Genomic DNA, 144,179 nt, shown 5'->3' on the forward strand with positions numbered 1-144,179 from the left:
TCGCTTAAGCCCAGGAGTTGGAGGTTGCTGTGAGCTGTGTGAGGCCACGGCACTCTACCGAGGGCAGTAAAGTGAGACTCTGTCTCTACAAAAAAAAAAAAAAAAGAAAGAAATGTGCCACCTATGCCTATACTCTTCAGTGTTCTAATTAGAAAAGGATGCTGGCGGCAGCGCCTGTGGTTCAGTGAGTAAGGCGCCAGCTCCATATGCCGAGGGTGGCGGGTTCAGGCCCAGCCCTGGCCAAACTGCAACAATAAAAAAATAGCCAGGCGTTGTGGCAGGCGCCTGTAGTCCCAGCTGCTCGGGAGGCTGAGGCAAGAGAATTGCGTAAGCCCAGGAGTTGGAGGTTGCTGTGAGCTGTGTGAGGCCACGGCACTCTACTGAGGGCCATAAAGTGAGATTCTGTCTCTACAAAAAAATAAAAAAGAAAAAAAAAAAAAAAAGAAAAGGATGCTGGATTTTATCAAATGCTTTTTCTGCATCTATTGAGAGGATCATGTGATCTTTATTTTTGCCTCTGTTAATATGGTGGATAACGTTTATGGACTTGTGTATGTTAAACGAGCATTGCATCCCTGGGATGAAACCTACTTGATCATGATGAATGGCTTTTTTGATGATAAGCTGTAATCTATTGGCTAGGATTTTGTTGAGAATTTTTGCATCTGTATTCATGAGTGAGATTGGTCTGAAATTCTCCTTTTTGTTCAGGTCTTTTCCTGGTTTTGGTATCAGGGTGATGTTTGCTTTATAGAATGCGTTGGGGAAGATTCTTTCTTCCTCAATTTTTTGGAATAATTTCTGCAGTACAGGAATAAGCTCTTCCTTGAAGGTTTGATAGAATTCTGGAGTGAAGCCATCTGGACCAGGGCATTTTTTGGTTGGAAGATTTTTTATTGTTTCTTTGATCTCAATGCTTGAAATTGGTCTGTTCAGGAGCTCTATTTCTTCCTGGCTGAGTCTAGGGAGAGGGTGATTCCAAATATTGATCCATTTCCTTCACATTGTCAAATTTCTGGGCATAGAGATTCTGGTAGTATTCAGAGATGATATCTTGAATCTCAGTGGGATCAGTTGTTATTTCCCCTTTATCATTTCTGATTGAGGTTACTAGAGATTTTACTTTTCTATTCCTCATTAGTCTGGCCAATGGTTTATCTATTTTATTTATTTTTTTCAAAAAACCAACTCCTTGTTTCATTAATTTTCTGAATGATTCTTTTGTTTTCAATTTCATTGATCTCTGATTTGATTTTGGATATTTCTTTTCTTCTACTGAGTTTAGGCTTAGATTGTTCTTCTTTTTCCAATTCCATAAGATCTCTTGTGAGATTGTTGATGTGCTCTCTTTCTGTTTTTCGAATGTAGGCATCTAAAGCGATGAATTTTCCTCTCAAAACTGCTTTTGCAGTATCCCACAGGTTTTGGTAGCTTGTGTCTTCATTGTTGTTATGCTCAAGGAAGTTAATGATTTCCTGTTTTATTTCTTCCTGCACCCATCTGTTATTCAACAGAAGATTGTTTAATTTCCATGCCTTTGGGTGGGGTCGAGCATTTTTGTTAGAGTTGAGTTCCACCTTTAGTGCCTTATGTTCTGTGAAGATACAAGGTAAAATTTCAATTCTTTTGATTCTGTTGATATTTGTTTTGTGTCCCAGGATATGATCAATTTTGGATAATGTTCCATGGGGTGATGAGAAGAATGTATATTCTTTATCTTTGGGATGGAGTGTTCTATATGCATCTATCAAGCAAAGTTGTTCTAGGGTCTCATTTAAATCTCTTATATCTTTGTTTAATTTCTGTTTAGAGGATCTGTCCAGCTCTGTAAGAGGAGTGTTAAAGTCCCCTGTTATGATGGTATTATCAGATATCATATTGCTCAGACTGAGTAAGGTCTGTTTCAAGAATCTGGGAGCATTTAAATTGGGTGCATAGATATTTAGAATTGAAATATCTTCAATTTCAATTTCCCTTGACCAATATAAAGTGACCATCTTTGTCTTTTTTGACTTTAGTTGCTTTAAATCCACATGCATCTGAAAATAATATTGCAACTCCTATTTTCTTCTGAATTCCATTTGCCTGAAAAATTGTCTTCCAACATTTGACTCAGAGTTTTAATTTGTCTTTTGAAGCCAGGTGTGTTTCTTGCAGACAGCAAATGGATGGCTTGTGTTTTTTAATCCAGTCAACCAATCTATGTCTCTTCAGTGGAATAAAGTATCTCAACAATGAAAAAAGAACATCTCATATATTCCATAACAATTGGAAACTAGCAGATGAACAAAGTACAGGTTTACACAATACGAAAACCACAATTTAATTCAAGAAGAGGCAAGGGGGAAGGTTAAGGGGCAGAGTAAACCCCCACCTAATAGATACAATGTAGAAGTATACCTCCTGGCTGAAGAAATCAAATACAATTTTGACTTTTCCTAAATGCAAAAAGGTAGTGCAATTATATATACTCTTCTATTGAACTGACATAAAAGAATATGCTCGGTGCCTGTAGCTCAAGCTGCTAAGACACCAGCCACATACACCAGAGCTCATGGGTTCGAATCTTGTTCGGGCTTACAAGCAACAATGACACCAACAACCAAACTATAGCTGGACATTGTAGTGGGTGCCTGTAGTCCCAGCTACTCAGGAGGCTGATGGAAGAGAATCGCTTAACCTCAGGAGTTGGAGGTTGTTGTGAGCTGTGATGCCATGGAACTCTATCCAGGGCTACAGCTTGTGGCTCTGTCTCAAAAAAAAAAAAAAAAATGAAAGGAAAAAGATAAGATGAAATATTTGGGAATAAATTATATTATCAATTAAATATAAATGAAGGAAAGTATATGAAAATTCTACTGATTCTTCTCTTCCCTGAAGTAAATGTAAATATTTACGTTAAATAAAATTAATATTTTATTAAATAAGAGGTTCCTCTTATCTAATTCACCTTATAAAATGTGAAAATTATAGTATATTATTCTTAACCTTTGAAAACAATTATAGAAAATTTTGAAAAGAAAAAAATCAGAAATTAAAACATAGTGAAAGGAAATTTGCCAAGTTAGTGTATTGGGAGGATTCACTCATATTTGCACACAACAAAAAAAAAAATGGCATCCATCCATGAAACAAATACATTTGTGTAAATTTTGGGTGTTAAATATAATATTTTTAAACCCTAGTGGAACTCCAGAACTAGGAGGGCCAGGTTGAAAAAGCAGGTTCTCTTAAAAGTGGCAAAGTTAAGGACCCATTGTCCTGATTATAGATTAAAAAAAGTCTCATCTAATTTGGTTCCACTGAGTCTACAACTCTTTTCAGCCAAAATCTGGGGGTGGTCTTGCTCATTCAGAGATGTGGAGGGAGACACACCTATCTGCACTCATGGAGGCAGATTGAACATTTACGATGGTAATTTTATATTACATGTTTTCATCACAAATAATATTTAAATCACTAGAAGAGGCACGCCACCCGTAGCAAAGTGGTTAAGGCGCCGGCCACATACACTGAAGGTGACGGGTTCAAATCTGGCCTGGCAAGCTAAACAACTGTAACAAAAAAAAAGCCAGGTGTTGTACTGGGTGCTTGTAGTCTCAGCTACTTGGGAGGCTAAGGCAAGAGAATCGCTAAAGCCCAAGAGCTGGAGGTTGCTGTGAGCTGTGATGCCACAGCACTCCACCGAAGGTGAAATAGTAAGACTCCATCTCAAAAAAAAAAAAAAAAAAATCACCAGAAGGCATACAGAGGTATAAATATTTCTAAAAATTACCTTCAAATGACAAGTGTTATTTTCACACCATGGTAACACTGATCCATTCCTAAACACAAGGTGAAATTAAGAACTGTTCTTGCTGTGTTCCTGAAACTACTCCTGTGATTCAGTTGCAGCTCTTTTAGCTACAGTCCACTTCCTGTGCATAGATCCACACGGTAACCTGAAGGGAAACTTCTCAGGCACTCAATGGGAACCAGGCCTATCCACATCTGGTATCAAACCCATCATGTGCAGACCCAACCTCAGAAGCCTACCCTAGTGCCTACCCTATAGATCAAAATTCTGAAGGCAGTCCACTTTTCCTAGAAACCAGACAAGATTTAAAACCACACAAGCCTTTCATGACAGGTCAAAGGCAGACTCCTCTGAAGAGTAAGGGGCATACTTTTGACCTTGCTACAACCATTATTCACTAAAAGACCAAAGCAGATTTCTTTATACTAAACACCTAACAAGAAAATATCTTTCCATGAAAAAGAAAAAAAAAATTTATAAAAACTGGAAGAAGTGTTTAAGCCTTTAAATGCACAGAGACCAATGAAGATTATAGTCTTTCTACTCTTCATCCTTCTATTCTAACACATACTATAAGTTCTAAGCTGTACAATTAGGCAAGAACATGATGAAAACATTCAAATTCAAAGGAAAAACGTAAAATTTTCACTGTTTTCTAGGCAGAGCAAGAGTGAGACTCTGTTTCTACTAAAAATATAAAAATAAGTTGGACATTGTGGCTGGCATGTGTAGTCCCAGCTATTCTGAAGGCTGAGGAAGGAGGATCACTTGTACCCAGATGTTTGAGGTTACTGTGTGCTAGGTCAAGACTATGGCACTCTAGCCTGGGCAACACAGTGAGATTATGTCTGAAAAATAAAAAAAAAAATAAATTTACCACCTGTAGATGACATAATCATATATACAAAAACCTTAAAGACAACACCAAAAAACTATTTGAAGTTACAACACCACTCAGTTGATTCTCAAATTAGGAAATTTACATACAAATATCAGCTATGTTTCCACACACTAAAAAACTAAACTGTCCTAAAAATAACGAAAAAGGGCAACGCAAATGGCTCAGTGGGTAGGACATGAGACCCATATACCAAGGCTGGCAGGTTCGAACTGCCCCGGTGAAACTGCAACAAAAAATAGCCAGGAGTTATGGTGGGTGCCTATGGTCCCAGCTACTCGAAAGTCTGAGGCAAGAGAATCACCTAAGCCCAGGAGTCGCAGGTTGCTATGAGCTGTGATTGCACGGTACTCTACTGAGTGTGAAAATAAATAAATAAATAATAAGGAAGAAAACGATCTCAATAGCATCAAAATAACAAATTTTGAAGCAATAAATTTAATCAAGGAGGTAAGAGACCTTTATACTGAAAACTAAAAGATATTAAGGAAAGAAATTGAAGAAGACATGAATAATTTAAAATATGTCTCATGTTTATGGATTGAAAGTATAAATATTGTTAAAGTTCCATATTGTCCCAAACAGTCTACAGAATCAATGCTCTCCCTATAAAGATGTCAGGGGCATTTTTCACAGTATTAAAAAAAAAATGTCCAGCAGAGATGCCATCTTTCAGTAATTCACCAAAATGACAAACACAAGGGAAATAGGAGAGGTACCCGATGCATGTTCTCTAGGCCTTTTAGAAAACATGGAGTTGTTCCTTTGGCCACATATATGCGAATCTACAAGAAAGGTAATATTGTAGACATCAAGGGAATGAGTACTGTTCAAAAAGTCATGCCACACAAATGTTACCATGGCAAAACTGGAAGAGTCTACAATGTTACCCAGCATGCTGTTGGCATTGTTGCAAACAAACAAGTTAAGGGCAAGATCCTTGCCAAGAGGATTAATGTTCATATTGAGCATATTAAGCACTCCAAGAGCTGAGATAGCTTCCTAAAACATGTGAAGGAAATGATCAGAAAAAGAAGGAAGCCAAAGAGAAAGGTACCTGGGTTCAAATGAAGCGCCAGCCTTTGCCACCCAGAGAAGCCCTCTTTGTGAGAACTAACAGAAAGGAACCTGAGCTCCTGGAACCCATTCCCTATGAATTCATGGCAAAAGAAGCATATAACATAGCACACAGGAGTACCAGTGGACCCATGTTTTTAAGTGCAAGAACGTATTTATTCCCCATGAACTAATGGCATAATAGGTGTACAGCATAGCACACAGGGTAACCAATAGACCCCATGTAACAGTGAAACAAGGTGCTGGAACCTATTTCCCATGAATTCAAAAGTCAATCAACACTTTGTCACATTCAATGGCAAGGTGCCTTCCTCAGCTACTGGAACCTCTTCCCTATGAATTCATGGCATGGTAGATAAAAATAATAGCGTAAAAATCTTTCTTGTTCATTCACTACAAGTGTGATTTTTTTTTCCCCCAAAGAGTTATTAAAGCCAATTTTAATGTGTCCTGAAAAAAAAAATATCTAATATGTGTATGGAAACTTTGAGGAGCCAAAGCAATCTTAAGGAAAAAGAAAGCATCTTTCTAATTTCAAACTATATTTCAAGGTACAGTAATAAGAACAACATGGTACGTACATAAACAACAGATTACATACATAAACAGCACAAGAAACAAGGGGACGGAATAGAGACCCCAGGAATAAACTGATGCACATAACGTCAGCTAATGTATAATGGGACCACCAAGAATACAAGATGAAGAAACTATGGTCTCTTCAATGCTGGTGCTGGGAAAACTGAATAGTCCCAAGGAAAAGAATGAGGTTAGACCATTTTTTTATGCCATTCCCCAAAATTACAGGTACACAAAGAGGTGTTCAACTTTAACAATCATCAGGCAAATGCAAATCAAAACCATGGTGAGATATGACCTCAGAACTACTAGGTTAACTATTATCAAAAAGGAAAGAGATAACAAGTGTCGACATGAAACCTTAAAATTTTTAAAAGTAAAATGTGTAGAAAAACTTTCTTCATATAAGTCTTACAATGATTTTTTTTTTGATATGACATAATAAGAAGTGGAACAAAAGAAAAATATCAGCAAGTCGAACAGCAAACAAAAAACTTCTGCACAAAATAAGAAAATCTACTGGAGAAGAGAAAATATTTCAAATTATGTATCTGATAAGATGTTAATATCTAAAAATATATAGGAAATTCATAAAATTCAAAGGCAAAAATATCGATCATCATCATACAACTGAAAAATAGGCAAGAAATAGAAAAGATTGTTTTAAAGGAAAACACAAGTAGACAACAGGTACATGAAGAAGTTCTTAACATTATCAATAATCAGACAAAATAAATCAAAATCATGAGGAAATATCCCTTCATATCTACTATGATGGCTAATATCAAAAAGAAAAGAGATAATACGTATTGGCAGAAGCATGAAGAAAAGCAAATATAAAATATAAAATATTGCTGTTAATAAATTGCTAGAGTCATCATGCAGATCTGTTTAAAAAGTTAAAAATATATAACTACCATATTAGCCCAGAAATCTCACTTATGGATAGTTAATGAAATTAAAATCTCAAAAAAAAATAAACCCCATGTTTATTCCAGCATTATGCACGATTACCAAGAAAATGAAAACTACTAAAATGGCTGTTCAGGATGAACAAATAAAAAACTATGAGTGCACACTCACCATACACTATTGTTCAGCCATAAAAATGATGAATTACCTTTGATATGAGGACAATTAATAACAATTAAGGACACAGTGAGTGTGGGGGAAGTGGAGAGCAGAGAGAGCAAGAAGGAGGGAAAGGAAGAGCAGAGAGAGGGAAGGAAGGAGGAGGGTGGGACTTTGGTGTGTGCCACACCTTTGGGGGGTAAGACACGATTGCAAGAGGGACTTTGCCTAACAAATGCAACCAGTGAAACCTGGTTTCTTGTACCCTCAATGAATCCCCAACAATAAAAAAAAAAAAAAGAAAGAAATGGAAAAAAAAATGATGAATATCTTGCAATGTCAACAACAGAGATGGATCTGGTGCACATTATGCTAAATAACATGTGGCTGGCACAGAAAGAGAAATACTGCTTTAGGTAGCATTAAAAAGTTGAACTCATAGAAGCAAAGACTACAACAGCAGTTGCCAGGGCTAGGAGGCAGAAAAAGTGTGGTGATGATGACCAAGGATAGCAACTTTTACTTGTAAGATGAATAAATCTTGGAAAACTGATGTATACCACCATGTTTACAGTTCATAATATAGTAAGACAAAAAAAAAATAATATATTTTGTAGGATTAAAATTTTCTAAGACAATAGATCTTAAGTGTTCTCACTATAAATAGTTTATAGTAAAATGATGGATGAATTTACTACCTTCAGTGTATTATTTCACAATGTACATACATATCAAATTATTACATTATAAGTACTAAATGAAGTCATATGTTATTTGTGAAAAAATTTTTGTTATACACATGCACACACATTTATATATACATACATACAAATGACACATTTCTGATACTTTACTGCACAGAGGAAAATTATGGAATAAAAGTTATCAAAATATTAGGTATCAATTGGGGATATAAAATATGGTCGACAGTTCTAAGCTTCTCAATGACATAGTATATTTAAGAATTATATGAGGACAAAGATAACATAAACTATATTACAGTTGAGAAATTTGGGCATAGAAATATTCTAAGATTATTTTAGATCAGATAATAATCTTAAGATAAAAACCTTAGACAATAATCTTTATTTAAGATTATTATTCTTAGAAAATTCTAAGATTATTTTACACTAAAGAATATTTAGCAGTAAAATAACGTTAGACGTTTTTGACACAGAGTTCCATTCTGTCACCCCAGGTAGAGTACCATGGCATTACCATAGCTTGCAGCAACCTCAAATTCTTGGCTCAAGTGATTCAGCTGCCTCAACCTCCCAAGTATTGAAACTATACGCATATTAAATTTTATTATTTTTTTTAAAAATTATGTGTTTTGATAAAATTAGTGAGTCTGAATTTCTGTAAAATCACCTCTGAATCCTTCTGAGAATTAAAAATCATAAAGAAGAAAACAAAAAACCTGGATTTATGAAACAACTCTCAATATTTCTTCCATTCCCTTCACACATGTCAGACATGAAGAAAAAAAAAAGACTTTAGAAATGGAGCTGGGCATGGTGGCTCAGTCTGTAATCCCAGAAATTTGTAGGTCAAGGCAGGAGGATCAGTTGAGATGAAGATTTTGAAATCAGCCTCAGAATGTAATGAGAACTCACCCCAAAAATGATAATAATAATAATGGCAATTACTATTATTATTAGCTGGGCACTGCCAGGCATGCATATAGTTATCATTATTAAGGAGGCTGAGGTGAGAGGATCACTTGAACACAGGAGTTTGAGATTGCAGTGAGCTATGATTAATCAGCCTTTAGACTCCAGCTAGGGAAACAAAGCAAGACCATGTCTCGAAAAATATATTTATATAAACATATATATTATATCTATATATGGTTTAACATACAGCTCTTCAAAAATATGTGCAGATATTCCCATATTCTCCAAATCAATGAAAATGCTGTCAGATCATTTAGTCCCTTATAACCCAGGAAAATACTTTTGGTTCTCAAATAAGTTCTAAGGAAGATCACTGCAGGGAATAGTAGAGTTCTTAGAGAATTTAAGACTATGGGACAGAAGATACTCCTCTGTGAGAGAAAAAGACATACCAAGCGCTCTTTAAATAATTTCTAATGAATCATGTAAACATAAAGGAGGTAAAGTCTCATTTTTTTTTTACTGCTGCATAATATTCCATGATATATATATACCACAATTTATTAATCCATTCATGGGTCAATGGGTACATGGATGAAGCTGGAAAATATTCTTCTTAGTAAAGTATCTCAAGAATGGGGAAAAAAGTATTCGATGTACTCAGTACTACTGTGAAACCAATTTATAATAACTCACACTTGCATATGAAAAATGAAACACAACTTTAGGCTATGATGAAGGAGGGAAGGGGAGGGCGAGGGACAAGGAGGGGGTTGGAGGGATAGTAAGGGATAGTAGGGGGACCACAAATACGGAGCACATTGTAAGTACAAGTTGTTTCTATCATGTGTAGAACACAAATGTCCTAATGCTATCACTGGGTAAATGAGATGAAAGCTATGCTGATTAGTATGATGTAAGCACTCCAATTTGTACAAATAATCAACACGCTGAAATGGGCATAAATGTACTTATGATCTATATACAAAAGACTTAATAAAAAAATTTCTAATGAATCAGAGCTTCCAAACCACTTTTTGAAGTCTGGCTTTCTTCTTGACCTTGCCCCTCTCAGCTGTGCTATCTGCCTCATTCCCTCTCACCTACCTGGGTGTTTAGCTGTTGCCTCTTCTCTCTTCACATTCCAGGGCTCTTGTCTTTGTTCCAGACATGTGATCAGGTCTGGCTTAAAGGCAGCAAGTCCTGTTTTATTAGAAAGAATTTGTATGAATTTTGCTGTGGATTATTCAATTACTAATCTAGTACTGTCCTGAGTAAAGAAGAGAGAAGATTATAGAAAGTTCTGCAAAATTATTTCCCAAAATATTATTCACTGATAGGCCCTTTAGAATAATAACAAAATAGTTTAAATTGATAGCTCCTGAGCACCTCTTTCCACTACCACTGAATCAATAATTAGTGATGGAAACTGGATTCTAAGGTGCAGACCATTTCTAGACGTTCTACAGTTACAACTAGAGTGAAAGATACAGAATCAGCTCCAGAAGGGGAAGGTTTATTTCGAGAGAAGAATCTAATTTTTTTCTGTTTTATGTGAACAAACCTCCAAATTTCCTCAAAAGCATGGATATAAAACATTTTCATGTGAAGCAGTAATTCTCAAGAAGCAATCTACAGAAAAAGAAAGTGATGCCCCTAGTGCGAAATAGGAATTGTGTATGGAAGTTATCCTCACCCAGGGAGACCAGGTTTCTGTAGTTCTCTATCACCACATCCCTGTACAAATTCTGCTGAGCAGTGTCCCCGCAGGCCCACTCCTCTGGAGAGAATTCTATAGACACATCCCTGAATGTCAATAGCTCCTGAGAAGGACATATATTTACCAACTGATCATAGAAAGAGTTCTTAATTTCAGAGGGAATATGAAAGTTATAAGAACTGTTTCTGACATGTTAGTTACTGGGATTATCCATAAGATTAAAAAAAAAAAAAAGTAATGTTTATTCAAGAAAATAGTCTTATCGCTTGAGCCCAAGAGTTTGAGGTTGCTGTGAGCTGTGACACCAGAGCACTCTACTGAAAATGAACAAAAAAAAAAAAGAAAAGAAAAGAAAAGAATTAATGTTTTACAAAGTAAAAAAAAGTCTTGAAAGTATTTTCTAATTCTGAGGAATAAGGATGGCATGAAATTCATTAAACTAGCATATACATAATATCTTTCTGGATGATAACAAAATGAACAGTATCCAGACATATAAATTTTGGATGCTGTATTTATACAATATAGAACAAGATGTGAGTATTTCTTATATTGATAAAAATGATGAATTAAAAGCATCTCCCCAAATTTAATGTGTACAATAATGAATTGGAGATCTTTTTAAATGCAGGTTCTGACTCAGCAGATCTGGGGTGAGGTCATTTTCTGCATTTCAAAAAACTTCACCCTTCTGGCCCAAAGAGAATATTATGTTAAGGATCCAGGAAGTGGCAGACTTTGGCTTTATCTCACCAGTAAATAAAAATGATAGAATTCATTTTTCAAAGCAATCTGCAAGCAAAGAAGCAATAAGAATTGAAGCTTCTAGATTAAATGAGATAGTTTGAGAACATCAGTCAGCAAATCTCCCCCAAGACATTTGTTAATGATAAAGAGAAAAAATAATTAACTTTATAGTGAAGTAATTAGAGAGCAACTTAACAAAGTGAATGAAATTAACATCTACTGTCATGGGCCAATTTGTATTAGGTACCACTAAACACAAAAGAATAAAACATCACTGCTGTGACAGTAGTAACCAAAAACAGTAATAATAAAAAATACTAGTTTTGGCTCAGCACCTGTAGCTCAGTGGCTAAGGCACCAGCAACATACACCAAGAGCTCACAGGGTTGAATCCATCCCAGGCCCGCCAAAAAACAATGAAAACCACAAGCAAAAAAAATAGCCAGGTGTTGTGGTGGGCACCTGTAGTCCCAGCTACTTGGGAGGCTGAGGCAAAAGAATCACTTAAGCCCAAGAGTTTGAGGTTGCTGTGAGCTGTGACACCACAGCACCCTACCCAGGGTGACAGCTTGAGACTCTGTCTCAGAAAAAAACAGAAAAGAAAGAAAGAAAGAAAAATACTAGTTTAATGCAAAGTTCATGCTACAGAAAGTTCCCATTTTTCTCTAATCCCTAATAGTTTATTTAAATGGCTGTCTTTAATATCCTAAAGAGAAAGTCCATTCTTACGTTTCTCCTTTTCAGAACTCTGAGTTACCTTGGGCAATTAATGCCATTCACTGTCTGCAGTTTCTTAATCCTATTCTGAGTAGATTCTAATGGAGCATCCAGATGGAACCTAAACAGAACATGTTCCCCTTATTCACTCATACACCAGGATCAGACCCAATCCCCAGCAGGAGTCCTGCACATCCACACTTCTCACTATCCCATGCTGTCATCTAAACAAAGATTCACATATATTTTGTCCTGTAAGCAAAGATATTCAAATATTGAACCTCTTCAATATTACAGGTTGTACATTTACTGGGAAACTTGCTCATGGCATGTGTGGGACTAGGACACAGAGAATGCTCTGGAACATGGAGGAGAAGGATTTTACAGGGTAAGTAGTGAAAAGAAACTCATTAGCAGAAACATCAGAAATAAGAAGAAAGGATTTGCAAATTCTAACCTTGTAAGTTCCACATGAAATTCCAGGAAGAATAGTAAACACAGTCCCTCACCTTTGATATGTGTATCTGAGAACCAGCCATATCTTCTTCTCCTTTTCCTAGTCTGGGATTTCTTTTCAGGTGAGATTGTCTAGACAAATTAGAATTATATTTAGAGAATAACCCTGAAAGGAGTCAGCATAGTCTTTTTACTTGCTTTTATAACATTCACAGGCATGAGGGCCTTCAAGAGCAGAAAAAACTACACTCCCTTCTAATTTTTAATAGAAAGCATCAGGTATGATGAACTCCTCATGGAGACCAAAATGTGAGTTTCTTCTTTCCTACCCTCAGGTGCTCTCCCTTCCCACACACACCAGCACTTTGTGCTACAGCAAGGGGCATATGGACCATACTGACAGGCTCCCATCACAACAAAGCAGAGCAGATCCTGGTATCTCCCTCTGGAACAAAGGCTGAATTCAACTCTCATTAATGTACCTCAGAGCACTTGTGCTTGACCTTGGCCCCACTTAGTAACACGTGGGGCAGTTAATTAATGTCACATGGATGCTTCCACCAGCCTAATAGACAGAAACTGTGGAGAGAGCACAGGTAATGGTGTTTGTACAAAGTGGCCATGTGATTAAAATTGGAAGCCTGGGCAGAGAGCCACTTAGCTAACACTCATCTCTAAAGTTTCAATGAGCATAGAAATCATGTGGTATTCTGAGCTCTACTCAGGAAATTTATCTGTAGGTGTGGGAGAGGTCCATGAATTGGCATCTTTAACAATTTCCCTGTCAATGCTTATGTTACCCCCAGACTCATTATCAACAGCCCTCAGCTGAAGACAGCAGCCACAGCACAGAGTCCTTTATGTCAACATTTATCACAACACACATATTTATGTTCCACAGGGAAGACCATCAGTCACCATTCTGTAACGTGACATTCTCTGCTGGCACTTTTAAGGTTTACTGTGGCTAGAGAAGGCAGCAGTATCTGAATACATCTGCATTTGGAAAATCACATGTACCTGTACATTAATGCAATGTTTACTGAGCAGGTGCTAAGTGCTCACAGCATGGTATGGTGCACTGTGCTGGGAACCTCACATTGTGTAAATTACTCCTTATAATGCCCTAAGGTTGGTACAAAGTGTCCAGTAATTCCCAGCAAAGTTGAAATGTGGTGCCCAGCCTTTCTATTTTTTATCTCCCACAGCTATAATAGGTCATGGGCAAGATCTCTAACATTCTGGGCTCCCACTCCAAAAGGTCCTTTATGTTTACAAAGTCTATGATGATCTCTAACACTACAGAATAGGTCTCATCTGGGGGTGACCTCACCTCAAAGTCCGGCCTTATCATCTGAATTCCAGGTGGAGGCCAGGTCATGTGCACAGATTCTAGATGAATCTCTGTATTCCTGGGTTCTATAGTGAGGGAAAAAAACAAGATTTTCCTACAGAGCCGGCTCTAATGCATTTTGAGGAGCCTCAGGCCTTGGATTCAGACTCACAGCGGCAGATTTAGGTCACTAGAAAGACATGAATTTGATAGCGCCCACTGTATATTCCTTTGCATTTAGGCAAGAGGAGGAGGCAGAAGAGGAGTTTCTCAGATCAACTCCGTGCACATTCTCTCATCGTTGGTGTCACGAACCCCAAATCTCAGAATCAACTTCAAGTCTGAAGATTCCAGGTGCATTGTGAGAAAGACTGGAACTGCCGATTGCCCCCTTATGAGAGTGTTTCTTTTCCCTTTGAGAGTGTTTCTTTTCCTTTTGGTATTTTTTTTTCCCCAGGGCTGGTTTGAACCCACTACCTCTGGTATATGGGGACAGCACCTTATTCCTTTGAGCCACAGGCACCTCCCTTTTTTTATTTATTATTATTATTTTTTTTTTGAGACAGTCTCACTATGTTGCCCTCAGTAGAGGGCCATGGAGACACAGCTCACAGCAACTTCAGAGACTCTCTGGCTTAAGCAATTCTCTTGCATCAGCCTTCCACGTAGCTGGAACTACAGGCACCCAGCACAATGCAGTCGTCATTGTTTAGCTGGCCCAGGCTGGGCTCGAACCCACCAGCCTTGGTGCATGTGGCTGGCACCATAACCACTGTCCTACAGGTGCTTAGCCCATGAGAGTGTTTCTACAGGAATATGATCTACAATTTTCTGCAGGGGACAGCAGACCTCAAACAGGTAGAGAGGCCTTCCTGTGTACTAATGTTGAGACAGGCAATTTCCGTAAGATGCCTGGTGGGCACCTTTTAATTTTTTTTAATTTTAAAAAGGTTTTAGGAAATATGATTAAAATAAATATTTTCCCAACACAGAAACTCTAACCAGGATGTAAAAAGCAGAAGAAAAGCCTTCTACCACTCAATCAAACCAGGATGTGATGTGACTCATAAATAATCTACTCAGAGATTTCAGATATACAAAAAGTCACTTGTTTATATAACTAGGAAAATCCAGTGTGTTAAAAAAGTTCTCAGGTGGTGCCTGTTGGGGGTTTGAACCCAGCCCCAGCAAAACTGCCAAAAAAAAAAAAAATAGCCAGGCATTATGAAGGGCGCCTATAGTCCCAGCTACAGCTGAGGCAAGAGAATGGCTTAAGCCCAGGAGTTGGGGGCTGTTGTGAGCTGTTACGCCATGGCACTCCACCCAGGGCTACAAACTGAGACTCTGTCTCAAAAAAAAAAAAAGAATTCTCAAAATGAATAATAATTGCCTTTCAAATAAGATTTGAGAGCAGTATTTATCATACAGATTACACCCTAAAAATCAGTGATTAACTCCAGAGATGGGATCTCATTTTTTGTTCAGGCTAGTCTCAAACTCATGAGCTCAAGCAATCCACTCACCTCTGCCTCCCAGACTGCTAAGATTACAGGCATGAGCCACAACACCCAGCCTGTTTTGTGACATTTTTTAAAAACTATTTTGTAAATACAGATACAACATAGAGGTATAATTTCACATTTTCCTTATGTTTTGTGACTGTAGAGGCACTTTTTGTAACACTGTGTACTACCATGGCTCAAGAATAGATATTAAAAAAAGGCAGATGGACCATTGTGGCTTTATTATTGGGGACACCATGCACTGTGCTGTATAATTGTGTGCTGTGACAGGTAGGCTGAGATGAAAAGCGCCCCCTTGAGTTACACTCCATGGGACTCTTCTGTGTTTATATCATATCTGGTAACTCTGGATGGTGTGTAAAACTACTTTATAATTACAAAGAGAATTCTTTCCAACTCCAAAATGACCTTCAAAATGGTAGACAGAAAAAGAACTGCCACATTACACAATTAAAACAAAGTGTGATGTTCATCTCAGAGATTGTAAAGATCAATGAAGTGACCATAATTAGTTCTCACTTAGAAGTCTTGACAGCACCATTGGTTATATATAGCTCACCCTAAATTTACCTTTTAATTGGAAAGGTCTTTGTGTTTGTACTGGACTATATTCAAAGGACAGAAAAATTTTCACTTGTCTACATGATGGAAGATAGTTTTAAACAAGGAGCCAGGGGCACACCAATGGAAGGTCCTGCACCATAAAAGGAAATCTGACAAAGGTTGCTATCCTCTGGACTATTTATATTTCAAAGTAATGACTCCTGAGCCCTGGAGAAAGACAGACCTGAATTTGAAAAGGAGGTAAGAAGGTTATTTATCTAGTAAAAGACTGTACTTATATTTCAAAGAGGCAGAAAAAAACATTTACATACAAAATTTTCTAAATTAAAATCTTTAAGATAAAGGAAGAGAGAAAAATCTTTACATTCCGTTTGGGGTATTTGTCTGGTATGTCTAATTTCCATTTGCTCTTACATCAGACAGGTCGAAGGCCACTTCCTTGAACTCATGAACATAATTCAGGAGACACTGACAGCCACCATAGAGACAGCATGAAAGAGGGTTTATGGAGTGAAAATAATCAGAAGAAAGGAGCTATCAAGGACCCATGAAAGGAGCAGTGTAGAGTTTGTTCAAGTATTGGTTGAGCCATTGGCCTGTAAAAGAAACTAAAAATCTCAGGACCAAATTTGTATGCAAAAGCAGAGGTCAAGACCAGAGGCTGAGTCATTTAAGACTTTTTTTATATGAATGGTTTGTACTAACAATATGTGTCATCCAGAACCTCAGGGAATAGAATTCCCTGCTGGGTACCCCAATGCAAAATCATGCAATTGTCCCTCTGGCTCTGCAGGCTAAGTCTAGCTCCTAAAACAAAAGTCTGCTTTTTTTCATACTAATAATGTTTCTTTTAAGTTTGTCTTCCCAAGTATACCACAGAGACAAGATCAATTCTTTTTTCACGTACCCAGGGACATCCATTTAACTGATTCTTCCTTCACTCTCTTTTTCTGTTCAGACATTCACTTTATCCTATGTAAAATATAACTTTTCTAAGCTTCCCAGGAACATAACCTTTTTGCCTCAGTACCCATAGCTTCAGTTATTTTTTTTCCTTTGTATGCCTTGTCATGTTTCAGTGCCACAGTTCTCAAATGACCCTTAACAACAATCAAAGATCCATCTGTAATTTGTGTTTTTTTTTTCTTATTTCCAGGAATGTCTACAAACTTTGTCTTAATAAAACGTCCTTTGATTTCTACCTTTGCCTCTGTCACTTCTTTGGTTTGCCAGTGCTACAGACAATTGCCCAGAATGGGACATGGTCAGGCTAATTTCTGTTCTATGCAGGTGGATGAATTAATCATTGCCTGGGTGGGCAGCATGGCAGAAGAAGGGCCATGTTGCTGATACAGATTCAAGGTCAGAGACATAGAATAACCCAGGAGTCTTCTGGGCACTGGGGTGGGTAACTGGTGAACACTATAGGAGTAGAGAAACTGTGGGCTGGATTCCAGAGGGTGGAGCCCTGCCTTAGAAGGGTAAGAGCACATCACTGTCTAGTGTGCAGGTGCATAAGGGTGGGAATCACCTGGAGGCAGAAGAATGGGGAGAAGAAATCTGACCTCAGAGCTTCTCTCCTCTAAACCCACAGTATCCACTAACAGGAGGGGAAGTAGAATCACTGCACAATTTCTAGTTTGAAAGCCTGTGTGCCCCTTCCTGTGACGGTTGCAATCCCCTCCAGCTATGGTTTCTGTCATGTCTTTCTTTAACACTTGTGACAGAAAATACATGCGGTTTGCTAAATAACAACTAATATTCCAATAAGAATTGCATCTTCAAAATTCGATTTTGACACCACACAGAATTAACAAATATCTCGCAAGTTCGAGTCTTAGCCCCATCAAACTGGTCTCACTGCAGATAACTGTGGCTAGACTGAAGGCCCTTCTATAATTTTGCGCAACTGCTTGTGAATCAGGGGCTCCCACAATCATGTCCAGAAGTTTAATAATTTGATACAAATACTCACAGAAGTCAAAAAGCCACATTACTTATATTCACCAATTTTATATAAAGTAGACCACTCATAAAAAGCTATATGAGGGCCGAGTACAGTGGCTTATGCCTATAATCCTACCACTCTGAGAGGCCATAGTGGATGATTTGCCATGAGCTCACAGGTTGGTGACCAGCCTGAGCAAGAGACCCCTTCTCTAAAAAAAATAGCAGGGCCTTGTGGTGTGCGCCTGTACTCTGAGCTACTTAGGAGTCTGAGGCAAAAGAATCACTTGAGACCAGGAGTTTGAGGTTGCTGTCAGGTATGATGCCATGGTACTCTACCAAGGGTGACAAAATACGACTTTGTCTGTAAGAAAAAAATGTAATTTCAAATGTCTACTATTAAATAATGTCTACAAATAGCCCCAAAACAAACCAGCTAAACCTTCAGGAAGGGCATGGCATCACCCCTAACTGCCGTCAACCACCTTTGGGTCCCCAGCTGTCCAGAGCTCTTCAGCTCCTCTCAGTACAAAGTGCTTCACCCATGGCTGGTGGAAAGAGGCTGTGACCCTGCAAGGGAGACATCCTAAGTCCTCAATGACCACCGTTTCCAGAACCAAGATTGACATTGGCTTAGTCCCTGGACTCAGACCTTTGGTCCCCAGAAAAGGTTGTTTATTAACTCTTGAGTGAGAAAATCTCAAGTGTTTAAAAAACCCACCAAAATCTGCAAAAGATAGATGAAAATATAATGTACTTATATTCCTTACGTCAGCACAAACAGCAAAATTATCTGTTTTTGCAGACAATAATGATGTCATTTAAATATTCAGTCCATGAAAAAAAAAAAAAACATTTAGGAACCAATCATCTGAGAACACTTCCAGAAGTTCGCAAGTCCCCTTCCATAGTATTTAACATTAAGCTTCACAATCCAGATGACAGAAAACAGAACAGAGTGTTAACTGTTACAGGTTCTACACTCTGTCTAAGAGAGGAACTGATGTTTTGTGAATATTTATTATTCACCAATTGATCTACCACATTTTCGTGTGGAAATGTATTCCTTTTTATGGAGCCATAACTCAATCCACACTTTGTCTCTTTCTTCTTTCTGGTATCATTGCAAAATTAGGCTCCGAGTTACAATTTGAAATCATCCTCAAACAATAAGAGATTGCAGAACCTTACAAATTAACTAAGATAGAAAGCAAAAGTGATTTCCTTTTTTACGAATCAATAGGTGACTAGCTATTTCACTCCCTTTTCTGACCTCCACTTCTGTCTTGCCACTTCAGGGAATTTTTTTTATTCTTTATTTTCTGTTCATGAAATTACATTTTACAATCAATGAAAAATTAAAGCTGAAGAAAAAAAAAAACAGAATGTTTCACCAAAAATTTAGTGAATGTCAGTGGTGACTGGAATACAGAGATCTCTCAAGTACGGTCACCCTGTAACTTGGGACAAGCTTACACCCTCATTCTGTTCACAGAATTCCCCAATGGCCACCCTCCCAGGAGAAACTGCACAATAGCTTTGAATGCACATGAAGTGTGTGTATTGGGTTCCAGGTATTCCTTTTTTTCTTGAGGCAGAGTCTCACTCTGTCATGCTGGGTACAGTGTCATGGCATCATAGCTCATGGTAACCACAAACACCTGCATTCCAGAGAACCTCCTGCTTAAATCTTCTGAGTAGCTAACATTACACAGGTATGTGCCACAATGCCTTTCTAGTTTTTTCATTTTTAGTATAAATGCGGTCTCGCTCCCACTCAGGGTGGTCACAAACTACAGATTCTCAGGTAATCCACTCACCTCATCCTTCCAGAGTGCTAGGATTATAGGCTTGAACCACCTGGCCCAGCACTGTGTAGCAGGTTTAAAGCTGCCTTGTGGGGGATGGGTTACCCTTATTCTTTGGCATAGTTTTCCTACCTTGAAATATCTGAGAATCCAGAAGGCAGAAATAAGTTTTGCATTTTCCTGTGAATACCAGCATCTGAAAAATGCTGAAAAGTAATGTCTCCCAGAAATAAAATGTGAAGCTGGTATAACGAAAATTAAGGTTATACTATGAGAGGACTCTCAAACTGAAAGGCATTCATGGGTGGCCCCTCTGGCTCAAGGAGTAGGGCACCCAACCCATAAACTAGAGGTGGGCCCCATAAACTGGAGGTGGCAGGTCCAAACGCAGACCACACCAAAAAATCTGCAAAAAAAAAGGATTCATTTACACCCCTGAGGGGCTCTAGTCCCATACTTTCAGTAGGGAAGAAATCCTCAGGAAACTTAGAAAAGTGTAGCTACTGGGGAGACAGGGAGTAGAAGAAAGCAGGCCAGAAACGAAACTGCATGATTACAGCAGCGCTGTTCCCATATTCCCGTAAATCCCCAGGATGCTGACAAGAGTATAACCATCCTGGGAGAACAGCTAGTGATACAAAGCAGGTCAGACACCAAATAGCCTGGTCACAGAAACCTCCTCCCCACCCTCCTGAAGAAAATGTCCCAGGACTGGCATTTTTTGAACAGCCCAGAAACATAGATGCTAGCATCATCTAGATTCATTCTCAGACAAGTGCCAAGCTCAGGACGGGGATAAAACAAGGAGTGAGGACACATCATCCTGTATAGTTTCCAGTGGGGAATCTCAATGCAAAGACCTTCTGGGAAGGAATGTGTCCCTAGGCAAGATAAAGGAGTAAAGCACAAAGATTGCTACCACCAAGTGTCACAGGCTATTGTCTGCTTTCTTCTAATGAAACATGTTCAGAAATTCATAAAAACTAAAACTTTGGAAAACAATCACCCACTGTTATATAAAGAAATCACAAACAACAAAAATACTGCATCTGTTTGACATGGCAATAAAGAAAAAATAACAATTGATGATTCAAATTAGATGAGAAATTGCTATTTAGAAAAATGAGAAAGGAACTAAAAATTTAGGATTCAATGTAAAACCTAGAAGAGTTAGGCTGAGGAAACAGAGAGGTAGATGTAGACTCAGCTTTCCGTACTTTTGGAAAATGTGAGGAGAAAAGTATTCCCTTGCAGAATGTTAAAATATACAGGAGGCAATTAGGCAGACAGGGATGGAGAGCACTGCATTCCTATGGAAGAAAACCACTCTTCACCTTCAACTTATTCTTAGTATTGCAGCAAAAGAAGGTATGCTAGAGAGAAAGAACTGCCCAAACCTCTGTGTTTAAAGGAGAAAGGGCTTCATTTCCGCTGGCAGAGCCACAGTGGACTAAAATCTCAAAATGGCCAAGCTCACTGACTGGCTCTGTTTTTTCCTTGTCCTTGGGTGCCTGTCTCATTTCTCAGTTTCCCTGGGCTTTTACAGAAACAAAAGCAAGCATTAGTTTCACGGTCCCACAAAGAAAGTTTGCACACTTTGTTAAGAGTTGAGTGACTAAGGGGAGGACTTTATAGATGTGACCTTGGGGCTTTTGTGAAAAGCCTTTTTTTTTTTTTTTTGAGACAGTGTCTCACTTGGTCACCATAGGTCAAGTGCCATAGTATCTTATCTTCCAGCAATCTCAAATTCTTGGATTCAAGTGATTTTCTTGCCTCAGACTACCAGGTATCTGGGACTACAGGCACCCCCCCCACCCAAAGCCTGGCTATTTTTTAGAGATGGGGTCTTGTTCTTGCTCAGGTTGGTCTCGAACTCATGAGCTCAGGTAATCCACCTGCGTAGGTCTTCCAAGTACTGGGATTACATGCAGCACTGGGCAAAGTCTTCTTTTTTTTTAGACTTTATTTTGTCTGGGTATCCTCTTCATTATAAATTACTAATTTTAAGAGGTTAGTTTTACAGCGAAATAATAACAAAATTACGGGGGAGGAGGAAAAGGGATTGATGTGGGGACTTAAGCACAAAAACACAAATAACGGAACATAATCACTTGTATCCTCATATTAAAGGAGGCTCATTCTGAGTCAAATTTGAGGACCAAGAACTGGAACCACACCCAAGAAATCTAAGGCAAATGAATGGGAGGTGGTGGGGTTACAGTCTGGTATTACACATTTTAGGGAGCCGAGGATTTCAGGTGAGGTCATGAATCAATACTTGAAAAACATATCATCTTGAGTTCACCACCAAATGGTGAAACATCCTGAAAGGGGAACTTGCAGGTTGTAGCGGAGTTTAAAGATACTTATGCTGATAATTGACTGAAACAGATAAGCTCTATCTAAAAGACTAGGTGTCAGGGATAAGAAATGCCTCAGATACCTGGTAAGTTAATTGAAGACAAAGTCCTGGCAGAGTCAATCGGTTTGTTGTGTACAGTGAGGACCTGGAGTCTGCAGAGCCATAGGCCTAGGAGTCAAAAAGGACTTCATGGAGGGAAGCATGAGGAGGCAAATCTTTTCTCCTGCCTCCTGGCTAGCAACTCAGTTTTAGAAATTCTCTAGGCCAAATGGGGGTCACTGACTGGAGACCCTTAAAACTTACTTCAGTTCACAATAAAAAAATAAAACAGCTGAATGAATATTTTTATTGTTTAAATTTTTTTCTTTTCTTTCTTTCTTTTTTTTTTTTGTTTGAGAAAGTATCGCTCTGCTGCCCCAGGATAAAGTGCTGGGTACCCTAGCTCACAGCAACCTCAAACTCTTGGGCACATGAGATTTTGTCACCTCAGTCTCCTAAGCAGCTGCAACTACAATGTCCACCACAAGGCCCAACTTGTATTTTTATTTTTAGAGGAGACAGGTTGTCACTCTTTCTCAGGATTGTCTGGAACTACTGAGCTCAAGCAATCAACTTGCTTAAGAGTGCTAGGATAGCAGGAGTGAACCACGACACAGGGAAAAATTCAATATGTGAAACCATCATTATCAATTCTCAAAATATATTCTAACTCAAAGATTCTCATTAAGATTTTCAAAAATTTCTCAGTCTAAGCCTGGCACTGTGGCTCACTCCTAGAATCCTAGAACTCTGGTAGGTCAAGGTGGGTGGTTCCCTTGAGCTCAGTAGTTCAAGACCAACCAGAGCAAGAACAAGACCTAGTCTCTACTAAAACCAGAACCAAGCTTGGCACCTGTGGCTGAAGCGACTAAGGCACCAGCCACAGACACCTGAGCTGGGGAGTTCAAATCCAGTCCAGGCCCACCAAACAACAATAATAGCTGAATCCAAAAATAGGTGGTAGTTGTGGTGCACGCCTGTAGTCCCAGCTACTTGGGAAGTGGAGGCAGGATAATCGCTTGAGCCCAGGATTTGGAGGTTGCTGTGAGTTGTGATGCCACAGCACTCTACCCAGGGCAACAGCTTGAGGCTCTGTTTCAAAAAAAAAATAAAAAATTTGATAAATTGGGCTCAGCACTTGTGCCTCAGCAGCTAGGGTGCCTGCCATATACACCAGAGCTGCGGGTTCGGATCTAGCCCTGGTCTGCCAAACAACAATGACAACTACAAACAAAAAATAGCCCAGGGATGTGGCAGGCCCAGCTACTTGGGAGGCTGAGGCAATAAAATTGATTAAGCCCAAGAGATTGAGGTTGCTGTGAGCAATGATGCCATCGCACTCTACCGAGGGCAAAAGCTTGAGACTCTGTCTCAAAAAAATAAAATGAAATAAAATAGAGAAATTAGAGCATATACAAATTAAACTATTTATTACAATTCATGTAAAGAAAATGTTGAAGTTAAATAACATAAGCTTTTTCTTATATTTGAGAGAGATTCTTAAATGTTCTGATAAAATTACTGACTATACTTTCTGAGGAATCTAATTTGAAAACTTCATTGAATCAAAAACTATAAAGCAGAAGACATATGCCATCTATTTGAAGTGTCCTGAGATGCCTGACCCATATACTAGTATTAACTGCTCACTCTCACACTTTGAACAGGATGCTAAGGCAGTAGTTCTCAAGCTGTGGGTCGAGACCCCTCTTTAACACTGAAAATACATCTTGGCATTAGGAAGGTTGAGAACCACTGTGCTGAAGAAAAAAAAAGTTGTTTTGAGGCAGTTTCATTCTGTTGCCCAGGTAAAAGTGCCATAGCATCAACCTAACTCACAACAACCTCAAACTCCTAGGTTGAAGCAATCCTTCTGTCTCAGCCCCCCAAGCAGCTGGGACTACAGGCAACCACCACACTGCCTAGCTATTGTTTTTTATTTTTAGTAGTAAAAGGATCTCAGTCTTGTTCAGGGTTGTCTTATACTCCTGAACTCAAATGATCATGCCACTTCACCCTCCGAGAGTGCTAGAACTGTAGAAGTGAGCCATATGCCTGCTTAAAGAAAAACAAAAATTTTTTTTTTTTGAGACAGAGGCTCAAGCTGTGGCCCTGGGTAGAGCACTGTGGCATCAAAGTTTGTAGCCACCTCCAACTCCTGAGCTTTAGTGATTCTCTTGCCTCAGCCTCCCAAGTAGCTGGGACTACAGGAGCCCACCATAATGCCTGGCTATTTTTTGATTGTAGTTGCCATTGTTGTTTGGCAAGTCCAGACTGGATTCGAACCCACCAGCTCTGGTGTATGTGTCTGGTTTTTTAGCCACTTGAGCTACAGGCACCGAGCATAAATAAAAAAACATTTTTTTTTTTCAAGAGACAGAGTTTCAATTTATTACTCTCAGTAGAGTACTGTGACTGGGCTTAAGTGATTCTCTTGCCTGAGCTTCCAAGTAACTGGGACTACAGGCACGCAGCACAATGCCTGGCTGTTTGAAAAAAATTTTAAATGTTTCAGAGATCCTCAAAAATACACAAATATTTTTATATTCTGAAAATGAATCAAACAGCAGTCAGAATTTGCAGTCTTGGATAAGCCATTGAGAGTACTTTCTAGTTCTTTCCTAGCACACTGTAAGGGCAAGGCAGGTGGATAGCTTGAGCTTAACAAGTAAAAGTCCAGTCACAGCAATAGCAAGACTATGTCTCTTAAAAAGAAAAACTAGGTTCAGCGCCTGTGGCTCAAGCGGGTAAGGTGCCAGCCACATAACCTGAGCTAGAGGGTTCGAGCCCAGCCCAGGCCTCCCAAACAACTATAACGGCTGCAACCAAAAAATAGCTGGGCATTGTGAAAGGTGCCTGCAGTCCCAGCTACTTGGGAGGTGGAGGCAGGAGAATCGCTTTAGCTCAGGAGTTGGAGATTGCTACTCAAGAAAAAGAAAAGAAAAACTAGCTGGTCATTGTGGCAGGCACCTGTAGTCCAAGTACTTGGGAGGCTGAAGCAAGAGAATTCTTTGAGTCCAAAAGTTTGAGGTTGCTGTGAGCTATGACACCACAGAACTCTACCCAGATGTTTTCTCTACAGATAAGAGTGATGAATATGGAATCAAGTTTTCTGGGAGACGTCTCCAGACCCTCTGTGAACTCGAATGGCCAACCTTCATTGTGGACTGACACCCCTAAGGCTTCTTTGTCTCCTCCGTTTGTTATCAGGTCTAGCAGCTAGTGACAGGAATAACGGGTCAACCTGATCAGTTCCCTTGTATTGATGTTTGGACGGAACAAGTTAATAATCCCCAACCTGACTCTGTACTTGCTCCCTCCACCTAGGGACCATGGTCCTTGTAACAAAGGCAAGTCTGAGGATCCGCTCTGTTTCAGCACCAGAGGGAACAGAGGACCCCTTACTGGGCCCTTCACCCTACCTACCGTCCACCCAAGTCCCTCAACACTGCCTACAAATTCTCCCCCGCCCTTCCCACACACACACACTCAAGCAGGCTCCTCTTACCAGCAGAGGGCACCCTCTCCTGACTCCACCACATCTATACCTGTAATTCTTCAGTTGCGTGAGGCTCCAGGAGGAAGGGGAGTTGTTTATGTCCCCTTTACCATAAGTGACCTATATAACTAGAGACAACAAAACTCTCCATTTTCAGAGAAACCTCAGGCCCTTATTTCCCTTCTAGAATCGGTCTTTTTCACCCATCATCCCACTTGGGATGATTGCCAGCAACTTTTGCAGACTCTCTTCACTTCAGAAGAGAGCAAGCACATCCTTACTGAGGCCCATAAGGCTATCCTAGGCCCCCGGAGGAATGCACTCCCCAACCAATAGTAAGCACCTGCACGTATTTTCCCTTCCAACCGCCCCGACTGGGATCCAAATACTGATCAAGGTAAGCAGTTCCTTGATGCCCATCTCCAGGCTCTTTTAACTGACCTGAAAAGAGCAGCCCAGGAATCTACAAACCTAACTAAGGCCCTCAGAGTCCCCTGCAGCCTTTTTAGAGCTGCTGCTCAAGGCACATCTGACCTACACTCTGATAGATCTCGACCCGCCCACAAATAGACAAGCAGTAAATCTGGCTTTTGTCATGCAGTTTACCCCAGATACTAGGAAAAAGCTGCAAAAATTAGAAGGTTTTGAGGGAAAGAATAGGGAGGAACTCATAAGCATAGCACAGAAAGTTTACAATAACTGGGAAACCAAAAAGGAAAAAAGTGGCCAGGAAATTAGGACCAGTGACTGTTGGAGCCTTAGGAGCCGATCTCCAGGCCCCGGAGCCCTGGGCCAAGAGAAAGACTGGCCAAAAACCACCTATAGAAAAAAAATCAGTTGTGCCTACTGTAAGGAGCAAGGGCATTGGAAAAATGAATGTCCCAAGAGGAGAGGGCAAAGGACAAAACCTGTACTGTCCCTAGATGAAGACTGAAGAAGCCTTGGCTCCTTACCTATGTGCCCCCAGGAGCCTACGGTAACTCTTAAAATTGGGGACACTCCTGTGAACTTTCTGGTCAATATGGGGACAGATCACTCAGTTCTGACGAAACCGCTTGGGCCTCTGTGAGCATCAGCCACTGAAGTGCAGGGGGCTACAGGTCAAACAGCCACATACCCATGGACCGCTGCTCACACAGTAGACCTAGGAAATGGAATGGTCACCCACTCCTTCCTGGTAATCCCTGACTACCCCCTCCTGGACATAACCTTTTTAAAAAATTGAAAGCTACCATCCCCTTTGTAAGTACACCTGGACAACTATCCTTCCAGGAAGGGCCAGTCCACCTCCTGGTAACATGCCCTGTTGTGTGAATGTCTCCCAATTGATGGATGGCACAGAGGAATGAGGAGGTCCACTTAAACTCTCATGGTAAGTGGCAATCTTTATTTCTTCCACCAAAGCTTATATAGGCACATAACTTAATCAGTAAACTCATGAGTTAAACCTTGACCCCAGGCCTTTTATTGCCTGGTACTTAGGGGCCTACAGATAAACCAGATTAACTGATAACCATTGTTTGTTTTCTTCTCGTGTACATCGATATAACTTGACATTTTTATTGTATCAGGGCTCTGCTACATACCTCACTCCTGAATATCACTATGGTCACATTCAAAGTACTCCACTTGGAAAGTTATGTATTGAAGCTGTTGCATAATCTACCATTCAATGCAATTTCGTAAGTCTTTACTTTTCTCTGAATGTCCATCATCGCTGCTGTTATATTACTCTTGACATTCAGAATGTCAGTAAAATATCTTTTTAAAAAAATATTTCCTGTTCAGGTGGGCCATGAGCTCAGTGGCTAGGGCACTAGTCACATACACCAAGGTGGCAATTAAGAAGCCAGCCCGGGCCAGCTAAAACAATGACAATTGCAACAACAACAACAACAACAGAAAATAGCAGGGCATTATGGCTGACACCTATAATCCCAGCTACTTGGAAGGTGAGGCAACAGTATCGATTGAACCCAAAAGTTTGAGGTTGTTATGAGCTGTGATACCAGGCACTGTACCCAGGGCGACAGCTGGAGCATGTGTCTCAAAAAAAGGAAAAAAATAATGTATCCAGCTCATGCCTGTAATCCCAGGATTCTGGGAGGCTGAAGCAGGTGAATTGCCTGAATACCTGAGTTCGAGACCAGCCTGAGCACCAGCAAGACCCTGTCTTGAAAAATAGCCAGGCATTGATGTGGTGTCCAGTAGTCCATAAGCTCATTAGCATAGCACAGAAAGTTTAGCTATTGGGAGGCTGAGGAAAGAGAATCGCTAGAGTACCCTAAGAGATTGAGGTTGCTGTGAGCTGTGAGGTCACTTTACAGAGGGTGACTTCGTAAGACACTATGTCACACACACAAAAAAAAAGACGAAGAAATTTTCAAAAGTTTGGTCATTGCTCTGAGTCAAACTCTGACATTCTCCCAAGAACACACAAAAACACACAATAAAGCAGCAAGATACCAACATAAGTCAATGAGAACACAACTGTGAGACACTGATATACCAAGATTATGGAGATTATTACCAGAATTCAGAGTAATAATCTTATACCAAGATTATTACCACTTGCTGAGTGGTTTGTACAGTGTTGCCAATGTAAGCGCACAGTGGCAAGTTCACGAATGTAATTCTCAGAAATCAAATAAATTTCTTTATAAATAGAAAAAAAATTAAAAAATAAGAGAATCACATTTTGAAGACACACCCTCGCCAACATGGCGGCACCCATTTGGGGCCGGTTCATGCAATGTGTGTTCTGACTGGGACTGGGGCTGTCCTCTAGCCACATAGTATTTAGTTGTTCAATGTTTGGGGATCTATTAGGAGAGGATTATTCCAGTGTGCCAAATAATCAGTATGGACAAGGAAAAAAAATTAAACACTAAAGTTTTGGAGCTGCCTGCCCCTAGAGAATTCACCAATTTAGGCAGAATCAGAAATCAGGGTGGATCCTGTCATCTCCATTCCCTTCTTTGGACACTTCATTTCACACCTGAATTCAGAGCAGCTTTATTTTCTCTTGATCCAGAAGAACTTGGTTTGTTCAAAGATAAGGATAATCCTAATGCAAAGGTTTGAGTCATTCCTTTGCAGTGACAGCGCTTATTTGCTCAGCTTCTGGTCCTGGACCAGGAAGCTGCATCCATATACGTCACTGATGGTTTCAGGGAGACCAGCGGTGATGTGAGGCAACATGATGGTCTGGCCATGACCTCATCAATTGTCTGCAGCATGGAACCGTCATTAAACAGATGATTTGTAAATAACACAATAATGGCAATGAGAAGCAGGTGAATATGCCACAGTCTTTTAGTCATAAGTTATATCATAAATTACAATTCCTGTAATTAAACCTGTGTGGTATACCACACGAAATTAAAGTGTTTATTACTAGAAATATTTTATTGCATCTTTATTCTTACTGTACACCTAAGTCATTAAGTGTATAGTCTGGAGTTCCTTGTGAACTGAAGGAAACAAATATCTTGAAACTTAATCCTTGATTTTGTACTTTAATACTTGGAAAATGGATTTGGAGAATTTTACAAATAGAAGACTGTAGCCTCAGGAAAGAACACAATGTCTTCATAGTTGGAATCTTGTCATGAAGGTTAATTAGAGAACTAATAAAAATAAAAAATAATGAGGAATCTTCAAATTAACACAGATACATAATTAAATTTTATTTTATTTTTTGTATTTTCCATCATTGCTTTAATGTAAATATTGGCCCAGTAAAGATGACATCACTTTAAAAAGCTTATTTTGAACTATATGTTTTATATCAGATCACACAATTTTAGAGTATAGGGTTCAAAACTGATTTTTACTGTTATTCCAAAATACTCAGCAGATAATCTTGTTCAGGGTAAAACTCCAGTAAATATTTGCTGAATGAATGAGTTAGTCTTCTGTGACTTACTCCCCCCCCCTTTTACATATACATGTGTTTATTAGGTTTCTACCCTTTGCCTTTATAAAACAAAAAAGCCTTAAAATTCAACGACAATAACAATGTTCAAGACAAAGACCAAAAACAAATACCTCACGAAGAATGAACAAAAATAAATACATTCAGAAAAGAAATCAGATGATTGCCGCATCAAAATATCAAACACTAATAACAACCACAATGCCAAGAAAGCAACACTCACATTGTCAAATAAGAGTATGTCCACTATAGAATGCTTTGACTCTGAGGTTCAGCATGGAGTCTTCAGTTAACCTATAACTATATAATTAAATTATAAATTAACCTATAACCCTATAATTAAATTTTAGGTTTAGTTGATTACTTTTATTTAGAAAGGTCATTTATATGTGTATGCTTAGGTATATTCATTATATCTAAAACATACATATTATAAACCAAATTATTATAAATGTATTTTAAATAGTATCACCTACAGTTTTTTCTAACGACTACCCATTCACCCTAACCAGACATTAGAAATCAGAATTAGATATTAGAAATTTGCTCATGTAAATATAATAATCTCTGCTTGCCCTACAAATCTTATACAGACAGTGGTTTCAGCACTGAATAGTAAACCTTTAGTAAAAATTGTCTATTCTGGCAACAGTTAAAGTTTTTGTGTTTGACCCTATGAGTAGAAAATCAAATGATATTTTCTGAATGTGTTAATTGATGTTTTGGAGTTATGTATTTCTACTTGTTTTTTTATTTTCCAAGAAAGAATTGGGAACAAAAAATACTTTTTGGCCCCATAGGCTGTGCAAAAAGAAGCTTTTTTAGTCAGCTCAGTTTGGAAATACACAGTAATTAAAATGTCATGTTTGTCTTTGTGGTACTGTATGACTAACTTAGCTGTAATATAATAATTCACAAAATAATTTCAAAACAATGTATATAAGGCACATTATAAATTAAAGACATTAACTTTAAGCAAAAAAAGATTGAAAAGTGTTGTTACCATTTACTATTTGGGTAACAGATTGACTTTCATCTGTATTTGTAGCATGTTATTCCAAAGCACCAAATTGTGAAAGCCGTATCTCATAAATTTGTCAATCAAAGCGGCTGTCTACTAATCCTTCCTGTTTCAGAAGGTGCAAACATTTTTGGTATTAAGTGAATCTCTAATGTGGTGGTCCTGAGGTTTCCAAGGGGGAAGCTCTTCCCAGATAGAGAAGTTTACCTGGATGTTGATTTCTTCTGGCCATTTGTCCTCATTTTCCAGACACTAGAGTAACACCTACCAGGTGTGTTCATGGAGTACCTTCATGGGAAGGCTATTGTTTTCTAAAGAGTCAGTAATCCTGAGTATTTAATTTAGACAATAAGTCTCTCCCCAACAATAGACAAGGAAATCAGGCATTGGAAGGAACTGATGAATCAACTCTTTTTCTCCAATCTAGCATGTAAGATGTTGAAGAAAGAATTTGTGTTCCAGCTGTCCTGTCACTCCTAATACAGAACCAGATTGTTTAGTCAGAGGGCAGAGTGAAGAATTGAGCAATGAATATGTAGCCCCAGTATTTATTAGAAAGCCTTGGCCCACAGCTTTCCATAGGTAAAGAGAGGGTATACTATCCCTTGCGCTGGGCTTCCCTAGAGACTTTGTACCAAAGTGCTGGTTGCCCGTAAAGGCATCATTGTCACGGACCAAGTATTACATGTGGATAATGTTGTGCCAATCTCAGGTTGACAGAGTGGGCTGAGATCTGCATTCTCTCACTCAGAGTCCCAAGGTCAGATTTCAGTGGCAGGTGACATCTCTTAACAAGCATGCACCCGCTTTCAACCCTCAATTCCTGAGTTTCAGACTTACCTCTGCCTGGGTACCTCTTTTTAGCCTTTACCTCATGAAGTCCTCTTGGTCACATGACCTCCCTGTCCTCCCCGAGTTTTACTACTAACCACAGTAGAAGAGCGGCCAGTTGATTCAGGCTGAGAGAAATCTGGGGTGTCTTCCTGGATCTTTTCAGGGAGTTTGTGAGGAGGTTTAAAACAGACCATTTGCCTCCAATTAAGGGGTGGCTAACTAGAGCTTTAAGCCAAGAGCACATGAAGGCCACAGGTTTATAAAAGAGACACCACTGATCCAGCAGGGGAAATATCCATTTGAAACACTTTACTTGATTGAGAAAGTCACAACTCATAAAGGACAACAAGGAGAGCAGGTAGTCTCCAGTTTGTACCACAACCAGAAATGGTCCAGTTTGGCCATTTCTTGTGAAAGAAAAAATATGTTATTCAAGGGTGGCAGCAGTCACAGATACATAGTCTGTCATCTTATCTTAGCAACAAAAAGCCAGGATGTGTGTGGAGTGAATTAAAGACACAGAGGAAGGAGTGAATATGTCAGGCAGTAAGAAAAAGAGGCTAGTGTTTTAAAGGATAAAGTTGGCTCCTGATCTCCTTTGCTTCATTTTCAAAGGAGTAACTCATAACCTTGAGTAGTGATCTCAAAACCCATACCTAAGGAAATATGGCTTCAGGCAGGCAGAAGAAAATACAGAGCAGCAGATTTAACACTATTGTGGCAGATTGATGCTGAATAATTGATGTTTGTCGCTTTCAGCAAATACACAGTAATCTGATGAGATTTTAAACAAATTCTCTAAACAAAACTAACACTTACTTGGCAATTTGCTTTTCAGTTAGGCCAACCTGTTCACATACAAAATTTTTTATAAATTTACCTTTACATATGTTATTACATAGACCATTTTTGACGTGCTGAAGCCCTATGTTTGTCAGAATATTTTCTTCTTGGGTCAGCACCTGTAGGTCAAGCGGCTAAGGCACCAGCCACATACACCGGAGCTGGCAGGTTTGGATCCTACCCGGGCCCACCAAACAACAACTATAACCAAAAAAATTCTGGATGTTGTGATGGGCGCCTTAGTCCCAGCTACTTGGGAGGCTGAGGCAAGAGAATTGCTCAAGCCCAAAAATTTAAGATTGCAGTGAGCAGTGATGTCACAGCACTCTACACAGGGTGATAGGTTCAGACTGTCTCAAAAAAAAAAACAAAAAACAATATTTTCTTCTTAAATCATCACTTATTTTAGGAGAAATATTGTTATCAGGTGTTGTCCTACACAAAATCATTCTCTTTCCTTTTAGTGTCACTTGCCACCCATGTTTCTTCATATTTATGAGTTTCTTCTACATACTGGTTCCTTCTTACTTTAAGTTTTTTTCCTATTTTGAATGGAAATGCGATTCCATTTAAGTCTTTTCTATTTAAAGGCCTGGGAGCGTGGTTTTACAGGATTTAGGTCTCTAGCTTAAAGTTCAGACTTCATCAAACGATGGGGTAGACCAGCTGGAAAGCACTAAAAAAAATAAACAAGGCATCATCAACCAGGGAGCAGAGGGACTTTAGAGTACCCTGTAGGATTGTATTTTACCTTCCATTTTTAAGAAAGATATAAGAGAGCGAAACAGAGGCCCTGAATATTTGGGGAGAACAGTGGGGTGGCTCTAACACTATGAACATCAGTTTGTTTGTTGTGACAGAGACAGCTACCCAACAACCAGCCTTCCCGCCATCTGAAGTGAACCTTGTTCTGAAGCTGGAGCGTGTCCACCAAACTAAAAGAGTTCCAGAGTCAGAGCTGGTTCAGGAATTTCACAGTGTCTGGAAGGTGAGTGTGATCCTCCATCTCCAGGAGAGGGAAATGTCACTTCCAGGGCATCTCTCTAGTAGTGAGGGGATGGGCCCAGCAGAGGCTGCTTCCTGAGCCATTCCTGACTCCAGGAACCCATAGTCATGGTAGGGAAGGGCTCTGGCCTGGTAGCTTCTTGCCTGACCCTAGAGTAACTCTGTTCCTGACAACCTTCTTCCCTAGTGGTAGCAACCATTTCAAAAGATTCCTACTGCTCTTGGGGACTGATGCTGGCCTGGTTTTCTCTTGCTGTCTCTTCATCCCAATTCTCCGTATCAAGACCTTAAAAACCTACTTTAATGTTCTGCTTGTGGAGCCAGAGGTCCCTTTTTATGCTTTTGAATATTAGGCCCAACTGGAGGATGATGTGCATTGTGGAAATGGGAAAAAAAAAAAAAAGGGAAATGAAGCAGGGGTAGGTAAAGAGCTACATTACCTGGAAAGCAAAGAGAGTGAGAGCTGTAAGTATAATAAGTAATGTGCATCAGGCAGCGTGAATTCAGAATGTCTAATAATACATTACCTTATCTTGATGAAAATGTACACTTTCCTCCAAGATTTTGGCACTAAAATGTCACATATGGGGAACAGATGTCAAGTGTCTGTTCTCTGGTTTTTGGTTCCAGGTGACAAGGCATAGTTGCTGGTAACAAGACAGTGGAACAAATGAGCAGAACAAGTAGATACAAGTGAGCAAAATGTCAAAGTTTATTAAAGCACAGTACACTCCACAGAAGGAAGACATCTACCTTATCAAGTGGAGAACACCCTGGGTTAGTGAGATTTTTCCCGTTCATGACAATTTTCCAAATCTACATTAAGTGGTGGGGGGAGGGGGGTAATATATTTACTATTTTTAGTAGAAAGGGGGAAAAATTCCTGAATGGAGAGTCCTCCCATTTTTATCTCTGGAAAGCAATTTCCATAAATTGTCATAGTATTTGTAAACTGTGATAAAAGTGGTGAAAATTTTACTGTGTTTATGAAAATGGGTCCCTTGTGGCTACTGTCACCTTACTTGTATGGATGCTGCAAAAACCCCTTTTTGTGGCCTTGGCCATATCTCCACACCGGGACCTCTCTACCTCTGAGAGACAGTTTTGTAAAGCAAACATCAGTTCAGTTTTTTAAAGCCTTCCTGAAATTCATTTCTTTCCTGGCAGCCCCCTCTGGTAACTTTGTTCCTACTTATTATGGACAAAGGATGCCCTAGAATCAACTGCCCCTATCTCTTTTTAGCCCTAGTGAACAGGATAAGCACAACTTTAAGACATCATTGACATTTGTAGAGTATTTCTTCCGTATGAATTATGATTAGAAAAGTATGAGAAGTATTTAAAGACATTGTCATATTCTTCACATATGTAGAATATCTCTATGAATTTTGTTATGTACTGAAATGTGTGAATACTGTTTATAAGATTCGACACTGTCTTCACAGTTGTAGGGGTTTTCCGTCATAAATTTCATAGAGAATCGTTTGAGCAGAAGTTAAACACTTGTCACATTCTTCACATTCACAACCTTTCTGTTCAACATGAATTCTACTGTGTATAGAAAACTATGATTACTGGCATAAAGCTTCCACACACCTTCATATTGTAATTTTTTTCTCCGACATGATTTCTCTTATTTTTACTAAGGGCTAAGAATCAGTTAAAACCTTAGCCATTTATTCTCATTTGTAAGATTTCTCTCCAATATGAATTTTCTTACGTGTAGTAAAGTTTGAGCTCTGGTTAAGTGCATCGCCACACCACTCACAGTTGTAGGATTTCTCTCCAGTGTAAATTCTTTTTTTTTTTTTTGTAGAGACAGAGTCTCTCTTCATGGCCCTCAGTAGAGTGCCGTGGCCTCACACAGCTCACAGCAACCTCCAACTCCTGGGCTTAAGCGATTCTCTTGCCTCAGCCTCCCGAGTAGCTGGGACTACAGGCGCCCACCACAACGCCCAGCTATTTTTTGGTTGCAGTTTTGGCGGGGCCGGGTTTGAACCCGCCACTCTCCATATATGGGGCCGGCACCTTACCGAGTGAGCCACAGGCACCGCCCCCCTTCCCCGTGTAAATTCTTATAAGCTTAGTAAGTTATGAACACCAAGTAAGGTACTGCCATATTCTTCATATTTCTAGAGTTTCCATGCTATCACATGTTTTTTTAATACACAGCCTGGTTTGACCCAGAGTTAAAGGGGGTCAAACTATTCATATTTGTAATGTTTCTCTCCAGAATGAATTTTTTTATGTACAGAAAGGTGTGAGTACTGTTTAAAGGCTTTGCCACATTCTTCACATTTGTAGAGTTTCTCTCTAGAATGAATTCTTTTATGTACAGAAAGGTTTGAGGAATCGTTAAACGCTTTGCCACATTCTTGACATTTGTACGGTTTCTCTCCAGAATGAATTCTTTTATGTACAGAGAGGTATGAGGAATTTTTAAAGGCTTTGCCACATTCTTCACATTTGTAGGGTTTCTCCCCAGAATGAATTCTTTTGTGTACAGAAAGGGTTGAGTACCGGTTAAAGGCTTTTCCACATTCTTCACATTTGCAGGGTTTCTTTCCAGAATGAATTCTCTTATGTACAGAAATGTATGAGTACTGGTTAAAGGCTTTTCCACATTCTTCACATTTGTAGGGTTTCTCTCCAGAATGAATTTTTTTATGTACAGAAAGGTGTGAGTACCGGTTAAAGGCTTTTCCACATTGTTCACATTTGTAGGGTTTCTCTCCAGAATGAATTCTTTTATGTACAGAAAGGGTTGAGGAATCTTTAAAGGCTTTGCCACATTCTTGACATTTGTAGGGTTTCTCTCCAGAATGAATTCTTTTATGTACAGAAAGGTTTGAGGAATCTTTAAAGGCTTTGCCACATTCTTGACATTTGTAGGGTTTCTCTCCAGAATGAATTCTTTTATGTACAGAAAGGGTTGAGTACCGGTTAAAGGCTTTTCCACATTCTTCACATTTGTAGGTTTTCTCTCCAGAATGAATACTTTTATGTACAGAAAAGTGTGAGTACCGGTTAAAGGCTTTACCACATTCTTCACATTTGTAGGGTTTCTCTCCAGAATGAATTCTTTTATGTACAGAAAGGTATGAGTACTGGTTAAAGGCTTTGCCACATTCTTGACATTTGTAGGGTTTCTCTCCAGAATGAATTCTTTTATGTACAGAAAGAGTTGAGGAATCTTTAAAGGCTTTTCCACATTCTTCACATTTGTAGGGTTTCTCTCCAGAATGAATTCTTTTATGTACAGAAAGGTGTGAGTACTGGTTAAAGGCTTTGCCACATTCTTGACATTTGTAGGGTTTCTCTCCGGAATGAATTCTTTGATGTACAGAAAGGGTTGAGGAATGTTTAAAGGCTTTTCCACATTCTTCACATTTGTAGGGTTTCTCCCCAGAATGAATTCTTTTATGTACAGAAAGGGTTGAGTACTGGTTAAAAGTTTTTCCACATTCTACACATTTATAGGGTTTCTCTCCAGAATGAATTCTTTTATGTACAGAACGAGTTGAGGAATTGTTAAAGGCTTTTCCACATTTTTCACATTTGTAGGATTTTTCTCCAGAATCAGTTGTTTGATGTACAGAAAGGATTGAGTAATTGTTGGTTTTGCCACATTCTTTACATGTGTAAGGTTTCTCTACATTATAAATTGTCTCACAGTTAGAATATCTTGAGCTGTGGCTAAGACACTTGTCATCATTCTCACAATGGGAGATTTTCATTGCAGTATGAATTTCCCTGTGCTTAGACAGTCTTGAGCAAGATGTAAAGACTTTGCAACATTCTTTACATTTACACTGCTTTTCCACAAAATGGGTTATCTTACGTTTATCAAAGTTTGAGCATAGATTTAAGGCTTTCCTATATTTTTTACACTCAAATGTTATTTCCCCGATATATATCATCTGATGTCTATTTACATTTGATAATTTTCTGAAAACTTTGAAACATTTACTCCATTGGTAGATTTTACCATGCATAGCTGTTAAACATTCATCTAGTCCATTGTAACATACTTTCTGCTGCTTATACTTACACACCCTATCCCAGTCTTTTATTGAGTTTAAATTTTCACGGGTATCATTTTTGTATCTTCTTTGGATTATCTCTGGTAATAACATATTCATGTCCAGAACTTGCAAATTGCTCTGCGTAGAATGATTAAATATGACTGAAAGAAAATTAAAAATACAAAATTATGCCATTGAGTTTCATCACAATTGAATAAAATATACATTACAAATTTTGTCTATAAAATTATGCCCAGCACAGTAATAAGATGGCATAGAACAGCACAAGTGCCATAATAATTTCTGAGATACATATAAGTAAGAAATATAGATTGCATTTTAGCGATTATAAAAACAAAGTGAGAACTTTTAGCCCACCATGTGAGCACAATGTGAAGAGGTATATACAGGCCAGGTGCAGTGGTTTATGTTTATAAACCTAGCACTCTGGGAGAATGAGAGTGTGGATTGTTTCAACATAGGTATTTTAGAGCAGTGTGAGCCAGAGTGAAACCCTGTTTATACCAAAAATAGAAAAAATTAGTGGAGCAAGTGGCAGACACCTGCAGGCCCATCAACTCACGATGCTCAGGCAACAGTATCTCCTGAGCCCAGGAGGTTGAAGTTGCTGTTGACTATAATACAACAGCACTCTATCCGTGGTGAAAGACACTCTGTCTCAAAAACATATTACTATATAAAATCAAATAAGAAAAAAATTATCATGACAAAAGTTGCAAAATATGGGAAGAAAAGTTTGTTCTACGTATAGACCACAGACATTCCCCCATCTGAAAACAGCATGTTCCATATGAAAGTAAACTTTTTCCTCAAAAGAAAAATAGAGACCCACATTAACTCTACTGGCTTTTCAGGGCTTTTCTAAAGATAGGTTATGTCTTCCAAGAGGGAGAGTGCTAAAGGGAATGGTGCAGTTTGGGGGTTTTTTGTTGGTGGTGGTGTTTTTTTTTTTTTTTCTGTTTTTGGCCAGGGCTGGGTTTGAACCCGCCCACCTCCAGCATATGGGGCCACCACCTTACTCCTTTGAGCCACAGGAGTTGCCAAAGAATGGTGCAGTTTTTATAAAACTGACCGGGGAAGCTTAAACCAAAGTTAAAATATTGCTACAGCACCAGAGAGACTCCAAGACAATAGGACAGATTCAGGTCTAACAAATGATTACAAGCTCTTAGGAGGAAACATGGAGAAAATGCTTCAGCTAGAAAATAGCCACACAATTCCACAGGCTAAACATTTCCAGAATGTGTACTGAACTGCCTCAAGTCTTTAGTACAATTTGTGTCAGAGTCCTCTAAGGTAAAGCCGCATCATGGATTTTGTGAAAGGTGCCTTATGTGACTTGGTGCCCATGGCACGGTGGTGCCAGCCACACACACGGAGAGTGTCGGGTTTGAACCCAGCCTGGGCCAGCTAAACACCAATGACAACTAGAACAAAAAATAGCCAGGCACAAAATATGGCAACAGCCTAATGCTCACTAACTCAATAATGGATTAACAAGCTGTGGTATATGGACACTATGAAATATTATTCAGCCATTAAAAATGATGGAGACTTTACGTCCTTTGTATTAACCTGGATGGAAAATGGAACACATTATTCTTAGTAAAGCATTACAAGAATGGAGAAACATGAATTCTATGTACTCAATTTTAATATGAGGAGAATTAATGACAATAAATGACATGCTAGGCATGGGGAAAGGGGAGAATCTACAGAGAAAAAAAGAGGGAAGGGTGGGGAAAGGAAGACCGCAGACAGAGAAGGAGCAAGGGGGTGGGGTCTTGATGTGTGCCACACCTTTTGGGGACAAGACACAATTGTAGGAGGGTCTTTATCTGACAAATGAAATCAGTTTAACCTGGTTTCTTGTACCTCAATGAATCCCATACAATAAATTTAAAAAAAAAGAAAATAGGAGGAGAGAGCAAGATGGTGGCCGAGTAACAGCTTCCTTGCATCTGGGCACCGTGAGTCTTTGGAGATAGGACTCCAGGTATCTCTGGCTGGTGGGATCTACCTATAATCATCCCTGTGAGGATACAGGGGGTCAGCAAGAGACTTCTGGACCCCAAGAGGAGGATTAAAACAGTGGAAAACCGGCAAGTGGTTGCATGTGTTCAATTGGTCTAAACCTACCAGCAACTGTAAGTACAGTAGCAGCAAGACTGCAAACCTGAAAGGCCTTACCTGTGAACTGTTTGGACTTGGCACTCAGTTGAACTGCCTTGGGGAGAGCCTGAGCAGGATTACAGAGAACTTTGGCCATTGTCTATGGCCCCGCTTCTGACACAGACGCAGCTAACAGTGTTTGGCTGTGGGCCACAGGGAGCCATTGTGAGTGATCTGCCCTGGCAAGCTCCGCCCTCAGGGTCGCAGAGCAAGAATCAGGTGAGAGCTGTCAACCTAGTGACTGAGTAGCCTAATGGAGGGGTCTGAGCTGCCTTACAGCCCTAACCTTCATGGGGAGAGTGAGACCGATTTTGGCACACTGGGCAAGTGGATACCTACTTCAGCAGTGCTTCCAGTGACAAGCACTTTTCCTGGGAAATCTTCTGCTCAGCAAGTTTACAAGTTCAAAGTGCTTTTAAGAGGGCTGAAAAGAGATTTAGGGTGTCTAACCATTGGGGTTTAAGAAACTAGCAGCCTCCAGTCGTATAAGCACTGTGATTAACATCTCATAACCCAGAAGACCACGTGTTGCCCAGACAATATTCAACAACATATATATATATATATATTGCTTTGTTTTTGGTTGTGGTTTTTTTTTTGTTGTTTTTCTGTTTATTTGATGATGTTTTGTTTTTCAATTTCAACCTTTTCCGTACAGATTTTTTTCTTTCTCAATTTCTCTAGTTTAATTATAGTTTCCAATTGCGGCCTTCTTCAATAACTAGAACTTCATTTTTCTTAGTGTTTCTACCGCTATTATTTGCTTTTTCATCCACTTTTATCCCGTAAAGTTGTCTCTTTCATTGTTTTGGTTTGACTTATACCATTTTTGTCTTTCCTCTCTACTTGGTGGACATGGGGTACTATGTCTGATCAGGTTAGCAAAGAGCTGCTGACCTCAAGGGAACCACCCAACTAGGTTCCAAGAAGGTTGGATTTTTTTAAGGTTGTGTCAAAGTACCCTACTGTACACCTATATTGCTCTGTCTCCCTCTTTCTGTGCCTCTCTTCTTTTTGTCAATATTCCATTTTACCCACTCCCTCTCCTTTCTCTAATTTTTTTTTCTTTTCAATCGTTCCTCTTTTATTTCATCCCTTTCTTGCTCTTCAATGTTTTCATCCTTCTAGTCCTATACCAAAAGGACTCATCGAAACCTTAGTCCACAGGCATGAGAACTTAAAGAGCAAGAGGAAGGGAAAGGAAAATTAGGGCAAGGAAACAGATAAAAGAAATCACTCTTGAGGAAGAATCAGCAGAAAACTCCAGGCCACATGAAGAACCACTCCAGAACAAACCTGCCAAGGGACCATGAGGTAGCTGCTGCAAAGGATTCAACCTATAAAGAAATGTTAGGAATGACAGAAAAAGAATTTAGAATACACATGATGAAAACAATGAAAGAAATGATGGAAACAATGAAGGAAACGGCTCATAAAGTGGAAAATAACCAAAAGGAAATCCAAAAACAGAATTAAATAAGTGTTTAATGAGATGAAGAATATAGAAAGGATATAGCAGAGCTGAAGGAACTAAAACTGTCAATTAGGGAACTTAAAGATGCAATGGAAAGTATCAGCAACAGGTTAGACCATGCAGAAGAAAAAATTTCAGAGGTAGAAGACAAAGTTCTTGAGATAACTCAGATAATAAAAGAGGCAGAAGAGAAGAGAAAGAAAGCAGAACGTTCACTGTCAGAATTATGGGACTTTATGAAGCGTTCCAACATACGAGTTATAGGAATCCCAGAAGGGGAAGAAGAATGTCCTAGAGGAATGGAAGCCATAATAGAGAATATTACAAAAGAAAATTTCCCAAATATCACCAAAGATTCTGACACACTGCTTTCAGAGGGATATCGGACCCCAGGTCGCCTCAACTCTAACCCAGCTTCTCCAAGACACATTGTGATGAACCTATCCAAAGTCAAGACAAAAGAAAAGATGCTGCAAGCTGCCAGAAGTAAGCGCCAGTTGACCTACAGGGGCAAATCCATCAGAGTGACCGCAGACTTCTCTAATGAAACTTTCCAAGCAAGAAGACAATGGTCATCTACCTTTAATCTACTTAAACAGAACAATTTCCAGCCCAGAATTCTGTACCCTCCTATGCTAAGCTTAAAAATAAATGGAGAAATCAAATCATTTACGGATATACAAACATTGAGGAAATTCGCCACAACAAGACCAGCTCTACAGGAAATACTTCAACCTGTTCTGCATACTGACCACCACAATGGATCAGCAGCAAAGTAAGAACTCAGAAATCAAAGGAAAGAACCTAACCTCCACAGTGATGCAAAAGATAAAACTAAGCAATGGACTCTCACAAAATAAGACGAACAGAATACTACCAAACTTATCAATTATCTCAATAAATGTTAATGGCTTGAATTCCCCACTGAAGAGACATAGATTGGCTGACTGGATTAAAAAACACAAGCCATCCATTTGCTGTCTGCAAGAAACACACCTGGCTTCAAAAGACAAATTAAAGCTCTGAGTCAAGGGTTGGAAGACAATTTTTCAGGCAAATGGAATTCAGAAGAAAAGAGGACTTGTGATCTTATTTTCAAATACATGTGCATTTAAAGCAACTAAATTAAAAAAGACAACGATCGTCAATTTATATTGGTCAAGGGAAAAATACAACAAGAAGACATTTCAATTCCAAATATTTATGCACCCAATTTCAATGCTCCCAGATTCTTGAAACAGACCTTACTCAGTCTGAGCAATATGATATCTGATAATACCATAATAACAGGGGTCTTTAACACTCCTCTTACAGAGCTGGACAGATAGTCTAAACAGAAATTAAACAAAGATATAAGAGATTTAAATGAGACCCTAGAACAACTGTGCTTGATAGACGCATATAGAACACTCCACCCCAAAGATAAAGAATATAAATTCTTCTCTTCACCCCATGGACATTATCCAAAATTGATCATATCCTGGGACACAAAACAAGTATCAACAGAATAAAAAGAATTGAAATTTTACCTTGTATCTTCTCAGCCCATAAGGCACTAAAGGTGGAACTCAACTCTAACAAAAATGCTCGACCTCACCAAAAGGCATGGAAATTAAACAATCTTCTGTTGAATAACAGATGGGTGCAGGAAGAAATAAAACAGGAAATCATTAACTTCCTTGAGCATAACAACAATGAAGACACAAGCTACCAAAACCTGTGGGATACTGAAAAAGCAGTTTTGAGAGGAAAGTTCATCGCTTTAGATGCCTACATTCGAAAAACAGAAAGAGAGCGCATCAAAAATCTCACAAGAGATCTTGTGGAATTGGAAAAAGAAGAACAATCTAAGCCTAAACTCAGTAGAAGAAAAGAAATCTCCAAAATCAAATCAGAGATCAATGAAATTGAAAACAAAAGAATCATTCAGAAAATTAATGAAACAAGGAGTTGGTTTCTTGAAAAAAATAAATAAAATAGATAAACCATTGGCCAGACTAACGAGGAACAGAAAAGTAAAATCTCTACTAACCTCAATCAGAAACAATAAATGGTAAATAACAACTGATCCCACTGAGATTCAAGATATCATCTCTGAATACTACCAGAATCTCTATGCCCAGAAATTTGACAATGTGAAGGAAATGGATCAATATTTGGAATCACCCTCTCCCTAGACTCAGCCAGGAAGAAATAGAGCTCCTGAACAGACCAATTTCAAGCATTGAGATCAAAGAAACAATAAAAAATCTTCCAACCAAAGAGTGCCCTGGTCCAGATGGCTTCACTCCAGAATTCTATCAAACATTGAAGGAAGAGCTTATTCCTGTACTGCAGAAATTATTCCAAAAAATTGAGGAAGAAGGAATCTTCCCCAACACATTCTATGAAGCAAACATCACCCTGATACCAAAACCAGGAAAAGGCCCAACTAATAAGGAGAATTTCAGACCAATCTCACTCATGAATATAGATGTAAAAATTCTCAACAAAATCCTAGCCAATAGATTACAGCCTATCATCAAAAATTCATTCATCATGATCAAGTAGGTTTCATCTCAAGGACGCAAGGCTGGTTTAACATACGCAAGTCCATAAACATTATACACCATATTAACAGAGGCAAAAATAAAGATCATATGACCCTCTCAATAGGTGCAGAAAAAGCATTTGATAAAATCCAACATCCTTTTCTAATTAGAACACTGAAGAGTATAGGCATAGGTGGCACATTTCTAAAACTGATTGAAGCTATCTATGACAAACCCACAGGTAATATTATACTAAATGGAGTAAAACTGAAACTTTTCCTCTTATAACTGGAACCAGACAAGGTTGTCCTCTGTCACCTTTACTATTCAAATTTAGTGATGGAAGTTCTAGCCAATACAATTAGTCAAGACAAGGAAATAAAGGGAATCCAAATGGGAGCAGAGGAGGTCAAACTCTCCCTCTTTGATGATGACATGATCTTATACTTAGAGAACCCCAAAGACTCAACCACAAGACTCCTAGAAGTCATCAAAAAATACAGTAATGTTTCAGGATATAAAATCATTGTGCACAAGTCTGTAGTCTTTGTATACAACAATAACAGTCAAGATGAGAAGCAAATTAAGGACACAACTCCCTTCACCATAGTTTCAAAGTAAATGACATACCTAGCAATATTCCTAATGAAGGAGGTGAAGGACCTCTATAAAGAAAATTATGAAATCCCCAGAAAGGAAATAGCAGAGGATATTAACAAATGGAAGAACATCCATGCTCATGGACAGGAAGAATCAACATTGTTTAAATGTCTATACTTCCCAAAGCAATCTACCTATTCAATGCCATTCCTATCAAAATACCAACATCGTACTTTCAAGATTTGGAAAAAATGATTCTGAATTTTGTATGGAACCAGAAAAAAAACCGTATAGCTAAGACAGTTCTTAGTAATAAAAATAAAGCTGGGGGCATCAGCATACCAGATTTTAGTCCGTACTACAAGGCATAGTGGTCAAGACAGCATGGTACTGTCACAAAAATAGAGTCATAGACACTTGGAATCCAATAGAAAACCAAGAAATGAAACTAACATCTTACAAGCACTTAATCTTCGCTAAATCAAGATCATGCCTTGGGTGAAAGACTCCCTATTCAATAAATGGTGTTAGGAGAACTGGATGTCTACATGTAAAAGACTGAAACTGGACCCACACCTTTCCCCACTCACAAAAATTGATTCAAGATGGATAAAGGACTTAAATTTAAGGCATGAAACAGTAAAAATCCTCAAAGAAAGCACGTAAAAAACACTGGAAGATATTGGCCTGGGGAAAAACTTCATGAAGAAGACTGCCATGGCAATTGCAACAACAACAAAAATAAACAAATGGGACTTCATTAAACTGAAAAGCTTCTGTACAGCTGAGGACACAATAACCAAAGCGAAGAGACAACCTACATTATGGGAAAGGATATTTGCATATTTTCGATCAGACAAAAGATTGATAACTAGGATCTATAGAGAACTCAAATTAATCCACATGAAAAAAGCCAACATTCCCATATATCAATGGGCAAGAGACATGAATAGAAACTTCTCTAAAGATGACAGACGAATGGCTAACAAACACATGAAAAATTGTTCGTCATCTCTGTATATTAGAGAAATGCAAATCAAAACAACCCTAAGATATCATCTAACCCCAGTGAGAATGGCCCAAATCTCAAAATCTCAAAACTGCAGATGCTGGCGTGGATGTGGAGAGAAGGGAACACTTTTACACTGCTGGTGGGACTGCAAACTAGTACAACCTTTTTGGAAGGAAGTATGGAGAAACCTCAAAGCACTCAACCTAGACCTCCCATTTGATCCTGCAATCTCATTACTGGGCATCTACCCAGAAGGAAAAAAATCCTTTTATCTTAAGGACACTTGTAGTAGACTGTTTATTGCAGCTCAATTTACAATCGCCAAAATGTGGAAACAGCCTAAATGCCCACCAACCCAGGAATGGATTAATAAGCTGTGGTATATGTATACCATGGAATACTATTCAGCCATTAAAAAAATGGAGACTTTACATCCTACGTATTAACGTGGATGAAAGTGGAAGACATTATTTTTAGTAAAGAATCACAAGAATGGAGTAGCATGAATCCTATGTACTCAATTTTGATATGAGGACAATTAATGACAATTACGTTTATGGGGGGGAGGAAAAGCAGAAAGTGGGATGGAGGGAGGGGGTGGGACCTTGGTGTGTGTCACATTTTATGGGGGCAAGACATGATTGCAAGAGGGACTTTATCTAACAATTGCAATCAGTGTAACCTGGCTTATTGTACCCTCAATGAATCCCCAACAATAAAAAAAAAAAAAAGAAAGTGCTCTAAGCTTTCTTTGTCTGAAATAAATTCCCTCTTTATTTTACTACAGCCTGTGCTGCTACTGTTACCAGATGAAGAGGAAAGAAAAAAGAAAAAATAGCTGGGCACTGTGCTGGGCACTTGTAGTTCCAGTTACCTGGGAGGCGGAGACAAGAGAATCCCTTAAGCCTAAGAGTTTTAGGTTGCTGTGTGCTGTGCCGCACTCTACTGATGGCAACAGAGTGAGACAGTCTCTCAAAAAAAAGAAAAAACCAAAAAAGCAAAACAAAGTTGCCTTTTGTGATCCTCAAAAATCAATGAAAGATTAGAACATGTAAAAAATAATAGGGTGACATAACCCAAAGAAACAAAATAAGTAATGTAGAATCAAACATAAAAAATAGAGATGTCTAAATTATCTAAGAGTTTTATCTTAATGATAGTAAATGGATGAAATGGGACTAATACAAACAACTAAGTAAAATCATAAAAATGGAGATATCAACAAAAAGGAAAAGGTTTAAAAAAAGAGAAATTCCTAACTTGAAGAACACAGGGAAAAGACTGAGAAATTGTCAAAGAAAAAAAATACAGAATATCAAGCTCACCACACCTTAGCTAGGAGAAACACAAAGAGACCCATAAAAAGACACATGAAGATCAAAGATTTGAAAGCCACACAAGAGTATCCTGAAAGCCAGGAAAGGAAACAGTTATGTCATCTGTAAGCACGCTCTTCTGAGATTACTAGTGGATTTTTTGACACACACTTCCCTATCAAAAAAGTGTTGGATGGAGTGGTGGTGCCTATGGCTCAAAGGAGTAAGGCACCATCCCCATATGCAGGAGGTGGCGGGTTCATGCCGAGCCCTGGCCAAAAACTGCAAAAAAAAAAAAAACGAGTTGGATGATATAGTCAAAGTGCTGAAAGAACAAAAATTTTAAAACATATGTACTATATCCAGCAAAACATCCCTTCAAGATAAAGAAAAAAAAATAAACATTTATCAAGATAAGTGAATGCTGAAAACTGCCAAAGTAGAAATCTCAAAGGAAGACCCTTTCTTTGAAATTATGCTTGAGAACAATGCTAAATTAGGTAATAATAAGTAAAACTGAAAAAAAAAACCTAAGTACATTTCAGTAAACTTTTGTATTATTATAATGACAAGTCAGTAACCACTTTTATTTTATTTATTTATTATTATTATTTTTTTTTTTGTAGAGACTAAGTTTCACTTTATTGCCATTGGTAGAGTGCCCATGGCATCACACAGCTCACAGCAACCTCCAACTCCTGGGTTTAGGCGATTGTCTGTGCCTCAGCCTCTCGAGTAGCTAGGACTACAGGCACCACCACAGTGCCCCGCAATTTTTTTGTTGCAGTTTGGCCAGGGCTGGTTTTGAACTCACCACCCTTGGTATATAGGGCCAGCGCCCTACCCACTGAACCACAGGTGGCACCCTATTTTTTGTTTTTTTGAAACAGAATTGTAAGCTCTCACCCTGGGTAGAATGCCATGCACCACAGCTCACAGCAACCTCAAACTCTTAGGCTTAAGCAAGTCTTTTACCTTACCTTCCCAAGTAGCTGGGACTACAGGTGCCTGCCATAACACCAGGGTATGTTTTAGTTGTAGTTGTCATTGTTGTTTGGCAGGTCAGGTCTGGATTCAAACCTGCCAGCTCCAGTGTATCTGGCTAATGCCCTAGTTGCTGAGCTACTGGTGTCGAGCCCAGAAAGCTTTTTAAATCATTCTTTAAAATTCAAAGACAAAAACAATCTTAACATGAAACTTCTGTTAATGGTATAAGTGTTCAATGTAACAAGATGAAATTGGTGGCATCAGTAAGTTGAAAGAAAGGCTGGGAGAGGTGGCTCACGCCTATAATACTAGCACTTGGGATGTCAAGGCAAGTGATTTCTTGAGCTCACAGGTTCCACACCAGCCTGAGCCAGAGAGAGACCTCATCTCTAAAATAGCCAGGCGCTGTGGCAAGCACCTGTATTCCCAGCTACTAGAAAGTTGAGGCAAGAGGATCACTCCACCCCAAGAGGTGTAGGTTGCTGTAAGGTACGACGCCAGAGCACTCTAATGAGGGTGAGAAAAGTGAGACTCTGTCTCAAAAAACAGAAACAAAACAAAACAAACAAACAAACAAAAAAACTAGCCAGGCATTGTATCTGGGGGCTGTCCTTCTAGCTATTGAAGAGACTGAAGTAAGATGATCTCAGTAATCTGAGAGTTTGAGGTTGCTGTAAGCTATGACAATGCCACAGCACTCTACTCAGTGACACAGAGTGAGACTCTGACAAAAAAAAAAAAGAAAACAAAACGAAAACCATAGAACAAAAAAATAAGGAATATAAACAGTTATAATTTTTGCATTCAATTGAAGTTAGCTTGATATGAGTCTGAATAATATTAATAATATTATTCTATCTTTAAGAACTTTTTATAATTTCCATTCTTCAAGGTGTTCATAAAGAAAATATCTATAGAATTCATGTGAAGTAAACTAAGAAAGCAATCAGACTAATTACAAAAATCAATAAAACAGAAATGAAGGTAGCAAGAGAAGAAATGAGGAGAAAATACCTAGCAGAAATAAAGTAATAGTAACTTTAAATCATTTATATTTAATGTAATTAACTGAATATTCCAAGAAGATGTATGGCTGAATAGACTTACAATAAATGAGTTTCTACAATATAAGGTCTAAAGAAAACTCCTTGTAGCTTTATGGACTCACATAGGCTAAAAGTAAAAAGACAAAAAATCTGTATACCAAGCAAGTAGTCACTCTTAAGTGGGTGAAGTAGCTACAATTATATCAGACAACATACACTTGTGGCTAAACAGCCAAGAGAAAAATGTAGTAGTTACAGAATAGGCCCCTTTACAAAGAATCCTCACTATCTATTACATATACTCACAAACCTCATTTACACATATTACATATCTTGTATAATATAAACAAGTATGTATAACATCATTGATTCGAAATATAAGAAGAAATAAATCCTGGCAAAAGCAAAGAAAGAAACAGCCACGTGGTCATTTTTAATTTTAGACCCTAGTTTTTTTTTTTCTCTTTTTGAAAATTTCAGATTAATATGAGGGTACAAACAATTGGATCACATGCTGGGCACGGTGGCTCACGCCTATACTCATACTACTCTGGAGGTTGGATAGCTTGAGCTCATGTGTTCCAGACCAGACTGAGCAGAGCGAGACACCCTCTCTACTAAAAATAGAATAACTGGGTTCGGTACCTGTAGCTCAAGTGGCTAAGGCACCAGCCACATACACCTGAGGGCGTGGGTTCAAATATAACCCGGGCTGACCAAATAACAATGATGGCTGCAACCAAAAAATAGCCGGGCACTGTGGCAGATGCCTATAGTCCCAGCTACTTGGGAGGCAGAGGCAGGAGGATCACTTGAGCCCAGGAGTTGGAGGTTGCTGTGAGCTGTGATGCCACAGCACTCTACCTAGGGCAGCACCTTGAGGCTCTGTCTCAAAAAAAAACAATAATATATATATATATCATATGATATATATATATAAAATATCTGGGGCAAAATAATCACTTGAGCCCAAGAGTTGGAGGTTGCTATGAGCTAAGAAACCACAGCACACTACCCAGGTCAACAGCTTGAGAATCTGTCTCAAAAAAAAAAATTTAAAAATTAGGTTACAAAGTTTGCATTTGTTAGGTAAAGTCCTGCTTATAGTTGTGTCCCTCACCCAGGACGTGTGCCATATACCCTTACAAAAAACACCATTTTTAATAATCAATTCAAAGATTAGAAAAAAGATAAGATAACAGACAACTTAAACATAGTGTATTACATAGACCTAACAAACATAACAGAACTCTCTAGTCAAAAGTAGCAAAATAAGGCTGGCCATGGTGTCTCAGGGCTGTAATCCTAGCACTCTTGAAGGATGAAGCTGGAGGATTGCTTAAGGCCAGGAGAGTTTGTGAAGAGCCTGAGCAAGAGTGAGACCTCCTCACTAAAAAATAGCTGGACATTGTGGCAGGCGGCTATACTCCCAGGTACCTGGGAGGCTGAGGCAAGATATTTGCTTTATCCCAGGAGTTTGAGGTTGCTGTGAACTATCATGACACTGCACTCTACCAAGGGCAACAGTGAGACACTGTCTCAATAAAAAAATATGAAAAGGCGGCACCTGTGTCTTAGTAAGTAGGGCACCAGCCCCATATACCAAGGATGGCGGTCGAAACCGGCCCCAGCCAAACTGAAACAACAGCAACAATAACAACAACAAATAGCTGGCCGTTGTGGCAGGCGCCTGTAGTCCCAGCTACTAGGGAGGCTGAGGCAAGAGAATTACCTAAGCCCAAGAGCTGCAGGTTACTGTGAGCTGTGATGTCAAAGCACTTCACCAAGGGTGACAAAGTGAGATTCTGTCTCTTAAAAAAAATAAAAAGAAAGAAAGAAAAAGTAACAAAGGGTTGAACTGACATTATTCAAAAAAGATACATAAATAGCCAAGAAGCATTAGAAAGGGTGCACAAAATTAGTAACTACTGAAGAAATGCAAAGCAAAATCACAATGAAATATCATACATCATACTCAGAATGAACACTAAAATAAAATTCTCCCACTGATTATTTTGTTTGTTTGTTTGGGGGGGGGGGAGCCAGAGTCTCACTATGTTGCACTAGATAGAGTACTACAGTGTCACAGCTCACAGCAACCTCCAACTCTTGGGCTTCAGTGATTCTCTTGCCTCAGCCTCCCAGGTAGCTGGGAAAACTGGCACCTGCCACAACGCCTGGCTATTTTTTTGTTGCAGTAGTTGTTGTTTACCTGACCTGGGCTGGGTTCAAACCTGCCAGCCTTGGTGTGTGTGGCCACCGCCACAACCACTGGGCTACGGGCGCCAAGTCCCACTGAGAATTCGGAAGTGACTGTGTGGCATCTACAATTTCTCCAAGCCATGATCTGGGGCTGGTCCCACCTATCCAGAGACCTGAAGGGAGATACTTACTCATGACAAAGGAGACAGGCCTGAAGACCCTGGCACTTTGTTTGTGTGTGTATGTCTATATATCTATTTGTGTGTATATGTAATTATATACAGACACGAAAACCTGCAATTGACCACCTACCTACATTTAACACCTCCCCAAGTTCACCTAATGACTGGGCATGCACCACGAGTACATATCAGAACACTAGGCCAAGTTCCTCATGCTAACCACCTATGTGTGTTGACAAGATTTTTACGATCCCTTGAGTGGTCAACTTGCAAAGGTCTACTGCATTTCTGTGTGTGTGTGGGTGTGTGTGTGTGTGTGTGTGTGCATAATACAATCCTGATAAGCATAACCTAGGCAAGAGATAGTTATAAAATAAAGGTTATTTATGACAGGCATGGTGGCCCCTATCTGTAATCTTAATCACTTTAGGAGGCCAAGGCAGGTGGATCACCTGAGCTCAGGCATTCAAGAGCAGCCTGAGAAAGATCAAGACCCCTTTTTTAGTAAAAATAGAAAAACTACGCAGACACTGTGGCAGATGCCTCTAGTCCCACCTACTGGAGAGGCTGAAAAGAAAGGATCCCTTGAACACAAGAGTTTGATGTTGCTATGATCTACAGCACCTCTGAACTTAACCCCAGGGTAGTAGAGTGAGAACCTGTCTCAGAAAAGTATATAAGAGTGATTTTGTAACAATAGAGAATTTAATATATGCTCAGGAATACCGTAACTCCCCAATGACAGCATACGTAAGAAATGTACAGAGTAGATACCTTTAACTATATTAAAGTTGAGAAATTGGGGCATGGTGCCTGTAGTTCAAGCAGCTAAGGTGCCATCCACATATACCAGAGCTGACAGGTTCAAATCCAGCCCGGGCCTGCCAAACAACCATGAGAACTACAACCAAAAAATAGCTGGGCATTGTGGCAGGCACCTTTAGACCCAGCTACTTGGGAGGCTGAGACGAGAGACTCGTTTAAGCTCTGAAGTTGGAGGTTGCTGTGACCTATGATGCCACAGCACTCTACCCAGGGTGACAGCTTGAAGCTGTTTCAAAACAAAAAAAAAAAAGTTGAGAAATTTGGCTCAGCTCCTGTAACCCAGTGGCTAGGGCACCAGCCACATACACCAGAGGTGGCGGGTTAGAATCTAGCCCTGGCCTGCCAAACAACAAGGACAACTACAAACAAAAAGTAGTCTGGTGTTGTGGCCGGCACATGTAGTCCCAGCTACTTGAGGGTCTAAGACAAGAAAATCGCTTAAGCCCAAGAGATTGAGGTTGCTGTGAGCCATGATGCCACCGCACTTTACGAGAGCAACAGCTTGAGACTCTTGTCTCAAAAATATAAAATAAAATAAAATAAAATTGAGAAATTAGAGCATACACAAATTAAACTATTTATCACAGTTCATATAAAGACAATGTTGAAGTTAAATTACATGAGTTTTTTTTATATTTGGGAAAGATTCTTAACTGTTCTGATAAAATTTACTGACTATACTTTCTGCAGAATCTTATTTGAAAACTTCATTAAATCAAAAGCTATAAAGCAGAAGACATATGCCAGTGTCCTGAGATGCCTGACCCAAATACTAGTACTAACTGCTCACTCTCACATTTTGAACAGGATGCTAAGGCAGTGGTTCTCAACCTGTGGGTTGCGAACCCTTTTTAACAATGAAAATACATCTCAGCATTAGGAAGGTTGAGAACCACCGTGCTAAAGAAAAAAAATTGTTTTGAGGCACACTTTCATTCTGTTGCCCAGGTTAAAGTGCAATAGCATCAGCCAACCACAACAACCTCAAACTCCTAGGTTGAAGTAATCCTCTGTCTCAGCCCCCGAAGTAGCTGGGACTACAGGCAACCACCACACTGCCTAGCTATTGTTTTTTTATTTTTAGTAGTAAAAGGATCTCACTCTTTTTCAGGCTTGTCTTATACTCCTGAACTCAAATGATCATCCCACCTCATCCTTGAAGAGTGCTAAGATTCTAGAAGTGAGCCACCATGCCTGCTTAAAGAAAAAAATATATATTTTTTGAGACAGAGCCTCAAGCTGTCATCCTGGCTAGCTTGCCATGGCATCACAGCTCATAGCAACCTCCAACTCTTGGGGTTAAGTGATTCTCTTGCCTCAGCCTCCCAAATAGCTGGGAATATAGGTGCCCAACACAATGCCTGGCTATATTTTGGTTGTAGTTGCCATTGTTGTTTGGCAGGCCCGGGCTGGATTCAAACCCACCAGCTCTGGTGTATGTGGCTGGCTCCTTAGCCACTTGAGCTATAGGCACCAAGCCTAAAGAAAATTTTTTAAAAATGTTTCACAGATCCTCAAAAATACACAAAAACTTTTATGTTCTGAAAATCAATCAAATAGCAGTCAGATTTTGCAGTCTTGGATAAGCCATAGAAAGTTCTTTCTTTTCACTGTAAAGTAGAAAGAACATCACTGAAAACTAAACTCCTTCTAAACATTTAAAAGAAAAGTCCAGGCAGCTTTAATCCTAGCCCGCTGGAAAGGCAAGGCAGGTGGACTGTTTGAGCTTAACCAGTAGGAGTCCAGTCCAAGCAAAAGCAAAACTACGTCTCTTAAAAAGAAAAACTAGCCGGTCATTATAGTAAGCACCTGTAGTCCCAGCTACTTGGGAGGCTGAAGCAAGAGGATTCCTTGAGCCTGAAAGTTTGAGGTTGCTGTGACTATGACACCATGGAACTCTACCCAGGGTGATAAAGTGAGACTCTGTTTCAAACAAATTTAAAAAAATTAAAAAGAAGAATAGGGCCAGGCACTGTGGCTCACACATGTAAACCTAGCACCTGAGAGGCAAAGATGAGAGGATTGCTTGAGTTTGTGAGTTTGAGCAAGAGCAAGACTCTGATTCTACTAAAAAACAGTTCAAATATTAGCCAGGCCCTTGTGGAGAAACCTGTACTCCCAGCTACATGAGAGGCTGAGACTGAAAAATCACTTGAACCAAGATGGTTAAGATTGCTCTGTGCTACGCTGATGCCATGACATGCTGGTCTGTTGGCAACATAATGACCTTTTGTCTCAATGAGAAAATAAACATAAGAAATGAAAACAAGAGCAGAGGTGCCTTTATGGAACAAGAGAAAGAAACCCAGGCTTCCCAGAAATCATTTCTAAATAAGCTGAGCTTCCCTAATCACGTTGCATTGTCTGGTTTCCACCTTCAACTTTGGACCTCTGACCAGTGTTCCCTGCTTCATTCACTCCAACCTACCTGGGTGCTTGACCACTGTCTGGTGAATCTTCACCTTCCAGGGTTCTTTCCTTTGCTCCAGACATGTGATGAGCTCTGGCTTAGAGAGAGCAAGCCCTGTTTCATTAGAAAAAAAAGATAACATGACACATGTCGGGCTTCACCAGTTAACAATCTAGTACCTTCGTAGAGAACACAACATTTTAGAGAACCTTAAAGAATAATCTAAAAATAGAAGTTTCTCACAGAAACTTTAGAATATTTTAAAAGCATTTAAAATGCTCCACTACCCAGTAGTACGGATATAAAAATTGGTGCTAGAAACTAGCCTTAAATGTATGGGTAACAATTCTAAGCCTCTACATTTTTGAAATTACCATCAAGGTAGGGAAGGATATAATGCCAAAATAACATCTGAAATATTTTCTGTTCTATACCAAGAACTTATGTTTTCCTTAGAAACAACAAACTGAAAGTAATGCTGTCAAAGACGAATCTCCACAAAACCCATCTACAGGGAAACAATATGAAATGCTTAGTGTACAGTTAAGAAATGTGTATGTACATTATCCTCACCAAGGAAGACCAGGTGACTGTAGGTCTCTAACATGACATCCCGATACAAATTCTGCTGAGCAGGGTCCAGGCAGTCCCACTCATCCATAGAGAATTCTATAGACACATCTCTGAATGTCAACAATTCCTGAAAAAAATAAAAATAAAAAAACTAAACCCCCCCCCCCAGTATTTATCATGACACCATGGGAAGATTTGATTTCATTTTTACATAAATGAGTGGGTGAGAACTTCTTTTGACTTACATGACTGAATGGTATTATATAGAAAGTGTAGCAGAGAGATACTCCCTCATGTGCTCTCTAACCCTCAGGAAAGAGGAGGGGATAACATCCACACTCCCAGTATAAATACTGTGCTTTTTGGCTTTACAATGCAAAAATCAGGCCACCAATACAGGCATGTGGATTCTTACACCTTCTTACATCATACACTATGACCTGTGCATATTTCTTACGTGAAAATATCATGGTGAGGTAAATGGAAGCCCTAAGATTTTAACATGTGCAAGCATGAACTGGAGATGTTGTCAAATAAAGTTTTCTGTGTTTTTTTTAAGACACAGTTTTTCAATATCGCCCTTGGTAGTGTGCAATGTTGTCACAGCTCACACCTCTTGGGCTTCAGCGATTCTCTTGCCTCAGCTTCCCAAGTAGCTGAGGGACATTGTGGTGGGACTCTAGGCACCCACCACAATGCCCAGCTATTTTCTTCTTGCAGTTGTCACTGTTGTTTAGCTGGCCTGGGTCGGGCTGGAACAAGCCAGGCTTGGTGCATGTGGCTGGTGAGTAACCACTGTGCTGTGGGCGCCAAGCCTTAAAAGCAGTTTTTTATTCAGAAGATATTGGGTGAACCTTCATTTTTGAATTTACAAAAAGCTCAACAGGGATGCCAATATTTCTGTTCCATGATAATATTTTATCAGACCTGAGACTGGATTTATCCCAGTTGAATGTTAATCCAGTAAATAACCATTAGAGCCTTTATTTTCCAAACAAGGTTTAAAAAGATAATCTCAGAAGGTACATACGAGTTGATACTCTCCACAAAGTATGTAATCATATTCTGATAAAAACGTCTTAAATTTTTTTTTTTTCAAAGTTGAAAGTTAAGACTTGGCGCCGGCCACACACACCGGAGCTGGTGGGTTGAAATCCAGCCCAGGCCTGCTAAACAACAATGACAACTACAACCAAAAAATCGCTGGGCATTGTGGCAGGCAACTGCTGTCCCAGCTACTTGGGAGACTGAGGCAAGAGAATCACTTAAGCCCAAGAGTGGGAGTTTGGTCTCAGCTGTGACACCAAGGCACTCTACCCAGGGTGACAGCTTGAGATTCTGTCTCAAATAACAAAACGCTGAAGGTACAGATATCTGCCCTATCTTCTAGTCTCTAATGCTATCATTAAAAAACTCTTCTTTATCATCCTAGAAAGCAAGGCTTTTATAATACTTCTGATTTTGAGAATTTTGAGTTACTTTAGGCCGTTCATGCCATCTTCTGTAAAACTGCACGTGTAACCTTATTTTATATACCCCATTTTCCCCAAAATAAGACAGCATCTTATTTTAAGGTGTGCTCCTAAAGATGCGCTGGGTCTTATTTTTAGGGGACGTCTTATCTTTCCTGTAAGTAGGTCTTATTTTTGGAGGATGTCTTATTTTCAGGGAAACAGGGTAGCACTGAGGGGGCTTCTGAACCGAAACTGAACAGTACATAGTCCCCTGCTTTGCTAATATCCAATGACCCAACATCATCCACACAGGGTAATATGGGGATCCACTTATTTCCATTTAAAATAAGCACAAGGGAACATTTGCAGAACTACAGAACATAATTTTTTATAAACATAAATTTGTGATGAAAATTCTCCAGGGCATATGGGAATTTGGATGGAGAGAATGGAGAGAAGACACTGCTGTATACGTAGGGGAGGAGGATTTCTCAGAGCCTCTTCACTATTACAAGAAAAAGGGCAAAAGATTATTTGAAACAAGCTCATTAGGCAGGAACATCACACGTAGAGACGAAAAGATTTGCAACTTTATAACGCGAGATATTGTAGCAGAAATGCAGTCACAACCCTGTATTAAGACACATTTAGCTGCGAAGCAACCAGTTCTTTCTCGTTCCCTGCCTGCCCTTGATTTCCTTCTCAGGTGAGATTACCTGGATATATATTCCACTGCATCATGTTAATATGGCTTTAAAGGCATCAACACAGCCCCCTTCACCTGATCCCACCACATCCTCATCCACAGGCTGAGTAACCTTGATGTAAACTTTGTTTGCTTCAAGGTTACTCAGCCTGTGGAGGTTCTTTATTACAAGGTTACTCAGCCTTTCCACTTCTTTATTACAGGAGACAGTCTGGAACAAGGAGCTTTCCCATAAAGACCAAAGTGTGACTTTCATATTTCTTGTCCTCAAGTGCCCTACCTTGCTAGCAATTTTGGCTATGGAAAGGTAATATTGGTAGTGCTGTCCAGTCCCCATGAAGCACAAGCAGATCAGACCCTGTGACCTCCCTTGAGAAAAGAGCCTCAATACATTTTAAAACTCTCATGCTTGACACTGGCCTAACCTTAACATCATATGGGGGTAATAATTAAAACCATGTGGATGAAACAACCCAGACTAACAGAAAATGTGAGAAGGTGGAATCACCGATGATGGCATTTCTTAAAGCTGGACATGGAATCCTACCTGGAAGCCTGGGCTGAGAACCACTAAGGTAAGCATCACCTCCCTGGCTTTAATACTCACACAAGGTATTCAGTATCCTGGGCCCATGTACCCTGTTTCTCGAAAATAAGACATCCTCCGAAAATAAGACCTACTTACAGGAAAGATAAGACGTCCCCTGAAAATAAGACCTTGCGCATCTTTGGGAGCAAACTTTAATATAAGGCACTGTCTTATTTTTGGGAAAACAGGGTAAGTATGTGATCCTGCAAGAGCAGCAATTACTCTATCTTGAAGCAAATAGTCACTTTTTTTACAATGGCTATTTATGTCCTTGTTTAAGAATTTTAGGAATGGGCTCGGTGCCTGTGGTTCAATTGGCTAAGGCGCCAGCCACATACACCAGAGCTGGCGGGTTCAAATACAGCCTGGGCCCACCAAACAACGACAGCTGCAACAAAAAAATAGCCAGGAGTTGTGGTGGGCGCCTGTAGTCCCAGCTACTTGGGAGGTGGAGGCAAGAGAATCGCTTGAGCCCAGGAGTTGGAGGTTGCTGTGAGCTGTGATGCCACATCTACAGAGGGTGACAGCTTGAGGCTCTGTCTCAAAGAAAAAAAAAAAAAAAAAAGAATTTCAGGAATTAGCAATTAACCAAAGAACCAAGATTGCAGAACTCCCGGTGAAGAAAATTGCTGAGCAGTTAACCTCCATTTCTGTCGTCATCCAGCAGAATGCCAGATGGCAAGTAACCTTTGCAACAAGCCAGGGGGACCTATACATAGAAAGCTCCTGCACATAGCTTCCCAGGCTCCTTTCCCTTTCACAACCTTTTGGTCAGCTGAGGAGCATGAGGTGGTTTTTCCTACATTAATCTGCCATCTCCTCATGTTGCTCTTTATTTATTTATTTATTTTCTTTGAGACAGAGTCTCATTATGTCGCCCTCTGTAGAGTCCTGTGGCATCACGGCTCACAGCAACCTCAAACTCTTGGGCTCAAGCAATTCTCTTGCCTCAGCCTCCCTAGTAGCTAGGAAAACAGGTGCCCACCATAATGCTCTGGTATTTTATTTTGTTTTGTTTAGCAGGGCCAGGATAGTTTGAACCCACCAGCCCCAGACCATGTGGCTAGAACACTAACCACTGACAGACAGGCACCAAGCTCACATGTTGCTCTTGAATAATTGCTTTTTTTCCTACCAACTCTGGTATGCTGAGTTCGGCTTTTTGGAAGTGAATTTAAATACAATTTTGCACTTTTTGAGTGAGTCTGTGAAATAGCTTCAACAATTCCCCCTATTATTGGTGTTACTTGTCCTAGACTAGAGCAGCACTCAGCTAGAGAACACAGCAGAGTCCCTTCTACCCACACTTTTTTAACAACACAAATGCTTTTGGTCTAAGTTAAGAACACCAATCATAATCTTGAAACATGGCATTGTCTGCTGGACCTTCAAAGTTTCCCAGGCTAGAGAAGGTAGCAGTGTCTGATGAAGGAACTGGATTTAGAATTTGGAACGACAGATTTGGGTCTTGGAGAACTGGGGAGCAAGCTAGTGCCCTGTGTACATCCAAAGAAATTCAGAAAGAAGAAAAATGGAAAACTGGAAATCTTCAGGTACATTAATGCACATCTATAATTCAGGATTTGTTTCTGGGCCCCATAATCTCTGTGTCAGTTGTAGGTCTAAAGATATCAGGGTCATTATATGACAGGGAAAGAGGGTTGATTTTTGCCCTATAAATGTATTTTTGAAGAAATCTACAGATTGTCCCCAAAGTCACCCCAATGTCTCTACATGTATGGAAAATCAGAAATTGGAGCTAAACATACCTTTACACAATGTTCATTACAAATTTTACAAAGAGGTAGCCAACACATAGAGAACATTCTGTAAATATTTTCTATAATTTCATAATAAATATTTTCTAAAACAAGGTATATTTAGCTACAATTTCTCATTTTCCAATCTATAGTGACTTCAGAGGTAATTTTTGGTGGGGGCGGTGCCTGTGGCTCAGTGGGTAGAGCGCCAGCCACATATGCTAAAGGTGGTGGGTTCAAACCAGGCCCTGGCCAAACTGCAACAACAACAACAACAAAAATAGCCGGGTGTTGTGGCGGGTGCTGTAGTCTCAGCTACTAGGGAGGCTGAGGAAAGAGAATCTCCTAAGCCCAGGAGTTGGAGGTTGCTATGTGAGACTCTGTCTTAAAAAAAAAAAAAAAAAAAAATTGGGAGGGACACGCTGTAGTGAAACTGCCCAAAAAGTGAGACTGAAAATAGACAGTCCTTTTATAAGGATAGCCCTCACAGACAATTCATAAAGGAATTTCTTGCTGGGAACCCAAAAGCAAAAATATGTAACTTAACTTTTGGTCTGCAGCCCAAATCTACCTCCTAAAACTAAACTCTATTTGATTGCATACTAACAATTTTTTCTACAAGTTTATCTTCGCAGGTGTAGGACAGAGAGAAAAATCAACCCAGGGACATTTACAAAAAAAAAAAAAAATCACGTCTAATGATGTCACCCTCAATAGAGTAACGTGCCATCACAGCTAACAGCAACCTCAAAATCTTGGGCTTAAGAGATTCTCTTGCCTCAGCCTCTCAAATAACTGGGAATACAGGTGCCCACTACAACGCCCAGCTTTTTTTTTGTTGTAATTGTCACTGTTGTTTAGTAGGCCTGGGCTGGGTTGGAACCCATCAGCTCTAGTGTACCTGGCCGGTGCCCTAAATACTGAGCCATGGGCACAGAGCCAGAAAATTGATTTTTCCTTCACTCTCTTTTTCTGTTCAAGTTTGAATTCAGGTTATCCTGTGTAAAATGTAACTTTCCTACAATTTACAAAAATGTAAATATTTTACCTCAGTATCCATTGCCCTAGTTCTTCTGTATGCCTTCTCATGTTTAAATACTGAAGTTCCCAACTGCTCCTTCTGAAAAATAAAAGATACATTTGTTATTTGCATTTTTTTTCCAGTAATGTCTACAAACATTGTCTTAATAATCTTCCACTGATTTATATCTTTGCCTCAGTAACTTCTTTTGGTGTGCCAGTGCTAGGAATGATAGCCAAGGGCGGGCTATGCTCAGGCTTCTTTCTGTTCCATGCAGGGAGATGAGATTACCTTTGCCTGGGACACCAGCGTGGCTAAAGAGCCAGGTTGCTGCTACAAATTCAAGATCTGAGGGTTGGGACAAGACAGAAGCCTCTTCACACTGGTGTGGGGTTTTGATGGGACATTCTAGGGGTGAAGAACCTATGAGTTTGATTCGAGAGGGTGGAGCTTTGTCTGGGAGGAATATGACCACTTCCCTGTCTAGTGTGCATGTCCATAAAATGGTGGGTGTCACAATAGGGAGAAGGAATCTAACCTCAGAACTCCTCCTCTCAAAAACCTTAGTCCCCTCTGACAATAGGAGGTGATGTGGAATCACTGCACAATTTGTGGTGTGACAGCTTGGGGCAGGAGACCTCAAACTCCTTATTAGCTGGGACTACAGATGTGTACCACCATGCCCCACTAATTTTTCTAAGTTTTTGTAGAGATGGGTTCTTGCTATGTTGTTCATGTTGGTCTAAAACTCTTTTTTGTTTGAGACAGAGTTTCACTTGGTCACCCTCTGTAGAGTGCCAGCACATCTTAGCTCACAGCAAACAAAACTCTTGTATTCAAATGATCCTCTTGTCTCAGCTTCTCAAGTAGCAGGGATTATAGGTGCCCACCACAATACTTGACTAGTTTTTAGAGACAGGGCCTCGCTAATGCAAAGGCTGATCTTGAACTCATGAGCTCAGGCAACCCACCCACCTCGGCCTCCCTATTGCTGAGATTAGACGTGTGAGCTACTGTGCCTGGAGAGATCTCAAACTCTTGGACTCAAGTGATCCTTCCACCTCAGCCTCCCAGTTGTCTTTTCTTTTCATGGTATCTTTACAAAGCTAAGCTCAGATTTCCCATTTGAAATCACCATTAAAAAATTATAAATCTCAGAACCTTACAACATTTACTCTGGGGAAACAAGGAAACACCATTCTTTTTATGAAATGAAATATATGACTCCATATTTAATGTTCACTTCTGTCTTGCCTTTAGGAATATTTTCATATTCTTCAAGTGCTATGGGTGAATTACATTTTATAGTTAATGGAAAACTGAAGCTAAAATAAATGAACAAAGCTTTTCAAGACACAAAATTCAGGGAACGAGACTGGTGACTGGAATACAGACATGCCCCACTCAAGTGTCAAGTAAGGTCACCCTATACCTTGGATGCCTGTCCTATACCTCCCACCCTTATTCTGATCACAGAATAGTTCAGTGGCCACCCTCCCTGGAGAAACTGCACCCAAGCTTTCAATGCACATGAAGTATGTATTGTGTTGCAGATTTTTAAAAGACTTTGCTGGCGGTGAGTTATCCTTATCCTTTGGTATTTTCTCCCTTGAAATATTTAAGAAATAATTTGTACATTTTCCCCTGAATACCTGCATCTGATGGGCTGACTGAAAATGTCTCTCTAAGAAATGAAAACTGAGGCTAGTACCAAAAAACTTAAAGTCCCAATGGGTTAGCTTTTTACGTGAAGAGTATACCAGCAGACTTCTCTCAACCTCAAGGACACTCATTTGCTCCTCTGAGAGTCTCTACTCCCATTCTTCAGGCTGTCTTCTAGAATGAAATGTCCCAGGGACTGATATTTATGGAACACTAAAGAAAATATGAATGCTATGGGCATCTTGGGTCATCCTCAGATAAGTATGAAGCTCAGGACTGGGAAAAGACAGGAGTGTGAATGAGGATCTGTCATCCTGTACAGTTACCAATAGGGAATATCAATTCCAAGACATTCTGGTAAGCTGTGTGTTCCTGGGCAAGATAACAGGAGTAAGGCACAAAGTTTTTCCACGGAGTGTCACAGGATAATTGTCTGCTTTTTTTCTTATGTGAAATGTAAAAAAGGTTAAAAAATAATCACTCAACCTTATGTAAACAAATAATAAACACAAAAATACTGCAAGTGTTTGAAATGGGCAATAAAAAAAGTGATAATGTGAATTTCATGGGAAGATGCATTTGAAAAAATGAAAAAGATACTGAAAATTGAGTATTTTACTCCAAGACCTAAAAGAATTAGGCCAAATAAATAAGAGTGGTAAATTTAGACTCTGGTTCCGAAACTTTTGGAAAATGTTGGAGAAAACAAGTCCCCTTGTAGAGTGTTAAAATATATATGAGGCAATTTGGCCGAAAAGACTCTACTGCTTTGCATTTCTACCTAAGGAAACCAAAATCCAGCTCCAATTTATTTCTTATTATGTGCTAATACAGGAGCCAAGGGAAAACCTTCCCATTAATTCTTCGAAGTTTCCCCAAATACCAACTCACAAATGGAAGAGTAATAAAAGGCATTTGAATGTACTTATTTTCTACATATGAGAGGAAATCATGGAGAGATTTACCTCAATCTCCCACTTGGGAACAGAAGCTTAAATTTCACTTTTCATAACAGAAGAAAGAGATGGGAATTTTTTTGAGAGGCAAAAAATGATTAGAGAGGATGAACTGACTGGGAAGAAGGAAACTAATCTGTTAATGCTTTTTTAGGAATCTGAATGCACCAGAGAGGCAGAAATCATGTTGAGGAAAAACCTTCCAGGAGTGGTTGTATTTTCTATCTGCACTAAATAAGGAGGTAACAGGAAAGCAATTGAAGGCAACTGTTTTTATTTTGGTAAGAAACTTTGTTACATAAGGACATGTTAGAGAGTCTATGTCTACCCTGGTGGTAAGTGAAGCAAGGCTAGGTTTTAAGGACCTTGATATTCAGGATTATTTCTGAAAAGTTTTTCAATTTTGAAAAGCACTCAGCGGTGCCTAAGCTATAGTTTTTTAAGAATCATTTTCTGCACCCCAACATCAACTTAGAAGGAAAACAAATATAGACTTTACCAATCACAAACTACTAATTATCTTCTGATTACAAAACCAGGAAAACTTCAACTGAAAAGTTCAAAAAACTTTAGTGCATAACTGCAACCAATCAGTTATTGAATTTGATTTGCATATGCACCTTGGAAAAGCCTTTCCTTCAAACATACAGCAGATCCTGAAATAATAATCCCCACATAGAGGATCCTTATAGAAACTTCAGAATCTTTAAAAAATATTTAAAGTTAGGGGAGGAGCAAGATGGTGGCTGAGTAACAACTTCTTTGAAACTGTACACAGTGAAATGGGGGACAGAAGACTGCAGGGATCTCTGGCTGGTGGGATATGCCCAGAAACATCCCTTTGGGGACACAGGGAGAAAGCGAGAGACGTCTGGACCCCATGAGGAGGACAAAAGCAGTGGACAACTCGCAAGTAGTTGCATGCGTTTGTTCAGTCAGAGGCTGCCCGCCACTGTAACTACAGCAGCAGAGAGACTGCAAACAGGAAAGGCCTTACCTGTGGGCTGTTTTATTGTTTGGACTTGGGCACTTGGTTGAATTACCTTGTGAGAACTTGAGTGAGAGTGTAGATGACTTTAAACATTCTCTAGTGCCCTGGACTGAGCCGCTGAGCCTGAAAGGAGCTAACATTGTTCAGCTGTGGGCCGCTGGCACAGACATTGTGGGAGAACAGCCTCTGCAGGCTGCTCCCTCAGGGAGACAAGAGCCTGTGCAGCCATTATGGGAGAACTGCCCCTGCAGGCTCTGCCCTCAGAAGGATGGGGTTGGGAGAACTCGGGCAAGTAATCTAGTGACTGAGCAGCACAAAGGCGGTGACTGAGATGCTGGGGGAAAGTGGACATTTTAGTATTTGGCAGTAACAGTGCTGCCTAATAGCCTTGGCCCTCAGGGGCATTGAGTGAGACCAATTTTAGAGCACTGAATCAGCAAGCAGCCACTTCAGGAGAGATCCCAGCAACAAGCGTTTTCCTGGGAAGGCTTCTGCTTAGCCTAAGTTAACAGTTTAAAGTGTCTTTTAAGTGGGCTGAGGAGAGATTTAGGCTCTCAACCCTGCCAGATGTGAGAAATCATCAGAGGCCCCCAGTCTCCATCTTGTACAGCTGTATCAGAATTGTGATTAACAACTCATACCTCAGAAGATCACCGCTACCCAGACAATATTCAGCAAGATGTATATGTATATTGCTTTGTTTTTGGTTTTGGTTTTTACTTTATGTTTTTTATTTTTTTTTTTTGTATAACATTTTCCCTCTAAATTTTTCTTTCATTTCTTTTCTTTCTTCTTTCTTTCTTTCTTTCTACATTTTTGTAGTTTAAATATAATTTTCTATTGTACCCTTCTTTAACAATTAGAACTTCATTTTTTGCTAGAGTTTCTGCCCCTATTATTTGGATTTTTCCCACAATTTTATCCCATAAGGTTTTTTGTTTGTCTGTTTGGGTTTAATTTATAGTAGGTTTTTTCTTTCCTGTCTACTTAGCTGACGAAGACCTACAGAGCTCAAGGTAACCACCCAACCCAGCAACCCCACTGGTTGGGTGTTTTTAAGGTTGAGTCAAAGCACCCACTGTACACCTTTATTAATCCTGTCTCCCTCTTTCTGGGCTTCTCTTTTTTTTTTTTTTCATCAATATTCCCTTTTAGTCACCCTTCTCCTTTCTCTTTTTTATTTCTCTTTCTATCTTTTTTTTTTTTAATTTTTTTCCCTTCTTGCTCTTCAATCTTCTCATCCCATCTTTCTGCTCCCATACCAAAAGGACTCATCAAAACCTTAGGCCAGAGGCACAGTAACATAAAGAGCAACAGGAAGTGAAAGGAAAATTAAGGCAAGGAAACAGGTAAAAGAAAACACTCATGAGGAAGAATCAGCAGAAAAATCCTGTCAACATGAAAAACCAGTCCAGAGGAACCTCCCCAAGGGACCATAAGGTAGATACTGCAGAGGATTCCACCTATAAAGAAATGTTGGAAATGACATAAAGGGAATTAAGAATACAGATGATAAAAACAATGAAGGAAATGATGGAAACAATGAAGGAAACTACTCGTAAAGTGGAAAATGACCAAAAGGAAATAAAAAAACTCAATCAAATAAGAGATGAATGATATGCAGAATATAGAGGATATAGCAGAGTTGAAGGAATTGAAGCACTCAATTATAAAACTTAAAGATGCAATAAAAGTATCACAAACAGATTAGATCATGCAGATTAAAAAATCTCAGAGGTAGAGGACAAAGCTCTTGAGATAACTCAGTTTATGAGTCAGAAAAGAGGAGACAGAATGCAGAACATTCACTGACAGAATTATAGAACTTTAGGAAGAGTTCAAACATACATGTTATTGGTTTCCCAGAAGGGGAAGAAGAATGACACAGAGGAATGGAAGCCATAGTAGAGAATATTATGAATGAAAATTTCCCAAATATCACTAAAGATTCTGACACACTCTTTTCAGAGGGATATCGGCCACCAGCTTGCCTCAACTCTAATAGAGTTTCTCCAAGACACATTGTGATGAACTTGTCCAAAGACAAGACAACAGAAAAGATATTGCAAGCTTCCAGGACTAAGTGCCAATTGACCTACAGGAGCAAATCTATGAGGGTGACCATAGACTTCTCTAATGAAACTTTTCAAGGAAGAAGATAATGGTCATCTACCTTTAAAGTACTTAAACACAACAATTTCCAGCCTAGAATGTTATATCCCACTAAGGTAAGCTTTAAAATTGATAGAGAAATCAAATCTTTTACTGTGATGTAAACACTGAGGAAATTACACACTGACCATCATAATGGACCACCAGCAAAGTAAACACCCAGAAATTAAAGGACAGAACCTAGCTTCCATAATGATGCAAAAGAAAAAACTAAATGGACTTTCACAAAATAAGATGAATAGAACACTACCATACTTATCAATTATCTCAATAAATGTTAATGGCTTGAATGCCCCACTGAAGAGACATAGATTGGATGACTGTATTAAAAAACACAAGCCATCCTTTGCTGTTTGTAGGAAACACACCTAACCTCAAAAGACAAATTAAAAATCAGAGTTAAAGGTTGGATGACAATTTTTCAGACAAATGGAATCCAGAAGAAAAGAGAGATTCTTCTTTTCAGCTACATGTAGATTTAAAGCAACTAAAGTCAAAAAAGACAAAGATGGTCACTTCATATTGGTCAAGGGAAAAATACAAGAAGCCATTTCAATTCTAAATATTTATGCACCCAACTTAAATGCTCCCAGATTCTTGAAACAGGCCTTACTTAGTCTGAGCAATATGATATCCACAACACCATAATAATAGGGGTCTTTAAGACTCCTCTCACAGAGCTGGGCAAATCCTCTAAATAGAAATTAAACAAAGACATAAGGGTCTTAAATGAGACCCTAGAACAACTGTGCCTAATAGATGTATATAGACCACTCCATCCAAAAGATAAAGAATATACATTCTTCTCATCGCCCCATGGAACATTCTCCAAAATTGATCGTATACTAGGACACAAAACAAACCTTAACAGAACCAAAAGAATTGAAATATTACCTTGTATCTTCTCAGAACACAAGGCAATAAAGATGGAACTCAACTCCAACAAAAACATCCAACCCCACACAAAGGCACAGAAATTTAAGAACCTTATGCTGAATGAAAATTGGGTGCATGAAGAAATAAAAACGTAAATCATTAACTACCTTGAGCATAACAACAATGAAGACACTAGCTACCAAAACTTGTGAGATACAGCAAAAGCAGTCCTGAGAGGAAAATTGAATGCTTTAGTTGCCTACATTCAAAAACAGAGAGCACATCAACAACCTCACAAGCCATCTTATGGAATTGGAAAAAGAAGAACAATCTAAGCCTAAACCCAGCAGAAGAAAAGAAATATCCAAAATTAAATCAGACATTAATGAAATAAAAAAAAAATCATGCAGAAAATTAATGAAAGAAAAAATTGGTTTTATGAAAAACAAGAGACTAATTAGAAACAGAAAAGTAAAATCTCTGGTAACCTCGATCAGAAATGATAAAGGGGAGGCTCTGCACCCATAGACAGTGGTTACAGTGTCAGCCAAATACACAAAGGGTGGGGGGTTCAAACCCAGCCCGGGCCAGCTAAACATCAATGACAAGGGCAACAACAACAACAACAACAAAAAATAGCCGTGTGTTGTGGCAGTGCCTGTAGTCCCACCTACTCGGGAGGCTGAGGCAAAAGAATGACGGAAGCCCAAGACTTTGAGTTTGCTGTGATGCCACAGCACTCTACCGAGGGTGATATAGTGACCCTCTATCTCCAAAAAGAAAAGAAAAAGAAAAATGATAAAGGGGAAATAATAACTGATGCCACAGAGATACTCTTGTATCATCTCCAAATACTACAAGAAACTCTATACCCAGAAATTTGACAATGTGAAGAAAATGGATTAATACGTGGAATCACACCCTCTCCTAGAATTTCCCAGGAAGAAATAAATCTCCTGAACAGACCAATTTCAAGTACTGAGACCAAAGAAACAATAAAAACTCTCCCAACAAAAAATGACCTGGTTCAGATGGCTTCCCACCAGAATTCTATCAAACCTTATTCAAATACTGAAGAAATTGTTCCAAAAAATTGAGGAGGAAGGAATCTTCCCCAACACCTTCTACAAAGCAAACATCACCCTGATACCAAAACCAGAAAAAGACCCAACTAAAAAGGAGAACTTCGACCAATTTCACTAATGAATATATATGCAAAACTTCTTAGCAAAATCCTAGCCAAAAAATTACAGGATATTGTCAAAAAAAGTCATACATCATGAACAAGTAGGTTTCATCCCAGGGATGCAAGGCTGGTTTAACATATGCAAGCCCATAAACATTATTCACCACATCAACAGAAGCAAAAACAAAAACCATATGATTCTCTCAATAGATGCACAAAAACCATTTGATAAAATCCAGCATCCTTTTCTAATTAGAACACTGAAGAGTACAGGCATAGGTGGCACATGTCTTAAACTGATCGAAGCTATCTATGACAAGCCCACAGCTAGTATTTTACTGAATGGAGTAAAACTGAAAGCTTTTCCACTTAGAACTGGAACCAGACAAAGTGGTCCTCTGTCGCCATTACTATTTAACATAGTACTGGAAGTTCTAGCCAATACAATTAGGCAAGACAAGGAAATAAAGGCATCCAAATGGGAGCAGAGGAAGTCAAACTCTCCCTCTTTGCTGACGATATGATCTTATACTTAGAAAACTCCAAATACTCAACCACAAGATTCCTGGAAGTCATCCAAAAATGCAGTACACGTAAAATCTACTGAGTGTAGAACATAAATGTCTTAATACAATAACTAAGAAAATGCAGTGAAGGTTATGTTAACCAGTTTGATGAAAGTATTTCAAACTGTATATAAAACCAGCACATTGTACCTCATAATTCCATTAATGTACACAGCTATGATTTAATTTAAAAAAAATACAGTAATGTGTCTGGATATAAGATCAATGTCCACAAGTCAGTAGCCTTTGTATACACCAATAACAGCCAAGATGAGAGGCTAATTAAGGACACAACTCCCTTCACCATAGCTTCAATGAAAATGAAATACCTAGGAATATACCTAACAAAAGAAGTGAAGGATCTGTATAAAGAAAATTATGAGACCCTAAGAAAAGAAATACCAGAGGATATTAAGAAATTGAAGAACATACCATGCTAATGGCTGGGAAGAATCAACATTTGTTAATATATCTATACTTCCCAAAGCAATCTACTGATTCAATGCCATCCCTATTAAAATACTGACATCATACTTTCAAGACTTGGAAAAGATGATTCTTTGTTTTGTATGGAATCAGAGAAAACCCCGCATAGCTAAGGCAGTTCTTAGCAATAAAAACAAAGCCGGGGGCATCAGCATGCCAGATTTTAGGCTGTACTACAAGGTCATAGTGGTAAAGACAGCATGGTACTGACACAAAAATAGAGACATAGATATTAGGAATTGAATAAAAAAGCCAGGAAATAAAACAGACCTCTTTGAACAACCAAATCTTAAACAAACGAAACAAGAACATGCACTGGGGGAAAGAATTCCTATTCGATAAATGGTGCTGGCAGAACTGGATATCCACATGTAAGTGACTGAAACTGGACCCACACCTTTCTCCATTTATGAAAATTGATTCAAGTTGGATAAAGGACTTAAATTTCAGGTACAAAACAATAAAAATCCTCAAAGAAAGCATAGGAAAAACACGGGAAGATATCGGCCTGGGGAAACACTTTATGAAGAAGACTGCCGTGGAAATTGCAACAACAACAAGATAAACAAATGAGACTTAATTCAACTGAAAAGCTTCTGAACAACTGAGGAGACAACAACCAAAGCAAATAGACAATCTACACAATGGGAAAGGATATTTGCTTATTTTGAATCAGACAAAAGCTTGATAACAAGAATCTATAAAGAACTCAAATTAATCCACACGAAAAAAAGCCAAGAATTCCATATATCAACGGGGAAGACACATGAATAGAATTTTCTCTATAGAAGACAGACGAATGGCTAGCAAAAATATGAAAAAATGCTCATTATCCCTAATTATTAGAAAAATGCAAATCAAAACTACCCTGAGATATCATCTAACCCCAGTAAGAATGGCAAACATCACAAAATCTCAAAACTGCACATGCTGCGTGGATGTGGAGAGAAAAGAACACTTTTACACTGTTGTTGGGACTGCGAACTAATACAATCCCCTTTTGTCATAAGGACACTTGCACTAGACTATTTATCGCAGCTCAATTTACAATCACCAAAATGTAGAAACAGCCTAAAAGCCCCCCAACCCAGGAATGGATTAACAAGCTGTGGAATATGTATACCATGGAATACTATTCAGCCATTCAAAAAATGGAGACTTTACAGTCTTTGTATTAACCTGGATGGAAGTGGAACACATTATTCTTAGTAAAGCATCATAAGAATGGAGAAACATGAATCCTAGGTATTCAATTTTGATGAGGACAATTAATGATAACTAATGACATGGTGGGGGTGGGGAATAGTGAAAGAGAGAAGAAGGAGTGGATGGGGGAAAAAAGAGCATAGAGAGGGCAGGAGGGAGGTGGGTGAGGTCTTATGTGATACATTTTTGGGGGCAAGGCACAATTGTAAGAGGGACTATACCTAACAAATGCAATCCGTGTAACCTAGTTTCTTGTACCCTCAATGAATCCCCAAGAATTAAAAAAAAAAGTAAAGTATTTAAAGTTGAAGAACTCTTGATTACACTCCCCAGAACTACTGAAATAAAATTTGTACTAGAAATCACACTTAAAGGTATGGGTAACAATCTATGCCACTAAACTTCCGAAATTACAATTAATCTAATGAAGGATATACATTAGCTCAAAAATAGGTAAGATTAATGCCAAAATAAAACATCTCCAAAATTCCCTTGACTATACCAAGATATCCTTAAGTTTTCCTTAGAAACAAGAACCTGATATTCATGCAGTCAAAGAAGAAACTGAATAAAAACCTTCTACAAAGAAAGAATATGAAAAGTTTAGTGTAGACCCAGAACTGTGTATTTAAGTTATCCTCACGGGGGAAGATCAGGTTTCTATAGTTGTCTAACATGACATCCCAACACAAATGCTGCTGAGCAGGGTACAAGAAGGCCCACTGATTGATAGAGAATTCTATAGACACGTCTTTGAATGTCAACACTCCCTGAAAAACAAACATGTTTGCCAAGAAATAAGAGGAGATTGAATTTCACTTTTAGTTAAATGAGTGAAGAGAACTGTTCCTGACGTATATGAGTGACTGGAATTGATCAGTACAGAAGAGATAAATTCCCTCATGTGTTCTCTAACACTGAAGGTGATGGCATAATTTCCAGAGAACCAAAACCACTATAGTTTTTTGGTTTGCACGGTAAAAATAAAAGGCCACCAATACAGGCATGTATATTTTTGTGATGTATCTATATCATTCCATGTAAGCTGTGTGTATTTTTTTATATGACAATGTCATGGTGAGGTAAACAGTACCTCTAAAATTTTAACATGTACAAGAAAGAACAGGAGATAGGCTGGGCACGGTGGTGGCTCACATCTATAATCCTAGCACTCTGGAAGGTCAAGGGGGTGCACTGCTTGAGCTCACCCGTTCAAAAACAGCCTGAGCAATAGTGAGACCCCATCTCTACTAAAAATTTAAAAAATGAGGCAAGAGGATCACTTGAGCCCTAGTAGAAGGTTGCTGTGAGTTATGACGTCATGGCACCCTACCTAGGATGACAGCTTGAGAAACTGTCTCAAAAAACAAACAACAACAAAAATTATCAGAACCTTTGGGATACCACAAAGGCAGTCCTAAGAGGGAAATTTATAGCACTGCAAGCCTTCCTCAAGAGAACAGAAAGAAAGGAAGTTAGCAACTTAATAGGACATCTCAAGCAACTGGAAAAGGAAGAACATTCCAACCCCAAACACAGTAGAAGAAAAGAAATAACCAAAATTAGAGCAGAACTAAATGAAATTGAAAACAAAAGAATTATACAACAGATCAATAAATCAAAAAGTTGGTTTTTTGAAACGGTCAATAAAATAGATAAACTTTTGGATAACCTAACCAGGAAGAGTAAATCTCTCATTTTATCAATCAGAAATGACAAAGATGAAATAACAACAGACTCCTCAGAAATTCAAAAAATTATTAAAGAATATTACAAGAAACTTTATTCTCAGAAATATGAAAATCTGAAGGAAATTGACCAATACTTGGAAGCACGTCACCTTCCAAGGCTGAGCAGGAATCAAGTGGAAATGTTGAACAGGCCTATATAAAGTTCTGAAATAGCATCAACCATAAACAATCTCCCTAAAAAGAAAAGCCCGGGACCAGATGCCTTCACGTCAGAATTCTACCAAACCTTTAAACAGGAACTAGGACCAATATTACTCAACCTATTCCAAAATAAAGAAAAAGAAGGAAGACTAACCAACACGTTCTATGAAGCAAACATCAACCTGATCCCCAAAACAGTAAAAGACCCAACAAGAAAGTTATAGACCAATATCACTAATGAATATAAGATGCAAAAATATTCAACAAGATCCTAATAAACAGAATCCAGCAACACATCAAACAAATGATACATCATGACCAAGTTTTTTTTTTTATCCCAGGGTCTGAAGGCTGGTTCAATATACGTAAATATAATTCAGCACATAAACAAATTAAAAAATAAAGACCATATGATTCTCTCAATTGATGCAGAAAAAGCTTTTGATAATATCCAGCATCCCTTCATGATCAGAACACTTAAGAAAATTGGTATAGAAGGGACATTTCTTAAACTATAGAGGCTATCTACAGCAAATCCACAACCAGTATCATATTGAATGGAGTTAAATTGAAATCATTTCCACTGAGATCAAGCAGACAAAATTGCCCATTATCTCCACTGCTCTTTAACATTGTAATGGAAGTTTTAGCCATTGCAATTAGTGAAGAAAAGGCGATCAAGGGTATCCACATAGGGTCAGAAGAGATCAAATTTTCGCTCTTCACAGATGATATGATTGTATATCTGGAAAACACCAGGGATTCTACTACAAAACTATTAGAAGTGATCAAGGAATACAGCAGTGTCTCAGATTACAAAATCAACATTCATAAATCGGTAGCCTTTATATATGCCAACAACAGTCAAGCTGAAAAAAACAATTAAGGACTCTATTACATTCACACTAGTGCCAAAGAAGATGAAAGATTTGGTAGTTTATCTAACAAAGGACGTGAATGAACTCTATAAAAAGAACTATGAGGGGTGGTGCCTGTGGCTCAAAGGGATAGGGCGCTGGCCCCATATGCGGGAGGTGGCTGGTTCAAACCCAACCCCGGCCAAAAAAAAAAAAAAAAGAACTATGAAACTCTAAGAAAAGAAATAGCTGAAAATGTTAACAAATGGAAAAACATACCATACTCATGGCTGGGAAGAATCAACACTGTTAAAATGTCCATACTACCCAAAGCAATATACAATTATAACGCAATCCCTATTAAAGCTCCACTGTCATACTTTAAAGATCTTGAAACAATAATACTTTTTTTTATATGGAAACAGAAAAAACCTTGAATAGTCAAGATATTACTCAGAAATAAAAACAAAGCAGGAGGAATGATGCTACCAGACCTCAGACTACACTATAAAATAATAGTGATCAAAATAGCATGGTACTGGCACAAAAACAGAGAGGTACATGTATGACACAGTATAGAGAACCAAGAGATGAACCCAGCTACCTACTGTTTGATCTTGGGCAAGCCAATTAAAAACTTTCAGTTTTTTGAAAGATTCCCTATTCAACAAATGGTGCTGGGTGAACTGGCTGGCAACCTGTAGAAGACTGAAACTGGACCCACACCTTTAACCATTAACTAAGGTAGACTCTCACTGGATTGAAGATTTAAACTTAAGGCATGAAACTATAAAAATACTAGAAGAGAGTGCAGGGAAAACTCTTGAAGAAACCGGCCTGGGCTAATATTTTATGAAGAGAACCCCACGGGCAACTGAAGTAGCTTCAAAAATACACTATTGGGACCTGATCAAACTAAAAAGCTTCTGCACAGCCAAGAACACAGTAAGTAAAGCAAGCAGACAGACCTCAGAATGGGAGAAGATATTTGCAGGTTATGTCTCTGACAAAGGTTTAATAACCAGAATCCACAAAACTCAAACATATAAGCAAGAGAAGAACAAGTGATTCCATCTCAGGTTGGGCAAGGGACTTGAAGAGAAACTTCCCTGAAGAAGACAGGCACATGGCCTACAGACATATGAAAAAAAAGCTCTTAATCTTTAATCAGAGAAATGCAAATCTAAACTACTTTGAGATATCATCTAACTCCAGTAAGATTAGCCCATATCACAAAATCGCAATACAAGAGATGTTGGCATCAATGTGGAGAAAAGGGAACACTTCTACACTGTTTGTGGGAATGCAAATTAATACATTCCTTTTGGAAAGATGTTTGGAGAACACTTAGAGATCTAAAAATAGATCTGCCATTCAATCCTATCATTCCTCTGCTAGGTATATACTCAGAAGACCAAAAATCACATTATAACAAAGATATTTGTACCAGAATGTTTATTGCAGCCCAATTCATAATTGCTAAGTCATGGAAAAAGCTCGTGCCCATTGATCCACGAACGGATTAATAAATTGTGGCATATGTACACCATGGAGTATTATGCAGCCTTAAAGAAAGATGGCGACTTTACCTCTTTCATGTTTACATGGAATGAGCTGTAACATATTCTTCTTAGTACATTATCTCAAGAATGGAAGAAAAAGTACCCAATGTACTCAGCCCTACTATGAAACTAATTTATGGCTTTCATATGAAAGCTATAACCCAGTTATAACCTATGAATATGGGGAAGGGGAAGAGGGAAGGGAGGGAGGGGGGAGGATGGGTAAAGGGAGGGTGATTGGTGAATTTACACCTACGGTGCATCTTACAAGGGCACATGTGAAACTTAGTAAATGTAGAATATAAATGTCTTAACACAATAACTAAGAAAATGCCAGGAAGGCTATGTTAACCAGTGTCATGAAAATATGTCAAATGGTCTATAAAACCAGTGTATGGTGTCCCATGATCGCATTAATGTACACAGCTATGATTTAATAAATAAAATAATGACGTTACACAAGGAAAAACAAAACTTTATAACTAAAAACAGAGTCATTTCCAACTCCAGAATAACCCACCACGATGGTAGACAGAAAAAGAACTGTCACATTACACAATTTAACCAGAATGGGATGTTCATCTCAGACCACTTAAGAGATGGCAAAGATGAATTAAGTCACCATAATTAGTCCTCAGTAAGAAGACTTGACAGCACCATTGTTTATACAGGGTATCCATAAAGTTTGTATGCAATTTAAAATAGTAAAACACAGGGTGACAGAGTGAGACTCTGTCTCAAAATAAATAAATAAATAAATAAATAAATACAATTAAAGAAAAAGAAAAAGACAGAAGACACATATAAGGCAAGGAGATAGTGGTGGGAGATTTTTGAAACCATGATTCATCCTGGGAAGTAGCTCCGATTACAAAAATTCCCCATGAGCTGTGTTCTCAAGAGCAGCTCACTACAAAAAGCAACCCTTCCCATGATGACTTAGATGATACTCCCCTTTTGGCCTATGACAGGGCAAAGACTCTACAAATTCCCATTTATTACTCATAAACAATCACCTGAACAGTTATTTCTTCAGCAGTCAGAACACAATACTTCTTCATCACATTTTGCTGAAGTTACTCTTCTTTCCCCAGGTCCCTGACCTTTGGCCTATTCTAAGTGTAATTTCAACATCTAACCTTCTTTTTATGCCCCTCCTAAGAACTGTCTGATGACAGGATGAAACACAGCCTGACCTGGCAGATTATTTTTCCACCCTCCATTCTGTCCCTATCTCCCACCTGGATTCTACACTTGTTTGGCAGGCCTGGGCCAGGTTCAAACCTACCAGCTCCAGGGTATGTGGTTGACTCCCTAACCACTGAGCTACAGGTGCTCCCTAAACACTGAGCTACAGGAGCCTACCCTGATTTCTATGCTTTTGTGCTCCTGTCTATCAGAGAAAGCCCTCGTGTGTAATACCTACAGATCTTGCACTTCATGCTATCCCCAAGCAATACTTCCTACAATAATGAGAAATTCATTCTATTGGACAATAAGGTATCCTTTCAAATTTATTTAACTGGACAATGTCCAAAAACAGCCCCAGAATAATACCAATTACACCTTCAGGAAGGGCCTCTCATCACACTCTAATTCCATCAACCACATTGGTCCCCAGCTTGTGGGTTCCCAGCTTTCCAGGACTCTGCACCTTCAGTCCACAAAGAGGGCTCTTTCCATAGCTGGTATAATCAGGCTGCAAACCTGCAGGGAGGGATCCTCGGTCCTGTATAACCTTTTTTTTTTTTTTTTTTTGGCAACTTTTGGCTGGGGCTGGGTTTGAACCCACCACTCCCAGTATATAAGGCTGGCACCCAATTCCTTGACCCACAGCGCCATCCCAGATGACCATTTTTTGAAGAACCAAGGTTGACTTGGTCTTAGTAACTAGACTCAGACCTTTGGTTCCCAGTCAAGGTTATTCATTTCCTTTTAGATGAGAAAACATCACTGGGTGTGGTTGCTCAGGTCTGTAATCCTAGCATTCTGTGAGGCCGCAGCAGGTGAATAGCTTGAGCTCATGAATTCAAGACCAGCCTGAGCAAAAGTGAGATCCCCGTCTCTACCAAAAATAGAAAAACTCAGGCAAGAGGATCACTTGGGAAGATCAACCTCCCAAGACTTGGAGGTTACTTTGAGAGCTATGATGCCACGGCTCTCTACCCAGGTAACAGCTTGAGAATCTGTCTCAAAAAAAAAGAAGAGAGAAAATATCAAGTGTATGAAAAATCCAGCAAAATTCTGCAAACTAAGTATTGATGGTTATATAATAGAAGGAAACTGTAAGACACCTTACATTCCCTATGTCAACATGAAAAGCAAAATGATGTATTTTGTCAGACAATAGTGACATCATTTAATTATCAATTCCATGAAAACAAATCATTTAGTAAACAATAATCTCAGATCATCTCTGGTATAAATACTCTTTCATAGCTTTTAGCAATGAACTTCAAATTCTAGATGATAGAAAAAAAGAATAAAGTTACCTACTGACACAGTTTCTCCACTTTGTGTAAGAGAAGAACTAATGGTTTGTAAATATTTACAATTCACCATTTGATCTACCACATTTTCATGTGGATATGTATTCATTTTTAAGCATCCATAAAGCAATCCACACTTTGTCTCTTTCTTCTTGAGGTATCATTACTAAGCCCTGGGTTTCCATTTGAAATTACCCTCAAATAATCAGACATCTGAAAACCTTACTACCCTCACTCAAAGAAAAAAAGGTGAAAACTATTATTTTATTAAAATGGAATATATCACTACATATTTATTTATTTATTTATTTTTTATTCATTTTTTTTTTTTGTAGAGACAGAGTCTCACTTTATGGCCCTCGGTAGAGTGCCATGGCCTCACACAGCTCACAGAAACCTCCAACTCCTGGGCTTAAGCGATTCTATTGCCTCAGCCTCCCGAGTAGTTGGGACTACAGGCGCCCACCACAACGCCCGGCTATTTTTGGTTGCAGTTTGGCCGGGGCTGGGTTTGAACCCGCCACCCTCGTATATGGGGATGGCGCCTTACCAACTGAGCAACAGGCGCCGCCCCCATATTTATTTATTTATATTTTTTATTTATTTTATTTTTTTTAGTCAGAGTTTCACTATGTTGCTCTGGGTAGAGTGCTGTAACATCACAGCTCACAGCAACCTCAAACTCTTGGGCTTAAGTAATTCTCTTGCCTCAGTTTCCCAAGTAGCAGGGACTACAGTCGCCTGCCACAATGCCCGGCTATTTTTGTCATTGTTGTTGTAGTTGTCATTGTAGTTTGGCAGACCTGGGCTGGATTTGAACTTGCCAGCTAAAGGGTATGTGGCTGGTGGCCTAGCTGCAGAGCTACAGGGGCCAAGCCATCACTACATATTTAATTTCCTTTTCTGAACTCTAGTTCTGTCTTTCATTTTCAGGAAAATTTTCTTATTCTTTAAGTTCTACTGATATATTGCATTTTGGAGTTAATGAAAAATTAAAGCCGAAATAAACAAATCTTCTCAATGTCCAAAATTCTGGGAGTGTCCCTGATGACTGAAATACAGACATGTCCCACTAAGGGTGAAGTAAGTTCATCTATCCCTGAGACTTCCTCCCACACTCAGCCTCCTCACAGAATTGCTCAATGGCCACCCTCCCAGGAGAAACGGCACCCTACTTTCTGTGGGGAAGAACATCTCATAACTCTGACAAAAGTCCAGCTATCTGGGAGACAAGTAGATTAAGAAAGCAGGCCAAAAACCAAATGGCATGGTCACAGCAACCCCCTTCCTACCCTCCTGAAATGTTTTAGGGCCAGTGTTCCTGGGAATCATCAGGATCTCCTACCCTGGTCTTGCCTGGCACAAGAGATAAAGCCTTCTTTGAAGATAACACCTTCTGTGGAAGGCAGTAATTCTAAAAATCAGTCTCAGACACAGCAATTTTCACTCTGCAGAAAAGATGACTTCCCGCACCTCTCATGACACCCTCATACATTCCAACTGCACTAATAAAAGTCCCTTGAAACTCTGTGAGCTGAGCTGACTTCTGGTCACACTCTATTCTGTTCCTTGAAAATAGATCCTATCCTTCATTCTTGGGCTGGTCTTCTCTCCTTCTTATGGATTCTGGCAGGACTCTCCCTAAACTCTCATCTTTATGGTGTGTTAGCCAAGAAAGGAGGCAGGAAGACCAGTCCAGGGACCACCTCAGACCCTGGTCGTGGCTCTCCAAATGACCACCACTGAACACTAATTCCTCAGGTCTCAATAAGTTGAAGGAAAGGGCTCCTTCTCTGGGATCTCCTGTTTCTCCTCTGTTCTCTCATTCCTCCAAAAAGCCTAGCACTAGGTTGTGATTTCCCCCAGGATCTGGGATCAGTGTCCTGATCCCCCTACCCCCAACAGCTTCTCTTGGAGACACCTGAGGTACAGTATTTGGATTCTATGGACTGTCCTCTTAGCTATGCAGTGATTGAGGGATGCCTTGCCTCTCCACTAGTAAGCCTCCACCCCAAATCTCCTCCTCACTTTACAAGCCACGGGCAGTTGCTGTTCAGTTCTACACGAAGACTTCCCACTGGGCTGTCTCCTCAAAAACCTAAGCACCCTGGGTCTAAAAGGAGATATCATCAGGCCAGGCACGGTGGCTCATGCCTGTAATACTAGCACTTTAGGAAGCTAAGGCATTTGGATTGCCCTAGCTCACAGGTTTGAGACCATCCTGAGCAAGAGCGAGACCCCATCTCTAAAAATAATCAGGCATTATGGCAGGTGCCTGTAGTCCCAGGAATTTGGAAGGCTAAGGCAAGAGATTCTCTTGAGCCCAAGAGTTTGAGGTTGCTGTGAGATATGACTCCACAGCACTCTACCAAGGGCAACAATGTCAGACTATTCAAAAAAAAAAAAAAAGAGAGAGAACAAAACGAGTGAATAACATTTCTCTGCTATACTGCCTGCCCCCAATATAAATTAGACAATGGAAACCAATGGCCTGAAAATGGCAATTTTGATCTAAACATTCCCAGAGGTCTTGAAAATTTTATAAACCACAATGGCAAGTGGTCTGAGGTCCGCTACCTCCAAGCTTTCTTTGTCCTTCAGGGATGCCCTTCTCTGCCAAACCTGTACCACCTTCTACATCCTCCTTCTCAACGAGCAGCAGCCACCTCAGCCTTCCACCCCTGACTTGGACTTACATCCAGCTGATCACTCGTCCCCACACCTCTCCACCTCCTGAGCCTTCCTCTCCTGCTCGTCCCCAACTCCTACATCCCAGCCTCTCCACCTGACTCACTTTCTCCCTTGTATCTGCCTAACTCCTTTTCTCCTTCATACACCAGCTCTCAGGAACAGCCTCCAAAAGCTATTTTACCCTTACCCAGGCCCAAAACAATGCCTGGCTAATTTTCTTTCTTTTTTTTTTTTTTTTTTTTTGAGACAGTCTCTTTGTTCCCCTGGTAGAGTGCCATGGTGTCATAACTCACAGCAACCTCATATTCCTGGGCTCAAGCCATTCTCTCACCTCAGCTTCCCAAGTAGCTGGAACTACAGACACCCACCTCAATGCCTGGCTATTTTTAGAGATGGGATCTCACTTTTGCTCAGGCTGGCCTCAAACTCTTGACCTGAAGTGATACACCTGGCTCGGCCTCCCTGAGTTCTGGGATTACAGGCGTGACCCATCACGTGTGGACTGTGGCTAATTTTCTTATTTAGTAGAAATGATGTCTCCCTTTTTACTCAGGCTGGTCTCAAACTCCTGAGCTCAAGCCATATACTCTAGTTGGTCTCCAAGAGTGCTAGGTTTACAAGTGTGAATCACCACACTTGGCTGAACACAGTCTTCAAACTTGGGATTATGGTATCAATAAGTAGTAAGAAAAGTAACTTTAGAAAGACAAACCAGTAGAAACCCAGCCAGGAGGCTGATGTGGTTAACACTGTGGGAAATATGGACGGCCAGACCAGGGAGGACACAGGAGTAGTTGTTAGAAGTGGCCACATTCTGAAGTACTTGTTAGGATAAATGGTTTTATAACCAATTATTATAATTCTGAAGTGTCTTTGTTCCCTCATATTCCAAATGAGTTTTCAGAGTTGATGTTACAACTGAAGCAGATGGGCCAGGTGCGGTGGCTCACACCTGTAATCCTACACAGGCCAAGGCCAGTGAATCGCCTGAGTTCACATGTTCAGGACCAGCCTGAGTAAGAACCAGAGCTTGTCTCTAAAAATAGCTGGGTGTTGTGGTGGGTGGCTGTAGTCCCAGCTTCTCAGGAAGCTGAGGCAAGAGAATCACGTGAGCCCAAGAGTTGGAGGTTGCTGTGAGCTATGACACCATGGCACTATACTACAGACAACAAAGTGAGACTCTGTCTCAAAAAAAAAAAAAAAGACTGAAGCAGGCAGCTAAGTAGCCTGGACTTGACAGGACTGAAACAGTGTTATCTCAGCCCCAGTAGCCCAGTTTATAGAAAGTAGAGAAAAGACAGCTCTTAGAACACATTGCTGAGCAGAACTTTGTAACTTTCTATCCACTGATGCAAATTTTTTGAGATTTTTCACACGAACATCAGAAACTCCTTGCAGCCCTGAGAAAACTGCAGAGCTTTACTCTACTTGATTGTCCAGACAAAGACAAGATGAGTGGTACACCAGCAGATTGTGCTGAAAAGCCACTGAGTATGCGCACAAGGTTAAAAGAACAAATATTACGAAGCCCTAGCTCATTATACTACAAAAATTCCCATGCTGGGAGACTGTCTCAAAAAAAAAAATTCTATTTCACATGATGTATTATAATTTTATAAGAGGTTACACAAGACAAAAAAAAAAAAAAAAAACACAGAAAGTAGTTCTATTTTCAGAAAAGCATCCAAACCTCAATGTAGTTTGAAAGTGCAAAAAAAAAAAAAAATCTACATAATTATTTCCTCCTAACGATTTAACTTTCTTTAAATACATTTTTGTAAATTTTTCTGTAGTGGCTGTGGGCAACATAGAGGCTCTCATTTTTACATGTCCACATACGTGTGGAATCTGTAATGGTCGCACTGGTACAGACTTCATTTCATTTTATATTATAACTAGTAAAGATGGAGATTGGGCCATAGTTCTAAATTTTCATTCATATTAATATTTTCCTTATATTACAGCAACACACCTACTCCTGGCATCACAGGATTCAAGTGGTGATTCAATGTTCAATGATCATTCTTTCATTCCAACATTTATGGAACATTTATGAAGTGACAGTGCTGTACTAAGTGATGAAGACACACTCGTAACAAAAAATTTGGATCCCACCATCATAGAATTTACAATCTGGTAGAATAGCTGAACAACTACAGGGTGGTACAGGGCATCTATCAAAGAGTGTAACCATAGAGAAAAATGTATTCCCAGATCCAAGAAAGGACTCTTTCAGGAACTGTTTCTTCGAACTAAAACCTGACTATAAAGACATTTTATAAGAAAAGGAAGAAGATGTAAGATAAACACAGGAATGAGTGAGACATAACTAAGATCTATAATAAGATAATGTCCACTGAGTGGCGGTTCCTTGAAATAGAATTTTTTTTTAAATTCATCAGCTGCCTTTAGGTTTGAGGAATTGTTTAGATTTCATGATCTACACACAGAGAGGGAACCCAGCAGGCTGTGGCAGGAGCTGCTTCCCAGGATCAAGGACTCATCACTGTCCACTGCCAGATGGAGCATTCTTAAAAGTGGTCCCCCCAGTGACCTTCACAGCCTGACCCAACACAGGTCAGAAGCATCCAACTCTTAAGGGAGACAACCAGGAAGGCAGGGGCAAGCAGGGACATAGAGAGAGGCACCAGAATCGGGAATAGGAGGCAGGGACAAAAAAGTAGCTGAGTCCAACATTCCCACCCACCCTTGGCATCTGCTGCCCTGGGTACCCCCAGCTCCATCTCCCTGGCTGGTTTCTTAGAAATTCTTGCCAGATCTCCTAAAAGGTCTCTGTCTTCTCACCACCAGTCCCTACTTGTAACTGTGCCCCATACATCGCAAGATGTCCTTCATCTGCATGTGCACATCTCTCAGGTCCTCCAAAACCAGAAGCCCCAGCTCCCTGAGCAGGCCTCCAAACAAAGTATAAATCTGTGGAGTTTTGGGGAACTATTAGGTTGCTGTTATCTAGAGTAAATAAAATTTGATGAATAAAATTATGAAAAATTCATTTTAAGCAAAAAGATCAATTAAAATACCTGTGCCATACTCTACCTGCAGTACTAACTTGCTGACAATCACATAAGGTCACTAAACAATTTTCAAATATTTTTGTAATGAAAATCAGCAAATCCTTATTATGGTTTCCATGGAAATAGTCCTTCAGACTAAAAAATTCTACTATCATAAGAAGGCACTGCTTGAAAACAGCAAAGTTTTCCAAGTAGATATGTTATTCATAGGTAACAAACTACTTCCCACATCCATAGTTGGTCTTTACAGAGTTGTTGCAAATTCAGTCAATGACAAAATGACAAATAATTCCTATAACTTTCTATAAAATTTGTATTTCAAGACCTTTACAAAATTTAACTCAGTTTTTTTAATATTACATAATTTAGCATTCTTTCTGTAAAATTAGGATAATTTAAATTTCAGCTTAAGTTAAGTATTTTTTTTAGACCTAGGCTATAATGGAAAAATACCAGTTAACTCCTGGCAAGTTTCAGGACTGAAAACTTTCAAAAAAGTAATGAATCTAGTTCACCCCTAAGATAAATGAGAAAGTACTAATTGATTTCTTGCTTCTAATTCATTCCCAGTTTCTTGCCTGGCTAACTCCCTGGGAAAGTACCAACTGTCCCCAGACTGATTTTTAAACAATACCAGGCAGAGAAATCACTGAAACTAAGATACATGGAGGGAAAGTACTGAAAGCAAAAATGTATGACGTATAGCTAACTAACCACAAAATTTTGCTTCTGTAGAATGCTTGCTTGCTACCCCACCCAAATGCAGCATGAGTGCCAACCGAGATGCAGAACCAACCTTAAATACTCGACACCTTAAGTACTCCTGGCTGCTCTCAGAAACCCCATCTTCAGTCACTGAGGCAGTAGCCAGCTGGTTCTTCAATAAAAGGACTCTGCTGTACATTTGACTTGTTTGGCAGTGTGGTCTTTGTGGAACTCCTGGGCACAACAGTTTCATCAGGGCGTGTCTTGGTACACTTCAGTATACTTTAGGATCACCCATTTGCACACTCACCACAGCTGGAGAAACAGAGACTCACCAGACACAGACTGTTTCTTCCCTCTTTGCCTCATTACGGCTTCAGTTCATCAGTCAACCAAGTCACGTGAGAGTTTTTGGTAATTTGTGAGTTCAGACACAGGACAGATCTATCCTTGAATATTTGGAAAGTCATAAGCAAGGTAGTATGATGTAAGTAAGGGACACAACACTCAAATAAAATATTTTTGGAACTCTTGATGATGGATAGAAAAAACAGAAGGGGAAAAACAAAAATTGCAGCACCAGGCATGGAGGCTCACAGCTGTAATCCCAAAACTTGGGAGGCCAAAGTGGGTGGACTGCACCCAGAGCAAGACCCCGTCTCTAAAAATAGCCAGCTGTTGTGGCAGGTGTCTGTAGTTTCAGCTACTTGGGAGGCCTGTGGCTCAAATGAGTAGGATGCCAGCCCCATATGCCAGAGGTGGCAGGTTCAAACCCAGCCCCGGTCAAAAACTGCAAAAAAAAAAAAGGAAGGTCTCATTATTCATTCACTTCTGTATATTATAAGCAGCAATGTGAATACATGGTATCAACCTTGTTCTTTAACTCAGAAAATAATGGAGATAATCACTCTTCTGCTCTCAGTGCATGGAGGACCATTATCCACTAACCTTTCATAGTACTTTCTAGGGAAAAATGTTTACATTGTTTTTCTGTCTTAAGAAACCATAGTGAAATCATGTTGTTATTGTCATTTACTTTACATTTTCTTTATATAAAACCTCAGATCTGGGCTCTGCGGTTGTGGCTCAAGCAGCTAAGTCTCCAGCCACATACACCTAAGCTGCTGGGTTCGATTCCAGCCCAGGCCTGCCAAACGACAATGACAGCTGCAAACAAAAAAATAGCCAAGGCTTGTGGCGGGCTCCTGAAGTCCTAGCTACAGGAGGTGGAGGCAGGAGACTCGCTTGAGCCCAGTAGTTGAAGGTTGCTGTGGGCTGTGGTGCCACAGCACTCTATGCAGGGCAACAGCTTGAGGCTCTGTCTCAAAAAAATAAAGTAAAAAAATTAAATTAAATGAATTTAAAAACCCTCATATCGGGCTCAGCGTTCATAGCTCAGTGGGTAGGGCACTGGCCACATGCACCAGGGCTCGTGGGTTCGAACCCGACCCAGGCCCGCTAAAACAAAAAATAGCCAGGCATTGTGGTGGGTGCCTGCAGTCCCAGCTACTTGGGAGGCTGAAGCAAGAGAATAGCTAAAGCCCAGGAGCTGAAGGTTACTGTGAGCTGTGATTCTATAGTACTCTACCAAGGGCGACATAGTGAGACTCCGTCTCATAAAAAAAGGGTAGTTACCATTTAGTATTTGGGTAACAGATTGAATTTCATCTCTAAGCACGCTCCTGTGAGATTACTAGTGGATTAATCAACACAAATCTTCCACATCAAAAAGTGGTTGGTGATATAGTCAAAGTGCTGAAAGAACAAAAACTTCAAAGAACATATATAATATCCACCAAAACAGCCCTTCCAAATGAAGAAAAAAGAAATGTTCATCAAAGATAAATAGATGCTGAAAGCTGCCACACAAGAAATGTCAAAGGAAGCCCCTTTCTTTGACAATGAAATGATGCTAGATAGGGCGGCGCCTGTGGCTCAAGGAGTAGGGGGCCGGTCCCATATGCCGGAGGTGGCAGGTTCAAACCCAGCCCCAGCCAAAAATAGACAAAAAAAAACAACAAAAACGAAATGATGCTAGATAACAATACTATATTACGTGCAAAAAAATAACTCTTGGAGAAATAACTAAGTACACGTACATGAAATTCTGTATTATTATAATGACAGTGCACAAAACACTTTTAATCATGCTTGAGAGTTCAAAGACAAAAAGAGAAAGTTAGCACTAAACCTGGGTCTCCATGTACAATATAACAAGCTGTAATTGCTGACATCAATGACAAAATCAAGTACAGATGTAAAAAAAATTGTCAAGAATAAGTCCTTCTCTTCTCTTTCAAAAGTTATATAAACATAGACAGTAAGTTCTTCTCTTTCAAAAATTATGAACACAAGGCCTGGCAGGGTGGCTCACACATGTAATCCTAGCACTCTGGGAGGCTGAGGTGGGTGGACTGCTTGAGCTCTTAAGTTGAAACCAGCTTGAGCAAGAGCAAGACCTTGTCTCTACTAAACATAAAAAACTGAGGCAAGAGGATCACTTGAACCAAAGAGTTGAAGGTTGCTATGAACTTTGATGATACCATAGCACTCTAACCAGGGTGACAGCTTGAGACTCAGTCTCAAAAAAACAAAATTATGTATACATTCATGCACTAAACTTCATAATGAAATGACAGACATTAAATAAAGACAGAGATCTAAAAAAAAAAAATCAGGTTTGGCGCCTGTAGCTCAGTGGCTAGGGCACTAGCCACACAAACCAGAGCTAGCAGGTTCGAACCCAGCCTGGGTCTGCCAAACAACAATGTCAACTGCAAACAAAAAATAGCCAGTGTTGTGTTGGGGGCCTGTACTCCCAGATACTTGAGAGGGTGAGGCAAGACAACAGCTTAAGCCCAAGCATTTGAGGTTGCTGTGAGCTATGAAGCCACAGCACTCTACCAAGGACAACATAGTGTGAGACTCTGTCTCAAAACATTAAAAAAATAAGATAAATTAAATATCAAGATCCAACTCTATACTATTTAAAATGATATTCATCTTACATGTAATGACAAAAATGTAATAAAAAATTGCAGGACAGAAAAATATTTAATTCAAATATTAATCAAATGACAGCAAGGGAGATTATCATAAGGAGATAAGTATATGTGTATGTGTGTGTCTGTATGTGTATATACACACACATGTTGAAACAAGAGTCTCAAATTATTGCCTAGGCCAGAGTGCCATGGCATCAGCTTAGCTTGAACTTCTGGGTTCAAGCAATCCTTCTGAATCAGCTTTCTGGTAGTTGGGACTATGGGTACCTGCAAAGACATTCAGGTAATTTTATTTTCTATTTGTACTAGAGATGAGGTGTTGCTCTTGAGCTGGTGTCCAACTCCTGAGCTCAAGACATCCTCTCATCTCAACCTCCCAGATTGCTAGCATTATAGATATGTGCCCTTACCCCCAGCGAGGACACAATATCTTTTGAGACAAAACCTTTCTTATTTCATAAAATGTACTTTAAGTCAAAATGGCTAAAAAAGTCATAAAGAATACAAAATAACAGGATAGGTCTTATTTGTTAGAAAGCTGTAATTCATTTTTATTATTTTGCATATATATAAAATACATACTGAAACAAACTGTAGGACAGATATACAACCCTCACATACATGGTCAAATTAAGAGCTATTTGCACACATATTTATTGCAACTTTATTCACATAAGGAAATAGGTGAAAGAAATCAACACCTATCTCAAAAAATAAATGATGAAATATAATTTAAGATATAAAAATAATAGAGTATTAGCTTCTAAAAACCAAGGAATTTTTTAACATCTCTAATAAAGATAAATCTTAACATTAAAGTAAATGAAATAATACAGGTTCTCCCCAAAACTAGATACATCAAATCCAATTATATAAAATAATGAAAGTAAGGCTGGATGCGATGACTCGCACCTCTAATCCTAGCACTATAGGAAGCTGAGTTGGACAGATTACATGAGCTCAGGAGTTCAAGACTGTGTTAGGTCTAGGCTAAAGTAGAAAAATACCAGTTAACTCCTGACAAATTCTTGGGCTGCAAGCCCTCAACAAAATGGAGTAAGTCTGTTTTACTCCCAAGAGAGATGGGAAAGTAGTCACTAACTTCTTGCTTGACTAACTCCTGGGCCTGGAAAACAAACTGACTGTCCCCAGACGGAGCTTTAAACAATTCCAGGTAGAGAAAATACTGAGACAAAGATGTATGGAGGAAAAGTACTGAAACTAAAATGTATGGAAAAATATTAAAACAAAGATGCATAATGTATGGCTAACTAACTGCAAAATTCTGCTTCTGTAAAATGCTTACTTGCAACTCTTCACCCCCAAACATACCTGGACATCCTGCATACCAACCAGGATGCAAATCATGGCTTAAAAACTTGACTCCTTAAGTATTTGGGGTTGCTCTCAGAAACCCCATGTTGGCTCTTCAATCAAAGGACTCTGCTGTAACTTTGGCTTGTTTGGCAGTGTGGTCTTTGTGGAACTCCTGGGCACTACATTTCTAGAGGCCCCAGCGATATCCTCCAAACTCTGGCACTGCTAATCATCAGCCAGCCTCCAAGACAGGTTGTGGTCCCTCTGAGGGGAGGCCCCCCTGGAAACATTCCAGGACACCAGGAGGACCCAGATCCCTCAGGAGACCAGATGATGATCACACCTAAATTCACCTGTGAGTCCACCTCTGAATGTAAGCCATTAAAACATCTGTTTTTGGCTAGTGTCTGCAGACATTTAGTGTAACTATTGCGTTTTTTTGTTGTTGTTGTGCTTATTTGTTGCTGTAGACTGTTATGGAAATATATAACTGTTGTATTCATTTGTTGTGAATTGTGTAGGGCCCTTAGGGACCTCCGAGGGAGGCCAAAGGGACAGGGGCTTTGGACAGGAACCTGGGGTTGCAGGGCTATTGGCCTGTCAGAGGCTCTCAAAGGCATGTGCCAGTAGAGCAACCTGTTGCTGGAATACGTGTGGGGAACCCCATCCCTATCAAAGACAGTAAGACGTTACTGCCACTGAGAAATCAGTGCTTTGGCCTCAGGCTTTGGAGAAGTTGGGGTGCAGAGGACAGGTGACAAGAGACTTTGATTTCTAACCTCAAGAGTTATACCTGAAGTTAGTCCCATAAATCTGTAAGACAGGAACCTCGGACTCCCGAGTTATTGGCATGTCAGAAATAGAAACCCTGGGTTACCAAGCTATCAGCGGGGGGCGGGGGGGCAGCGGAGTGTTGGGGGAAGATCCCAGAGACTGGGATGCCAGTAGGAAGCCCGGTCCTCAAATGCACAATTTAGATTCATGTACCTTTGTTCATTTGTATTCTATAGCCTAAAAGCCTGTATGTTTCTGTGCCCAATCTGCCTGAGCAAAAGCAGTTTCGATTTCTCGCTGACACAGATCCGTTGAGGCCAGGCTGTACTCACAAACAATATTAAGCCTGATTGTTTGGAGGTTAAAGTCCATCATCAGTGACACAACTTTATCATTAAGCCTGATTGCTCAGAAATAAACAACCAGCATCAGAGATACGGTCAGGAGGCTGATACATGCAAGGCATGTGTTAGTAAGCTATTGGTTCCTCGGGCTATGGTTAAACAAGATAATGAGTTTCTGCTCTTCAGGTGCTTTAGGGCCTCCAGAAAGCAGGCATACAATCAGCCTACTCCCCCACTGTGATTTCATGACTCAGTTGTTCATGGGCTTGGAGACTGAAAAACAATCTATCCCCTGCTGAGATCTTGTGACATATCGGTCAGTGGGAAAACAACAAACAACATGTTTTTTATGATTATTATTTTTGGAGTAGAAGAATGTGTGTTAGTCAATCAGCAGATTAGCAGGTTCCAGGGAAAGAATGATTTGTTTTTGCAATAGACCCCTGAAACAATTTTGTGATTATTGATTAATAATGTGTATGTGCAGAACTGGCTATTTAAGCTGGTCAGAAATAAAGAAGTTTGCTACTTGCCATAAAAGAGTTTGTAGTCATTCTTTGCCCCATACAATTTCAAAAAGCAGGTTGATCGACCACCCGATTGGCCTTCATGCAACATATTCTGTGTTGTTTGTCTAGTTAACACATTGTAGTTTGTGCTTTTACTCCGTTCAGTATTAGTTTGTGCTTCTGCTCTGTTCAGCAGTATAGTTTGTGCTTCTGCTCTATTGCCAGCCTTTAGTGTGGGCTGGCCCCCTACCAGTTTCTTTAATCCCCTCTTATACTGACAGGTTTAGAAAGCAGTGACACAGAAAAGCCTGGCTACCCTGACATTGATGTATGAACCCAGTTAGTGAAACTCCCCCCCGACCCAGCTTGGCCTGTGCCTGTTCTCTCCATCTAAAAACTACAATTTTAGTGTTGATCTTCCAGCCCTTCAGTCATTTTTGGTTTAAGTCCCTGGTTTGAGTCCTTCTAGTTAATCTAGTTAATTTCTCTAATTATCAGTTTTTTTCCTGTTTTTTTAATTAATTTTAAATCATAGCTGTGTACATTAATGCGATCATGGGGCACCATACATTGGTTTTATAAACAGTTTGACACATTTTCATCATACTGGTTAATACAGCCTTCCTGTCATTTTCTTAGTTATTGTGTTAAGACAGTTATATTCTACCTTTACTAAGTTTCACATGTACCCTTGAAAGATGCAATGCAGGTGTAATCCCACCTATCACCCTCCCTCCGCTCATCCTCCCCCTATCAGTTTTGTTTTTATTGATCCATTGTGGGGTTGTCTTTGTGCCTTTTTGTGTTTCTCTGTGCTTCACAGATACATTTTGTTCTTTTTAAAATAAGTTTCTCCTCTTCTAAATCAAATACCCCACTGGGTTGTTTATTAAGACATTTTAGGGTGGTGCCTGTGGCTCAATAAGTAGGGCGCCAGTTCCATATATGGAGGGTGGCGGCCGAACTGCAACCAAAAAATAGCTGGGCGTTGTGGTGGGCCCCTGTACTCCCAGCTTCTCGGGAGGCTGAGGCAGAAGAATCACGGAAGCCCAAGAGCTGGAGGTTGCTGTGAGTCCCGTGACGTCATGGCACTCTATCGAGGGCAGTAAAATGAGACTCTGTCTCTACAAAAAAAAGACACTTTAAAGACACTTTCTCTAATTAAAAAAAAGAAGTCCAGACTGTCAATTGGGTGGTGTGAGAAGTACACTCAAAAACCAGTGGGAAATCTGTGCCAAAGTATAAGCTTACTGTCCCTTTAAAACCTCCCAGCAACTGGTTAAAACAAAAAAAAAAAAAAAAAGAAAAAGAAACAGTAACAGTAGGTGGGCTTTTGTGCTCCCCAACCCTTCACAGAAGGTGAAACCATTGTGTGAGTGGCCCGGTCTGTATCTCTGTTTTTATACCAGCTAAAACTTACTGTAATTTATCTGAGAATAGAAAACACAGAAACTGCACTGAAGCACTTGTAAAAGACTACTGTAAGTGTATCTCCAGGAAAAAAAAAAACACTTTAAACAGGAATATCTCAAGAAACTTATTGTTCAAGCAACTATAGTTTCCTTTAAAATAAAATTAGTTTTGAGCCTGTTATTAAAATCCAAATGTTTAAAAATTATGAAACTTCCACCTCTGTAGTATTTCTAACATTACTAGATTCAACTGTGAACTTATCTAAAGAATATGGTCTGCAGAGTACAGCCCACTTGTGCCTAAAAATAAATTCTGAAAAAAAAACAAAGAGTCAAATTTCTAAGTTCATCTGAGCCTAAAAAAGGGAAAGATCCCTGTCTAGCCCTGAATAAGAAAATCCTGCTTTCACAAACTGTCCCTCATTTGTAAAATGTAGTAGTTTAATTGTTTGAGAAACTAAATCGTTACCAAAAAAGAAAGATTCTTGCCTTTTAAACTTTCTAATTGTTTGTTTGGCCAAGTAAATAAGTAACTCCGTAGTACATAGTGATCCTGTTTTGTAAAAAATGAGTTTTTAAAAATGAAAGAACCTTTAATATTTAACAAACCTTCCAAGATCAAAACTCTAAATTTGGTCTTTTTGAAAAAACATATTAGGCTTATTTAATATATCAAAAATGTTTAAGAAACATTGTCAAATATAAAATAATTAATTTCATAAAATATTAATCTGTCTTAGTATATGTTTATCCAAAATTATCCTTCAAAAATATTAAGAGAAACTGAAGCAAACTTCTAGAACTTTAATTAAAACTTAACATGTCCATGAGTATTGCTAACCCAACTTCAAATTTAACAAAAATCAGTTACATGGAGCTGGGCTGGTTTGTTATGGCTTTTTGCTTGATACATTGCTGATTCTTTGTGTTCTGTTTTCCAGAAGTCAAGGAAGCCATTTTCTGTCTTTTGAGCTATTTGTAACTTTTCAAGCAATGTATGTACTTATGGGCAAAACTTGAAACATTAATTTTTTTCTCTCTCCTTAATTTCTCAAGAATTTAAAAGCCATTTGTAACCATTCTTAATTTCTAACAATAAAGTTATTCACATAAGTTCAATAAGAATATGTTTTCTTCTCTAAAACATGATGAAGACACTGGCTATTTTACCAAGGCTTTGCCTGAAATAGTATTTCCAAAAGTGTCCCGATGACGTTAAGGAATTAAGGTTAACTTTATAAAAAGCCCTTTGGAAAAAACTGGCCAGATACCCATCAGTAACATTTCCTGATCTGTGGTAAGCAATGAAGATGCCTTTCTGACAGATCTAGAAATTGAAATGCACTTGGGGACCTCAAGAAAAGAGAAATTTACCTAATGCAAACAGGTATCTAATGCCACAGATGAAACCTGGGCTCCTGAAAAGCTTAAGTCTAACCTGAAAATTCCTTATAGAAAGCTCCAGCAAAGCCAATTTTAAAAAAGGAGCCTAAATAGCTAATAATTAATCATTCTTACTGCCCTTTATGCAAATAATTAAGCCAAATATACTGGCAGTACAGTTTATTTTGGTAACTAAGTTAATACTGCTATAATTTGTCTTTACTAAAAAGAGAAATTAGAGACAGAAATTATTCAAAAAAGGCAGTGGCCCACCTGTATGAAATTCTAGCCTTGTCTGTAATGTCAACTCATAAACTAAAACATAACTATTTTACCTAACTAATCTGTTAAATAGAATTAAGAAACTGGCCAAGAAGTATAAAATTGTATACAATAATCATTTTTTTTGTACTTTAGAATATCAAATATCTACTGATATTAAATAGTAAATGAGCCGAGTATTTTTAAAAAAATAACATTATTTTTTAATAATCAAATTTATAACAGCTATATAAATATTAACATATCTGATAATTATAAACCTAGAATATTTTTACATATTTTTATATTATTCGTTTAAGTACTAGATGAATAAAAAATAATCATATTAGTTTTAATAATATCAGTTTTTGTAAAATAAAATTAAACCAAACACATCCTACTTTATAAATTGCCCATAAGGAGCACTTTAAAATCACATTGTAAAGAGAAAAACACTTCCATTCATTTTTCTGGTCACTGGTTTGTCATTTGATATGTATTTAGAAAGCACAAAATTATTACACTAAATAACCTTTACAAGTATAGCCTGGTTAAAGTTCTGTGTTCCATTTTTTTTTTTTTTTTACAAAAATTACCTATTGGCCTCACTAGAAAATTTCTAAAAACTCTTAAAACTATGAATTATCTTAAAAACTGTGCTAAATTTATGTAAACCTTAGCATCGAAATCCAGAACTTGTAAATGTTTATAAATAACTGCTAAATAGTTTCATACTCTTAAAACAATCGACATGCCCTGCTCCAGCCACATACTAGAAGCTGGCTTGTCCATGCATGGCTAAAGCACAACTTACCTTAATTACACGCACGGCTGAAGCCTGAATTAATTAAACTTTAAACTTTGAGAAAAGAGAAAAAAATGTAATCTATGTATCCACACCACTCCTCCTCCTCCTCCTGGCAATAGGCCCCTGCATTTTGAATCAACTTACTACTTAGGTTAAAAAGGAAATAGGCTTGGTGCCTGTAGCTCAAGTGGCTAAGGCCCAAGCCACATACACCAGAGCTGGTGGATTCCCATCCAGCCCCAGCCTGCTAAACAACAATGGCAGGCTCCTGTAGTACCAGCTATTTGGGAGCCTGAGGCAAGAGAATCGCTTAAGCCCAGGAGTTGGATGTTGCTATGAGCTATTACGCCATAGCACTCTACCCAGGGTGACAGCTTGAGATTCTGTCTTCAAAAAAAAAAAAGGAATAAACATTGTCAAACTTATAATAATTAAAAAATTAATATGACCCTGTGCCCAATCTTATACCCGCCCATCAGTCAATGATTTGACTAATTAAGAAGAAAAGGGGGAACTTGGTAGGTCTAGGCTAAAACAGAAAAATACCAGTTAACTCCTGACAAATTCCTGGGCTGCAAGCCCTCAACAAAATGGAGTAAGTCTGGTTCACTCCCAAGAGAGATGGGAAAGTAACTAACTTCTTGCTTGACTAATTCCTGGGCCTGGGAAAAAAAACTGACTGTCCCCAGACTGACCTTTAAACAATGCCAGGTGGAGAAAATACTGAGACAAAGATGTATGGAGGAAACGTACTGAAACTAAAATGTATGGGAAAATACTAAAACAAAGAGGTATAATGTATGGCTAACAAACCACAAAATTCTGCTTCTGTACAATGCTTGCTTGCTACCCCACCCAAATGCACCGGGACAGCCTGCGTGCCAACCAGGATGCAGATCATGCCTTTAAAACTTGACTCCTGAACTCGGGGCTGCTCTCAGAAACCCCATGTTGAGACACTGAGGCAGTTGCCAGCTGGCTCTTCAATAAAAAGACTGCTATAAATTTGGCTTGTTTGGCAGTGTCGTCTTTGTGGAACTCCTGAGCACTACAACTGGCCTGAGCAAAAGCGAGACCCTGTGTCTTAAAATAGCCAGGTGTTGTAGCTAGTGCCTGCAGTCCCAGTTACTCAGAAGGCTAAGGCAAGAGAATTATTTCAGCCAGAGATTTTGAAATTTCTGTGAGCTATAATGCCATGCCACTCTACTGAAGGCAACAAAACAAGACTCTGTTTCCCCCCAGAAGAAAAGAGTTGTCATAAATATTCACCAATAGGCTTAAATAACCATTGCCCAGCAACCAAGAGAAAATGTCCTTTTTATTTTTTTGGACACATGGTCTCACTTTCTTAGAGTGCCACAGAATCATAGCTCACAGCAACCTTAAACTCTTGAGCTCAATTGATTCTCTTCCCTCAGCCTCCCAAGTATAGTACCTGGGACTACAGGCACCAGCCACAATGCCCAGCTATTTTTAGAGCTGAGGTCTCGCTCTGGCTCAGGCTGGTCTCTAACCAGTGAGCTCAGGTAATTCACCCAACTCGGCCTCCCACAGTGCTAGAGAAAATCTACTATTCATAAACCAAATATAAGTAACATGTAGGCAAACAAAAAGAAAGAAAATGAGATAGGAAAGTGAATTATATTTTAATATCTTTATTTTACTACATAAAACAAATGATGGAAAATTATGCTATGAATATTTTGTGTATAATGATACATTTAGCTATTATTTCCCATTTTCCTTATCCATGTATGTCTGGCAAATTTTAGGACACTCTATACAGATAAAAACTAGAAACGAAATTGAATGAGGTGAGGTGAGGTGACCTATTTTAAAAAATTTAAAAAGAGGTTGGGAGCAGAACCAGGTGGATGGCAGGAGCTCACTGACATTTTTCAAAGAAATATAAATGGCGGGCGGCGCCTGTGGCTCAGTGAGTAGGGCGCCAGCCCCATATGCTGAGGGTGGCGGGTTCAAACCCAGCCCCGGCCAAACTGCAACCAAATAACAGCCGGGCGTTGTGGCGGGCGCCTGTAGTCCCAGCTGCTCGGGAGGCTGAGGCAAGAGAATAGCGTAAGCCCAAGAGTTAAGAGGTTGCTGTGAGCCGTGTGACGCCACAGCACTCTACCTGAGGGCGGTACAGTGAGACTCTGTCTCTACAAAAAAAAAAAAAAAAAAAGAAATATAAATGGCCAGTTAGCATTTCAAAGGATGCCTACAGTACTAATAATTAGAGAAATGTAAAGCAAAATCATAATGAAATATTACATCATACAATCAACACTAAAAAAAAAGTGTGCCGAGGATATAGAAAAATTAGAAAACTTTTGAAATGTTGGTGAGGAGAAATGCTGCAGATGCTATTAAAATGTATGAAGGAGGGCAGCGCCCCTACCTCAGTGGGTAGTGTGCCGACCACATACACCAAGGCTGGTGGGGGCCAGCTAAAACAGTAATGAAAACTGCAACAACTAAAAAAAATAGGTGGGCGTTGTGGTGGGTGTCTGTAGTCCCAGCTGCTTTGGAAGCTGAGGCAAGAGAATCGCTTGAGCCCAGGAGTTTGAGGTTGCTATGAGCTGTGATGCAACAGCGGTCTAACCAGGCAATACCTTGAGACTCTGTCTCAAAAAATAAATTAATAAAAAATGAAAAATAAATGTATGAAGATTTTTCAGAAAACTAAAATTATAACTTATTATTTGATCCAGGGATCTCACATCTGGGTAAATATCCAAAATATGCACTGCAGAATGGGGAAGATACATGTACTCACTCATATTCATCACACCATTATTTATAAAAGCCAAAACGTGGCCAGATGCAGTGGCTCACACAATCCTAGCATTTTGGGAGGATGAGGTGGGAGGATAGCTGGACCATAGGAGTTCAAGACCTGGCTAAAAAACAGTGAGACCCCATCTCTACTAAAACAAGAAAATTATAGCCAGATGTGGTGGCCACATATACTTCCTGCTATTTGGAAGGCTGAGGCAGGAGGATCGCTTGAACCCAGGTGTTGGAAGTTGTTCTAAGCTGGGATGATGCTATAGTATTCTAGCAACAGAGTGAGCCTCTATCTCAAAATTTCTCTTTTCTAGACGACTACAGTGCTCCACTGTGACTATGGACCTATCCCAAGCAGGTATTTTTTCTTAATATTAGTTAACAGCTAATCAAATGAGCAGGTATACTGAATATTTTATGCAGCCCATGACAATAAAATTCATTAACAAGAGATACTTATCAGAAAATGTTAATAAACATTTAAAAACAGTAAAGATAATTTTTATTATGTTATTAATATATCGCTATTTTTACAAAACCTGAAAAGGTTTAATTCACCCTTTATAGCAATCAAAAGTTTATGAATAAAATACAAACATTAACTTCATAAAATATGATAAATCATACTATTTAAAATAAGCATTTGGGAAAAATTAAAATATCATTTGAGTATAGGTTGAGGAAAGTGATGACAATCCTGCTGATTTCTTTTTGCCCAGAGTAAACTAGAACTTTCAAGTGAGCCGTTTAATAAATATGGAATGCCTACTCATTATCCAAATTACTTCTTACATAAGTTGAAATTCTAACACATAGTTTTCAATATTTAAATCTAAAATTATAGAAAATTGAATACAGAATAAAATAGAATGTGGAAACATATATAGAGACAGTAAAATCAGCAAGATGGTAGAACACAAGTCCCATGTACATGTATTCCTCCCATGGTAACAAAAATCTGGGAGCCATCTATGGAAAAAAATGCTTCCATGTCAGCCCAGCATAGCGACTCACACCTGTCATCTCACCTACTTAGAGGCTGAGGTGAGAAGATCACTTCAGTCCAGCAGTTTGACACCAGCCTAGGCAATAAAATCAGAAGCCATCTCACAAAAAGTGATTATAGGAGCGCTTTAGAATCCACAAAGGAAGTTGTAAAATTTTCCTAATGCTCTTAAGGAAGGTCACTTAAAGAATGCAGACCCTCATTTACTTGGCAAACTAGAGGACCTCTGATCTTGGTTACTGATAGGAGAATTCCCACTGAGAATTCTCAAGTGACTATGTGGGCCTCTCCAACTTCTCCCAGCCATAATCTGGGAGTGGTACTACCCATCCAGACACCTGGAGGAAGATGCACACTCATGACCATGGAGACAGGCCTGCAGATCTTGGCACTCTGTGTGTGTATATATGTTTATATAACTATTTGTGCGTGTGTGCGCATACACACACAAATGCACAAATAGCGTATACGTATGTGGATAGGATAGATACAAAAATACACACATAAACACACACTGGAATGTCCACAGTGGGCCATCTCCCGACATTGACCACCTCCCGACATTGACCACCTCCCCAAGCTGACCTGATTTGTATAGACTAGACATGCACCACATGTGTACATGGTACAGAAAGCCTGGTTCCTTATGCTAATCACCTTTGTATGTTGACAAGTTTGTTACAGTCCGTGGAGTGGTCAACTTTCGGAGGTTCTGCTGCATGGGTATGTGTGTGTGTCTTTGTGTGTATGAATAAGCATATCCTAAGCCAGAGATAATTATAAGAGTTATTTTGTAGCAACAGAGACAGTAATGTATCCTCAAAAATACTATAAATTCCTGAATGACATAATATATTTAAGAAATGTAGGCCGGTGACAGTGGCTCATGCATGTAATCCTAGCACTCTGGGAGGCCAGGGTGGGTGGATTGTCCTGAGCTCAGAAGTTTGAGACCAGCCTGTGCCAGGGCTAGACCTTGTCTCTAAAAAAAAAAAAAACCCAGGCATTGTGGCAGGCTCCTATATTCCCCGCTGAGCCAGGAGAATCGCTTAACCTCAAGGAAATAAAATAAAATAAGAAATGTAGCCTCTGGGCCTTGGTCCTCCGCCACCTCCCACTGAGCCTGTTCCCATCTACTGACCAGAGTCAGCAAATTCTCCACTCTGATCCCGTCCGACCTTCCCCCACCCCAGCTATCTATTGTTTGAAAACTCTAAGAATAATCTCATCGCATCAGTTTTTACCAGAGCCAATCATCTGTCATGCCTAGAACAGGGATCGTACCCAAATTGCCCTTAGCCCCAATAATCACGAAGTGCACATCTTTAAGAAAAACGGGAACCAGTGGATAAAAGCTCATGAACTCAAGGAGCACAACAGACACATCACAAGTATTGACTGGGCTCCCCAAAGCGAGCACATCATCCCTTGTGGGGCAGACCGCAATCCCTATGTGTGGAGTCAGAAAGATAGTGTCTGGAAGCCAACCCTGATGTGATGATCCTGAGAACTAATCGTGCAGCCACTTTTGTGAAGTGGTCCCCCTTAGAGAACAAATTTGCTGTGAGAAGTGGAGCACGACTCATTTCTGTTTGTTACTTCGAGTCTGAATATGGCTGGTGGATAAGCAAACACATTAAAAAGCCAATTGCCTCCACAGTCAATCCTCAGCTTGTATTAGCATCCCAACAATGTTTGCTGACAGCAGATCACATTGTAATAACTGACCCAGCAAAAAGACCCCTAAAGGCCCCTGACTGTCTTAGCCTGAGTCCCCACAAGTCTCAACCCCCCACTGGGTTAATTCCTCAAACAGGTTTCAGAACAGAACAAGGAAGTTCCCTGAGTTCCCAGGAACTCCTAGCAACAGGTAACAATGGGAAAACTTACCCCAACTCCCTAGCAATGAATAAACAGTGATGAAAAAAATTACCTACACAAAGTTCCAAGGCTACTGTATCTCCCAAACTAGTCCCAAGCCAACTGCCACGCTATACCCCCCCGACTATAACCCCACCCCTGAGCTAACCGACCACTTTCTGCTTCTATTTTTACTTAATTTGCCAAGTAGCACAAAAGGTATAAAAGACAGCCTGCTTTTCTCTTCAGGGCCGTTTATTTGTCTCAGAGAATAGCGTTGTGGCTGCTGGCCATGACTGCTGCACAATGCTCTTTAACTACAATGACCGCGGCTGCTTGACCTTTGTGTCCAAGTTAGACATTCCAAAACAGAGCATCCAGCGCAACATGTCTGCCATGGATCGTTTCTGCAACAAGGACAAGAGGGCCACGACCAAGGACGGCAATACAGCCCTGGAGACGCTGCACCGGAATAGCATCACTCAGGTGTCTACTTATGAGATGGACAAGCAAGATTGTCGCAAATTTTGCACTACTGGCATTGATGGAGCAATGACAATTTGGGATTTCAAGACCTTAGAATCTCCTATCCAGGGCCTCCGGATAATGTGAAGCTCAGTGAGCCTGCAATCCAGAATGACAAACAATCGCTGACCGAGCTCTGCCATTGGATGCATAGAAAAGCCAGCCCCAAGGAACACTGAAAACACATATCGTGCAAATACTGTGGGGTTTTGTTTGAGTATAAAATTGGTGAAAGTATCGGTTTTTTTAAAGCAGCAGTGATTTTTTTTTTCTATTTCATTCCATTCTTGACCAAAGCTTCTCTTTAGGTAGTTTATTATGGAGAATTGTCACACTAACTTAAAGGAAAGGGTGAGGGAGATATGTAAATTTGTCCAGTAGAAAATTAAATTAAAATACTACAAAAAAAGAAAAGAAAAGAAAAGAAAAGAAATATAGCTGCTGGATGTAGGGGATCATACCTCTAATCCTAACACTCAGGGAGGTCAAGGCAAATAGACTGCGTAAGCTCAGGAGTTCAAGACCAGCCTCAAGCAAGAGGCAGACAGCAATCTTGCTAAAAATTCCAAAACTAGCCAAATGTAGTGGACAGAGCCTGTAGTCCCAGCTACTCAAAAGGCTGAGGCAAGGGGATCCTTTGAGCCCAAGAATTTAAAGTTGCTGTGATCTATAATTCCATGGCACATGACTTTGTGGCAAAAAAAACAAAACAAAAAGAGAATTGTAAGGAGTAGATACATCTAACTATATTAAGGATGGCAAAGTAGAACACATAGAAATTAAATTATTTATCACAGTCCATATAAAAACAAAATTTTGAAATTTGGGGACATCCTTAGTTGTTCTGATAAAATTATTGACTATAATTTCTGAGAATCTTATTTGAAACATTCATACCATAAAAAAATGTAAAACAGAAAACATACAACTATTTGGGGTGTTTCTAGGATTTCTGAACCAAACACGAACATCACCACTTCACTCACATATTTTGGATATAATGCTAAAGAAAAATAAACATTTTTTTTGAGACAGAGCCTCAAACTTTTGCCCTTGGTACAGTGCCATGGCATCACAGCTCACAGCAACCTCCAACTCCTGTGTTAAGTGATTCTCTTGCCTCAGCCTCCCAAGTAGCTGGGAGTACAGGCACCCACCATAACGCCCAGATATTTTTGGTTGTAGTCCTCATTGTTCAACAGACCTGGGCTAGATTTGAAACCACCAGCTCTGATGTATGTGGCTGGCGCCTTAGCCATCTGAGCTACCGGCGCTGAGACAAGAAACAAAAAACTTTTTTTAGACACAGTTCCATTCCATTGCCCTGGCTAGAGTGTCATAGGGCCAGTCTAACTCACAGCAAACTCAAACTCTTGGGTTCAAGCAATTCTCCAGCCTCATCCTACCACTCGCCCGCAGTAGGTGACACAATAGGCAACCACTACAATGCTTAGCTAATTTTTCTATTTTTAGTAGAGACAGGGTCTCCCTCTTCTTTAGGCTGGTCTAACACTCCTGAGCCCAAGCAATTGGATCCCAGAGTATTAGGATTATAGGTGTGAGTTACCACACCCATTCTAAAGAATATTGAAAAAGGCTTGGCACCTGTTGCTCAAGCGGCTAAGGCATCAGCCACATGCACCAGAGCTAGCAGGTTTAAATCCAGCTCACCCTGCCAAACAACAATGAAAATAACAACCAAAAAGTAGCCAGGCATTGTGGCCGGTGCCTGTAGTCCTACCTACCTGGGAGGCAGAAGCAAGAAAATAGCTTAAGACCAGAAGTTAGAAGTTGCTGTGGGCTGAGATGCTATGGTACTCTTCCCAGGGCGACAGCTTGAGGCTCTGCCTCAAAAAAAGAAAGACTATTACAAAAAAAGTTCCACAGATTTACTAAAAAATACACACATATTTTATGTCCTTAAAAGCAATGGAAGAAAACTTGGCACAGTGCCTTTGGCTCAAGGTGTAGCACGCCAGCCCCATATACCAGAGGTGGCAGGTTCAATCCTGGCCCGCCGCAAAAACTACAAAAAAAAAAAAAAGCAATGGAAGAATAGACAGACCCTGCAGTCACACATAAGCCATAGAAAGTTCTTTCATTCTCGGTGTGGCTGGGAAACGCTGGAGGAGAGATTGGACATGGCTTCCAATGGATCTCCAAGTAAAGACAGTCATGAAGAAATAAAAACAAAAGGGAGCAGAGGAAAAATAAGATCACATCATAAATTTACTCCAGATGACCTGAAGATATTTCAACAGGCATTTGTACCAAATCTTAGCCTGACTATTCAACAAGGGAAGAATTGGCCGATCAAGTCCATTGCCTTGTTTGTGTAATTATTAACTGGTTTCAAAACAAGAGCGAAATTACCACTTAGGGAGAGACAGAGAATGTTTGCTACCTGGAAACAGAATAGGTTTCTTGTCCAAATTCACCCACTTAGAAGCCTCCAGGAATACCAGGTGGAGTCTCCCAACCACAACACCGAGCAGGCCTCCTCTTGAACCCTCATGGGTAGAGCTGCCTTTTCTTCTCTGTGGAGACACAGAGGGTTCCCAGTGATTTGGATGGCAGGAGTGATTCTGGTAGCTCCAACAATGAAACCAAGCCGTGCTGTTGAAGATCAAAGTGAAACAAAAAGGGAACCTTCTCCTAACTATGGATCAGAAACCTTTCTTCATGCTCCTACACCTTCTATGGTTAATCTGAGTGAAGCAGGCCTCAGACAAGGAAGGCTAGCCTACAAACCTCTCCTTCTGTCCTGTCCTGTGCAACAGCAGGAGACAAAGTCCCACCATCATTACTCATCATTTCAAGGACAACAGAGTAGTGAGGGATGTCATCAAGAGAAGCTACTCCTCTAGGATCAAGTTCTAATGTGCCCAAATCTAGGCATTTAGAAGACAGCACTGTTTGTGGAACCAAAAGTGGTGAATTTCTACCTGGAAGGGGAGAATGAGGTCAAAGTTTGCCTCTGGAGATGACTGTCTGAGCTTGTTCTGGCAAGAGTGTTGGGACTCATTCTCTGGCAGGGGCAACTGAGCCTGGGAAATGAAACTACAGATGGCCCAGTGAGGTGGTTCATGCCTGTAATCCTAGCACTCCGGGAGGCAGAGGCAAATAGATGGCCTTAGCTTTGGAGTTGGAGACCAGCCTAAGCAAAGAAAGACCCCATCTCTACAAAATTTAGCCAGGCGTTGTGGCAGCCATGTTCTAGCTCTTAGGAGACTGAGACAAGAGGATTGCTTGAGCCCAAGATTTTGATGTTACTGTGAGCTATGATGTCACAGCACTCAATTCCAGGGCAACAGAGTGAAACTCTGTCTCAAAATAAAACAAAAGAAATAAAACTACAGATAAAACCTCAAGCTCTCCAGATAAAATGGACTTCCTGCTGCTGACAGAGATGGCCAGATTAAAATAATGGGAGACAAGGAGCCATAGTGGGGTGGATGGAACACCCTTGACGTAAGAACCTCCATCTTAGACAAACACTCATCTCCTATTTCAAAAGGCATCATGCAAACAGGGACATGATGTCAAGAGACTACACCCAACCAGATAGGGGCATGACCGTGTACTATTAGTCCTCAGCAAAGTTCTCAAAGGCCATAAAAAGAGCAGAACTTCACCAGCTAGAAACAGCTGTCTCCATAGACACCATTTTGCTGTAACTGGTGATCAGCACCGAGCTTGTCTCAAAACTACAGATGTTTGTCTCAAAACTGCAGATGTGGACAGAGGGGAACATTTTTTTACACTGCTGGTGAGACTGCAAACCAATACAACCTTTTTGGAAGGCAGTTTGGAGAACCCTCAAAGAATTCAAGCTAGATCTCCTATTTGATCCTGCAATCCCATTGCTAGGCATCTACCTAGAAGAAAAAAATTCCTTTTACCAGAGGGACACTTGCACTAGGCAGTTTATTGCAGCTTAATTTACAATCGCCAAAATGTAGAAACAGCCGAAATGCACACCAACACAGGAATGGATTATCAAGCTGTGGTATATGTATACCATGGAACACTACTCAGCCACTAAAAAAGATGGAGACTTTACATCTTTCATATTAACCTAGATGGATGTGGAACACTTTATTCTTAGTACTGTATTCAAATATCAGATTAATTTCAGTTGAGGGCCATGGTATAAAATAACCACGAGTAATTCTCAACAGTATTAAAGTTATCAAGAACAAGAAGAATCTGAGAAGCTATCACAACCAAGAAGACCCTATGGAGGCATAACTACTAAATGTAATTTGGTATCTTGAATGAGATCCTGAAACAGAATGAAAAAGGACATTAGAAAAAAACTGAAGAAATCTGAATAAAATATAGATTTTGGTTACTAACAATAATAAAAAAAAAAAGAAAGTTCTTTCATTCTCACTGTAACCTAGAAGGACTGTAAAGTAAAGTCCCTCTGGAAATAAAAAAAAAGAACAGGCACAGTGGCTCACAACTATAGACCTAGCATTCTGGGAAGCCAAGGTAGGAGAATTGCTTCAGCTCACAAGTTTGACACTAGTCTGAGGAAGTGTGAGAATCCCTCTCTACTAAAAAACAACAACAACAACAACAACAAAAAAAAAAAAAAACAGAAAAACCATTAGCCAGGCAATGTGGAGAAACTCGTAGTCTCAGCTATTTGGGAGACTGATACAGAAAAATCACTTGATCCCGGTAGCTTGAGGTTGCTCTGAGCTAGGCTGATGCCATGGCACTCTAGTGTGAAGCAAGAGGGTGAGACTCTGTATCAATAAGAAAATAAAAATTAAAAAATAATAAAAACAAGAAGAGAGATCTTCTTTTTTTTTTTTTGTAGAGACAGAGTTTCACTTTATCGCCCTCAGTAGAGTGCCGTGGCGTCACACAGCTCACAGCAACCTCCAACTCCTGGGCCTAGGCGATTCTCCTGACTCAGCCTCCCGAGTAGCTGGGACTAAAGGCACCCGCCACAATGCCCAGCTATTTTTTTGTTGCAGTTTGGCCGGGGCCGGGTTTGAACCGGCCACCCTCGGTATATGGGGCCGGCGCCCTGCTCACTGAGCCACAGGTACCGCCCAGAGACATATTCTTATGTAAGAACAAGAGAAAGAAACCCAGGCTTCTCAAAAATCATTTCCAATTAAGCTGAGCTTCCCTAATCACATTGTATTGTGTGATTTTCTACTTTTCTTTGTTTTAAACTGAAAAAAATGCTTTATTTAGGCTCGGCGCCATAGCACAGTGGTTATGGCACCAGCCACATGCACCAAGAGTGGTGGGTTGGAATCCAGCCCGGGCCAACTAAACAACGACAACTTCAACAAAAAATAGCTGGGCGTTGTAGCGGGTGCCTGTAGTCCCAGCAACTTGGGAGGTTGAGGCAAGAAAATTGCTCAAGCCAAAGAGTTTAAGGTTGCTGTGAGGTTTGATGTCACAGCACTCTACCAAGGACGACATAGTGAGACTCTCAAAAAAAAAAAAAAGCTTTATTAAAATCAGTATGGGTACAGAATAGTTGTATTGCTTTATAGGGTACATGGTTTTCTCCTTGACCTTTGGACCTCTAACCAGTGTTATCTGCTTCATTCACTGAAACCTACCTGGGTGCTTGACTACTCTCTTGTGTCTTCACCTTCCAGGGTTCTTTGCTTTCCTCTAGACAGGTGATGAGGGCTGGCTTAGAGACAGCAAGGCATGTCTTATTGGAAAAAAGGAATTGGGATGCTTCAACTGGCAATCTAGTACCTTGCTAAAGTAGAGAAAAGAACATTTTAAAAGATCTTGAGGGCAGCACCTGTGGCTCAAAGGAGTAGGGCGCTGGCCCCATTAACTGGAGGTGATGGGTTCAAACCCAGCCCCGGCCAAAAACTGCAAAAAGAAAAAAAAAAATCCTGAAATAATAATCCTCACATAGAGGTTCCTTACAGAAACGTCAGAATCTTTAAAAAGTATTTAAAGTTGGAGGATTCCTAACTCCACTACCCAGAACTACTGAAATAAAATTTGGTACTAGAAATCAGACTTAAAGGTATGAGTAACAATCTATGCCACTAAATTTCTGATATTACCATTAATCTAGTGAAGTATATAAATCAGCTCACAAAAGGATAAGATTAATGCTGAAAGACTTGGGGCAGAACCCCCCACTCTGCCCGGAGCTCTGACCACCCCAATCAACCGCAAGAGACGTCGCTTGATGCAAAAACGCAAGAGGATTTTTATTCCTGCATGCCGGGGCTTGACCCACAACTCTTTTAGAAGCCGAGGAGTCAAGCCCCGCACAGCAGTTTTTACAAGCTTATAAAGGCAAAAACTACAAAGTAGGCGGGAATAGCAGACATGCCAGGGGCTCTAACAATAAAGTAAGAGGGAATAGACACAGCTGGGGCTCTAACCAGATAAGAAGAACTCTGGTTCATTATTCAACTGTCTTAAGACAAGACTAACAGTCAAATATTTGCTTAATAGTAAACATTTGCTGCAGCTCCTGGGGCTATCTCCTGGAACAGTTACAAAAGGTCACATTCCTATGGTAGGGAGTGAGAGGTGGTCACATTCCTATGGTAGGGAGTGAGAAGTGGTCACATTCTCATGGTAATATTTTCTTTCAATGCCAAAATAAAACAATTTCAATATTATCATTTCTATACCAAGATATCCTAAACTTTTCCTTAGAAACCAAAACCTGAAACTTATACAATCAAAGAATAAACTGAATAAAAACATTCTACAAAGACAGACTATGAATTGCTAGTGTAGACCTGGAACTGTGTCTTTAAGTTATCCTCACCCAGAAAGACCAGGCTTCTATAGTTCTCTAATATGACATCCCAATACAAATTCTGCTAAGCAAGGTCCAGGCAGGCCCACTAATCCATAGAGAATTCTATAAACATGTCCTTGAATGTCGACACTCCCTAAAAAACAAACAAATTTACCAGGAAGCCCAGGGGAGATTGAATTTCACTTTTACTTAAGTACAGAGAACTGTTGCTGACTTACATGAGTGACTGCAATTACCTAATAAGTATAGAAGAGCTATATTCGCTCCTGTGTTGTCGAACACTAAAGAAAGGAGATGGCATAACATCCACAAAACACATTACACTTCTTTTGTTAACACAGTAGAAATATAAGGCCACCAATACCGGCATGTATATTTTTGTGCCTTATTTACATCATATAGTATAAGCTGTGTATTTTTTTATATAAAAATGTCATAGTGAGGGCGGCACCTGTGGCTCAGTCGGTAGGGTGCCGGCCCCATATACCGAGGGTGGCGGGTTCAAACCCAGCCCCGGCTGAACTGCAAACCAAAAAAATAGCTGAGCATTGTGGTGGGCGCCTATAGTCCCAGCTACTCGGGAGGCTGAGGCAAGAGAATCGCTTCAGCCCAGGGGTTGGAGGTTGCTGTGAGCTGTGTGATGCCACGGCACTCTACCGAGGGCGATAAAGTGAGACTCTGTCTCTACAAAAAAAAAAAAAAAAAAAAATGTTATAGTGAGATAAATGGTACCTCTTAAGTTTTAACATGTACAAGAAAGAACTGGAGATCTTGATAAAATGCAGACTTTTATTCAGAAGATATGGGGAGAAGATTCCATTTTTAAATTTCCAACAAGCTCAACAGGAATGAAAATGCTTCTGTCCCACGATGATACTTTGTCAAACATGCAGTGAACTGTACACACTGGATTTACCACAGTTGATTCCTGAACCAGATGACAACCTTTAGGCAGGGCACAGTGGCTCATGCCTGTAATCCCGGCACTCTGGGAGCCCGAAGAGGGCTGATAGCCTGAGCTCATAAGTTTGAGACCAACCTGAGCTATAGAGAGACCTCATCTCTAAAAATAACTGGGTGTTGTAACAGACTCCTATAATCCCAGCTACTAGGGAGGCTGAAGCAAGAGGATCACTTGAGCACAAGAGTCTGAGGTTGCTATGATCTATGATGCCACCAGGCATCAGTCTACCAGGAATGACAAAATGAGACTCTGTCTCAAAAATAAATAAATAAATAAATAAAAATAACAACCTTTACTTTCCAAGGAAAGGTATATGAAAGAGAATCTAAGATGGAAGGGGTGCTTCCTCAATAAATGTTTTGTTTTGTGTACATTATTAGTTGATAATCTTCCAAGTACTTATTAACAATACAGAAGATATACTGAACCCTACAATGGAATATGTGTCAAAGAACACCATAACTGAGTGTATAAAATTAATATCAACTGTAACAGGACAAATTAGTATCAGGTGCTGACTCACAAATGCAAAAACAACATCAGTGCTGTGATAGTACTGGCCAGAAAAAGTAATCATAATCTGATAAAAACTAGTTGAAAAACCCAGTTTTTTTTTTTTTGGTTTTGGTTTTGGTTTTTTAGTATCTCAGGAGGTACACACAACTTTTATTAGAAAATTATTTTAACTATCAGAAAGGCTATTAAGTTTGGGAAAAAGATTAGGTTTGTATGTAAACATTAACTTCTTTATAACTTTATCTAAAATATGTATAATCCTGAAATTCTAGGCAATAGAATTTATACTCAAAGATGTAGGATTATTAAGACACTTAAATTATAGTCTGTTGAATTCACTACTGATTATAATGACATGGTGGCCTTCTTCCAAGGAACCTAAAGTACTCTACACACATAGCCTCGTTCCTTCTCATAGCATGCTACGTTCATCCCGTTTTTTCACATATGATTTCAGAGCTTGCTACGCAGGTTTTGGTCTGTGTACCAGCACCACTCCCATCCCCGAGGAGCTTGCAGAATCTCAGGCCCCACCCCAGGCCTCGTGAATCATTTAGTCTGCATTTTAATAAGATTCCAAGTGATTTGTGTGCTCACTGAAGTTTTGAATAGTGTTGCTCAAGACACTAAATTGAACTGTTTCCCCTGGTGTCGCATGGCAAGTAGATCTTCAGTTCTGGGTCTGGGCTCTGGAGCTTGTGTTGCTAATGCTGGAAAAACCCAGTTTTGACAAAGTTCAAGGTACAGATTATCTGACATGTCTTCTAATCTCTAATCGTGTCTTTAAATAGCCATCTTTACCATCCTAGAAAGCAAGTCTTTTGTAATTATTCTGTTTTTCAGAACTTTGAGTTACTTTAGGCAGTTAATGCCATCTTCTGTAAAAGTGCATGGACGTCATTTTATTTTACATAGAACTGACGGAGCTTCCACAGTACATATCCACTTCTTTGCTACTATCCAATGACCCAAACTAATCCACAATGGGAATTTGGGGCATCTACATTTTCTCATTTTCAAAAGAGAGAAAGGGAAGATTTTCACTATTTCAGGATATAAATTTAAGGTGAGAATTTTTTAAGGCAAATGGGAAGCCTGGATGCAGAGAGAATGGAAAAAAGACTCAGCCATATGTAGCGGAGAAGGACTTTTCGAGCCTCTTGACTATTATAAGAAAAGGGAAAAAGAGTATTTGAACCATGAAGCCTGTAGTCCCAGCATTCTCTCGGGCCCAAGGCAGGTGGCTTGGCAGAGCTCAGGAGTACCAGACTAGCCTGAGCAATAGTGAGACCCTGCCTCTATAAAGAGCTGGGCACTGTAGTGGGTGCCTGTAGTCCCAGCTACTCAGGAGGACAAGGCCAGAGGATTGCTTTGGCCCAGGAGTTTGAGGTTGCTTTGAGTTGTGTTGCTAAAGCATTCTACGAAGGGTGAGAAAGTGAGACTCTGACTCAAAAACAATTTCAGGAAGGGGCTCAGTGCCTGTAGCTCAGCGGCTAAGGCACTGGACACATACACCGGGGCTGGGAGTTCAAATGCAATCCAGGCCTGCCAAACAACAACAACAAGCCAGCACTGTGGCGGGTGCCTATGGTTCAAGCTAATTGGGTGTAGGATAATATTTAGAAATAAACTTATCCTACATCAAGCACACAAAGTAAATTCAGTGTGAGTTTAAAATGACATGCTTTTCTTCCAGAGGCTTAAGACGCTTGGACCCCCCTGGGTTACTCACAGAGTTAGGCTCTTTGGAAAATTCCTTACGCCTTTTCTCTGAAGCAGTACACCCCGTGAAGCCTGAGATCCAAGTGCATGCCACCCTTCCTCAGAGATACGGGCCAGAGGGTTGACATATGTTAACAACATATTGTCAGAGGTCTATAGGTGCTCTGCCCTGAAGGAAGTTCACAGTCGTTACTTCATACTGAGTAAACTGAGTGAATGCTTGAAGATATTCTTCTATTAACTCTGTTCCCCTATAGCTGTTTTTGTCTTTGTGCCCTGCTCAGAAAACTAGTCACTGTTTAGAGGAAGAGATTTACTACACAAGTGGTTACATTGATATGATAAATATTTCCTTTCAAGTTAAAATTCAGCTAATAGATAATGGATTAGGTGTGTACGTGACTGGAAGAGTATAAAACTTAAACGTGGAATAAAGAACTTTGCTATATGCCATCAAACGGGGTATAGTCTGTTTCTTGACTTAATAATTACAGGAGCGAGTTTACACCTACAGCAAAGCTGCTGCTCATTCGCGTCTCGGTTCACACAACATTGGGAGGCTCAGGCAACAGAATTACTTAAGCACAAGAGTTTGAGGTTGCTGTGAGCTGTAACATCACAGCACTCTACTAAGGATGACATGGTGAGATTGTCTCAAAAAAAATTTTTTTTCAGGAAAATGTTTTGAGCCATTCACTATAGCATCAAGATTGCAGAACTTACAAGGATACATGTGAAATTTACTAAATACAGAAAATAAACGTCTTAACACAATAAGAAAATACCATGAAGGCTATGTTAACTAGATAAATGAAAATATTTCAAATTACATATAAAACCAGCACATTGTACCCCGTGATTGCATCAATGTACACATCTATAATTTAAAAAAATATATATAGCAAACTCCCCTTGAAGGAAAATAGGGAGCAGTTAACTCCCACTTCTGTTTTGGTCTAGCTGATGTCAGCCAGACAGACAGATGGCAGGAAACCATTTCAAGGAGACATGGAAACCTACACATAGAATGTTTCAAGCTCCTTTCCCCTTTCACCAATTCTGTTCAGCCCAGAAACATGAGGTGGTCTTTGCAACATTAGTCAGCCATCTCCTCATATTGCTCTTGAATAAACTGCTTGGTCTTCCACCAGCTCTGGCATTGTGACTTTCAGTTTCCTGGAGGGAAGAGTCGATCTTGGGTCTGGTTAAAATTTTTAGGTTTTGAATGAGTGAATGAAGTGCCTTCTTCAATAATTCCCACTGGCTCATGCCCGAAGCATAGCTGTTATGGCACCAGCCACATGCACCGAGGCTGGCTGGTTAAAACCCAGCCTGGGTCAGCTAAACAACAATGACAACTGAAACAAAAAAGGAGCTGGGGGCATTGTGGCAGATGCCTGTGGTCCCAGCTAACTGGGAGGCTGAGGCAAGAAAATGCTTAAGCCCAAGAGTTTGAGGATGCTGTGATTTGTGACACCACAGCACTCTACTGAGGGCAACATAGTGAGACTCTGTCTCAAAAAAAAAAACAAAAGTTCCAACCCAGCTTGGTGCCTGTAGCTCGGTGGTTAGGGTGCCAGCCATATACACCAGAGCTGGCAGGATCGAACCTAGCCTGGGCCTGCCAAACAAAAATCACAACTACAACCAAAAAATACCTGAGTGCTGTGGCAGCCACCTGTATACACAGCTACTTGGGAGGATGACACAAGGGAATCACTTAAGCCCAAGAGTTGGAGGTTACTGTGAGTTGTGATGCCACAGAACTCAACCAAGGGAGAAATAGTGAGACTCTGCCTCAAATAAATAAATAAAATTAAAAAACATTGAAACAGCTGAATGGAGCTATTGAATATCAAAGTAAAAAACTCAAATGTGAATGTAGAAAGTGAAATTTCTTGGTTTTCACCTAGAGCCTGGACAAGGCAGCCTACAAAATAGTTTAACATTATATTTTCCAGCTTGGTGTTTATAGCTCAGTGGCTAAGGCGCAGCCACACACAATGAAGCTGGCTGGTTTGAACCCAGGCTGGGTCTATCAAACAACGATGACAACTACAACCAAAAATAGCCAGGTGTTGGGCAGCACCTGTGGCTCAAGGGAGTAGGGCGCCGGCCCCATATGCCAGAGGTGGCAGGTTGAAACCCAGCCCTAGCCAAAAACTGCAAAAAATAAATAAATAAATAAATAAAATAGCGGGGTGTTGTGGCAGGTGCCTGTAGTCCCAGCTACTCAGGTGGCTGAGGCAAGAAAATTGCTTAAGCCCAAGTGAGCTGTGATGCCACAGCACTCTACCGAGGGCAACATAGTGAGATGCTGACTCAAAAAAAGTTCAGAAGTTTTACCACTTCTAGAAGCTGTCTTATTTTCCCACAAGGTGGAAGTCATGCTTTTCCCAGGAGACCAGGAAAGACTTAATCTAGTGCCAACAGAAACCCAGGGAGTGACACTGTAGCAACGCAGGCTGCAAGACTGACAGTAACAACCCCCTTAATGCTGCCTCTAAAATGACCTGATTTCAGTCCCACACATAAGAAATAAAAAACAAGCTCAGCTCCTGTGGCTCAAGCGGCTAAGGCACCAGCCACATACACATGAGTTGGCGGGTTCGAATCCAGCCCTGGACCACCAAACAACAATGATGGCTACAACCAAAAATAGCTGGGTGTTGTGGCGGGTGCCTGTAATTCCAGCTACTTGGGAGGCGGAGGCAGGAGAATCGCTTGAGCCCAGGAGTTGGAGGTTGCTGTGAGATGTGACACCACGGCACTATACCCAGGATGACATTTTGAGGCTCTGTCTCAAAAAAAAAAAAGAAATAAAAAACAAAACAGAAAAATTCCATGATAAAAAATAGCTGATTCATCAACAGCCAAGGACAGATCATGCTACCCAGAAGTCTAACACCTCAGGTCTCTTAAACGACTTCATGACATCACACATTCCTGTAAAAAAGCCTTACTCTAAGTTGCAAACAAGCAACTCACCCAGTTAATAAAAAAAAAAAAAAAACTCAGTGTTTGCTTAGTACAAGAAACAACCCCCAACAGACAAGAGATTTAAAAAACCACTCCAACCATACCAGAAGATGGCATTTGAAAACTAGGTGATAAACTTCACTCAAATGTACAAAAGTCTGAACTATTTACCAGTATTAATGGATACTTTTTCAATGTAAGTAAAAGCCTTCCCCATGCAAACAAAGAAAACTAGAGAAGTAATAAAGGTCCTTCTGAAAAACATTATGCCCCTTATGAGCTCCCCTGAAGCCTTCAAAGTAACAGTTGTCCATCTTTTATGGCGAAGTTACATAACACGTAAGCAATTTTTGAAAATTCACTAGAAATTGCATACAGCCTGGAGACCTCAATCATCAGGAAAAGTAAAAAAGAAATAAATCACACTCTAAATAAATACTGCCAAACTATGCCAAGAGTCATTGACATGAAAATCAGATATTGCCCCTCCAATTACTGTGAATGAAGGTAGCCCCTAGAAGCAGGGTCAAATTAAATCCTCCCAAAGTTGTTCAAAAGAAACCCTTGAAGGCAGTCTCAATTCAAATGTCAGGGCAAGCAGAATATAATCTTAAAGTACAAAAGTATGTACAACAAAGCAGTGAGTATTATCCCTTATTCACAAGTTTTCTCTTCCCAGAACCTAGTCAACACCTACAGAAAATGTACATCCCTTTTATCCTAGTATCCAGATCCAGCTCAAAACCTGGAAAGATGAGCCTGAGAGAAACAACTGAAAAGAAGAGTCCACAAAGTGTTCTCCTAACCACACCACAACAGTGAAACTTGCAGTATTAGAAGCCTGTGCCCACCACATTCCACTCAAGCCATATCTCACTCCAGAAGCAGCTGAGGTCGACAAAAACTAGACTGGAGGAAACACCACGTTAAGATTAAAGACATATAATCCCTAGTCATCTTCCACTTGAGACTATACAGAGCTGTGTGCTCACCCCAAAACCATGTCCTCTTTTTATTTATTTATTTGAGAGATAGACTCCCACTCATCCTCCCCCCGCCCCCCACAGTGCTGTGGCCTCATACACCAACCTGGGACTCTTGGGCTCAAGTGATTCTCTTACCTCAGCTTCCCAACTAGCTGGGACTACAAGCACCCATCAAAAGGCCCAGCTACTTTTAGAGACAGGGGTCTCGCTCTAACTCACGCTGGTCTCATACTCATGAGCTCAGATGATCCACCCACCTTGGCCTCCCAGAGTGTTGGGATTACAGGTGTGAGCCACCACACCTGACATCCCTGTACCACTTTCAGAAATAAAAATGTATAGACATCTTTAGCCCATAAATATGCACCATTTCTGTCTTAACTTTTTAAAAGGTATTTACAGGTACTTACTTCATGCACAATGGAGATGTGCACCCACTAGAATTTATCAGAAATTACTTTTCCCATTTATCCACAAGATTATCACATACTCAGATTCTTTTTTTTCTTTCTTTTTTTTTTTCTTTTTTCTTGAGACAGAGTCCCAAGCTGTGGCCCAGGTACAGTGGTGTCACAGCTCAAAGCAACCTCCAACTCTTGGGCTTAAGCGATTCTGTGGCCTCAGCCTCCCAAGCAGCTGGGACTACAGGTCATTATTGTTGTTGTTGCAGTTGTCATTGTTATTTTAGCTGGCCTGTACAGTTTGAACCCACCAGCCCCAGGGTATGTGGCTACCCACTGAGCTATGGGCCTGCCCACATACTCAGATTCCTTTTTTTTTTTTTTTCTTTTTGAGACAAAGTCTCACTATGTTGCCCTCAGTAGAGTGCCCTAGCGTTACAGTTCACAGTAACCTCAGACTCTTGGGCTTAAGCGATTCTCCTGCCTCAGCCTCCCAAGTACCTGGGCCCACAGGTGCCAGCCACAATACCCTGCTATTTTTTTTGTTGCCATTGTCATTGTTGTTTAGCTGCCCCAGGCGGGTCCCAACTCGCCAGCCTCGGTGTATGAGGCTAGCGCCCTACCTCCTGAGCAATAGGCGCCGCCCCTCAGATTCTTACAGTTAAAAAACAAAACAAAACAAAAAAAACACTACTGTCAAGAAAAAAAGATATACAACTGAAAACTGAAACTACTAGTAATAAATATATTCAATTTAAAAGATGCCCATTACGATGTACTAACCAGAATAATTCCTTAAGTAAAGTAACTTAACTACCTTTGTAATTTATGTCAATAGACACATTAAGCTACCTCGAAGATAGTTACTATGTAGCACCCAGGGTTTTTCATATATCCCATCTACAACACAGGGATGTCTTGTTCCCTAAAATTAAAAGCTTTTCTACCCTGGGTGCAAACGTAGTAAAGTAACTTAAGATAAGTTACTTCAGATAGTCCCTGAAAACTATAATAGCCGACTACACCTTTTTAGCACTGCTAAAGACAAGACTTTAGCCATTTTTGTCATACCCACAATAGCTATTAGACTCAATCTGAAAATTAGCCCATTGCCCTGTGCCATCATTAAGGCCCTTAATACAACAGCTCTAGCCATAAACGCTCTGAACAGTGAATTAAAACAAGTATGAGAAGCTATACTTAAAAAATCAAGCTCCCTGGTGGCGCCTGTGGCTCAGTCGGTAAGGCGCCGGCCCCATATACCAAGGGTGACGGGTTCAAACCCGGCCCCGGCCAAACTGCAACCAAAAAATAGCCGGGCGTTGTGGCGGGTGCCTGTAGTCTCAGCTACTCGGGAGGCTGAGGCAAGAGAATCGCTTAAGCCCAGGAGTTGGAGGTTGCTGTGAGCTGTGTGAGGCCATGGCACTCTACCCGCGGGCCATAAAGTGAGACTCTGTCTGTACAAAAAAAAAAAAAAATCAAGCAGCCATTATTGATTATTAAAACACAATCACAAATGTAAAAACGTTAAAATCTATATATTCCTTCAATTTATCTAACAGTTCCCAACTCATTAAAAACAAGTTAAAATGTGTAAAGGACATAGTTGAAACAATACAAGATTTCTCAGAATATCCAATACCTACTAACTAAAGTATTGTCATAATTACCCAACATTACCTAAGTCTGAACCTTTATACTTATTCTTACGTTATATTAAGTTCTTTAATGTTACAAAATATGATGTATACCATTCATATGTACCCGCTGTTTCACAGATTTCAAAAAACAAACTTAACCAGCACAGCCTGCGTGTCAATTTAACTAACCGTAACGATTACTCCCATTTTAAATCAATTTCATAGATATGAAAATAAAATACATGAAAGTAGAGAATGTGATAGACACAGACACCCCCACAAACCCCTCTTAGCTTTTTCTGAACTGAGAATGCACGTTAAAGCATAGGAACAGTAAGTCAAACAGGCCAAACCAGAAATAGAGAACAAAGATGATAATCTTGAAAAAAATCTGGGGAAGTAAAGAGGCACTATAGAAAGTTAATAGCAAGTTTAATGTCGTTTCATTGATGACAATTTTTTGATCTTTTTTAATTGTTATATGTATTTAACTTGCCTACATTGTCTTGTGAATCACATGAGTATATTTTTATTATACTTTGAAATTATTCCCTATATAAATTATTAAAATTTGTTACATAGACAAAACAACATTTAAAAACTTACTCTCGCTGTCCTCCGGAATTACTAGCCTTTCCAATAAAAAAGCCTTTTTACACATCAACTCCCCGTTGGTGTTTAACTACAACAGCAGCCAGGCAAGTCACTTCCGGTTTCCCAACAGGGAGAGCCAGGGTGCCCGCCGTAAGTTTATTTTTAACAAAAGAATGGAGGGGTTGAGGGCTCCACGGACTACAGCCTCCCTCATGAACAAGCCCCCCCCCCCCCACCAACACACACACACACACACACACACTCTTGGGATTCTTCCCTGAAGACACTTCCATTGTCACCACAGGGAGGGACATGCGGCGCTGCAGCGACACAGCTACTCAGAGAGAGCTCTGGGCCATGGTCCAAGTAACAGGTCCAGGAAGGCTTCAAGCAACAGGGTCCCAACTCCCTGCCCCACTCCACCTTTTGCCAAGAGGGGTCAGAGAGCCAAGGGGTGCCAGTGGCAAACTTCGGCCTGAAGAATCTAAAACTGAAGGGAAACTGCCCGGTCCGCCACAGCCACTTCTGCCTCCAACCACGCCCCTCCCCCTCTCAGGACACCCAGTCTCCTGTACTCACCATTTCCCAGCTTCAGAGATGTCCCGGTGTCCTCCCTACAGATCTCCCAGTACCTGCAGGTCACAGCGTGACAGAGACTGCTACTGAGACCACTGGTATCTCCAGGAGATGGAACTGCTGAAGTTGAGACAACGGCTCGGAAACAAAAGCTGCTCCGGAACCCCAGAGCCGCCTTCTACCTTCTGGCTGTGCATCTGATTGGACAGTTCATATAGTCGCATCCCTGATTGGATAGGACCTCAGGCCCCACCTCTCTGACGTTGAGTGACAGGAATGTCGTCCGACAAGACGCTTAAAGTGGCCAGAAATGCTAACAATTTTTTCACCACAGCACTTTTTTTTTCATTAACAACAAGGACCATGACCTTTTTTTTAGACAGAGTCTCACTTTGTCACTCTCAGTAGAGTGCTCTGGCGTCACAGCTCACACCAACCTCCAACTCTTGGGCTCAAGGGATCCTCTTGCCTCAGCCTCCGGAGTAGCTGGGACTACAGGAGTCTGCAACAATGCTTGCCTTTTTTTTTTTTTTTTTTAAGAGATGAGGTCTCCCTCTGGCTCAGCCTGATCTTGAACCTGTGACCTCAGGCAGTGCACTGAATTCACCCTTCCAGAGTGCTAGGATTACAGACATTAGCTACTGCATCCGTCTTAGGGACCATGACTTTATTCATCTCCATATTCCAGGGCCACCATGCTTTCCATACAGTAAGTGTTTAATAAATTTCGACTAAAGCAATGAAACTCTATTTACTGAGTGTGTAGTCTGTGCTAGACTTGGGCACCTATTATTTATATAGCGGGTAGACTCTGCTTTGAAGGCGTTTTCAATATACATCATGATGTTTAGGTAAAAACATGCACATAACGAACTCAGTGAACTTATAGACCCATGAAGTGTATTGGGAGTTAAAGCAAAGTCTGGCTATGGCAGTTCAAAGGGTGAAATTACCTCTAGTCTCCAGTCAGGGGGGTTGGCATTGCAGGAGATTTCGTGCAGGAGGTGGTATTTAAGATCCCAACTAACAGGCATAACTAGGAGTATGTGGTACACCTCCTGAGGGAAGGGCTCAGCTACCATGTGGATTTTACCTTATAAACTGTCTTAATTCTTTTTACATAGGACTTTGTGCCTTCTCTGGCATGCAGTTCTGCTGAGGGATATTTGTATTTAGCTCTAAATATAAATTATATACTTTTTTTTTTTTTTTAAACAGAGTCTCACTTTGTCACCCTTGACAGAGTACCGTAGAGTCACAGCTTACAGCATCCTCAAGCTCCTGGGCTACAGTGATTCTCTTGCCTCAACCTACTAAGCAGCTAGGACTAAAGGCGCCCACCACAATGCCCAGCTATTTTTTAGAGACGAGTCTCAATCTGGCTCAGGTTGTTGTTGAATCTATGAGCTCAGGCTATCCACCTGCCTCAGCCTCCCAAGTGCTCGGATTACAGGTGTCAGCCACCGAGCCCGGCCTAAATTATTTCCTTTTATTAATTTCAATTATATATACATAGGTATCTGTTTATAATATATGCACAAAGTAAATACATGTTTTCCACTCATGGAAACAACATATTGACAATTTTTTATATATAAATGTATGTATATAAATATATATATTTTATGCTGAAAAGTTACATATAGGGTGGACATAAGTTCATGTGCAATTTACATTTAAATGGTTTACTATTTAAACTTAAAACTTCACTGTTTCAATTTAAATTAAAATACTTTGCTATTTAAATTGCACATGATCTTTATGTCCACCCTGTATATAGAATTTTGCTTTGGATGATTTCAATTAGGTGGGCAATTTTCTTTTTTTTCTTTTTTGAGACAGAGTTTCACTGTGTCGCCATGGTAGAGTGCCATGGTCTCACAGCACACAGCAACCTCAAACTCTTCGGGTTAAGCAATTCTTTTGCCTCAGCCTCCTAAGTAGCTGAGGCAGGACCATAGGTGCCTGCAACAATGCCCAGCTATTTTCCTGTTGTTGTTGCAGTTGTCATTGTTGTTTAGCTGGCCTTGGCCAGGCTCTGACTTGCCAGCCTCAATTCATGTGTCTGGCGCTGTTACCCCTGTGCTATGGATGACAAGCCTGGTGGGAAACTTTCAAAGCATCATAATCAGGAGCCAGTGGAACATATGCCTTCTCTCCATCAGGCCTGATCCAGGTGTTGACCTTGGCCACATCAATGTCATAGAGCTTTTTCATAGAGCCTGTTGATCTAGTGCTTGTTGGCTTGACATCCAAATGAAAACAAGTGTGTTGCCTTATCTCTTATTTATGGCAGACTCAGTGATCAGGGAGAACTTGATGATGATACAATGGTCAAGCTTGTTTCTCCTAAGGAAGCCCTTCCTTGGATATGAGGGCTGCCTCCAAAGGAGGCACAGAGCCTTCAGCATTCAAAATGTGGGTGATGGGGGGAGGAGGGTAGAGGGAAGGGGATTGGTGGGATTACACCAGCGGTGCATCTTACAAGGGTATATGTGAAACTTGGTAAACGGTCTGTGAAGCTAGTGAATGATGCCCCATGATCATATCAATGTATACAGCTATGATTTAATAAAATAAATAAATAAATAAATAAATAAACTATCTGCACTCAAATAAAAAATAAATAAATAAGGGCGGCGCCTGTCTCTCAGTCAGAAGGGCGCCGGCCCCATATACTGAGGGTGGCGGGTTCAAGCCCGGCCCCGGACAAACTGCAACCAAAAAATAGCCGGGCGTTGTGGCGGGCGCCTTTAGTCCCAGCTACTCGGGAGGCTGAGGCAACAGAATCGCTTCAGCCCAGGTTTGGAGGTTGCTGTGAGCTGTGGGAGGCCACAGCACTCTACCGAGGGCCATAAGTGAGACTCTGTCTCTACAAAAATAAATAAATAAATAAATAAATAAAAATGTGGGTGATGTTTGAATATCCTTTTTTGTGTGGCTGTGGTTGCCTTTTATCACTGCCTTCTTGGCCTTTAATGCCTTTGTTTTGGCTTTGACCTTGGGAGGGGCAGGAGCTTCCTTCTTTACCTTTGGCACCATCTTGTGAAAAGCAACAATTATTTTAAAGTTTCAGAATTTTTTTTAATTTGCCTGAACTCTGGGTCTTTTGAGGAGGTAGCCTAAGCTTTGAAAAAGGAGGCAGTCTTCTAAGTCAGCCTGTCCAATAGAAATAAAATGAGAATTTAGCCGGGTGTTGTGGTGGGTGCCTATAGTCCCAGCTGCTTGGGAGGCTGAAGCAAGAAAATCGCTTAAGCCCAAAAGCCTGAGGTTGCTGTGAGCTGTGATGCTGCAGTGTTTTATCCAGGGTGACAGCTTGAGACTCTGTCTCAAAAAAAAAAAAAAAAGAAAGAAAAAGCAATAAAATGAGAACTATGTGTGTCATTTCAAAGAAAAGATGATGAAATAGATCAAATTGATTGTTACTGTTTATTTCACCTAATATATTCCAAAATATTATTGTTTTCATAACTGATAACTTTGGTTATGTATCTTTAAAATTTATTCTCTGAGCTCAGTGCCCATGCTCAGTGGTTACAGCGCCAGCCACATGCACTGAGGGTGGCAGGTTCGAACTGAGCCCGGTCCTGCTAAAACAACAATGACAACTGCAACAAAAAAATAGCCGGGGATTGTGGTGGGTGCCTTTTGTCCCAGCTACTTGGGAAGCTGAGGCAAAAGAATCACTTAACCCCAAGAGTTTGAGGTTACTGTGAGCTGTAACGCCAGGGCACTCTACCAAGGGTGACATAGTGAAACTCTGTATCAAAAAAAAAAAAAAAAATTCATGCTATGTATTTTTTCAATTTTGAGACAAAGTCTTACTTTGTCACCATTTAGAGTGTTGTGGCATCATAGCTCACAGCAACCTCAAACTCATGGGCTCACGCGATCCTCTTGCGTCAGCCTCCAAGTAGCTGGGACTACAGGCGCCCGCCACAACGCCCAGCTATTTTTTAGAGACGGTGTCTTGCTCTTGTTCAGACTGGTCTTGAACCTGTGAGTTCAGGCACTCCACCTATCTCAGCCTCTCAAGTGGTGGAATTATAGGCGTTAGCCACCTCACCAGACCTTTCTTTTTTTTGAGACAGTCTTGAGCTGTCACTCTGGATAGAGTGTGCGGCATCATAATAGCTCACAGAAGCCTCTATTTAAGCAATCCTCTTGCCTCAGTTTTTCTAATTTTAGTAGAGATGGGATGGTTGTCTCGCTTTTGCATAGGCTAAACTGGAACCCGTGAGCTCAAGCTATATGCCTGCCTCAGCCTCCCAGAGTGCTAGGATTACAGGTATGAGCCTCATTGTACGTATTAACTGTAGATTACAGCTCTGTATTCAGAACAGCACGCGGACAGTTGCTGCCACATTGAAGTGCAACTCTGAGGGCTCTGACTCTACTAAACTCAGAGATGTAACTGTTCTGAACCACACTTTTTTGTTGTCAGAATAAGTGAACATTCTACTCCCTATCGGAATCTTGCCTCAGCTCCATGGGTTTGAGAGACAGAGCCCCATGTGGGAGCATGGGACAGTGTGCAAAATTGGACTACCGGTAGACCTACCCTTCACTTGCTGCTTTGATGGATGCCTATCTATCTTCCAGAAATCATACACTGAACAAAAATGAGTGGGGCTTCAAGAAGGAACCTCAATAGTTTGGTTGCATAACTCTGCAAAGGATGCGATATACACATAAGCAATGTGATTACTTTGACTGGACAGGGTGGGTATGAGATCTAGTTTTCTAAGAAGTACATGGATTCTGATAAGTATATCTACAACCTCCAGGAATTAGGGACCCCCACTAATTATTCCAACCTTCCATGCTTTGAGTCTCCAAACTGAACACAGGTGAGCACAGCACCAGCCTCTTTTCCTCCTCCTCTGGCCTGCACCAAGGAGAAGGGACCTTGGGGCTGAGCTGGGTAAGCAGGGATGTGGAGCCAGGAGAAGTGGCAGGTAAAGGCTGGACTGGCCCTACTCCTGGGCAGGACGTTAGCATCTGGGTGTGGGCCCTGCGTATCCCAGGGCTCCTTCTACTTTAACTTCTAGAAAGAAGACACACTGCTCTAACTCACAGACTGTTAAGAAAATATAATGATGTCATCAAGGTAAGAATATTTCTTAGTACAATCCACAGAGACAATCTCCCACAAATATTTTGGAAACTTCACTGTTCACACTTGGAGGGACATTTAGAGTGTTCTCTTCCCAATTCTAATGCCAAACTGTCTGTTACACACTTACTTGCCATACTCAGATCTGGTGACAAACCTCAACATTTACAACATTGCAATGTGCAGGAGGAAATTTTTTATTGGAAAAGGTATGATGAGTATTTCGTTACACATTTTTATGAAAACACTTTATTTTCTTTATTTCAGCATTATGATTGACATGCACACATTTGCCCAGTAGTGGAAATATTTATATAATAAAACCCATCACAAATAGTGCCAGTCAAGATGCTTCTACAGTTTTTATCATCTTGCCTTCACTTGGAAAAACCAACTTCAGTCGCCCTTGTCTCATTTTAAAGTAAATATAACAGATCACATTATTCAGTTTGTAGGTATTTTACTAACTATATTTAATAACTTAAAAAACTCTTATAGAAAACACTTTTTGGGGGTGGGGGTGCAGTGCCTGTGGCTCACTGGGTAGGGTACTGGCCCCATATACCAAGAGTGGCAGGTTAGAACCCTCCCAGCCAAACTGCAAGAACACTAAAAAAAAATAGCTGGGCGTTGTGGTGAGTGCCTGTTGTCCCAGCTACTCTGAAGACTGAGGCAAGAGAATGGCCTAAGCCCAGGAGTTGGAGGTTGCTGTGAGATGTGAGCTTTGAGCTGTGACTTCACCGCACCCTACAGGGGGCAACAGAAAAAAAAAAAAAAACATAGGAACACAGGTACTCCAAAGCACTTTATTCTGTGATGTAACCAAGCACAGGGACACAGAAAGGAGTGCACAAGTCCTGCCCAACCCTTAAATTCCCACCCCGCCTTAACCCACGTGCTGACTGTTTTCTTGGCCTCGGCCCACTCCAACCCAAGTGAATAAAGGCCATGATATGCCCACACAGAACCTGGAGTCTGTTCCCTTTCATTCATGACTTGGAATAACTTCTCATTCTGAAAACCACAAGGTAGAAAATATATACGCGGAATAGAAAATAATCCATATGAAATGAGAATGATAATTTTGCTCAGTTTTCAGAGGAAGAGGAAGAAATTGTAATATCTAAGTAAAATTTTAGCTCTACTGGATAGACAATAAAAAGTGGATTTCAGTTATGATGTAAGATCCCAATAGAGAACAGCCTCAACTTTTAAAATGTTAGGAAGAAGCAGAATTGTTGGGGACCAGCTTTTTGCCAGGATTGTTAGGTACCTGCTAAAGTGGAATTGACCAAATGTGGAAAATGAAGACACAAGACAGAGAGAGACACATTTACAGGTGAGCCCATTTGATCTCCATCAACCATGGTGAGACTCGATGGAGAACCTCAGTGCTTTCACACTCAACTTTTATGGAGTTCTCTCAATGCTATTTTTTTTCCTTGAGACAAAGTCTCACTTTGTCTCCCCCTATAGGGTGTTTGCCGTCATAGCTCACAGCAACCTCAAACTCTTGGGCTCAAGCGATTCTCTTGCCTCAGCCTCCAAAGTAACTGGGACTACAGGCGCCCACCACAATGCCTGGCTATTTTGTTTGTTTGTTTGATTTGTTTTGTTTTGTTTAGCAGTCCGAAGCCAGGTTCAAACCCACTAGCTTTGTTGTATGTGGCCAGCACCCCAACCACTGAGAGGGGCGCCCCTCTCAAAGCTAAGTTTATTTGGGCGATCTATGAGCTAGTGGAGAACTGTGCAATGAACAACCTGTGTGTCATACATTAGCAATTATATGCATACATGGCTTTTTTTCCATTATCTTCTGCTCCTTAATTGATAGTTAAGTATACTTAGTTCTTGCCTTCTAGAGAAACAAAGAACATAACCTTAAGGCAAACATGATATGCCCACTTCTGCATGGTTGGCCTCCCTCTTTAGGATTCCAAAGGGAAGGTTAAACCCTTGCTCCCCTGTGGGGCTACACAGGCTTTGGAAGCTGGGAAAGAAGTCCTTCTTGTACCTCCGCCTAAGGGTTGCTTCCTCTGTATGGGTTTTGGTTGTGCACACTGTCTCCAGTGACTATTGCAACCGCACCTCTCTTCCAGGGTTTCTGTGTTCCAGCCCTCTAAAAAACTGAAGCCTTATCCTTTTATAGGAAGAGCCTTATCCTGTCATAGGAAGAGCTGTGGCCTCCAAGCTTGATGGATTACCTGTCAGGCCTTGCCAAGCTGCAACGTGCACTCCAATGTACCTGGGCCAATTAACCTTTAAACAGGCAAGTTGCAATCAAACATTCGTCAACATTGTTTTCTGTAAGAACTGCACAGACTGGTTGTTCATAAGTAAAGCTATATTTTATTTTATTTTATTTTATTTTTTTACAGTTTTTGACTGGGGCCAGGTTTGAACCCACCACCACCGTTATATGGGGCAAGTGCCCTACTCGTCGAGCCACAGGTGCTGCCCAGTAAAGCTATTTTTATTGAAAACTAATTCAAAAGCTCAGCACCTATGGCTCAAGTGGTAAGGCGCCAGCCACATACACCTGAGCCAGCGGGTTTGAATCCAGCCCAGGCCCGCCAAACAACACTGACAGCTGCAACCAAAAAATAGCTGGGCCTTGTGGCAGGTGCCTGTAGTCCCAGCTACTTGGGAGATAGAGGCAGAAGAATTGCTTGAGCCTGGGACTTGGAGGTTGCTGTGAGCTGTGATGCCACAGCACTCTTTCTAGGGTGACAGCTTGAGGCTCTGTTTCAAAAACAAACAAACAAAAAAATTGAAATACTAAAGCTAGGGTGCTGTTTCTTTGCTCAGTTAATCTTCTAAGTTCTTTTTTTTTTTTTTGTAGAGACAGAGTCTCACTTTATGGCCTCACACAGCTCACAGCAACCTCCAACTCCTGGGCTGAAGCGATTCTCTTGCCTCAGCCTCCCGAGCAGCTGGGACTACAGGCGCCCGCCACAACGCCCGGCTATTTTTTGGTTGCAGTTTGGCCGGGGCTAGGTTTGAACCCGCCACCCTCGGTATATGGGGCCGGCGCCTTACCGACTGAGCCACAGGCGCCACCCTAATCTTCTAAGTTCTATCTTGCTCTTGGAGGGCTCAGGGTCTTTAATCTCTAATTTCCCCACTCAAAATATGATATTTTAGGAATTGTTAACTAGTGTCCTCTGATTGTATAACAAAGAACATTTAGGTTGATGAAAAAGAGAAGAAAATACCTAATGGAGGACATAGAAGTAAACAAAGATTTTGAAAAAAAGCTGTTTTTTCATTTATATCAAAACTCATTTAAAAATATATAAATAATATTTATTTCTTTATATTTTCTTTATTTGAGTCTCATTATGTCTCCCTCAGTAGAGTGCCAAAGTGTCACAGCTCACAGTAACATCAAACTGTTGGGCTTAAGTGATTCTCTTACCTCAGCATTCCAGGTAGCTGGGACGACAGGCACCCGCCAGAACACCTGGCTATTTTTTTGTTGCAGTTGTCATTGTTGTTTAATTGGCCCGGGCTGGGTTTGAACCCTCCAGCCTGGGTGTATGTGGCCAGAGTTGTAAGCATTGTACCACAGGTGCAAAGCCTTTCTTTCTTTTCCTTTTTCTTTTTTTTTTGGCTGGGGCTGGGTTTGAACCCGCCACCTCTGTCATATGGGACCGGCGCCCTACTCCTTGAGCCACAGGCGCCGCCCCTTTCTTTCTTTTTCTTTCCTTTCCTTTTCTTTCTTTTTTTAAATTTTGAGACAGAGTGTAGTTGTGCCCAAGAATGTGAGTGGAATTACATAAAATATGCCAGGATATTGAGGTGGAATTTGGTATAGGGTCCTTTATTGCCCTTGGCAGCAAGCGGGCTCCCAGCCCCAGGCTCAGCACCTGTAGCTCAGCTGCAAAGGCTCTGGCCACATGCACTGGGGCTGCAGGGATTAAACCCAATCCTGGCGTATCAAATAATAATGACAACAACAACAAAATAGCCGGGCATTGTGAAAGGCCGGCTGTAGTCCCACTACTTGGCAGGCTGAGGGAAGAGAATCACTTAAGCCCAAGAGTTTGAGGTTGCTGTGAGCTGTGATGCTACAACACCCTACTGAGGGTGACATAATGAGCCTCTACCTCAACAAAAAAAAAAAAAAAGAAAAAAGAAAAAAGAAAAAAAGAAAGAACTCCCAGTCCCCAGTGTTGGTAAAGGGTATTCTAGCACAAAGCAGAATTTTACAGAAGCAGAAATATTTACATTATTATATTTTTAGGGGGTGTGAAAAAGCTTGCACCTGCAAATTAGTTGCTAAAAAGGATATCTAATAGAAGTTAGGCCATTTCTCATCAAAAGGTTTGTACTTAACCACAGAGAAACTAGCAAAGAAATGGGGGGGTGGGGGTGGGGGTGGACTGGGTAGAGGGCCCTTAAGATGGAAGAGGGGAAGTGCCATGGGTTATGAAGCAAATTGGAGTCAGTCTGGCTTTTTACCACAAATTGGAGTCTGTCTGCCCTTTTAAGTGTAACGGTGTTGTCCAGGGGTTGAGCACCTGGCATTAAAGATCAATTCACAATTATAGCAGATTAATAAGAGAAAGGTTTATTTCCAAATACTATGCCCATGGGGGAACCGCAAGAATGATCACCCAATGTCTCAATGATGGTGTGAGAATTTAATAAATGCCTTTTAGAAGGGAGGGGGTAGAATGTGGAAAGTACAGGTGCACCAAGTGGTTGCTAAGGGGCAAGTGTAGATGGAGGGAAACAAATCGACTTGTAAATTAACAGGAGAGACAAGTATTGTGTTTTAAATGATTTGGGGCCAGGTCTTCTAGAGTTCCAAAGAAGAAGTCAGCAGCCACTTTTTATTCCCAGTCTGGTTAGTCCAGTAGATAGAGGGAAGGCCTCTTCCAAAGCTTTTTTTTTTTTTTTTTTGGAGATAAGAGTCTGACCTTGCATCCTCAGTAGAGTGTTATGGCATCATAGCACCCAGCAACCTCAAACTCTTGGGTGCAAGCTATTCTGTTGCCTTAGTCCCCCTTGGAGCTGCCTGTCACCTGCCTCAATACCCGGCTACCTTTTTTGTTTATTTAGCAGGCGCAGGCTGGGTTCAAAACCACCAGCCTCAGAGCATGTGGCTGGCACACTAACCACTGAGCTTTGGGTGCCACCTGCCAATGCTTTTTTTTGAGACAGAGTCTCAAACTGTCACCCTGGGTAGAATGCCTGGCATCACAGCAACCTCAAATGCTGGGCTTAAGTGGTTCTCTTGCCTCAGCTTCCCAAGTAGCTGAGACTACAGGCACCTGCCACAATGCCCAGCTATTTTTTTTTGTTGTTGCAGTTTCATTGCAGTTTTATCTGGCCCAGACTGGGTTCAAAACCGTCAGCCTCAGTGTATGTGACCAGCTCCCTACCCACTGAGCTACAGGTGCTACCCTTCCAATGCTTTTTCATCATAAATGGCCTATAAAATATTTTTTATCCAGGAGTCATATTTTCAGGTGAAATTTCCTCAGGTTCTTCGGCATCATCATGGCTCACAGCAACCACAAATTCTTGTGCTCTAGTGATCCTCATGCCCCAACTTTTTCAGCACCTGAAAATACAGGTGCCCACCAAAATGCCTGGGTAATGTCTTTTGTTTTAGTAGAGATAATGTCTCCCTTTTGTTCAGGATGGTTTCAAGCTTAAAAAATGCACCCATTTGGATGGCACCTGTGGCTCAAAGAAGTAGGGTGCCGGCCCCATATACTAGAGGTGGCGGGTTCAAACCGAGCCCCAGCAAAAAACTGCAAAAAAATAAACAAACAAAAAAAGTACACCCATCTTCACCTCTCAGAGTGCTAGTGTTATGCCCAAGAGTTCTCTGAAGACCACAAAGCCAGACAAGCCAAATTGACAAAAGAGTCCTTTATTGAAGAGCTGGCCAGTAACTGCCTCAGTGTCCCAATGTGGGGTTTTTGAGAGCATCCCTGAGTTGTTTGTGGCTCTGATTTTTATAGGATAAAACCAAAGAGGGTGCAAAAAAGTTAAGCAGGCGTTATTACAGAAGCGAAATTAGCCCTTAGCACAATTCTTCCCTTAAAAGGGCAGGTGTGTGTTCTGAGGGAAACTAAGGAGGAAGGGAATTGTAGGGTGTAGGGGTATCATTACTAGGGCTGTAATCTGGAGGATAATAATGGGCTTTTACACAACAAGGGCAGTTAATAATTTTTCCACACAATACTACAGTTCTAACCACTAGTAAATGTGCAGGCAAGTGGAAACGGTTTTCAAGGCAATAAAATGTAACAAGGTGGGGTAAACAACAGAATGGAGGATAATGGGTCCTGCTGTGGCTGTATGTAAGGTTGTGAGCCATGGGAACCATGAAAAGAGAGATTGCCACCAGTTTTCTTGTTCTTCTTGGTGATAATAATTTTCTTTTAGACTTTTACGGACTAAACAAAGAGTTTCCTCTAATGACTTGAGACTGGTTAGCGGAGAAACAGCAATTTTCTCCCAAAGCTGCACGTAGTCCTTCTTTCATGAAGAGATCTAGTCCTCTACTATTTTGTAAAATGACTTCAGCTAGGGAATCAACTTGTTTTTCTAATTGGGAGATAGAACTTTCTTTTCTTTTCTTTTTTTTTTTTTTTTGAGACAGAGTTTCACTATGTAGCCATTGGTGGAATGCCCTGGCAGCACAGCTCACAGTAGCCTGAAAATCTTGGGCTTCAGGGATTGATGAAGGCACCCACCACAACACCCAGCTATTTTTGGTTGCAGTTGTCATTGTTTAGCTGGGTCCGGCCGGGTCTGAGCCCGATGTATGTGGCTGGCACCGTAAGCACTGTGCTAGGGGGGCCGAGCCTGGAAGATGGAACTTTCTTTTTTTTTTTTTTTTTTGTAGAGACAGAGTCTCACTTTATTATCCTCGGTAGAGTGCCGTGGCCTCACAAAGCTCACAGCAACCTCCAACTCCTGGGCGCAAGCGATTCTCCTGCCTCAGCCTCCCAAGTAGCTGGGACTACAGGCACCCGCCACAACGCCCGGCTATTTTTTGGTTGCACTTTGGGCGGGGCCAGGTTTGAACCCGTCACCCTCGGTATATGGGGCCTGCGCCTTACTGACTGAGCCACAGGCGCTGCCCGGAAGATGGAACTTTCTAACAGACTTAAATCTCCAGCAACTTGTTGGCTAAGGAATTTAAAGTTACTGTCTTGTAAGGCTAGAGAGCTAGCACCAAGTGCTGCAGATCACACTGTACCTTCTGATATTAAGAGGGGAATGAGAATAGGGACTCTTTTTATTCTGGTATGGTAGGGATTAAAGTATAAATTTAGGTGTTCTTTTCCTCCTTCTCCATCATATATGTACACTTGGGGTAGAATGTTAACTAGTATTCATAAGATGGGGGGGTCCATCAGAGAACAGGCTAACAGAGGTACATCAGGTTAAGCTGTTAATGCAAGCAACCCAGGTTTCAAGGGGGGCTTTGTAGTGTAGGAATTCAGGGGTTGGCTCAGTTTCTGTGGCTCAAGAGGCTAAGACGCCAGCCACATACACCTGAGCTAGCGGGTTCGAATCCGGGCCAGGACTGCCAAAACAAAAAAGACAGCTGCAACCAAAAAATAGCTGGGCATTATGGTGGGCATCTGTAGTCCCAGCTACTTGGGAGATGGAGAATCGCTTGAGCCCAGGAATTGGAGGGTTTTTTTGTTTGTTTGTTTGTTTTTCAGTTTTTAGCAGGGGCTGGGTTTGACCTTGCCACCTCTGGCATATGGGGCCAGGGCCCAACTCCTTTGGGCAACAGGCACCGCCCCAGGAATTGGAGTTTGCTGTGAGTTGTGATGCCACCTCAGTCTACCCAGGGCAACATCTTGAAGTTCTGTCTCAAAACAAACAACAACAAAAAAGAATTCAGGAGTTTCTGTTTTGTTTCCCTATACTACCCTGTTTCCCCCAAAATAACACATCCTCCGCAAATAAGACCTACTTACAGGAAAGATAAGATGTCCCCTGAAAATAAGACCTAGCGCATCTTTGGGAGCACACCTTAAAATATATATGGGTAAACAGGGTACTTGGCTGCAAGAATTTTCATAGGGTGATCTTGTTCTTGTAAATATCCTAAAGTGAGTTTTGGCTGAAGCTAATTACATTCTGTGGTCTGGGTATACAGATTACATCCCTCCTCCTCTTTTTCCAAAGTTCAAAATCCAATTAAGACAAGTCCCGAGAGGAGTTTCCTCAGGCTTCGGCCATGTGTGCGTCTGGAGCAGGGCAGGTTGACTGTCTTAAAAGTTACCTTTGTTGGATCAGGGCCTGTAGCTCAGTAGGGCGCCTACTACATACACTCAGTGAGAGGGTGGCACTCGACTGGCAGAGATCTCACAGACCACCGAGGCTTGTACGGAAGGTCTTTATTGGCGAGAAAGAGATGCTGCAGAGCAGCACCAAGGAGGAGAGAAAAGAAGAGAGAGAAGAGAAAAGAGAGGGAGAGGAGCAGAGAGAGAGAGAGCCAGAATGAGAGTGCACCTTTATATAAGATCGAGTAAGGGAAGACTTAGAATGGTGACGGGATGGTAGAATAGCCAATAAGGAGTTACTGCTCTGGCTGACCGTTAGGGGCAGGCCATAAGTTTCAAATTTCCAGTGGGTAATTGGGACAAGGAGATGAGGTAAGTTTTGCGACTGGGGCAATTACCTAACGCTAAGGCTGGCGGGTTTGAACCTGGCCTGGGCCTGCTGAACAACAATGACAACCCCAACCAAAAAATAATAGTCATTGTGGTAGGCGCCTGTAGTCCCAGCTTCTTGAGAGGCTGAGGCAAAAGAATTGATTAAGCCCAAGAGTTTGAGGTTGCTGTAAGCTGTGACACCACAGCACTCTACCAAGGGCGACATAGTGGGACTCTGACTCAAAAAAATAATAAAAGGTGGCACCTGTGGCTTCAAGGAGTAGGGCACCGGCCCCATATACTGGAGGTGGTGGGCTCAAACTCTGCCCTGGCCAAAAACTACAAAATAAATAAATAAATAAATAAATATAATATAATAAAAATAATAAAAGAAAAGAAAAGAAAAAAATAAATGAACCTTGCTGAGTTCTTTGTACAGTGCTGCCACTGTAAGCACACAGTGACAAGTACATAAATTTAATTCTCAGATCTCTAATAAATTTCTTTATAATTAGAAAAAAGATTAAAAAGTAAGGGTTGTGACTAGGTGCCTGTAGCACAGTGGTTATCATGCCAGCCACATACACGAGGGTGGCAGGTTCAAACCCAGCCCAGGTCTGTTAAACAACAAAAATAGCCAGGTGTTTTGGCAGGCCCCTGTAGACACAGCTACTTGGGAGGCTGAGGCAAGAAAATCACTTGAGCCCAAGAATTTGAGGTTGCTGTGAGCTGTGATGTCACAGCACTCTACCAAGGGCAATATAGTGAGACTCTGTCTCATGTGAGCTGAAAGAGCTGCTCTCAGATTACTAGAAAATGTGCCTGATGTGTTCACCCTCAGACATAATATGATGAAAGTGACCAGGCTTTTTTTACATCACTGTAGGAGCTGCAGCACTGGGAGCTGCAATCAGGTCACTTGCTGTGACCAGTGTGGTCCCTTAGTTGATCCTACTAGGGAACAGAGGCCTCCTCATTATCATTGCTCTGTACAATGTCAGAGACCTTTGGTTTCTTTTCCAAAGTCAAGCTGTGCTCATCTTGTAGGCAGTACTCTGTGCAGGAATCATGTGAGTGAGAGACTCACCAGAACATTTCCCAAGGAGGCTCATTCTGGAACCTTCCCATGCACCCTCAGGTGAACCTCACTTGCATCTCCTCCTTATTCCTGACCTCCTCATTGTCCCTAAGCCTGAACCCCTCATGAATGTTCTCCAATGAAGGATACTAAAATCCTCTCACTGATGGACATACCCACTTTCTTCCAATGCCCCTTATAAGTTATTTGTTTGTCTGTTTCTTTTAGCCAAGAAAGCAAAATTCTCTATGGTCCTCTATTTGGAAGCTGTCCTTGGAAATAATTCTTTTTTTTTTTTTTTTCTGGAATTCCCACATTTGATGTGGATCTTGATACTGTGTATAAAATGAGTGTTTGAGGACTGGTTGCAGTGTCTCATGCCTGTAATCCTAGCACTCTGGGATGCCAAGGCCAGTGGATTATCTGAGCTCAGGAGTTTGAGACCAGCCTTAACCAGAGTGAGACCCCATCTCTAAAAACAGCTGGATATTGTGGTGGGCACCTGTAGTCTCAGCTACTCGGAAGGCTGAGGCAAGAGGATTCCTTGACACCAAGAATTTGGGGTTGCTGTGAGCTATGATGCCATAGCACTCTACTGAGGGTGACAAAGTGAGAGTCTGTCTAAAAAACAAAAATGAGTGTTCGAGTAAGGACATGTAAGCCAACTCGTTAGAAACCTTATGTTATCCTAAATAATCAGGAGCTGAAGCTGTCAACAAAAGTTGATTTTTGCCAGGCAAGGTGCCTCATGCCTGTAATCATAGCACTCTGGAAGGCTGAAGAGGGTGGACTTCCTGAGCTCCTGCGTTCAAAAGCAACCTGAACCAGAATAAGACCTCATCTCAAAAAAAAAAAAAAAAAAGTTGATTCTTATTTTTCCAGAGTACAGAATCTGAGAGGCCCTAGTATCAAAGGTCCTTCAAGTTCCTCACCAGTTGATACTGTGTTAATCCTTCTCCTCTCACTTCTCACCTGGAAGAATCAAATCTTACGTGGGATAGCAGTGCTTTGAGCTTATTATTTTGGCTCTGAGTTTATTATTATTATTACCATTTTGGGATCCAAGTCCCATAGTCTATGTCTGGTTCATTTTTGTGGGTTATTTTTTCAACTAAAACTGTTCAGCTGTATCGAAGTAAAAAGGAAGCATACAAAAGCAGGGGCTCATTGCTCCATTCCTCAAAGGCCATTTCCCATTTCCAGTTTCAGAATGAAGCACTACCACAGAAACACACTGAGTATCCCTATCTCTCTCACTCCTTTCAGCTTCCATACGAAGAATCGAAGGCCTTACTTTGCCTTTTGATGCAGTTCTTTTTTGGAATAATAATAGCGTCTTACTCATTCCTTCATATGGTTGATAGTGTTAATCTGGGCCTTTTTCTGTAAAGCAGGTCTGTTGAAAACAGGACTGCTCTGTTGGGCATTGTATAGACCGGCACTAAGGATCTGTGTCTTTCTTTTCTATTTTTATTTGAGACTGAATCTCCCTTTGTTAGTAAAGTGCGGTGGCATCATAGCTCACAGCAACCTCTAAATCTAGGGTTCAAGAGATTCTCTTTCCTCAGCCTGCCAAGTAGCTGGGACTACAGGTGGCTGCCACAACACCCAGCTATTTTTAGAGACAGGGTATTGCTCTGTCTCAGGCTGGTCTCAGGCAACCTGTGAGCTCAGGGAATCCACTGGCCTCAGCCTCTCACAGTGCTAGAATTACAGCTATGAGCCTCCCTGCCTGGCCTAAGATCTCTGTCGTGAGCTTCCAATCCCATGTTGCAGGTCAAGTGAAAAGTCCCTGCTCTTACACATTCAGATTTAGCATGTACGTGGCTTTGTTGCATTGCTTATTTATAAACAGTTGTGATTAAGACATTTTGCCAAAGCAGAGAGAGGGGGGTGGGGCCTTGGTGTGTGTCACACTTTATGGGGGCAAAACATGATTGCAAGAGGGACTTTACCTAACAATTGCAATCAGTGTAACCTGGCTTATTGTACCCTCAATGAATCCCCAACAATAAAAAAAAAGACATTTTTCCCTTCTACCACTCATCATAACCTCAATAAAAAAAAAAAAAAAGACTTTCAGATAGTGATTACACTGGAGACCTAAAAACGGATAAGGGGAGATATTTTATAGGCCGTCAAAGCCAGAGGGACATGGAAATAAATGCAGTGAACTCATTCCTATCTGATTCCTGGCTCAAGTCTTTCTTAGAAGTATTTAAGACCTTTCTCAGATTTTAAGATGCAGAAGTAAACAGACTATCTACTGATACAGGTATTTACATTGCACATGAAGAAAAATACAGTGTTAAAAACTATACACATAGATGTTATAATTTTCAAATGCTTGGAAATTACCAATATTAAATTATATTTAATATGCACATATGTAGTAAAATAAAGATGGAGGGAAAAAGTCAAAACAAAATAAAATGTCCTTACCCATCTAGAAAGTGAGAGATAATTAGATGAAATGATATATCTTTCCATTGATTAGAATCAATGCTATCCACAGTGACTTCTGAATATAGAGGCAATAAAAAGTCCAGCTGGAGGGGAAACTTCCCCTCTGTCTCACTTCAGTCATCCTGGGAGTTCCACTGTGTTCTGCAGAATTCATTAAGCATCCATAATTTCAGCTGATAAATCCAAGTGGATCATTATCATCATTCTTACACCTTTGGATTTTCATTCTTGCAGTTTCATTTAAAATGAGTTGTAGATAAGACTATTACATCACAGGGGGCGTAGCAAGATGGCAGCCGAGTAACTTCCTTGCATATGGGCACCGTGAGTCTGGGGATATAGGACTCCAGGCATCTCTGGTTGGTGGGATCTGCCTATCATCATCCCTGAGAGGATACAGGGAGTCAGCGAGAAACTTCTGGACCCCAAGAGGAGGACTAAAACAGTGGAAAATTGGCAAGTGGTCGCGTGTGTTCAATCCGTCTAAACCCGCCCGCAACTGTAAGTTCAGTAGCAGCAAGACTGCAAACCAGAAAGGCCTTACTTGTGAACTATTTTGGTGTCTTTGGACTTGGCACTCAGCTGAACTGCCTTGGGGAGAGCCTGAGCGGGAGTGCGGAGAACTTTGGCCTTTGTCTAGGGCCCCAGTCTGAGCCGCTGAGCCAGACGGAGCTAATAGTGTTTGGCTCTGGGTCACAGGCACACATTGTGAATGATCTGCCCGGACAAGCTCCGCACTCAGGTTCGCAGAGCTGGAATTGGGTGGGAGCTGGTAAGCCAGCGACCAAGTAGCCTAAGGGCGGGGTCTGAGCCTCCTTGCAGCCCTAACCCTCGGGGGCAGAGGGAGACCAGTTTTGACACACAGGGTAAGTGGATAGCCACTGCAGCAGTGATTCCAGCGACAAGCGCTTCCCTGAGAAAGCTTCTCCTCAGTAAGGAAACAAGTTCAAATAGCCTTTTAAGTGAGCTGAAGAGAGATTTAGGGTATCTACCTGCTGGGGTTTGAGAAACTAGCAGCCTTCAGTCGTATCAGAACTGCGATTAACATCTCATACCCCAGAAGACCACGTGTTGCCCAGACAATATTCAATAACATATACATACTGCTTTGTTATTGGTTGTTTTTTCTTGTTTATTTTGATGTTCTGGACTGTTGTTTTGTTTTTTAAGTTCAACCTTTTCCATACAGATCCTTTTTCTTTCTCAATTTTTCTAGTTTAATTATAATTTCCCATTGCTGCCTATTTCAATAATTAGAACTTCATTTTTGTTAGTGTTTCTACCGCTATTATTTGTTTTTTAAAGCCAATTTTATCCCGTAAAGTTTTATGTTTGCTTGTTTTGGTTTGATTTACAGCATTTTTGTCTTTCCTCTCTATTTGGTGGAGGTGGGGTACTGTGTCTGATCAGGTTAGCAAAGAGCTGCTGACCTCAAGGGAAACACCCAACTGGGAACCCACAGAAGGTGGTTTTTTTTTTAAGGTTGTATCAAAGTACCCTACTGTACACCTATATTGCTCTGTCTCCCTCTTTCTGTGCCTCTCCTCTTTTTGTCAATATTCCTTTTACCCACACCCTCTCCTTTCTCTATTTTTCTTTTTTTTTCATTATCACTCGGTCCTCCTTTCTTTCATCCCTTTTTTGCTCTTAAACCTTCTCACACTTCTGGTCCTGTAACCCTTAGGCCACAGGCACAAGAACTTCAAGAGCAAGAGGAAGTGAAAGGAAAATTAGGGCAAGGAAACAGATAAAAGAAATCACCCATGAGGAATAATCAGCAGAAAACTCTAGGCAACATGAAGAAACTGTCCAGAACAACCCCGCCAAGGGACCATGAGGTAGCTACTGCAGAGGATGCCACCTATACAGAAATGTTAGGAATGACAGAAAGGGAATTTAGAATACACATGTTGAAAACAATGAAAGAAATGGTGGAAACAATGAAGGAAACTGCTAATAAAGTGGAAAATAACCAAAAGGAAATCCAAAAACAGAATCAAATCAGAGATGAACGATATGAAGAATATAAAAAGGATATAGCAGAGCTGAAGGAAAGGAAACAGTCAATCAGGGAACTTAAAGATGCAATGGAAAGTATCAGCAACAGGTTAGACCATGCAGAAGAAAGAATTTCAGAGGTAGAAGACAAAGTTTTTGAGATAACTCAGATAGTAAAAGAGGCAGAAAAGAAGAGAGAGAAAGCAGAACGTTCACTGTTAGAATTATGGGACTTTATGAAGCATTCCAATATACGAGTTATAGGAATTCCAGAAGGGGAAGAAGAATGCCCCAGAGGAATGGAAGCCATACTAGAGAATATTCTAAAAGAAAATTTCCCAAATATCACCAAAGAATCTGACACACTGCTTTCACAGGGCTATCGGAAGCCAGGTCGCCTAAACTCTAACCAAGCTTCTCCAAGACACATTGTGATGAACCTGTCCAAAGTCAAGACAAAAGAAAGGATTCTGCAAGCTGCCAGGAGTAAGCGCCAGTTGACCTACAGGGGCAGATCCATCAGAGTGACCGCAGACTTCTCTAATGAAACTTTCCAAGCAAGAAGAAAATGGTCATCTACCTTTAATCTACTTAAACAGAACAATTTCCAGCCCAGAATTCTGTACCCTTCTAAGTTAAGCTTCAAAATTGATGGAGAAATCAAATCATTTACGGATATACAAACATTGAGGAAATTCGCCACAACAAGACCAGATCTACAGGAAATACTTCAACCTGTTCTGCACACTGACCACCACAATGGATCAGCAGCAAAGTAAGAACTCAGAAATTAAAGGATAGAACTAAACATCCACACTGTTGCAAAAGATAAAACTAAGCAATGGACTCTCACAAAATAAGACGAATAGAATACTACCACACTTATCAATTATCTCAATAAATGTTAATGGCTTGAATTTCCCACTTAAGAGACATAGATTGGTTGACTGGATTAAAAAACACAAGCCATCCATTTGCTGTCTGCAAGAAACACACCTGGCTCCAAAAGACAAATTAAAGCTCCGAGTCAAGGGTTGGAAGACAATTTTTCAGGCAAATGGAATTCAGAAGAAAAGAGGAGTTGCAATCTTATTTTCAGATACATGTGGATTTAAAGCAACTAAAGTCAAAAAAGACAAAGATGGTCACTTTATATTGGTCAAGGGAAAAATACAACAAGAAGACATTTCAATTCTAAATATCTATGCACCAAATTTAAATGCTTCCAGATTCTTGAAAAAGACCTTACTCAGTCTGAGCAATATGATATCTGATAATACCATAACAGGGGACCTTAACACTCCTCTTACAGAGCTGGACAGTTCCTCTAAACAGAAATGTAAAAAGGATATAAGAGACTTAAATGAAACCCTAGAACAACTGTGCTTGATAAACGCATATAGAACACTCCATCCCAAAGATAAAGAAAATACATTCTTCTCATCACCCCATGGAACATACTCCAAAATTGATCATATCTTGGGACACAAAATAAATATCAACAGAGTCAAAAGAATTGAAATTCTACCTTGTATCTTCTCAGACCATAAGGCACTAAAGGTGGAACTCAACTCTAACAAAAATGCTCGACCCACCCAAAGGCATTGAAACTAAACAATCTTCTGTTGAATAACAGATGGGTGAAGGAAGAAATAAAACAGGAAATCATTAACTTCCTTGAGCATAACAACAATGAAGACACAAGCTACCAAAACCTGTGGGATACTGCAAAAGCAGTTTTGAGAGGATTCATCGCTTTAGATGCCTACATTCGAAAAACAGAAAGAGAGCACATCAACAATCTCACAAGAGATCTTATGGAATTGGAAAAAGAAGAACAATCTAAGCCTAAACACAGTAAAAGAAAATAAATCTCCAAAATCAAATCAGAGATCAATGAAATTGAAAACAAAAGAATCATTCAGAAAATTAATGAAACAAGGAGTTGGTTTTTGAAAAAATAAATAAAATAGATAAACCATTGGCCACACTAACGAGGAACACAAAAGTAAAATCTCTAGTAACCTCAATCAGAAATGATAAAGGGGAAATAACAACTGATCCCACAGAGATACAAGAGATCATCTCTGAATACTACCAGAAACCCTATGCCCAGAAATTTGACAATGTGAAAGAAATGGATCAATATTTGGAATCACACCCTCTCCCTAGACTCAGCCAGGAAGAAATAGAGCTCCTGAACAGACCAATTTCAAGCACCGAGATCAAAGAAACAATAAAAAATCTTCGAACCAAAAAATGCCCTGGTCCAGATGGCTTCACACCAGAATTGTATCAAACCTTCAAGGAAGAGCTTATTCCTCTACTGCAGAAATTATTCCAAAAAATTGAGGAAGAAGGAATCTTCCCCAACACATTCTATGAAGCAAACATCACCCTGATACCGAAACCAGGAAAAGACCCAAACAAAAAGGAGAATTTCAGACCAATCTCACTCATAAATATAGATGCAAAAATTCTCAACAAAATCCTAGCCAATAGATTACAGCTTATCATCAAAAAAGTCATTCATCATGATCAAATAGGCTTCATCCCAGGGATGCAAGGCTGGTTTAACTTACGCAAGTCTATAAACATTATCCACCATATTAACAGATGCAAAGATAAAGATCACATGATCCTCTCAATAGATGCAGAAAAAGCATTTGATAAAATCCAGCATCCTTTTCGAATTAGAACACTGAAGAGTATAGGCATAGGTGGCACATTTCTGAAACTGATTGAAGCTATCTATGACAAACCCACAGCCAATATTTTACTGAATGGAGTAAAACTGAAAGCTTTTCCTCTTAGAACTGGAACCAGACAAGGTTGTCCTCTGTCACCTGTACTATTCAACGTAGTGCTGGAAGTTCTAGCCAATACAATTAGGCAAGACAAGGAAATCAAGGGAATCCAAATGGGATCAGAGGAGGTCAAACTCTCCCTCTTTGCTGACGACATGATCTTATACTTAGAGAACCCCAAAGACTCAACCACAAGACTCCTAGAAGTCATCAAAAAATACAGTAATGTTTCAGGATATAAAATCAATGTCCACAACTCAGTAACCTTTGTGTACACCAGTAAGAGTCAAGAGGAGAATCTAATTAAGGACACAACTTCCTTCTCCATAGTCTCAAAGCAAAAGAAATACCTAGGAATATACCTAACGAAAGAGGTGAAGGACCTCTATAAAGAAAAATATGAAATCCTCAGAAAGGAAATAGCAGAGGATATTAACATATGGAAGTACATACCATGCTCATGGATGGGAAGAATCAACATCGTTAAAATGTCTATACTTCCCAAAGTAATCTACCTATTCAATGCCATTTCTATCAAAATACCTACATCGTACTTTCAAGATTTGGAAAAAATGATTCTGCGTTTTGTATGGAACCCGAAAAAACCCCGTATAGTTAAGGCAGTTCTCTGTGACAAAAATAAAGCTGGGGGCATCAGCATACCAGATTTTAGTCTGTACTATGAAGCCATAGTGCTCAAGACAGCATGGTACTGGCACAAAAACAGAGACATAGACACTTGGAATCGAATTGAAAACCAAGAAATGAAACTAACATTTTACAACCACCTAATCTTTGATAAACCAAACAAGAACATACCTTGGGGGAAAGACTCCCTATTCAATAAATGTTGTTGGGAGAACTGGATGTCTACATGTAAAAGACTGAAACTGGACCCACACCTTTCCCCACTCACAAAAATTGATTCAAGATGGATAAAGGACTTAAACTTAAGGTATGAAACAATAAAAATCCTCCAAGAAAGCATAGGAAAAACATTGGAAGATATTGGCCTGGGCAAAGACTTCATGAAGACTGCCATGGCAATTGCAACAACAACAAAAATAAACAAATGGGACTTCATTAAACTGAAAAGCTTCTGTACAGCTAAGGAGACAATAACCAAAGCAAAGAGACAACCTACACAATGGGAAAGGATATTTGCAGATTTTCAATCAGACAAAAGCTTCATAACTCAAATTAATCCACAAGAAAAAAGCCAACAATCCCTCATATCAATGGGCAAGAGACATGAATAGAACTTTCTCTAAAGACGACAGATAAATGGCTAACAAACACATGAAAAAATGTTCATCATCTCTATATATTAGAGAAATGCAAATCAAAACAACCCTGAGATTTTATCTAACCCCAGTGAGAATGGCACACATCACAAAATCTCAAAACTGCAGATACTGGCGTGGATGCGGAGAGAAGGGAACACTTTTACACTGCTGGTGGGACTGCAAACTGGTACAACCTTTCTGGAAGGAAGTATGGAGAAACCTCAAAGCACTCAAGCTAGACCTCCCAATCGATCCTGCAATCCCATTACTGGGCATCTACCCAGAAGGAAAGAAATCCTTTTATCATAAGGACACTTGTACTAGACTTTTTATTGCAGCTCAATGTACAATCGCCAAAATGTGGAAACAGCCTAAATGCCCACCAACCCAGGAATGGATTAAGAAGCTATGGTATATGTATACCATGGAATACTATTCAGCCATTAAAAAAGATGGAGACTTTACATCCTTCGTATTAACCTGGATGGGCGTGGAAGACATTATTCTTAGTAAAGCATCACAAGAATGGAGAAGCATGAATCCTATGTACTCAATTTTGATATGAGGGCAATTAATGACAATTATGGTTATGGGGGGTGAAACAGAAAGAGGGAAGAAGGGAGTTGGGTGGGGCCTTGGTGTGTGTCACACTTTATGGGGGCAAGACATGATTGCAAGAGGGACTTTACCTAACAATTGTAATAAGTGTAACCTGGCTTATTGTACCCTCAATGAATCCCCAGCAATAAAAAAGGGGAAAAAAAGACTATTACATCATGGGTTATCAATCACCTAATGGGCCTATTGCCTGTATCTTGTCCTAAAAAGGAAAAAGAATTGAAATAAAACCTGTCCTAACATTCCTTTGTAATCTTCCAGTGATTGATGCAGTTGCAGACTTCTTCTTCCTACTTTCAACTTGCAGGAAATGTGAAGGAATTCTCAGGAATAAATATGCAGGTGCCCACTCAAGTGTTTGGGGGACCCTGTCCTACAACAGGTGGATTCAAATAGCACCAAAAAACAATATGCAACCAAAGAAGTCCTGGGACTGACTGAAGGAACAAAGGCAAAGTTGGGATATCTGAAGGGTTGAAGTCATCACTTTACATTAAAATTTCAGTGTCTCCCATTCATTCTGTTTCTACAGCCTTCTCCAACCACAGATGAAGCAAGTAAATGAAAATATTCAGAGGGCATAGTATACATCACAGTTCCTCACTCAGGGGCTCATGCTATACCCAAGGGATCACTTGGGCAGATTCATAGGGGTGTAATGAAGCAGTATATGGCTGATAGAATGACAATGAAGCTTAAATGAAAGTATATCTTGACTTTACATCAGAAACCATGAACTGCTACCAGGATTGGAAAGTGGATATCACATGAGGGCTGAAGAAGTCTTGCAAAGGTTTGCAAGAATTTCAATGTTTTCATCACTCCAAAATATAAGGCATGACTGTCGAATGGCTTCCAATCACCCAAGTGAAACAGAAAGTTGAGACAAGTCCAGCACTTAACATAAATTTTTCTTCATTCAGGAAGAGCTACAGAGAAAAAACGTACTGTAGAAGATTCCCAGGAATCAAGTGATGCCTCAGCAAACAGAAGGAAATTGGACTCTGGGATATTTATTCCTCTGGTTTTCTACTCGTTTAATCTTCATGGGTTCCCTGGTGTGTTTTATTTCTGTGAATTTCTTTTCTTTTTTTTTTTTGTAGAGACAGAGTCTCACTTTATGGCCTTCGGTAGAGTGCTGTGGCCTCACACAGCTCACAGCAACCTCCAACTCCTGGGCTTCAGCGATTCTTTTGCCTCAGGTTCCTGAGTAGCTGGGACTACAGGCTCCCGCCACAACGCCCGGCTATTTTTTGGTTGCAGTTAGGGCGGGGCGGGGTTTGAACCTGTTACCCTCGGTATATGGGGCAGGCTCCTTACCGAATGAGCCACAGGTGCCTCTCTATTTCTGTGAATTTCTTTGCCAGGGATTATTTTAAAAACACAGGATGAACAAACTGATTTCTCACATAGACATATATTTCTTCTTCCTTCTCCTTCTTTTTTTCTTCACTATTATTTATATATTCACCAAAAACATGCCCTTGTGTACACTTTAGTTCAAGTGTTTTCTTTCTTTCTTCCTTCCTTCTTTCCTTCCTTCCTTCCTTTCTTCCTCCCTTCCTTCTTTCCTTCCTTCCTTTCAGAGTCTCACTTTGTCACCCTTGGTAGAGTGCTATAACATCATAGCTCACAGCAACTTCAAACTCTTAGGCTCAAGTGATTATCTTCTCTCATACTCCCAAGTAGCTGGGACTACAGGCACCTGCAACAATGCCTGGCTATTTTTAGAGATAGGGTTTCACTCTGGCTCAGGCCTGTCTCAAACTCCTGAGCTCAGGCAATGGACCCTCTTTGGCCTCCCAGAGTGCTGGGATTACAGGCACTACCCACCATGGTCAGTGTTGTTCATGTTTTCTTATTACCTGCCTTTTCTTATTACAAGTTTTCTTATTGCATGTAGAATCATAGATACAAGTGTGGATTAAACTGTCCCACAGAAGTCACGCAAGGCAAGTCTATAATGGGTTAAAAATGGCTTTTGCTAAGACAGAGGCAAAAGGAGAGCTGGGCTCCCCCGAGGCATACACAGAGCCTGTATGTTCACAGGTAAAAATCTGGAACAGTTTCTCTGATGTCATGCTCCCCTTAAGCTCAGGTGATCAGGGACTAACAATCTCTCTCCTGAAGATATGGGCCAGAGGTTGACAGGTGTTAAAAACGTATTGTCTTTGGAGCCTAAAGGTCTCTGCCCTGTGGAGAAACAAAGTCATTACTCCATTATGAGGCAAACTAAGTGTGTGCTTGGGGGATTTTATTTCCCTTATACCCCAGGAGTTCTTTGTGATTTTTATTTAGATACCTTGCTCAAGAGTTGATGCAAGTCTGAGAGAATGAAAAAGCAGAAAAGATTGTGCTGATTTGTAGACTTGGTATCTCCTCACAAGTTAATTTTAGATAGAAAGAGTTAGAGATCATAGATTAAGTGTGTATGTGACTGCCAGTGTATATAAGGTGGTCAAGAATAAAGATGCTTTGCTACATGCCATCTCATGCGGTATAGTCTGTTTCTTGTTTCCAGATTAATAGTTGCAGGAGCGAGCTTGCACCCGCAGCTGCTGTTTTCTTGCATCTCTGGTCACGCAACATATAAGAATGTGCAAATTTTAAGTCTTTTTTTTTTTTTTTGCAGTTTTTGGCCAGGGCTGGGTTTGAACCTGTCACCTCTGGCATATGGGGCCGGCGCCTTACTCCTTTGAGCCACAGGTGCCACACGTAAATTTTAATTATTGATAGACAGTCCAAAATTGTTCTTCAATAGTTTATTAGCCATTTATAGTGTGTACAAGCATGTACAAACTGATCATATAAAGAGACAAAATTAGGCAGCATTCAATTTTTCAATCTGATCATCTCATAAAATGCATCTGTCTTTTTTTTTTTTTTTTTTTTGAGACAGAGCCTCACTTTGTTGCCCTCGGTAGAGTACCATGACATCACAACTCACAGAAACCTGAAACTCTTGGGGTTAAGCGATTCTCTTGCCTCAGCCTCCCAAGTAGCTTAGACTACAGGCACCCACCACAATGCCCTGTTATTTTTTTGTTCCAGTAGTCATTATTGTTTATCTTGCCTGGGCCGGGTTCAAACCTGCTGACCTCAGTGCATGTGGCCGGCACTGTAGCCACTGTGCTATGGGCACCGAGGCAGAAAATGCATCTATCTTATGATTTATTTCATCTAAACACCATTGAAGTTGGATGCCTTTTTGTGTGGGAAATCACCATTCAATGTTTATTTACTTTGAAATGGTTTCGTAGGTCCAGCTATTTTTTTTTTAATTATTCTGTTTTTTTTTTTTTTTTTTTTTTTTGATACAGAGCCTCAAGCTGTTGCCCTGGGTAGAGTGCTGTGGCATCACAGCTCAGAGCAACCTCCAACTCCTGTTCTCAGG

The 144,179-nt window shown here is 40.2% G+C and overlaps 3 protein-coding genes and 1 pseudogene across 6 annotated transcripts; 2 read left to right on the forward strand and 2 right to left on the reverse strand.

Moving 5' to 3' along the window:
- Positions 1-10,136: 10,136 nt before the first annotated feature.
- On the reverse strand, positions 10,137-12,445 carry LOC128572504 (zinc finger protein 736-like). The gene is made up of 3 exons (XM_053572545.1): positions 12,377-12,445; positions 10,734-10,860; positions 10,137-10,240 (listed from the first exon to the last, which is right to left on the reverse strand). The coding sequence occupies exons 1-3, from the start codon at positions 12,443-12,445 to the stop codon at positions 10,137-10,139; spliced, it is 300 nt and encodes a 99-aa protein (XP_053428520.1).
- An 18,378-nt stretch (positions 12,446-30,823) lies between these two features.
- On the reverse strand, positions 30,824-116,944 carry LOC128572765 (zinc finger protein 724-like). 4 transcript variants are annotated; one of them, XM_053572844.1, is made up of 6 exons: positions 116,781-116,944; positions 60,326-60,397; positions 57,856-58,053; positions 54,769-54,895; positions 54,214-54,309; positions 30,824-37,578 (listed from the first exon to the last, which is right to left on the reverse strand). In XM_053572844.1, the coding sequence occupies exons 4-6, from the start codon at positions 54,854-54,856 to the stop codon at positions 35,597-35,599; spliced, it is 2,166 nt and encodes a 721-aa protein (XP_053428819.1). In that variant the 5' UTR covers positions 54,857-54,895; positions 57,856-58,053; positions 60,326-60,397; positions 116,781-116,944; the 3' UTR covers positions 30,824-35,596. The 4 variants fall into 4 exon arrangements, with proteins under 4 accessions (XP_053428819.1, XP_053428818.1, XP_053428820.1 ...); XM_053572843.1 differs by lacking the exon at positions 57,856-58,053 and having other exon boundaries at positions 116,834-116,944; XM_053572845.1 differs by lacking the exon at positions 57,856-58,053 and having other exon boundaries at positions 54,769-54,864.
- LOC128573065 (actin-related protein 2/3 complex subunit 1A-like) lies at positions 81,342-98,989 on the forward strand (annotated as a pseudogene).
- Positions 99,156-99,708, forward strand: LOC128573066 (actin-related protein 2/3 complex subunit 1A-like). Its single transcript, XM_053573286.1, has 2 exons — positions 99,156-99,192; positions 99,329-99,708. Exons 1-2 carry the CDS (start codon positions 99,156-99,158, stop codon positions 99,706-99,708), a joined length of 417 nt encoding a protein of 138 aa, XP_053429261.1.
- Positions 116,945-144,179: the final 27,235 nt, after the last annotated feature.

The sequence above is a fragment of the Nycticebus coucang genome, chromosome 20 (assembly GCF_027406575.1).
Source record: "Nycticebus coucang isolate mNycCou1 chromosome 20, mNycCou1.pri, whole genome shotgun sequence".
In the NCBI taxonomy this organism is placed as follows: Eukaryota; Metazoa; Chordata; class Mammalia; order Primates; family Lorisidae; genus Nycticebus; species Nycticebus coucang.

Bases quoted from the DNA above. Each gene is read 5' to 3' on its own strand.
- LOC128572765 (XM_053572842.1), bottom strand. The intron at 54,896-60,325 runs GTAAAATATTTA...TATTTTTTTCAG, and splicing joins CTAGGGCAATGGATACTGAG to GAATTGTTGACATTCAGAGA. The intron at 37,579-54,213 runs GTAGGTTGGAGT...ATTTTCTTTCAG, and splicing joins GACAGTGGTCAAGCACCCAG to TCATATTTAATCATTCTACG.
- LOC128572504 (XM_053572545.1), bottom strand. From the start codon at position 12,445: ATGACAGCATGGGATAGTGAGAAGTGTGGATGTGCAGGACTCCTGCTG. The intron at 10,861-12,376 runs GTATGAGTGAAT...TGTCCTTCTCAG, and splicing joins GGATTGGGTCTGATCCTGGT to GAGCTATTGACATTCAGGGA. The intron at 10,241-10,733 runs GTGAGGATAACT...CTAATAAAACAG, and splicing joins CAGAAACCTGGTCTCCCTGG to GACTTGCTGCCTTTAAGCCA.
- LOC128573066 (XM_053573286.1), top strand. From the start codon at position 99,156: ATGAAAAAAATTACCTACACAAAGTTCCAAGGCTACT. The intron at 99,193-99,328 runs GTATCTCCCAAA...TATAAAAGACAG, and splicing joins CACAAAGTTCCAAGGCTACT to CCTGCTTTTCTCTTCAGGGC.